Source organism: Acinonyx jubatus, chromosome A1 (genome assembly GCF_027475565.1).
Source record: "Acinonyx jubatus isolate Ajub_Pintada_27869175 chromosome A1, VMU_Ajub_asm_v1.0, whole genome shotgun sequence".
Lineage (NCBI taxonomy): Eukaryota > Metazoa > Chordata > Mammalia > Carnivora > Felidae > Acinonyx > Acinonyx jubatus.
Window position 1 is genome coordinate 83,596,820 of NC_069380.1, and position 144,179 is coordinate 83,740,998.

Below are 144,179 nucleotides of genomic sequence, written 5' to 3' on the forward strand. Positions count from 1 at the left end.
AAAGACTTATTCTTGTTGAAAGTGTGGGAACAACTCTTTATGCCAGTTCTGACCATTAACAAATTAAAACCAATAATTATTTTAAATATCTTCTTCAATTTCATAGAGACAGAATTCATTTTAGAACTATATCGGTGCTGCTCTAGCTGTGCTAATATCTCTTTAGACATTTTCCATATTTGTATGAGTTTATCTCTCCATTTAAATGCAGGTTTAATTTCTTGTTAACCTAATAGCATGCTGCTCTACTTTATTATAGTTGGTTTACTTCACTAAGTTATTTTTAACCTTTTTCAAATATTTAAACCATTAGTGTGTGTGGTTACTGGAGATCAGCTTATAAGTTAACATGTCTCCTCAACCAATGATTTATGGTTTCAGCCCTGAACCACGTCATTCCTGAAGTCAAATCATCCTTTAGAATGCATTTACTTATTTTACTTTTCAGTGACTATTCACTGATAATATTCTCTATGTCACTAGAATTTTAGGCCTTATGGATCTGAACACACAGTGAACTATATGGATAACCATATTACTTGGCCTCTTGAGGGTGCAATTCCTTAGTGAAAAAAAAAAATATATATATATATTACCATTCTGTGATTTGCAACCCAGATTAATCACCTTGAAATATGAGCCAGAGTTGAGTGATTATTAAGAATGTACACTTACTCATGTAAATAAAGGAATTTTGATAAATTTTCAATTTTATAGAAAAACATAGAAATACATTTTCTGATACAAATATCAGAGGGAAAATCAAAATAACATTATAATAAAGAATAATAATTAACTGATAATCATGTATATATTATATATTTGTATATATATGTATGTATATATGTATAGTATGATCCACCTTCCTATGCAAAATCATTTGCTTTTAAACTCTCATCAGTTATGTTTTTATTTGCCCTATACACTCATTGGAAACTCTGTCTTTGTTTTATATATTTAGTATATATTATGTGGCCTTTTTTTATGGTACAATGCACATAAAACACACCACTGTGACCATTTAAAAATGTACAGTTCAATGCATTTCAGTATAGTAAGTTGTACAACCATCAGCTTTTTTGACACATAAAACATGACTCATAACCAATAAACAGTCATTCCCTATTCCTCCCTCCATATTGTCCCTGGCATCACTAATCTGCCTTCTCTCCCTATTCATTTGCCTTTTCTGGACATTTGATATAAATTGAATTGCACAATATATGGCAATTATTATCTGGCTTATTTCACTTAACATTTTTGAAGTTAATCCATGTTGTGGCATCTCTCAGTACTTCATTAATCTTTGTCGTGGAGCAATTTTCCTTTGTATTAATCTATTACATATGAAGACTTAGGTTGTTTCTTTTTGACTGTTGTGAAAAAAGTTCTGTAAATATCTGTGCACGTTTTGAGCAAATATTCTTTCACTTCTTTGTGTATATACCAAGTAGTGAAATACTGGGTTACACAGTCTTAACTTATTAGGAAACCACCAGGGTGGTTTGCATACCTTTTGCACAATTTTAATTTTTTTTAATGTTTATTTATTTTTGAGAGACAGAGCATGGGTAGGGGAGGGGCATAGAGAGAGGGAGACACAGAATCTGAAGCAGGCTCCAGGCTCTGAGCTGTCAGCACAGAGCCTGTTGTGGGGCTTGAACCCACAAGATGTGAGATCATGACCCGAGGTGAAGTTGGATGTTTAACTGGCTGAGCCACCCAGGTGCCTCTTTGCACAATTTTACATCCACACCAGCAAGTATAGGGTTATTAATTTCTCCACAACAATGACAATTTTATCTTCCTTTTCAATTATAGACATTTTAGAGAGTATGAAGTGGCAGGTAAGCGTTTTTATTAGAGCTGTATGGGGAGGAGCCAAGATGGCAGAACACCAGGAAAGTTTTTTTGTGTGTCCCGTGTCCATGAAACAGCCATACCAACACTAAACCATCCTACAAACCTAGAAAACTGATTGGAAGATAAACACAACAATCTGCACAACCTGAACCACAGAATTCAACAGGTATGTGGCACGGAGAGGTGAACTTGGGGAGAGAGAAGCCAACGGCGGGCAAGGAGCTGTTTTTGCAGGCAGAGAGAGGACAGAGACTGGGGGGGGGGGCATAATATGGGTAAAGTTCCCTTCCCCAAAAGCAGCTGGAGAGAAAGTGGAAAATTGGAAACAGCCACAGGGACTAAACTAAAAGGGAGAAAGGAGAGGGTTTAAATTCCTTTAAGACTGTAAACAAGGGGAGCACAAAGTCTGCAACTCCACAGCTTGATACCTGGTGGTGCTCTGGGGGAAAGGATGAATCCACAGGAACAGAGTGGGGTCCAGGAGGTTCTCAGATCACACAGGGAAAAGGGGCTTCACTGCTGGAAGGACATTTGGTAGAGACTGTTGAAGCCACCTTGTCCCAACAGACCCCAGAAAATGGCCACATTCGCTGGTGCTGGAACAAGGTCATTAAAGGTGAAGCCTTAAAATCAGATGTGTGTTGTCATTTTCCATAATCCCTGAAAAGCTGTTGCTACACTATCTCACAAACTTTTTCTGGGGCTGGCTGGTACCTGGCCACAGTCTCAGGGACCTGGCAGCAGCAGGGTCCTGCAAGTGTTCCTGGGTGCAGCCGGCATTTGGCCATTGCTCAGTGAGACCCTCCCACAGAGGGGCAGAATGGGTCAAAGCTGCAGTCCTTCAGAAGTAAGAGGCCGGAGAAAACAGCTGCATCTGAGACAAGACTGGGAGAGAGGTATTGCTTGGGGCTTGGTCATGGACAGTGAAGAAGCAGGGAGTTGACAAAAGCTGAAGAGAGAGGATGGGTGCACGATTGTTGATCGGGGAGAACAAAGTTCGGATACTAGAGACTGAGTAGCTGGGTGACGCCATTTTCACCACTCCTTTTCAACGTACACCTACTAGCCCTGCAACAATCCACCCCAGTAGGCTAGCAGCACCATCTAGTGGAGAATGGAGCCTTTACACTAAGGCCTGCCCAACTGGCCAACCTCACTCTTCAAGAACACAAGTGTCACCACCTACTTAGTTTATGAACTATAAAGTGCTACATAGTCTGACTTCTAGGGGAAAACGAAGTAATTTCAGTGCTATTTCAATCTTTTAGCAGGTCCATCTATTCAATTTTATTTCAGTTTTCTCCTTTACACTACTTTTCATTTTCTTGAATACAGAAAGAGAAAAAATCTTTTTCACATTCAATTTTTATTAAAAATATTTTTCTTTAAAATGTTTTACTATATTTTTTATGTTTGTGTAAATTTTTCAAATTCTATCTTACTTCCATCATTTTATTTTAGTCTACTTCAGTGTATTCACCTTTTCAAATTTTCAAATGATTTCCTTTTTTACTTTTTCTTTTCCTTTTTTCTCTTTCTTTTCTCTTCTTTTTCTTGAATGCAGAAAGAACACTTCATTTTAAATTTCAATTTCTATTATAAATATTTTTCTTTAAATTTTCACTATATTTTTTGCTTTTATGTAAATTTTTCATATTCTATTTCACTTCCACCGTTTTATTTTAGTCTACTACAGTGTATTCGCTTTTTCAAATATTCAAAAGATTTCTTTTTTCCTCTTTTTTTCTCTTCTTTGTTTCTTTTCTTTGTCTTGAATACAGAAAGAGAAAAAATTCATTTTTATTTTTAATTTTTATTAAATATTTTCTTTATTTTTTCTACTATATTATTTACTTTTGTGTATTTTTTTCAGATTCTATTTTACTCCCATCATCTCATTTTAGTCTAATTCAGTGTATCATTTTTCAAATTCTCAAATGATTTCCTTTTTTCCCCCTTCTATTTTCTCTACTCTGTCACACCATTTCCAACATCCAGACCAAAACACACCTAGGGTCTAGCATCATTTATTAGATTTTTTATTGTGTGTGTGGGTGTGTTTTAATTTTTTAATTTTAATATTTAATTTTAATTTTTTAATTTTAATTTTTCTACCTCATTAATTTCTTTACTCCATTCAAAATGACAAAACAATGGAATTCATGCCAAAAGAAAGAGCACAAAGAAACAGCAGCCAACCAACAAAGATACAAGCAGATGTCTAAACCAGAATTTAGAATCATGATAATAAGAATACTAACTGGAGTCGAAAATAGATTAGAATCCCTTTCTGAAGAGATAAAAGAAGTAAAACCATAGCCAGAATGAAATTAAAAATGCTATAACTGAGCTGCAATCATGGATGGATGCTGTGGCAGCAAAAATGGATGAGGCAGAACAGAGAATCAGTGATATCAAGGAAAAAGTTATAGAGGATAATGAAGCAGAAAAAAAGAGGGAGATAAAGGCAAAAGAGCATGATCTAAGAATTAGAGAAATCAGTGACTCATTAAAAAGGAACAACATCATATGGGTCCCAGAAGAGGAAGAGAGAAATAGGGGTAGAAGGTTTATGTGAGTAAATCATAGCAGAAAACTTTCCTAACCTGGGGAAAGATACATCAAAATCCAGGAAGCACAGAGGACCCCCATTAGATTCAACAAAAACCGACCATCAACAAGGAATATCATAGTCAAATTCACAAAATACTCAGGCAAGGAGAGAATCATGAATGCAGCAAGGGAAAAAAGTCCCTAACCTACAAGGGAAGATAGATCAGGTTTGCAGCAGACCTATCCAGAGAAACTTGGCAGGCCATAAAGGAGTGGCAGGATATATTCAGTGTGCTGAATCAGAAAAAATATGCATCCAAGAATTCTTTATCCAGCAAGGCTGTCATTCAAAATAGAAGGAGAGATAAAAAGTTTCCCAAACAAAAATTAAAGGAGTTTGTGACCACTAAACCAGCCCTGCAAGAAATTTTAAGGTGGACTCTCTGAGGGGAGAAAAGATAAATATATACCAAAAGCTACAAAGCTTAGAAAGGACTTACTTCACTTAGCACAATATCCTTAATAGAAAGGATACAAATTATATACAATTTTAATACATGCAAAAAGAGCATTTGAGAAAGTACAACATCCATTAATGGTAATAACCCACAACAATGTAGGTTTAGAGGGATCATATCTCAAGGAAATAAAGGCCATGGATGAAAAATACCACAGTTAACCTCATACTCAGTGGGGGAAAAAATTAAACCTTTTTCCCTAAGGTCAGGAATAAGACAAGAATATCCACCCAAATCCTTTTAATTCTATATAGTACTAGAAATCCTAACCACAACAATCAGAGAAAAAAAAATAAAATTCTCCAAATCAGTAGGAAGAGGTAAAACTTCCACTATTTGCACCTAACATGATATTATGTATGGAAAACCCTGAAGACTGAACAAACACATACAGAAAAGTACTAGAACTGGTAAATTCAGTAAAGTCACAGGATACAAAATAAATAGTCAGAAATCAGTTACATTTCTAAACACTAATAATGTCTCAGCAGATATATAAATACCTAAAAATGTAGATATATAAGTACCTAAAAATAAACTTAACCATTAGCTAAAAGACCTTAATCTGAAGACTATTTAAAAAAAATTGAAAGAAAATGAAGACATAAAGAAATGGAAGATATTGTATGCTCATGGATTAGAAGAATAAATATTGTTAAAATGTCTAAACTACCCAAAGAAATACACACTTTCGATTAAATCCCTATGACATTACCAATGGAATTTATCACAGACCTAGAACATATGTATGGAACCAAAAAACACCCCAGAAAGCCAAAGTAACCTTGAAAAAGAAAAACAAAACTGGAAGTATCACAATTCCAGACTTCAAGTTATACTACAAATCTGTGGTAAATTAAACAGTATGCTATTGGCAGAAGAGTAGACACTTAGATCAATGAAACAGAAAATAAAATCCAGAATAAAATCCGCAATTATGTTGTCAATTAATCTTCAACAAAGAAAAAAGAATATCCAATGGTAAAAAAAGACAGTCTCTTCAACAACACCAACAAATGGTATTGGGAAAACTAGACAGCCACATAAAAATGATGAAACTGGAACAATTTCTTACACCATACACATAAACTCAAAATAGACTAGGTACCTAAATGTAAGACCTAAAGTCATAAACATACTAGAGGCGAACAGGCAGTAATTTATCTGACATTAAATATAGCAAAATCTTTCTAGATATGCCTTCTGAGGCAAGAGAAACAAAGGCAAAAATAAACAATTTAGATCACATCAAAATAAAAAGCTTCTGGTGCACCTGGTGAGCTCAGTTAAGTGTCTGATTTTTTTTCCCCTCAGGTCATTGTCTCACATTTTGTAGGTTCAAGGCAGCATGGAGGTTGTTTGGGATTTTCTCTTTCTTCCCTCACTCTCCATTCCCTCCCCCACCCCATATAAATAAATAAACTTTAAATATATATATAAAAAAACTTCTTCATAGGGAAGAAAACAATCAATAAAACTGAAAGGCAAACTTCAGAATGGGAGGTGATATTTGCAAATGACATATCAATAAAGTGTTAGTAACAAAAATATATAAAGAAGTGATTAAGTCAATGGCTGAAAAAAAATCCAATTTTAAAAGAGTGGAATAAATAGACATTTATCCAAAAAAGACATCCACATGACCAATAGCTATATGAAAATTTGATTAACATTAGTCATCATCAGGGAAATGCAAATAGAAACTACAATGAGATATTACCTCACACCTTTCAGAATGGGTAAAATTAAGAAATAAAACACATAGAAAAAAAAAAGAAACGTGTTGGTGAGGATGTGGAGAAAAAGGGACCCTTTTGCACTGAAAACTGGTTCAGCCACTGTGAAAACGGTATGGAGATTCCTCAACTAGTCAAAAATAGAAACACACTCCATTTCAATAATCACAGTACAAAATATTTACACACAGAATACAAAACACAGTTATTCAAAGGGATTATTGCGACCCAATGTTTATGGAAGCTTTACTTGAAATTGCCAAATTATAGAAGCATCCCAAATGTCCACGGACAGATGCAAGAAATAAACAAGATGTTCTATATATGTATATAAAATGAAATATTATTCATCCATGAAAATAATGAAATCTTGCTATTTGCAATGACGTGGATGGAGCCAGAGAATATTGTGCTAAGCAAAATAAGTGAGACAGAGGAAAACAAATACCATATCATTTCACTCATATGTGGAATTTTAAGAAAAAATGAAGAAAAAAAGAAAACAGAAAGAGGGATAAACCGAGAAACAGACTCAGAACTACAGAGAAGAAACTGACCATTAACAAAGGGAAAAGGGGTGAGGTGGATGATTGAACTAGGTGTGACTTCGTCATGATAAGCAGTGAATAATGTATGGAATTGTTGAGTTAATATATTCCACAATTGAAACTAATATAACACTCTATGTTAACTACACTGGAATTAAAAAAAAAAAAAGATCCATTCATGATGTTACATAAAGCAAAGTTTTCCCCTTTTTAAAGTTTTTATTCAACTTTCAGTTAGTTTTCAGACAGTGTAATACTAGTCTCAGTTGTACAATATAGTGATTCAATACTTTCATACAACATCTGGTGCTCAACACAATGCACTCTTTAATAACCATCACCTATTTAATCCATCTGGCTATCCACTTCCCCTCTGGTAATCATGTTTTCTTTAGTTAAGAGTATATTTCTGGTTTGCCTCACTCTCTCTCTTTTTGTTCTTTGTCCTTTGTTGCTTCTTAAATTCCATGCATGAGTGAAAGCATATGGTATTTTCTCTGATTGACTTATTTTGCTTAGCATAATACACTCTATTTCCAACAAAGTTGCAAATGGCAAGATTTCATTTTTGATGTCTGACTAAAATACCACTTTATCTTTTCCATTGATCACTACGTGGACAGTTTTTTGGTTTCCATAATTTGGCTATTGCAGATAATACTGATAAAATCCACAAGGTACATATATCCTCTGAATCAATGTTTTTAAATTATTATTATTCTTTGGGTAGATGACTGGTAATGAAATTTCTGGATCATAGAATCATTCCATTTTTAATTTTTTGAGGAACTTTCATACTGTTTTGCACAATGGCTGCACCAGGTTGCATTCTTGGTGGTAGTGCAAGGGGTCTCCCCTTTCTCCACATCCTTGCCAGCACCTGTTGCAGAGGGAGGCAGAGAGAGATTCCCAAATAGGCTCCATGTTCAGTGTGGGGTCTGATACAGGGCTCAATACCCATGACCCTGGGATCATGACTTGAGCCTAAATCAAGAGTTGGAGGCTCAATCAATTGAGTCACCCAAGACCCCTCTCCTCCAGGATTTTAATGGTTTCTGGCCCCACACTTAGGTATATTGCCTATATTTTGTGTTTAGTGTAAGAAAGTGGTCCAGTTTAATTATTTTGTGTGTTTATGTCCAGTTTTCCCAGCATCATTTGTTGAGAGATAGCCCTTTTTCCAATGAATATTTTTTCCTGATTTGGGGAAGATTAACTGACTACATAAATGCCATATCATTTCTGTTTTTTTTTAAATTCTGTTCCACTGATCTATGAGTCTATTTTAATGGTAACACCACAATCCTTTAATCACTAGAGCTTTGTAGTACAACTTGAAGTTTGGAATTGTGATGCCTCCAGCTTTGCTTTACGTTTATAGGTTGCTTGGCTATTTGGCGTCTTTTGTGGTTCCACACAAATTTTAGGATTTTGTTTTTTGTTGTAGCACTTTGAAAAATGCTCTTGGTGTTTTGACAGGTATTGCCTTAAATGTGTAGATTGCTTTGGGGAGCATGGAACCTATGAAAAATATCAGTTTTTCTATTCCGTGAGCATGGAATGTTTTTACATTTCTTTGTGTCTTCTTTAATTTCTTTTATCAGTATTTTATAGCTTTCAGAATAAAGTTTTTTCACCTCTTTGGTTAGGTATATTCTTAGGTATCTTAATGGTTTTGGTGCAGTCGTAAATGGGATTCATTACTTAATTTCTTTTTTGGTTGCTTCACTTTTGGTGTATGGATATGCAAGTTATTTCTGCACATTGATTTTGTACACTGAAACTTTACTGAATTCATGTATCAGTTTTAGCATTTTTTGGGTGTAGACTTTGGGTGCTGTATATACAGTATCATGTCATTGGCAAAGAGTGAAAACTTGATTTCTTCCTTACTGATTTGGATGTCTTTTATTTACGTTTGTTGTTGATTACTGTGGCTAAGACTTCTAATACTATGTTAAATAACATTGGTGAGAGTGGATATCCTTGTCTTTTCTTGATAATGGAGGAAAAGCTCTCAGGTTTTCCAATTGAGGATGATACTAGCTGTGGGCTTTTCATAGGTGGCTTTTAGTTTGTGTATTTTATTTTGTATGTTCCCTTTAACCCCACTTTTTTGAGGATTTTTTAAAAAGAATGAATGTTGTATTTTGTCAAATGCTTTTTCTTCATCTATTGAAAGGATCATATGGTTCTTATCCTTTCTTTTGTTAATGTGGTGTATCAATTTGATTGATTTATGAATATTGAAACTCATTTTTAACCCATGAATAAATCACACTTGATCTTGGTAAATGATTTTGGTAGTTTTCTTTTATTAGTGGAGATTCTCTCTCATTTTAGAATCAAGATAATGCTGGCCTGCTAGAATGATTTTGGAAGTTTTCCTTATTTTTCTATTTTTTGAAATTTTGGAGAATAATAGGCATTAACTCTTCTTCATATATTTGGTAGAATTCACTTATGAAACCTTCAGGCACGGAACTTTTGTTAGGAGTTTTTTGAAAACTGATTCAATTTATTTGCAGCTATTTGTCTGTTTGAGTTTTCTATTTCTTCCTAAGTTATGGCAGTTTATATGTTTCTAGCAATATGTCCATTTCTTCCATATTGCCCAATTTGTTGGCATATAATTGCTCATACTACTCGCTTATTATTTGTATTTTTGTGGTGATGGTTGTGATCTTTTCTCTTTCATCCCTCATTATATTTAGTAGGGTCATTCCGTTTTTCTTTGTGATCAATTTGGCTAACAAGTTATCAATTTTGTTAATTATTTCAAAGAACCTGCTCCTGGTTTCATTGATATGTTCTATTGTTTGATTTTTGCTCTAATCTTTATCGTTTCCCTTCTTCTGCTGTTTTGGCCTATATTTGCTGTTCTTTTTACAGCTCTTTTAAGTGTAATGCTAGGTTATATATTTGAGACTTTTCTTCCTTCTTTAGGAAGACCTGGATTGCAATAATTCACTCTTATGACCACCTTTCCTGCATCCCAGAGGTTTTGAACTGTCAGGTTTTCATTTTCATTGCTGTCCATGTGCCTTCAATTTCCTCTTTAATTTCTTTTTTAACCGAATCATTCTATAGTAAGAAGTAATCTCCAAGTAGTCATTGTCTTTCTAAATTTTTTTCTTGTGGTTGATTTTGGGTTTCATAGAATTGTGTTCTAAAATATATAATGTATGATCTCAATCATTTTGTACTTGTTGAGGGTTCATTTGTGACCTTGTATGTGATCTATCCATGTGCACTCAAGAAGAATGTGTATTCTGCTTTAGGATGAAATGTTCTGAATAGATCTGTTAAATCCATCCAGTCCAGTGTGTAATTTAAAACCATTGTTTCTTCATTGATTTTCTGCTTACATTGTATGTCCATTGCTGTGAGCAGGGTGTTGAAGTCCCCTACTATTATGGTATTATTATCAGTAAGTTTCTGCATGTTTTTGATTAATCGATTTATATATTTATATTCTCTCATATTTGGGGCATAAATATTTATAATTGTTAGATCTTAGTGGACAGACCGCTTAATTATAATATAATGACATTCTCCATCTTTTTTTACAGTTTTAATGTAAAATCTAGTTTGTCTGATATAAGTATGGCTACTGCAGCTTTCTTTTGACCACCATTAGCATTCTAGATGGTTCTCCATCCCCTTACTTTCTGTCTGCAGCTGCCTTTAGATCTAAAATGAGTCTCTTGTAAGCAGCATATAGAGGGTCTTGTTGTCTTATCCATTTTGATACCTATGTCTTTTGATTGGAACATTAAGTCCATTTACATTTGCTTTTTTAATTCTTTTTATTCATTTTTGCGAGACAGAAAGAGAAAAAGCATAAGTGGGGGGGCATACAGAGAGGGAGACATAAAATCTTAAGCAGGCTCCAGACTCTGAGCTGTCAGCACAGAGCCCGACACAAGGATTGAACCCATGGACCATGAGATCATGACCTGAGCTGAAGTCAAACGCTTAACTGACTGAGTCACCCAGGTACCACTTAGTCCATTTACAGTTAGAGTGAGTCCCGAAATATATGAATTTAGTGGCATTGTTGTTGCCTGTGTAGTTGGTGTTTCTGGTGATGACTCTGGTTTTTTCTAGGCTGTGTTGCTTTTGGCCTTTTTTGTGTTTTGTTTCATCTTTTCTCCACCCAAAGAGTCTCCCTTAAAATTTCCTGAAGACCTGGTTCACAAATTCCTTTAATTTTTGCTTGTCTTGGAAATTTTATCCCTTCTATTTTTTTATTAAAAAATATTTTTATTAATCCTTATTTTTTAGAGAGAGAGAGACAGAGTGTGAGCCAGGGAGGGGCTGAGAGAGAGGGAAACACAGAATCTGAGGCAAACTCCAGGCTCTGAGCTGTAAGCACAGAGCCCGACATCAGGTCAAACTCACAAACCATGAGATCATGACCTGAGCTGAAGTTGGACGTTTAAACAACTGAGACACCCTCGTGCCCCACTCTCCTATTTTGAATGGCAGCCTTGCTGGATAAAAAATTCTTGGTTGCTTTAATTCTTTCTCATTGCCAAGTAGTATTTCATTGTATATATAGACCACATTTTTATCCATTCATTAGTTCATGGACATTTAGGCTTTTTCCATAATTTGGCTAACATTGAAAGTGCTGCTATAAACAAAATCATGCCATTTGCAGCAACATGGATGGAACTGGAAGATATTATGCTGACTGAAATAAATCAGTCAGAGAAAGACAGATATCATATGTTTTCACTCATATGTGAATCTTGAGTAACTTAAAAGAAGACCATGGGGGAAGGGATGGGGAAAAACTGTCACAAACAGAAAACAGAAAAAAATAGTTACAAATACAGAGAATGCTTTGAGGGTTTATGGGGGGGGGTGGTGGAGAGTGTAAAATGAGGGATGTGCATTGAAGAGGGCACTTGTTGAGGTGAGCACTGGGTGTTGTATTTAAGTGATGAACCACATGAATCTACCCTGAAAACCAAGAGCACACTTTATACACTGTATGTTAGCCAATTTGACAATAGATTATAAATAAATAAATAAATGAATAAAAGTTTAAACCATCATTAAAAAAAAAAGAATTCTTGGTTGCATATTTTTCCAATTCAGCACATTGAATATGTCTGCCAGTCTTTTCTGGCCGGCCAAGTTTCTGTGGATAGGTCTGCTGCAAACTTGATCTGTCTTCCCTTGTAGGTTAAGGACTTTTTTTTTCCCCCTGCTTCTTTTATACTTCTTTACTTGTCTGTGTATTTTGTGAATTTGACTATGATATGCCTTGGTGATGGCTGGATTTTGTTGTATCTAAGGGAAGTTCTTGATGTCTGTGTCTTTCCCCAAATTAGGAATTTTCTACTATAATTTGCTCACATGAACCTTCTGCTCCTTTCTCTCTCTTTTCACCTTCTGGGACTCCTATGGCTCAGATGTTATTCCTTTTTAACAAGTCACTGAGTTCTCTAAGTCTTGCATCCTGACCTAATGCTTTTGTTTCCCTTTTATTCTGCTTCACTATTCTCCATGATTTTATCTTCTATATTGCTATTTCACTGCTCTGCTTCGTCCATCCTTGTCATTGTGGTATCCTTTTGAGATTGTATCTCACTTATAGCATTTTTAATTTCAGGCATACAAGATTTTATTTCTCTTTTCTCTGCAGAAAAGGCTTCTCTGGTGTGTTTCATGCTTTTTTTTTCATCCCCAGCTGGTATTTTTATTATCATCGTTCTAAATTCTAAGTTCAGACATCTTGCTTGTATCTGTGTTGATTAAGCCCCTGGCTGTCATTTCTTCCTGTGCTTTCTTTGGGTGTAAATTTCTTTGTTTTGTCATTTTGTAGGAAGAAAAAAAATAAATGAAATAAAAAATAAAAGCTAAAAAATTAAAAGAAAACAAAAATATCAAAAAGGAAGCTAGATCCAAGTGTTTTGGTCTGCTTGTTGAACAAAGTTTGATAGAATAGATTTAAAAAAAGAAGGGAAGGAAAAGAAAAAAAAAGAAGGAAAAATTTTAATTAAAATTACATAAATACAATAAATAAAATAAAGTAAATGAAGTAGAAAAAATTAAAAATAAAAATCATGTAAAAAATTAAAAGTATTTTTTTCTCTTCCTGTACCCATGAAAGAGAAGGAAAATAAAGAGGTAAAAAAAAGAAAATTTAAGCAAAACAAAGGCAAAGAAAACAAATAATTGAACCAGCAAACAGAATGAAAACTGAATGAAATTATATCTAGTTTCCCCTATCCCTGGAACTACGAATCAGTCTATAATCCATAGACTAAGCAGGTGGTGTGACTTGTGCTGGTCTTCTGGGGGATTGCTTAGAGGGTGTAGGTGGGCAGGGCTTGGTGAATTAGCTCCATTCTCCACCAGGTGGCGCTGCTTAGCTTACTGGATTGAATCAGAGTCCATGCAGGAGAGGTGGAAAGGGCTTCACCCAGCTTCCTAAATCTCTGGGGCATGAATGTCCTCCTCTCACCGACCTGCAATCAAGCACCCCTCCTTTGTCTCAGGCATCCATCCACTCCTCATCTCTACTCTATCCATTTCCTCTCCCCATCTCTACATTGTCCATGTCCAAGCTGTCCCTCTACCAGGCAGAACCTCCTTCAAGAGTTTCATCTTGGGTGGGATTGAGTTTCAAAAGCCCACACTTCAGAGACCCCCCCAACTAGGACACATATTAACTTTCTGGGGGAGGGTCTCCCTCAGCAATGGGAAGGTGCTGGCTTGCCTCAGAAAACGTTCATGTGATTTCAGAGCAGTAGAGGTTTAGAGATTATGGCAAATCATAACATATAGCCAGCACCAGGTTTCTCCCTGCACTCTGGCACTTTTGTCCCAACACCATGAAACGTGTCTCCTCTCCAGGGTTCACTTTGCCTGTGCAGTGGCCATATGGCTTCTACCAAATGCACATTAAGCAGGGAACCACTTCTCCCCCTGTGCCATATGGACTGTCAGACTGTGTTGCCTGCTCTTGGGGGTTTGCCTTACTTCCTCACTAGAGCACAGCCAGGCACTGAACTCTGAAACTTCAGACTCTGCACTCCCTTGTTTATAAAATCCTGGTGGTATTGAAACCTTCTCCACTCTCCCCATCATTGATTTTGGTGAACAGATTTCTTGTTCAGTCCCCTGTGAGTGTTTTCACTCTTTCTCTCCAGCTACTTTTGAGGGTAATGCTTTTACTGCCTAAACCCGATGGACTGCACTCTCCCCTTTTCTTGTTTTCTCTCTGTCTTCACTCTGCATAAATGCCTCCCTACCCTCTGTGGCTTTTCTATCCCCCAGTTCACCTCTCCATATTGTGTGCCTTCTGAGTTCTGTGACTCAGTTTATGCACATTGTTGCATTAATCCTCAGATCAATTTTGTAGGTGTTCAAAAATGGTTTAATACTGATCTAGCTGCATTTCAGGGATGAGACAGGCTCAGGGTCTCCATGCTGCTCTACCATCTCAGCACCCCTTTCCATCCTTCTGTTTTGACTGACTTGCTAGGTAGGGTATTCTTGGCTGCATTTTTTTTTCCATTCAGGACATTGAATATATCTTGTCACTCCTTTCTGGCTTGCCAAGTTTCTGTGGACAGCTCTCCTATGAATATTATCTGACTTCCCTTGTAGTTTAAGGATTATTTTCCCCCTGGTGTTTACAGGATTCATTCTTTATCTGTATAATTTGTGAATTTGACTATGATATGTTTTGGCCAGCTTTTGTTGAATGTAATGGGGGTTCTCTGTTTTTTGGTTTTTTTTTTTTTTTTTTTTGGACTTTGGTGTCTTTGTCCTTCCCCAGATTAGGGACATTTTCCACTACAATATGCTCACATAAACCTTCTGCCCCTTTATCTCTGTCTTCATTTTCTGTGACTCCTTTGAAAGGTATTGTTATTACATTTTAATACATTATTGATTTTCCTAAGTTTGACTTCCTGATCTCACCTTTGTTTCCTTATTTTCAGCTTTACTATTTGTCATAAATATATCTTCCACATCACTGATTTGCTTCTCTGCCTACTCCATCCTTGCTTTTATGGCCTCCATTTGGGTTTGCATCTTGGTTTTGACATTTTTAATTTTGGCCTGACTATATTTTTGTGTTTTTTTGCAGAGAGGGATTCTCTGATGTCTTCTATGCTTTTTATAGATGTAGTCCATTTAAATTCAGAGTAATTATCAATACATAATAGTGTTATTGTATTACCTGGAAAGTTGCTGTTTAGGGAGATTCTCTCTGTACCTTTCTAGGTTTTTTTTGTTTTTTTTGTTTGTTTGTTTGTTTTTGTTTTGTTTGTTTTGTTTTGTTTTTTTGCTTTTGGGTTTTCTTCACCACTCAAAGAGTCCCATTTAATATTTCTTGCAGAGGTGGTTTAGTGGTCATGAACTCCTTCAGTTTTTGTTTGTTTGAGAAATTATTTTATCTCTCCTTCTATTCTGACTGACAGTAATGCTGGAAAAAGTATTTTTGGCTGCAGATTTTCCCCCCTTATCTCGTTGAATATATCTTTCCTTTTTTTTCTGGCCTGCTAGGTGTCTGTGGAGAGATCTGCTGCTAAACTGATTTATCTTCCTTTGTAGTTTAGAGATTCCTTTTTTTCTTTATACTTTCAGAATTCTTTTATTATCTCTATATTTTGAAAATTTTGCTATGCTATGTCTTGGTGTTGGCTGGGTTTTATTGAATTTGATGGGAGTTATTGGTGCCTCCTGGATTAGATGTTTGCTTTCTTCCCCAGATTAGGGAAGTTTCCAGCTATAATTTGCTCAAATAAACCTTCTTCCCCCTTTACCTTTTCTTCATCTGTGTCTCTTATGATACAAATGTTATTATGCTTTATGTATTTGCTCAATTTGCTAAGTTTACATTAGTGACACAACAATTTTCTCCTCTTCTTTTCAGCTTTATTATTTTCCATAATTTTATCTTCTATATGTCTGATTTGATTTCTCTGCTTCTTCCCTCCTTGTTGTCATTACATACAATCAGTTTTGCATCTCAGTTACAAAAAAAATTTTTTGACCTGACTAGTTTTTAGTTCTTTTATGTCTGCACTAAGTGATTTTCTACTATTTTCTAGCCTTTTCTAAAGCCTAGATCATATCCTTATGATTGCTGTTTTGAATTCTGGTTCATATCCCTGGCCATGACCTCTTCTTGTTCTTTCTTTGAGGTAAATTTCTACTTCATCTTTTGTCATTTTTTTCTAGGGTACTGTGTTTTGTGTGTGTGTGTGTGTGTGTGTGTGTGTGTGTGTGTGTGTGTGTTGGCAAGCCTGTTGTATTTAATGCTCCTGAGAGTAATGTCCGTATTATCAAGAGGCCCTATACTGTCCAGGGCCTAGCACCTCAGGAAGTGTTTCAGAGTGTGCACTCTCTTGTGTTTGGTCTTTCCCTCAGGTCAGTCCTCTGCAGAATGTCTCCTTGCCTGTAGTAGGGAGTGTTTGGGTCTTGTCCAGGTTTGGGCATTTTGACTAGGTGTGCTTGCACTGTTTGCTAAACAAGCTTGATCTTATTTCCGGTACAGGTGAAGCTTTGCAGCAATGATCATTATCTTAGTGTATATGAGAGGTTTATGCTGGTATTCTGGGGGAGAAGCTGGCTGTGCTCATTCTCAGGCTGTCTTTCTCTAGGAAGGATGCACCTTCCATGATGTGCCTTCTTTACTCCTCCTAGTTCTGCAGTTTGTTCTCTCAGGATTCAGATAGATTTCTTGGGTGTTCAGAATGATTTGGTATTTATCTTGATGTGTTAGAGTGATGAAGAAAGCTGAGAGTTCCTCTACTGCTTATCCAACTTAATTTTCCTCTTTCTTTTATGTTTGTTATCAGTAGTTTTATATGACTGGGTACTTCCATGTTAGGTGTATAAATATTTACTATTGTTGGATCTTCTTGTTTATCCCCTTTATGACTATATAGTGCTCTTATTAATCTCTTGTTAGAGTCTTTGGTTAAAGTCCAGTTTGTCTGATATTAGTATTACTACTAACGGTTTCTTTTGACAAACACTTTCATGATGAATATTTCTCCATGGCCTCACTTTCAATGTGCAGTTATCTTTAGGTCTAAAATGAGTCTCCTGCTATAGATGCTGGAGAGGATGTGGAGAAACAGGAACCCTCTTGCACTGTTGGTGGGAATGCAAACTGGTGCAGCTGCTCTGGAAAACAGTGTGGAGGTTCCTCAGAAAATTAAAAATAAACCTACCCTATGACCCAGCAGTAGCACCGCTAGGAATTTACCCAAGGGATACAAGAGTACTGATGCATAGGGACACTTGTACCCCAATGTTTATAGCAGCACTCTCAACAGTAGCTGAATTATGGAAAGAGCCTAAATGTCCATCAACTGATGAATGGATAAAGAAATTGTGGTTTATATACACAATGGAGTGCTATGTGGCAATGAGAAAGAATGAAATATGGCCCTTTGTAGCCACGTGGATGGAACTGGAGAGTGTGATGCTAAGTGAAATAAGCCATACAGAGAAAGACAGATACCATATGGTTTCACTCTTATGTGGATCCTGAGAAACTTAACAGAAACCCATGGGGGAGGGGAAGGAAAAAAAAAGAGGTTAGAGTGGGAGAGAGCCAAAGCATAAGAGACTCTTAAAAATGGAGAACAAACTGAGCATTGATAGGGGGTGGGAGGGAGGGGAGGGTGGGTGATGGGTATTGGGGGGCATCTTTTGGGATGAGCACTGGGTGTTGTATGGAAACCAATTTGACAATAAATTTCATATATTAAAAAAATTAAAAAAATAAAATAAAATGAGTCTCCTGTAGGCAACAAATAGATTGGCCTTTTTCAAATACATTTTTACACTCTATGTCTTTTTTTTTAATGTTTATTTATTTATTTTGAGAGAGAGAGAGAGAAAGCACAAGTCATGGAGTGGTAGAATGAGAGAGAATCCCAAGTAGGCTCTATGCTCAGCACAGAGTCCAATGCAGGGCTTGATCTCACAACCATGAGATCATTCGTGAGCCAAATTCAAGAGTTGGCCCAACTGTCTGAGCCACCCAGGCACCCTGCTGTGTCTTTTTATTGGAGCATTAGTGAGTTTATATTCACAATAATTATTGATTCGTATTTATTTCCATATTATTACTTGTTATATTATTGTTTCCAGAGATTTTCTCTGATTCTTTCTTGTCTTTGTCACTTTTGATCTTTCTTTTCCACTCAAAGAGTCCTTTGTATATTTCTTGAAGTACTTTATTTAAAGGTCACAAACTCCTTTAGTTTTCGTTGTCTTGAAAATTCTTTATGTCTCCTTGTATTCTGAATGTCAGCCTTTTGGGATAGACTATTCTTGATTGGAAAAATTTTCTATTCTGCATATTGAATATATCATGCCACTACCCTATGTTTTGCCAAGTTTTCTGTGGTGACATCTGTTGCTAGCCTTATGGGTCTTCTCTTGTAAGTAAGAGTTATCTTTTGTCCTGGTGCTTTTAGGATTTTTCTTTATCACTATATTTTGCCAATTTAATTAAAATGTGTCTTGGTGGGGCGCCTGGGTGGCTCAGTCGGTTAAGCGGCCAACTTCGGCTCAGGTCACGATCTCGCCGTCCGTGACGGCGTTAATAAACGTTCCCATTAATAAAATACTAGGTATTTTCCTTTCCCCTGTAAATAATACTTACATTAATATATAGAATTTATAAAACGAAAAATGTTAAAAGAGTGAAATGATATTACTTGTTTGCCAATGCTTTTAATGCTTGTTATCTTTATGTAGTCTTCAACCACAACAGCCACCTGGAACTGAGGGATTCTTGAGGCTGGGAGGTGATACACATTCCAAGGCTGGAGTTCCAATGGTCATGTGGATGCTTCAGTTTTGGACTCCCTATTTTAGCTGTCTTTTTACCCTATTGTGTACTAAACAACTTCAGTATTGGATTTGCTGCTCCCTGAAGCCATGCCTAGTTCTCACTGATACAAAGAGAGCTAATACCACCTGCTTCAGGGTGTGGCTCCAAGGATCAGTCAAGAATCTGTGAAATACTTGGCCAGCAGATGCATGTGCAAGTACATCACAATTTCATTTCCACCAGAGTAAATGAGCATGTGAATGTTGGGCTCAGCCATGTATTTTCTTTCCCACACTCTAGTAAACTCAAGAATTCTACTATTCTGTCATTTATAAAAAGACTTTGATGAAAGCTTACTGTCACAGTCCTACTGGGCCTCATGATGCACCAAGAAAAAAAATCATTAGAAAAAATGACTTATTATTTATTTATTTATTTATTTATTTAAATGTTTATTTAATTTGTAAAGAGAGAGAGCACAAATGGGGGAAGGGCAGAGAGAAGCAGACAGAGGATCTAAAGTGGGCTCTGCACTGACAATAGCGAGTCTGATGTAGGGCTCGAATTCATGAACCACGTGTTCATGACCTCAGCTGAAGTTGGACACTCAACCAACTGAGCCACCCAGGTGCCTCTATTTTTCTTTTTTCTTTTTTTTTTAATTTGAAAGAGAACACATGTGAGTGGGGAGGGAGAGGGACAGAAAGTGAGAGGGAGAGAGAATCCCAAGTAGGCTCCATGCTGTAAGCATGCTTACAGCATGGAGCCCAATGCAAGACTCAATCTCATGAACTATGAGATCATGAACTGAGCCCAAATCAAGAGCCAGACCTTTAACCACTTGAGCCACCCAGGTGCCTTCAGAAAATACATAAATAAATAAATAAATAAATAAACAAATCCATTTCCTTCTACACTTATAAAGGAAAGAAAGAAATCTAAATATGCTTAGTTTCCCTTTGTAAGCTGGCAGTTCTACCTCTCCTCTTCCACTTTTCCTGATGACGCTGCTTCTCAACATAGATTCCCAGAGGAACCTGTTTACTCACTGTTCTTGCACAATTTTCCTTAATCTAATAATATGAATATGCATGCTCATGTGTGTTCCTTCCTTATAAACCAGTTTGGACATATAATGTTATCTCATGTGTTAATTTAAATGTTACAATAACTCCAGTAGACAGGTTTACTTTAAAAAAAAATTAAGGGCATAGATCCCATTTGTGGGAAATTTGATTCACCTGATATAAAAGTAAAAGAGAAGGGAAATTTTTCAGAACTGCAGTAGTGGAATTTTTTTGTGTGCAGGTAGTTTCAGGTGGTCAGCAAGCAATTTACCCACTGTCAGTCTCTTTTATGGACTTGTTCCTTACTTCAGTATTTCAAATATATTCCACATTCAATCAAGTCACTGAACTGATAGAAAGAGTTACAATGTAATAATTCAGAATGCCAGCTCTGGAGGAAGACCATCTGGTTTAAATATTTGCTCTCCCCTTACTAGTCTGTGATATCATTGGCATGTTACCAGCTTTCAATTGGGCCTCATATTCTTTATCTGTAATATAGAGACAACAGTGCATACCTCACAAACTGATAAGTGCATCCTTGAGTGTCCCAAAGTAGTTATTAACATTGAGAAAATGTCTATACCACTGTGGCCCAACTTAATTACTTAGTTCACATAACATATCCCAAAGAGACAAGTTATAGAAGTCACTGAGTTTACAGTAAAGTGAAGAAAATCCCACAGCCACACCAGAGACACAAAAAGTTGGATTTATCATTTCTGACAGTTACATAGTGAATTTCTACCATTACAAATGTGGAATACAATTTTTCTTTTCAATTAAAAATATATACTCTGAAAAGTTATTACATAGATTCTAAACACTTATCATTTATAGAATGTCCTAAAAATCTTTGCCAAGCAAGATATAGATATAAAGATATATGAAGATATTTCCCTTTATAAATATCAATGTAAAATGAAAAAAAATCAAGGCAATCATATTTCCTTTTGTTCTTCATTTTTAAATGCCATTCTCTGTTGTTTTGTAAAGATTTCCATGCATTCATTCAAACATACTTTGAAGTTCACTTGCCCATTTAAGGCAGAATGCAGGAATTTTAGAGGATATGAACTAAACATTGTCTTGATGGGGCTGAAGCAAGAATTCTGTCAGGGTCATTCTGGCCTCCCAGTCTTGCCCTTCTGCAGATATGGAACCTCATCTTTGTTGGTCATCACAACTACTATGTCTAAATGTGTCCATTTAGGTGAGCCACAGATCCCTTCAGGAATGCTGCGGCTATACATACTTCTGCAGAACTGAAGAGAAAGACAAGAGTCATTATATAACCCCATGTAAATGTGCACCGAACTTTTCATTAGGATCCTCCATTCTTACTAAGGAACCTCTATGACCAGAGAGCAAAAGTCAAGCTTAGGAGATATAGTCAGAAGTTAACCCAGAAATGACTGTCAGAAAATTCTTTCTCAAAAATAGCTTTAGGGACACCTGGGTGGCTTAGTCAGTTAAGAGTCCAACTTCAGCTCAGGTCATGATCTCACAGTTTGTGAGTTTGAGCCCTGTGTTGATCTCTATGCTAACAGCTCAGAGCCTGAAGCCTACTTTGGATTCTGTGCCTCCCTCTCTGTGCCCCTCCCCCACTTCCTTGCTCTTTCTCTCTCTCAAATTTAAACTTTAAAAATAAAAAAAAAAATAGCTTTAAGCAGTAAAGGAAAAATTCTAGTTTCCTTTTCCACATGTTAATGAATTTCCATCTTCTCCATCTTTTCCCCTTACCATTTGCTGAAAATGAACTTCAGATTTGAAAACATGCAAAATTTTGAGAACCAGTTGAAAAATACCTTGATAATTAAAGGCATTATAAATTAGTGCTTACAGGCACTGTATCAAAGGAAATTGGATCATTTGCAACTACATGGATGGAAGTAGAGCATATTATGCTGAGAGAAATTAGTCAGTCAGAGAAAGACAAATATCATATGACTGTACTCATGTGAGGACTTTAAGATACCAAACAGATGAACATAAGGTAAGGGGAACAAATATAATATAAAAACAGGAAGGGGGCAAAACATAAGAGACTCTTAAATATATGGGGTCCTTGGGTGGCTTGGTTGGTTGAGAACCTGACTTCAGCTCAGGTCATGATCTCACAGTTCGTGGGTTCGAGCCCCACATTGGCTTCTGTGCTGACAGCTCAGAGCCTGGAGTCTGCTTTGGATTCTGTGTCTCCCTTTCCTGTTCGCATTCTATCTCTCAAAAAATAAATAAACTTAAAAAAAAAGAGACTCTTAAATATAGAGAACAAAAAGAGGGTTGCTGGAGGGGTTGTGGGAGGGGAAGGGATGGGCTAAATGGGTAAGGGGCATTAAGAAATCTACTCCTGAAATCATTGTTGCATTATATGCTAACTAACTTGGATGTTAATTTAAAAAAAATAATAAATTAATGAATTAAAAAAATGAAATTGGAAAGTTAAACCTAATTATGTGAACAGACATAAACTGGTCATTTGGGGAAATATTGATTGCAAAAATGTACTTTTATAACTCATGTTGCAAGCCTATGTTTTCTAATATTATGAAGATCAACAAGTTGGCAATCTACATCTCATCTGAATATGTTCAAAGAAAGGTATCCTCCAGATATAGTCCCCTGTTTCAATGCTGGCCTAGAGAAGGAATACGTATAATAGCTGGAAGGCAGGATTAAGCATGTCTGGTCCTCTATAAAATCACAGCACTGGCATATTAAATTTAGGAAGGAAAGAACTCTTCTGACTTTAAAACATGATATTATACAATAAGCTCCAGAATCACTTCACTTATTTAAAAGACTTACTTTAGAATTATGAAAGAAACTGAGAGTGTTATAAAATACTCTCACATATTTGTATAGAATTTCTTAAAATGATGACACTAATATTAGCTGTGTCAGTTTATACTAATAAACTGGTGTCCTGTAGTGCATCCCAGCTTTGCAGATTGGATCAAGGTAAAGTGATCATGAAGCTTATGGCCATGGTGTACTGAGAAACACATGTCTGGAACTTCATCACTGAAGACCACAGCTTAAGACAAAGTGCTCTCCTTTCTCATCCACTCAATGGCTACAGAGCAACCAGGTGTTGGGGATATAAAGACATTGAATATCTGAGCTAACAAAGGGCCATCAGCAGTGGGAGAGACAGATACACAAACAGATTGTTCTAACACACTGTGGTCAAAGACCCAAAAGTAAAAAGTTAGAAAGTATCATTAGAAGCTGTTATTTTGAGTGATGACTAAATAGTAGATGAAACAGCCAAAGGTTGAAAGTGGATGCCAATGGGAAAATATACTATTGACTCTTGTAGACTGCTGAATGGCATGTGAAAGTTTATGCACATATAAATTTGATTATTTTGAGAAGAGGAAACTTTAAAAATCAAAACAAATGACAGTGTTGTTGGTTGATAAAGAGGGACATCGGATGTATGTCATGCCAGAGGAAACCTCTCTCACCCTAGAAGGAGACAAGTGAGCTGAGGAGCACAGGGTTTAGATGGGTAGAGAAAGTTTAGCACCTTAAACCAATATCAAAAATGTGTTCAAGAACCTTCCATGTTTGTCCCCACTGTCATATAATAAGCTCCCATGTATTACTTGTTGAAAGGTTGAGGTGCCAAATGGAGCCGTCTCATCCCAAGCAGATACACAGGGTCTGGAGGTCTGGAAGGGACAAGAGTCCTGAGCATCACAGATTCCATATTATATATATTCATATATAGAGCGCTAATATTTTCAGAGCACTTACATGAGGAAGCATTGTTTCTCTTCAACCACATGAAAATACTACATATGCCATAATAAAATTTTAGAAAACAATCACATCAGCAGTCACACATACATCATGATTTTACATTTCAATACCTAACCAAGAAATATATACATCTTCCCAGCACTATATTTCCCCATAAACACTGCCTATTTCCAGTCTAGCACATGTTTTCTAACTTGCTTGTAGAAACTACAGCTCTTAATCTCTAACAGCAGATATTTTGGAAGTCCCATTCTTTCCAGATTCAAATTTAAATGAGGAACTTGCCATTTTCAAATAACCAATTGTTTTAATGGGTATGGTGAAGCTTATCCAGCACAATGTGAAGAAATATTGCATGTAAGTAAAAATCATTAAAGCTATCGTAAGAAATCTTTACATTATAGTTGAGAACACTTAAAAATAAAGCTGACATTGAAGTTTTATAAAGCAACTATTTATATTAAAATTATAGGTGTTCAACAAATCTGATGAAAAGACTGATTTGTGGGGTTCCTGGGTAGGTCAGTTGTTTAAGCATCCAACTTCAGCTCAGGTCATAATCTCATGGTTTGTGAATTTGAGACCCATGTACGGCTCTGTGCTGACAGCTCAGAGCCTGGAGCCTGCTTCAGATTCTGTGTCTTCCTCTCTCTCTGCTCCTTCCCTGATCACACTGTATCTTTCTTGGTCTCTCAAAAATAAATAAACATTTAAAAATAAAAAAAATAAAATAAACTGATTTGGTAAAGGTTCAAAGAATTTCACACCTCACTACTGTATGGCTCCAGCTGCAATGGGCCACAGTGATGACATACCGCATGTTCTGACATAGGCAGTAGGTCTCAATAGGCCATGCACTCCCCTTATGTCATATTACCTATTACAGACCAGTGAATTCTTAGAGACGAAAAATATAAAAATTTCAGGACACTGTGTTTTAATAACATACAGCATCAGAAATTGTTCAGAAGAAGGTCTGAAAAGAGTCTTTTAATGCAAGCCTGAATCTTCAAGCACATAAATGTATTTCTTATGCTTGATTTCAACATCACTGGAAATAGATAACAATCACCAATCCCTGATATACATTCTTAATGAGACCCAGAATCCTTGTTCAAGTTTTCCTACAAGGGCTTCTCCATTCACAGTGGACATTCTGTTTCTGTCTCCCTTTGTTAACACCTGCAGGTGTGAGTATAAGAATCTGTAGAATGTTTGACAGGGAAAAGAATCTGTAGAATGTTTGATAGGGAAATATTACCCATGATGCTATCTGCATCATTCACTACCAGCAGCCCATGCACCTCAGCCCACCATATGCTGTCCAGGATATCTCCTGTATCTCCAGATTACTGCACCTCACAACACCCATGAAATGCTGTGAGAAGTGCTGATGGGTCTGGGCCACTGTGATATCTAGGTTAGGGTATGTTTTTTCAGCAGCAAGATTAATTACATCAGATTTAGAGTAAATATCTACAACTTTTCATGACTCATGCAACATAAGCAAGCCTGATACTTGTTTACACAGAGGTTCAAGGCTCCACTGAAGGGAGTGTCTGGGTGGATAAAGGCGATGTTGCAGTGGGTCCCAAATGCAAGAGCATCTAGGTCCCGCTTCATGAAAGCAGACTTTGGAATATCAGACACACAAACCTGAGGAACTTGAGGATTCTTTTGTGGGTAAGTATATGAAGTACATTCCACTTATAGGATCAACAATTGGCAATGTGTGGATTTTCATTTTTGATCAAGTATACAATATGAAAGAGGCTTGCATCTGAAGCTGTATTCACTGAAGGTAAATGTTTCTTGTAAATAAACTCCCTCCAAGTTTCTGTCCTATGTTCCTCTAATTCATAAAATGTACCATGATGGATAGTATCTACTGGTGTATTTATGAATTCTAATTGTTAGCATTCCTACAAGATTTTGTTCTGAACTCTCCCACAGTGATGCTGCTGGAACACCATTGGCTTCTAAGATAAAGAAGGCCTTTCTAACTTATCATGCACTACCAGAGACAACAAGTTTTGAACTGGTTGGACTGATGTGGTAACACTTATGTGACCTCATAAATCTCCTGTAAACACACTTTCTGAGTCTTGTGCCTCTTCTTCCAACTGGAATTTTTCAGTGTGCCAGTTTCCTGGTCCATGGAGATATGGGGTTATGGAAGGGAGTGGAGGGTACCAGAGAGGGTTTGTGGGCACATGGGTGCGTGGGGGATACCAACCAGACCAGGGATGAGGTGGGACCAGTGGGACATGAAGGTGTGCAGGGAGAAATGGAGCTGTGGTGGAGAGGGGATATGGGGGTGTGGGAGTATAGATAAGGGAAGTGGGAGTGTGGGGAGGAGGAATGGGGAGGAGTGGGAATGGGGGAAGGGGAGACTCGAGAGTACAATGGGGGCATGCAGGTGGGCGGTGCAGAGATGCGAGGGTGCAGGAGGGAGGAGAAGGTGGGAGTGGGATTGTGAGAGACTTGGGGGTGCTGCACAAGGTAAGTGGGGTCAGCAGTGTCTGGGACAGTGCAGGAGTGCAGGTGGGATGCATGGGGCGCTGGTGCCCAGGTTATCAAGGCTGAGGGGAATGTGAACCATGTGCTTGTCAGCTCCTTGACACAGAAAGAAATCCAGTAGTTCGCCTCCATTTGGGGAAGTTCTAGAGGTGGATACTTTACCTTCTGGTTGCTTTTTTCAACTGCAGCTTCTTATCTGTGTCTCAGGGCAGACAAATCTGCTTACAGCTCTCCAGAACTATCCCTCCACACTGAGGTTGGCATGCTGAGGGTGGGATCCCCTGTGTTATTGGGTCTCTGTCTCTCTTGCCTCTCTCTGTGCTGTATCTGCATCTTACCTTGTGCTGAATCTATTTGGAGGGCCCTCACCTCCTCTTCAGGAGGAACTCCTCCGTAAATAGATGTAAATGTGGTGTGTCCATGGAGGAAGTGAGTTTACCTCCTCACCTTAGATTAGGTGAGTTAGGTCCCCATCTTGGATCCCGACTCATCTTTATAAACTTGCTCGAGCTATTTCACTTGTTAGTATCATCTTCCTGTCTGTGAAATAGACCTTTTTTTTTTTTTTTGATGATCTAATAGGATTACATGTCTAAGGTTACTGGCACACAGTAGGTACTTATTAAATGTTTCTTCTTCCTCTTGTCCAACATTGTGCCTTCCAAAACAAACATGACCCTTGTTTTTGCAGATACAAATTGCTCCTCCCACCCTCAATGTGTGAAATTTCTGAGCAGAGTTTGAGAAAACCCACCCTCCTCCTAGGCTTGGCACCTCAGGTCACCACAGGTCACTTTGACAACTTTACCCATACCACTTTCTTGCTTTCTCTCCATCTAGTCAACTGAACTGTGAAAATGACTTACTCCAGCCTCCTCTATCAACCCTCCTCCTTGGAAGGAAGCTAACTTCAGAATCCATCAAGGTTCATTCATAACTTAGCAGCCAAGATTAATACTGAGAGTTGGAAAGTCTTCCCAAGTTTTTAGAAACACACTGCTAATGGTTTGATTTTGGAGAAAATGTCAGTAGAGGGCCTATGTGGAAGTTTGAAGTTGAGAGCTGTAGGCTTAACAAAGCTATAATATGGATTATGAGCATCACACCCTGAGGAGAGTTTCCATCAAATCTTGCAAAAGGAATCAGATGTGAAATGGACAAGGACAAAAGGGCATAATATTTGTTATGTGCCCACAGTGTAAGCTTCAGGGTAAGGATAAGGGAATTGATATAGGACTTTTCCGTTAACCTTCAAACAGTTCCACAAAGTGGTCATTTTCTTGTTTATCCCTATTTTATAGATGAGGAAAGTGACATTGGTTGGACTTCATTTAACATGTAGAGGCGATGTACCATGATGCATAAAAGGAGGCTACAGAGCCTACTAGGCTTGGATTCGCATCATAGCTCCACTGCTTCCTAGCTGTGTGACATTGAGTGCATTATTGAACTTCTCTGATTTTCAGTCATGTCATCTACAACATGGAGAGAGCAATGCCTACCTCATAAATTTGTTTGAAGATTAAAATGACATAATAAACATTAAATCCTTAGCAGTGTTTATAGCACATGGTAAACACTTAAGAAATCCTGGTTGTTCTTATTTTTACTATTATTGATGTTATTGCCACAAATCATGTGCTAAAAATATGCTTTGATTCAAACCTAAATCCTTCTGGATCCAAAATGAGAAGAAATAGAAACATAACTATGTCTAGAAGAAAGCTGGTCATATTATTTCCTTCAAGATTTTTACAACAAATGCATTATGGAACTGGAAAGAAGAAAAACAAATACCATATTATTATTTAATTTGTGGAATTTAAGAAACAAAACAGAGGAATATATGAGAAGGGGTGGAAGAGGAGAGAGGGAAACAAATCACTAGAGACTCTTCATGATAGAGAACAAACTGAGGATTGATGTGGGAGGTGGGTGGGAGTTGAGCTAGATGGGTGATGGGTACTAAGGAGAGCACTTGTTGTGATGAGGAATAGGTGTTGTAAGTGTTGAATCACTAAATTCTATTCCTGAAACCAATATTGCACTGCATGCTGGCTAACTCTAATTTACATTAAAAAAAGAAAAAAATATTCTTGACTTCTTTATTAATGCCAGACTTGGTGCTGGTCACTGGAAAAACAGAATAAATAAGACAATTCCCTTTAGGGATTATAGGCTAGAAGAGTAAGGTAAGTTGTCTTATTTGTCCCCATGTTTTCACCTTTCCTTCCTGGACATGGCCCTCCCAGTGGACCACATTTAATTTTCTTTTCAAATGGGCTTGGCTGTTTGACCGGCTTTGGTCAATGGGATGTGAATGGCATAGTTGGAAACCACGAATTTTACTGGCCTGATCTTAGGGCCAAGTTTTGTCACAAACTGTTTGTGAGGTCTCAGGTCAGAAATTGTCTATGCAGAAATACCTGTGTGCAGACATTCTGTTTCCAATTTCCTTTCTATCAGAATGGCACTCACCTCAGCAGCTGTCCTTGAGTTCTAGAGGAGTCAACATGTGTAATAAATTTGACTACGATGGGCAGGTTGTGCTGAGTGTTACCTCCCTGTAGTATCCTTTCTCAGAGCCATGGAGACCCTTGCTCACTCTCTGGAGAATGCAGTGAGTAGTGTGGTACAGCGGTGACTATGATCCTGAGCTGTGCATTACAAATACCAGAAACTCTTCATTTGCATTCCAACACATCTATTTATTTAAAACTGGTAGACACCCTGAATGTCATGCCACTCCCACTCCAGAAGCTAAATCACACAACACCACAGCTTTCCTTCTATGTCCTCCTGGGGTAAGCATGTGTCATGACCTCTGTCCTTTGAAAATGTGGCCTGGAAATCAAAAATTCCAAGGAAGCACTGAATTTGGAAAAAGAATCTCTGAAGCTCAGGGACATAAGCCTGGCCCTGACATCCCCACCTCCAGTTTGGATGACTTCTCCTTAGACTGAAGGAGCTCAGCCTGTGACTCCTCTGCTCTCAGGTCCTGGGTCTCCTCCCTTTCTACCAGCCCCTGTCTCATGTTGGGCCATGTCTAGGGAGCCCTGGCCCTCTGGCAAGGCCTTTCAATATTGTCCTTCAGGTACACAAAATTAAAAAGCAGATTTTACATACTTTGATATTCTTTTACACACACTGTGAGGGAATTCTTTAGCTTAGACTTTTTTGGAGAGTTAATTATCACTGTGCCTGCCTGTGTTAAAAGCCATTTGTATAAATGTGAGCTTTGTACCCAATTCTCCCAAAGCTGTATCTATGGCTTTCATTCCCAAAGACAGCTTCCCAGATGCAGGTCTTTCTCTTGTCCTTAGTCATGGCAGAGAGAACTCCCCAAAAGATAAACTCTCCCCAAGTGATATGTTACCAGGCCATCAGACTGAAGTTGGCCTCAGGCCTGCAGGTCATAGACTCACCAACACCTGGGCACAGAGATCCAATGTGTGTACTGAAATTTGAATAGCTGAAAGCACCAGCTGAGTCTTGGCATCCAGCCATGAATCACTGACATGTGGGAGTAAACCCCCAACAGATGGAACAACCTCTACTTCCACAGGGGACCCTACACCTTGCCCTCTGCTGGAGGGAGGATTTGTGCCTGAGCAATAGCCTCAAATTCCTCATGTCTGGGTACACATGCCCCACCTTTCTGGGTTTGGGTTGTTCTTCCTGCTGTGTCCTGACCTTCCATGTGCCTTACAAAGTCACAGATCGTGTTAGGGTGGAAGGGGCCCTGGGTCCAGTTTGTCCATTTCTGACAATGGGGGCACCACTTGGGGGCCAAGAACGTGTTCATGGCCAGGGCTATTAGGAGGCAGTGGGAGGTTTCTGAGGCCCCTGTCCTCACTGCCTGCAACTTCTGGGCTCACGTTCATGGAAGGCAGCATGGGATGGGTGGGGACTGGTAGCAGACTCCTCCAGCCAGCTCCCCTGGAACAGCCAGTGATACTGAATTGCACAGGCAGAGAACAGCTCTGAGAACAGTGAAGGAAAGCCTGGGGCTGGACCTTCACTGTGCATGTGGGTGGGTCTTAGAGGGTGAGGGATGGGTAGGCAGCTGGCTTTACTGTGTGCAGTGTCCGCAGGGGCACAGAGGTGCAGGTGTCTCTCCGTGTACACAATAAGTTTCCCTTTGCTGAGCTTGGAGTGTGTTGTGAAAACCATACAATTAGAAAAGGGATGTGGGCTTGTTTCATGAATCTCTGAGGGTAGGTTGGGGGCTGTCCCTTGCTGACTGTGTGGTAAGGAACCATTGGCATGGGAGGGGCAATGTAACCCTGTCTCTCTACACTGGGAGTCTTGAGTGCCTGGATTTTATAATGGCCTACTGCCCCTAACATCACTTACAGCACTATGCGGCTCTCAGCATGGGCTCGCTTACAGGACCAATCACCAGATGGCTGTCCCCTTCATTTTCTGAACAATCAGCAGGTGGCTCTCAGCTGTGGTCTCACTAAATTCTTCAATCATTAAGCAGATCGACCAGCCATTCATCAGACAGGTTGCTGGGCCCATCACCAGGAAACTCTCAGCGTTTTCTAACTCAAATGGCCAATCACAAAGCAGCTCTCACAAAGGTGTCACTCCTGTGTCCAATCACCAGGCAGCTCTCACCCCACCCTCCTGCCCTCATTCCCCAGGGACCATCATGGATCCTGCAGTAGAGGAAACAGCATGAACGCATGTCCTTTCCCCATATCCCCTGTGGCACAGCCTTCCTGTCCCAGGTGAGAAACTGTAGGTGGGACAGTAACCTGAGGCTCAGAGGTCCCGGGGGATGCAGTGTGATCAGGGTTGGACCTGTCCTGCATCGGTTGTGTTTCTTGTGTCATCAAGCCAGGCTCTTAATCCTGAGAAGAGGTCAGTGCAGGTGTCTCATTTCAGGTGGGTAGGATGCACCAAAGTTGGGCTGTGTTTGGATCCAGTTTTTAAAGGGAATTTCTGTGGAAACAAAAGGAAGAAAGGTTGAGATTGGAGCAGATCATAGACTGGAGAAGATTATAACCCCAGGTCTGAGTTCTGGAGGAATTGGAGAGAGGGGGAGGGAGAAAAAATAAATGTGTTCATTCTGCTAAGGTATCATTTCCCAAATTGCTGTAAGTCATAGTTAGCTGGAAAGGAAAGGTGTTCTTATATCTGGCAACAAAATACTAAGGAAACAGCAACAAGTTTTCCAACAAATCATAACAATTCTGATAATCTGATAACAATTCTGATCATCCATAGTTTATTCACTCATGTAATTAATTTTTGCACTTTCAAATTTTTAAATTAGTCCTAGAAAGTTTTACCCAGGTCAGTTTTATGACCTTAACAGAAACCTGTTCTCTAGGATCTTTTTCATGAACTCCTTGAAGATGAAGCATTTTTGCAGTAACACTTTTGTAAAAAGATTTGAGTAAAAGAATAACTGACTGTAAATTGTGAAAGACTTAAGATTGGCATGGATAAAAGTTTTCTTAGATAAAAGTTTGCTTAAGATTGGCATGGATAAAAGTTTGGTCATTACAGACCAATTGAGGAAATTTGGTTATTTTAGTACAAATATTTTAACACAGTAACCAGAATTACAGGTGTTAACAATACATGAGGACATATCAGATCTCTGAGAATTTTGTACAGTTTCTGGGCTGCTGACATTAATAGCACGTATCCACATAAATAAAATCTCAGAAGGATTAGAGTCAAATGTTTTATGATACTTCCTGTATAATTTAACCATGCTTAAATAGCCTGATTAGTTGAACATTTCCCTTTTTATAGGAGAAAGAATAAATTCATTTTGATCTTGACCCGCTTGACCACACATTAAAATTTCTTCTCAAAGATTCCTTTTCCACGACGCTTCTACAATTTTTTTAATTCATATTTTGTCCTAAGTTTTCATTCTTTAAATTAATCACCCTCACTTTTGGACCCAATTGCTTTTTATTTCTTCAACATAAACTGATTTCCTTTGCTTTTCTTTAACTAAAGACTGCATCCTATTTTTCTGCAAGGAGAGATGTTTCCCTTATTCATTCTAGTTGCTTCAACTGCATAGAAAATTCTTAACACTTTTTTTTCTAATAGAACTAAGTATTAAGCAATTGTGAACTGTCTGCTGTGCCACCATTCGTTCGAGAGGAAAATTTCTGAATACATTTCATAAGTCTTAGAAACGTGTACTTTTTCACAGATCAATCTTTCAGTAAATCACAAGACATGTTTACTAAGAGACCCAAATTTATCTTCAGTTTCTCTGTAATGAGGAAGCCAAAAGTAGGTCAACCTGTGTTCAGTAAGGAATGTTTCCTTATTTAATCTTATTTGGAAATGATCCAGATATGCAGTGGCACATTTAACTTAACACAGCCCTTAACTTCATCCTAATTGAAGATTTAAAGTTACCAAAAGATGTGGAGAAACTATGTGAAAAGTGTACCTAAATTTCTGGTGTGATACCAGAATGAAGTGGACACAACGGGCCTGGAGGTGGGTGAGGTGGTGGCCGCTGCTGAGGACTGTGCTGGCCCTGGGTCAGTGTGGAGGTCCCAGGAATCAGCTGGATGGAAATTCAGGTGCCCATGTTCCATCCTGTCACAGGGAATGACCCACTCTGGAGGTGGGGGACGTGCTTTCAGGTGCTGCTGATGGGAGCCAAGGACTGAGACATGCTGGCAAGGACCTAGTGGGTGGACGGGCCACAGCAGTGAGTGAGGCTCAGTCATACCAGGCTCCTTAATTTACCTGAAGGGGACTCTGGGGACTCCCATCTCCTGCCCCTGTTCCTCAGATGCAGAAGGACACTGACGTGGAGACCCCTGTGCAGGAGGACGTGAGGCATCAGGTGAGCACTCTGGCACCTGCAGACCAGGAGGTCCCCTGGAGCTAACTATCAACTCCATGCCTGCCCCTTCCTGGTGAGGACAGGCCCACCAACCCACAGCCTGCCTCTTCCCTGCTGTCACACCTCAACGGAAGGTGAATCAGTGGCCAGGTGATGATGTTATTTGTTGTTCACCCACACAGATTTCAAGATATTGATACATGAGGAGTATTTAGGTGACACCACTTGTGTGTCCGCAGGACAGAGTCTGGTGTGCAGCATCCCAGACATGCCTGGGGGCCTGGTGACCTTGGTCTGCTGTGTGTCCAGACATAGACCAGCAGGGAGGCAGGCAGGGCACTCTTTCCTTTTCACTGTTAAGCTGTGCATGTAAACAATCAAGCTGTGGGTGAAAGGCCGCTATCTGGGCCAGCATCACAGAAATTGTCCCTGCATCCTGGAGAAAACAAATTCTGTGTGATCTCAGTGCAGTGTGTCCCCTAGATGACCTCCAGGGGGATCATGGGAACCAAGGCATGGGGTAATCAGATCTTCTGGGTCCTATGTCAGAAGGTTGTACCCTGGTCATAAAATGACAATTTAACATGTCAGGATGTTTCACTGCTGCTGCCCAGATGGTTTACATTAATAACTTGTTTGTTCTGGAAAAGTAAATGGAAGCTACGTGCACAAAATCACTACATTACAGAGACAACAGAGGGGGAAGGAAAGCATGAATATCAAGAAATCCAGCTAATTCTGACTTAGCATCAGGCCACCTGCTCCCTCTGCTCACTGAACCTACAAGATAACCCCAGGTGACGTTTTTGCTCTTGAAGGTGTCAGGAGAAAGGGACTGGATTTTCATTCAACAGTTCATTCTGGAGACCTCAGTCCAAGGAGATCTGGTGCTTCATGCCAGCAGCACACGACTGACTGTGAGGAAGAGACAAGACCTCAAGCTAAGGATCCCAAATTCATGGTGCTCCTCCACACTTCTTCTCCTCATCCATGTGTGGGTGTGGTGGGGTTACAATTCTGAAAGCTCAGATCTGTTAGTGCCCAGAAGGATCCAGTGTTCCCCAGAGCCCTGGTCATGGCCAGAAACCTTTCATCTGAGGATGGAGACTCCATACTGGTGGACAGTTCGAGAGCTGTCACCACACCCCATCTCCAAATCCTATGTCCTATTATTTCCTTTGGCCCCACCCCTGACTGCCCTGAGGGAGGGGTCCAGGTCCTGGCGCTGATGCTGATGGTGCTGGGAGTCCCACAGGGTACAGTCTGGGTCTGTTAGGGGGTGTGTAGGTGGAGGAGGGATGAGGGCTCAGGAGCCAACCTGGCTCAGGTTCATGTAGGTGGAGGACTGAGTGGACAACCTGGCTCTGGGTGTATGAACCTCTGATGTTGTCTCTCAGTGTTGCTGAGATCCCTTTCTCCAATAAGAAGACTTATCAGGGGCCAGAGGATACAGTCCAGCTGTCACTATGTGAGCAGGTACTCTTCCCAGGAAGGTCTTAACCCACAGATGGTAAAGCCACCTGACCTCAGCCCCACTGAGGCTTGAAGAGTCACAGGCATCCAAGACTTTTCCTAAATGATTACATGGTTGAAGAAACATGGGAACAGAGATGGTTACAGTCAGGGAAAACTTACCTTATATGATAAAGGGCACTGGAGTAGTTAAAATACCTACCTGTTCTTTACAAAAGGTGAGAAGCCAGTTAACCTGCCATTCTACCTACCTTTGTCCAAGCTCTTGTTATGCCCAGTGGCTTGTGTTGAAGGAATCAGTAAGCCTGGGACTTGGGGACATGCCAGCTCATGGAGTGTCCTGTCTGAATGCAGACTTCTCCAGGCACATCCTGTGTCTGCAGTGCCCTCATAGTGGTGCTGGTTGGAAGAACTGATTCCCCAGTGGCCTCCAAGTACACCTGCAAAACAAGCCAGACGCTATGTCCTGTATGGTCACAATCTTCTGCAGAGTTCTGGGCATAAATTACTCCTGCATCACCCAGGCCAGACAGCCAAGGCTCAGGGTGTCCTGGGGATGACCTACCTGGGAGGCACGTCTGCCACTGAACCACTAAATGGCCTTAGTGAGTCATTATGCAGAGTAGTCCATGAAGCACTCTACAGGAGCCCAGGATGCAGAAGTTTGAGGTTGGACACTGAACCCAAAGAGGGACACAAGGGCACCATTGGTCACCTCATCCCACCTGCAGCCCTGAGGAGCAGGGTTGAGAGATGCCCATGGGGAGTGCATACTTGATGCCTGTTTGAAGCACCCAGAGTCTGAAATGTTCCCAACAGTTATGGCCATGGACCTTTCAGAGCTGTGGCTTTAGTCCCCAACTCCCTACCATGGTCCTGTCCTGAAGCTCCATCTGCCCTGTGGTCTCATCTCCATTTGAATTTAATGCATGGTTTACCAAACAACAAATCATGCTGACTCTGGGTTCAGGGAAGTACTCTATCCTGTTCACCAGGACAATTCTTTAGGGCAAAGGCACTTAATAAAGATTTGGAGTCAGTGGGGACTCGGATGAACAGCTACTCTTTAGATATTACACCATATCACATAGAACTAGATTGAATTAGACTGTATCTTTCTATGTGGCTTGACCTAAAGAACAATGTATTCATTAGTGCAAAATACCAGCAGGCACTTACCCACTGGGTAAGGGTTCAATCCCTGTGCTCATGGAGGTAATGTTCTGGGAGAAAGAACACAGTGAAGTGAGGCAATCACAATGAGTCCTGGGGCCAGAGTGTTAGCTCAGGGGATGGATGGAGAAGGCGATGGACTAGTTTGTCAAGGGAGACTTTCTCTTAGGGGTTCCTAAAGTAATGCTGAAGGGACCAGGCACATGGAGATTCACCCTCACAGTACCCGGGGAATTGCTGCAGTTGTGCCTGGATCAGCCCCTCCAGTCCTCCACCATGCAGTCCAGTCCTCCCACTGCTGCCACACTGAGGAGCACAGCATGAACAAGCTGACCCATCTTCAGTTTCCCTGTGTGGAATTTAAGTGCCTGACTTTGAGAAGTGGTTATGGACATCACTTCCATTTCAGGAAACCCACTCTTGCAGGAAAGTGTTAGTGTTAAGTTTGGCAAAAAAAAGTTTCCCAAAGATATGTTTTACTTAGACCATAATGAATGGACTCTCCCATTTGAGGGGCCAGACTGATGGACTGTATGGGGAGGTGTTCTGGTAGAGACATGCTTGTGTTGAAATGACTTGGAGGTACAAGGATATTCCCTTCAATCTGTCTAATTGGAGTGATCTGAAAAGTCAACTTATTCCAGCCATTCTGTGTCACTGTGGAGATGATGGCTCTGTCTAAAGAGAATAAGAGGTAACCTGTCAGGAAACAAGCACCTGGGGCTTAGAGCTCAGAGATGGCTGGACCAGGGATGGGCATGGTCCTGGATGTATGTATGAAGGGAGAACAATCGTTTAGACCCCTGGTTCTTAAGTCAGTGGTGAGGGGTCCACATCCCTAGGTGGTGCCAAGGTGGATGTCAGAGGACCCCACACCTGCTTCAGGTTCATGCAGAGAGGGAGAGACTGGCCTTTGGGCTTCCAGGTGAGCTGACCACCAGGCTATTCTCCATTTGTGACTCCATGAGGTGGTGATGTCATTCCCAAGAAGACATTTGTGAAGGTTGGGTATAAAGGAGTGTGTCCCATAACACACAAGTCAGCACACCAGCTCAGGGCTCCCCCCACTCCTGACCTGATCCCTATCAGGAGGTCCTGGGGGATGGTACCTAGGCTGAGGACACATATAAGTGGGGCCACCTTGATTTAAGTTTTGACAAATCCAAAGACCCACAAAAATCTTCTCAGTAAAGCCCTTCCTTACCTACTTCCTTCAGTGTAAACTAAACCTCTCCATGCTGTCAACACACAGTACACACTTCCCAGCCTCCCCACTGGCTCTTGAAAGCAGCAATCTTCTTACCATCTTAGACATCATCCATCTTAGAGATGCCAGCCTCTCTCTTCCCAAGTCCACCTCAAATTTATCTTTTCCTGAAGATCCAGGTTCTTCTTTGTTCTCAATTCTTCCCAGGTGCTATGAGCACACTTCCTTGAGCTCCATAGACAGACTATGACGCTATGCTCTCCTCCACCTTGGCTGCAGCCACAGGCAAGCCCTAGCTCTTTGGATCCTACAAGGGGCCTGAGCTCCCATGTAGTCCCTGGATGTGAAAGGGGCCATCTCCAGGAACAAGCAGTACCTCGAACCTTACTTTCCACCTTCTTTCTGTCCCATTCATGACTGATTCTCATCTCTGCCTTTTAGAAGAGTCCAACTTCTTCCATATCTTCAGACTACCTCTAGTAGTCTGCCTTACTTTATCCAGCTTCTCTGCCTTAGTTTATCCAGCTACCCCTCCACCTGGATCCACCAGTAGGAATGTGGATGTCTCCCCCAAATCCTGCAGTGCTTCTGTGGCTCAGTGAAGAAAGCCCACCCTTCATGTGACTTCCTCTAGCCTCTAACTGCTTGCCTTACCCCACAGCATCTCATCCAGAGACAGGGTTTGGTCTCTGGAATCTCTCTGCCCTGGTTGCCTAGTTGTCTTGTCACATTTGATCCTAGAAGGTCTGCATCAGACAGGAACCTATAGTCAGGAAATACCTGCTGTGGTGGCCAGAGTTTGGAAACTTCACATCAGGGTCCAACCTCAAGTTTAGCAACAATCTGCCGGGAGGTCTCAGCCTAGAAATGTTTTATGCAGAAATACCTGTACAGACATACTGCTTCTCTTTTCCTTTCTATCAGAATGTCAACTTCAGCAGGTGGTGTTGGGCTCTAGAAGTCAATGTATTGGGAAATATTGATGGGGACAAGCAGGTTGTGCTCAGTGCTCAGTGTCAGCTCCCTGTAGTTCACTGACACTTTTTCAGATCCATGGAGACCTCCTCACACAATCAGGAAAATGGTGATTATTCATAAGATGTGTTCATAACTACAAGCTGAACTTCACATCAGTATCACCCAGGGGTTGTTTTTCCTAAATTAATTATTCGGAAAGAATCATTCAAAATTATTTTTTAACGCTCATATAAATTGTAAACTCATATCATGCCCCCAGTCATGGAGATGACCCCACGTTTCCCTGCTTCCATTTTATGACATCTTGGGTGGGTGAGTGCAGAGACATCACCTCTTAGACAACATCTCCTGGAAGGGAAAAGCTTCTAGTCCATAATGTATGCAAAGAATCTCTCCACCTCATGGAGCTGAACCTGTCTCTCTCCCCACTGCTTGGCCTGTTCTTCTAAGGCCTCCACCTCTCCCTCCAGGTGGGAACACCTCTCCTTTATCTGGAGGACCTCAACCAATTACTCCTCTGTACCCAGGGCCTGAGTCTCCTCTGCAAATTCCTCCCATCCCCCATCCTTATGTATGGAAATGAGTTTTAATAAAAAGGCTTTGAACCACTTGTCTTTCTCTTCTTTGATTGAATGGTGTTGTTTTCTTGTGAGGAGAACTCCCCAAAAGAGAAAGGTTGCACAGGTGACAGTCCACAAAGACCTCTTGCTGAAGTCCATCTCAGACCAGTGGGAACTCAGTTGCCCTGTTTCTTCCTGTGTTGAAGGCTTCCCAGTTGACTTGGTGTCCTGGAGACTTGTTTGCCCAGTATAAAGCTGGGTTAGAGGAGTCATTACCAAAGAGCTCCCCATAGACCTAGTATTCTGTACATCCGATTGTCCTATAATGTGCTGGGTGGCAGGGGTTTTGTTCTGAAGCCACCTGGCTAGCCTGTTGTCAGGGGAGATTCTATTCCAGCATTGGGATGTGGTAATTATGGTCCATGGGCTCCAAGTTTGTCTGGTGTTCTCACAACTAGATTGCCAGGTCTCTGCTGGCTTGGAGGTCTCCCATCAGAGGGCATATGGTAAGTCTGGTGTCTGAGTTGTCCGTGTGTCATGGAGATGTCATGGTCTCAGGGATTCCAGTGGGCCTGGTATTATGGGGACTTGGTTGCTCCGTTCTCTGCTAAATTAGAAGGCTCCCCCGATTTGTCTCAGAGTCCAGGTGACTTCTTTTCTTGCTGCAGAGTTGGATTGGAGGACTTATGCTCCTAAGATTCCTGGTCATCCTGTTGTCCAGATAACACATTTGTCCAGTGCTGAGCTTGGCTAGTAGGCTTGTTATGTAAGGGTTCCCAGTAAGGCCAATGTCTGAGGGACTCATTTGCCCAGTGCCAAGCTTGGTTGCAGAGGTTTGGGTCAATGCACTCCTGGAAGTCTTGGTATTCTTGGGATTTGATGGCCTTATTCTCTGCTGGGTTGGGGAGCTTGTTGTCTGAGGGCTCCTGCACTGTCCAATGTCCTGGAAACTCATCTGCTCAGTGCCAGATGGGGTTGGAGGTCTCCCAGCCTGAGGTCAACCAGTTTTCTGGGGAAACTGCCCTGTGCTCTGTTGGTCAGGCCTTTTGATAAGAGGGCTTCTGGTCAGCCTGGTATCCAGGGGATTCTTGTGTACAGTGCTCAGCTCTTTTGGTAGGCTTGTGGTTTGAGGGCTCCTGGTGGGTGTAGTGTTCTGGGGACTCGATGACCCTGTGCTCTGCTTGGTTGAAAGGCTCATGAGCTGAGGGCTCCTTGTCAGCACAGTGTACAGATGACTCCTTTTTCAAGTGCTGAGCTGGGTACAAGGACATGGGCCGAAGGATTCCAGTTGGTCTGGTGTTGTGAGGACCCAATAGCATTATTCTCTTCTGGGAAAGAGAACTCCAAGTTAGAGAACTCCCACTCACCATGTCTAGGGGTCTCCTTTGCCAGTGTTCATCTGGGTTGGAAGGCTCATGGTTTTCAGGTTCCTCCCAAGCCTGGTATTCTTGGACTTGGCTGCCTTCTGATCTTCTTGTTTGGAGGGCTACTGTTCAGAGGAATGTCCCTCAGCCTGGTGCCCAGGGTCTTCACTTGCACATTGCCCAGCTGGGTTGGAGGTCTCAGGTGTCCCAGAAGGCCTGGTGTTTTGGGCACTCAATTTTCCTGTCCTTTGTTGCATTTGAGGGCTCCCACTTAGCCCACTGTCTGGGTGATTCTTTTTCCCAGTGCAGACATGGGTTGCATTTCTTATGCTCTTAAGGCTCCTAATGGCTCCATTGTCCAGGTGTCATGTTTGTCCGGTGCTAAGTTTGGTTGCAGGGGTTTGGCAAGAGTGCTGCTGGTAAGCCTGATGTGTGGGCACTCAATTGCCCTATGAGTCACTGGAAGTCATAGATACAGAAATTAGGAAACCAAAAGAAAGAAAAGGCATCCAAATTGTTAAGGAAGAATGAAAACTTTCACTATTTGCAGATGACATGATACTCTATAGAGAAAACCCTAAACACTCTACCAAAAAAAATACTAGATCTGATAAATGAATTCAATAAATTTCAGGATAATGAATGAATGTTCAGAAATCTGTTGCAGGGGCGCCTGGGTGGCGCAGTCGGTTAAGCGTCCGACTTCAGCCAGGTCACGATCTCGCGGTCCGGGAGTTCGAGCCCCGCGTCGGGCTCTGGGCTGATGGCTCAGAGCCTGGAGCCTGTTTCCGATTCTGTGTCTCCCTCTCTCTCTGCCCCTCCCCCGTTCATGCTCTGTCTCTCTCTGTCCCAAAAATAAATAAACGTTGAAAAAAAAATAAAAAAAAGAAATCTGTTGCATTTCTATCCATTACTAATGAAATAGCAGAAAGAAAAACTAAGAAAACAATGCCACTTGCAATTGCACCAAAAATAATAAGATGCTTAAGAATAAACCTAACCAAAGGGGTGAAAGGGCATTGAGGAGGGCACCTGTTGGGATGAGCACTGGGTGTTGTATGGAAACGAATTTGACAATAAATTATATTTAATATAAAAAATAATCAATGTGAATATGAAAGATCATACTCATCCAAAGTAAAAAAAAAAGGAAAAGAATAAGAATACAAAGTTGCAAATAAAATTTTAGATAGAAATAAGAATTTACTTAGAATAACAAATTATAACAAATTACAAATTTAACAAAGTTGCCAAATACTATAAACATTAAAAAATTCAGAAAAATATAATGTTTTTATTAAATAACTACCTGTCAAGTTTCCATATTTTTTCTGTTTTTCGCTTGCCTATTCTTTGATTGCTTTTTACGTGACAATGCTTTTCTGTTATGTTTTGCAAAGAGAGAATAAAAAGAGAATTCAGTCTTTCCTCCAGAAAAAAAATATACTCTGAAAACTACAAAATATCGATGAAAGAAATTGAAGATGACACAAAGAAATTATAAGCCATTCAATATTCATGGATAGGAAGGACAAATATTAATAAAATATATCTACTACCCCAAGCAATTCACAAATCCATGCCATATCTATCAAAATACCACCAGCACTTTTCACAGAACTAGAGAAAACAATCCTAAAATTTATATGGAACCTCAATAGACCAAGAATATCGAATGCAATCTTAAAAATGAAAAACTGGAGGCATCACAATTCTGGACTTCAAGTTACATTACAAAAGTGTCATAAACAATACAATATGATGACATCATAGAAACAGACATATAGATCAGTGGAATGGAAAGAAAACTCAGAGATAAACCCACAGTTATATGGTCAATTATTCTTGGACAAATCAAGAAAGAACGAACAATGGGAAAAAAATCTCTTCAGCAACTAGTATTAGGAAAACTGGAAAGCAACATGCAGAAGAATGAAACTGGAGCACTTTGTTACAGCATACAAAAAAGTAAATTCAAAATGAATGAAAGACCTAAAGATGAGACCTGAAGTCATCAAAATCTTAGAGAACAGAGGCAGTAACCTCTTTGACATTGGTTGTAGCAACTTCTCATCAATGACACTGAAGTGTGTAACAGAATTCATTTTGTACTTACAAGTTGAAAATGTTCCTCAGTGTATGCTTTGAAACAGTTATATGAGTTTGAAAAACATATGTATCAATGACCAATCCTGCTCTTGATCAATTAATAAAACAGTATAATTTAATTCTCAGTGGAAAAAATAAACTATATAGAGATGAAAATAACACAGGGACACATATACGACATAGAAATATAAAATAGAAAACACCTAACCATAAAAAAGCACATATATTTAGCATATTGTAAAATGAAATGTTACTTGAATAAAACCAGTCACTAATGTAGCTCAGGTTTTGTTAAGATTTCATGTCTACCCACAGTAGACACACACATTATACAACTGTTGTGACTCTGTTACATTTTGATGACTTTCAGAAAGGTGTTCTTCTGTATCTTTCATGCCAGCAGTGGGTTCTCAACCTTGCTACTTCGAGCTTGTCTGATTCAATTGAATTATAAATATAATATGCCTAGTACCCACCAGTTGTTCACAGTGGTCCATCGGTCAATGTCAAGATACTCAACAGTGTGGCTATTTCATTTCAATCTGCGTCCATTGAAATAGAAGTGATTTAAAGCCATTTCAAAAATTTTGTTATAAGTGTTTCAGTGCCTGTACCCCATAAAATTACCAAAAAGTATCATTTAAGAGAGATTTCATCTTCTTTGCATATAATCCTATGTTGTTGTAAATGTTAGGCACCCATAGATAGACATTTAAGTAATCCATGATGAGGTTTTCCACCAGGGTCACCTGTTATATTGATACTTCCCTTCCCTCATTTAAACCTAGCCCAGGAAAACTGTGTTTGCTGTCTTGTTGTTGTTTGTTTGTTTTCACAAGTGTAAGCTAAATATATTTAATAAGCATGTTATAATAATAGTCTTGTTTTCAAAAAATTCACTGAAATCAAGGTGTTTTACATTTACTCTTTTTGGATTTCAATCCAGCTTTCTTTGTTTTTGAATACTATTAATACTAATTTGTGTAAGGGTCCTGGTGAAAACAGAAATGCCCTTAACCCTTTCTGTGTTGGGAACACTTTGATATTTATGTCACTAAGACTGACAGTGTTTAATAATAAGCAACACTGGAAGGACGGGAGTTACACTGCAGTGATCCAGGCACTTGTCCTTCAGAAACACACTTTGTGCTAATGTAAATACAGAGAGGGTAATTCTCATACACTCACTGGGTCACACTCTGATTCCATATAGTCAAGAGGGCAGGTTTGCCAAGGAGAACCCTGAGGTGTGCTGTGTCCCAGAAATGCACCACACCTCTGTAAACTCTTTAGCATAAACATGTTAAAATGGATAGAAAATTAATGCCCTACTTCATCAGATATGTGCATGTGTCCTCTCTCTGTGGTGATCTTGTTTGCCTTTCTTTTTCTGTTTGCCCCACATCTCCTTTTCTAGATGATCAGAGCAGCTGCCACAGGTTGTGTGTGTGTAAGTGTTGGTATTTATACATTTATGATCATGGCTCCTAACAGAAAAAACTGCCTTAGAAAAGTGTTTTCTATTTCTCTCTTTCATAACACAAAATTATGTTTCTATCAAAGAACTGGTTTTAACCTGAAAAACAAAATTGTTTCATTTCTTGGTTTATGTTATTCAACAGCAAAACAAACCAAAAATGTCTTTTTGGAAATTATTGTTAATCATAATAAATTACTCAATTTCTTGCTGGAAGCCACAAATTGATATTTTGTACCTACCCACTATTATTTGCACACATGAACTTATACATACTATACCTGCAGGAGACTAAATTTAATTGAAAAGTCTCAAATGACATTCTTCAATTGCCAGCTACTTTTAATTGTAAACCAAACTATTTATTTGAGAGAGAGGATGAGACTCAGGGAGGGACAGAGAGAGAAGGAGTAAGAGAATCAAAACAGGCTCCACACTGTCAGTGCAGATCCTGATGTGGGGCTCAACCCACAAAGTGTGAGATCATGACCTGAGCTGAAATCAAGAGTCGGATGTTTAACCAACTGAGCCACCCAGGCTCCCCTTGCAGTGTATATTTTTGGTACTGAGAACAGTAAATTCAGTATTTAGACACACAAGTTTTGTGTCAGACATGCCACTTGATGCGTATCAGGAGTTTTATTGTGTGTACTGATAGTTGTGTTCACTACACTAGTGTATATACCAGCATGTGTACTTATGTCTGCCACTGTGTGTGCTAATGTGTTCTAGGTGTACCAGTGTGTACTAGTGTGTATAATAGCATATGTACTACAGTATGTCCTAGTATGTGTACTAGGTGTGCCAGTGAGTGTACAGCTAGCGCGCTCATGTGCATATTAGCATGTGTATTTGTGTGTGCTTGTGTGTGTACTAGTATGTATGTTCAGTGTGCCAGTAAGTGTACAACTAATCCTAGTGTGTCATAATGTGTATACTAACATGTGATACGTGTGTGTGCTAATGTGTTGTAGGTGTGCCCAGTGTGCACTTGTGTGTATACCAGCATATGTACTAGAATGTGTGATAGTATGTGTACTAAGTGTGCCAATGAGTGTACAAGTAGCACTAGTGCACACTCATGTGTATATAGCAAGTGTACTTGTGTCTGCTATTGTGTTTGCTTGTATGTGTACTAGGTGTGCCAGTGAGTGTAGAAATAATGTTGGAGTGTGCTCTTGTTTATACTAACATGTACTTGCATATGCTTGTGTGTGTGCTAATAGTTGTACTAGTGTGAAATAATATTTGGGAACTAGCATGTGTACAAGTGTGTATGAGTGTATATGAGATGTGCTAATATATGCTAGTATGTACTAGTGTGTGTACTAGTAAATGACAGTGTATATACTAGCATGCACTAGTATTAACATATATACTAGTGTGTGATAGTGTGTAATAGGTTTACAACTCTGTGTGCTAGCTAGCATGTGTTCTAGCTGTGTGTTAGTACTTGTGCTACATTGAGCATAGCTTGTGTGCTACAGTGTATTAGTGCGTAGTAGTATGTACTGGACATACTATTGTGTGTACTGACATAGCAGTTTTATACTAGCGTGTACTCATGTGTTTACTAGCCATTTACTTGTATTTGTGCTAATATGAGTACTAATTTGTGTGCTATTGTATCCTAGTGAGTAGTAGAGTGTGCTAGACATGATGCTGTGGTCTACTGTGTGTCCTAGATGTGTACTAATGTACACCCCTGTGTACACTAGTGTATACGTGTGTGTGTGTGTGCGCACGCTAGTGTGTGCTAGGCATGTGCACTAGGAAGAATAATGGAGGATTGCATCACAAATGACATCATGGCAACATCCCAAGCAGTATGCCTTGGGCATACATGATGTCATAGAGGACCAGCCAATCAGAATCCTCCCCAGCCTGTGGTCCTCTGGTGGGTGGCGGTGGTTGGGAGTGAAGGCAGAGTTTGAAGCAGGAGTTTCCAGGGTACCCACAGTCCTGGACCTGGGAACCTCCCCACAGTGGGCGTGCAGTATAGCTCCTGTAGTTCCACCCCCTGGAGTCCCTCCCTCCCACATCTCCTCAGATATCCTGTCACCTGAGCCTGCAGTTATCTGCTTCAGGTGAGTTTCTTTTTAGGGAATGTTCATCACTTGTGCTCTGAATTAGTTTTGCTATTTGAAGGTCCTGGGTTTGAATCCTTGCCCTACTGTTTGCTGTCTTGGGAAAATTGCTTAATTTCAGTAAGCCTGAGTGTCATTGTCTACAAAATGAGCTAGTGTGCAGGTCTTTTTAGAGTTGTTTATTGTTTAAATGAGATAATCTGAGTTAAATACTGAGCACATTGTCTATCCTAAGAAAGTACTCAATAAGGATCACCAGTAAGGGTAATATACCCTTAATCATTAAATATTCATGTTCTTCCAATGTATCTTCTCACACCTTGTATGGTGTTTTTTTAATTGAGATGTAAATGATATATTACATTAGTTTTATGTGTACAAAATAATTATTTTATATATAGTGTAAAAATATCAACAAAATACATGTTAATATTCACCACCATGAATATTCACAATATCTCTCATAGTGAAAATCAACTTTTAGCAAGTATTAGACAAGATCACTAGCTAGAGTCACCATGCTGCTTTTTAATCACCTTCAGCCAATTTGCCCACCTCCTGACCCCACTTCTGTCAACCACTAATCTCTTCTTTGTATCTGTGAGCTTTTTCTCTTTATGAGATTCCACATATAAGTGATCGTGTGTATTTGTCTCTTATTTCCATGAGCATAATGACTTCAAGGTCAATCCATGTTGACAAAGTGGTCAGATTTCATTCTTTTCATGGCTAAATAGTAACTGCAGTATGTGTATGTATGTGTGTGTGTGTGTGTGTGTGTGTATGTGTGTGTGTGTGATGTCTCCTGTACCCATTCATCCATCTATGGTCACATAGGCTGTTTCCAGATGTTGGCTATTGTAAATACTGCTGCAGTGAATGTGAGGGTGGGTATATCTCTTAGGATTAGTGTTTTTGTTTCCTTCAGATGAATGCCCAGAAGCGAATTGCTGGATTTTATGGTAGTTCCATTTTTAATGTTTTTGAGGACCCTCCATGCTGTTTTCCAGAGGGTCTGTACCAAGTTACTTTCACACCAATGGTGCACAGGATTCTTTTTATCCACAGTCCTGCCAAACTTTGTTATTTCTTGTCTTTTCTGGTAAGATCTGTTGTGACAGGTGTGAGGTGATAGCCTTTGTGATGTTGCTTGTCATTTCCATGCTGGTTAGTAATTTCAGCACCTTCCACAGCTTCATTGTTTGGCTATTGTGTCCTATCCAGTATACACACAAGTCTCTTTTCACATTATGATTTGAAAATATTTTCTCCCATTCAAAAGGTTGTCTTTTAATTTTTACTGATTGTTTCTTTTGATGTGCTGAACTTTTTAGTTTGATGTAGTCCCACTTGTTTATTTTATATTTATCCTTTACTTGTGGTGTCAGCCTCCCCCCCCCTCCCCCCAATCATCTCAAAGACTAATGTCAAGATGATTCCCACCTATGTTTTCTTCTGGCAGTTTTATAGTTTCAGGTCTTATGTTTCACTCCTTAACACATATTGAAGTGACTTTTGGGTGTGGTTGACGACAGGGGCCCAGGTTCCTTTTTTTTGTTTGTTTGCTTTGCATGTGGCTTTCTATTCTCCCAGCACCATTTATTGAACAGATTGTCCTTTCCCCATTGTGTGTTTTTGGCTCCTTCATTGTAAATTCATTAGTTTTATGTATGTGGTTTCATTTCTATTCTCTCCATTCTTTTCCATTGATCCATGTGCTTATTTTTATGCCAGTACCATGCTGTTTTGTGTAATATCTCTTTGTAATTGGAGTTGCTTTTGTATTTTGGTAGTAGTTATGTTATGAGCAGATAGGGGATTTTAGTAAGTGGCACAGGGGCAGGTTGTCTCCTGGTGATGCCCACGTCCAGCTCACAAATGGGAGTCAGACTCAGAGAAAAAGAGACATTCCTGTGTGCGGATAAAGAAACTTTAACTGCCGCCACCTTCCCCATATCTTAAATCCTGGTCGTGTGAGTTTGACGCTGTATATAAAAACACAGTTGAGCATGAATATAGTTTGAAAATGGATGTGTGTTTCAGGCTGCATGGGCAAAAAGATTTTCCTGTTGGAATGTACATTCAAAGGTTTAAGATAACTGATTTATAGCACAGATCAATCTATTCTGTCTGGGAGGAGGATGGGACATATTTGTGGTGTGCTACACCATAAAGAAAAGGGGTGGGAAAGATGTAGAGCAGAATTTAGCTTTTTGTAAATTTTAATTTTTTATTATTTTTTAAAATACAATTTATTTTCAAATTGGTTTCCATACAACACCCAAGTGCTCATCTCAACAAATGCCTTCCTCCATGCCCATCACCCACTTTCCCCTCTCCCCCACCTCCCATCGACCTTCAGTTTGTTCTCAGTCCTTAAGAGTCTCTTAAGGTTTGCCTCCCTCCCCTCTATGTAACATTTTCCCCCTACCCTTCCCCCATGGTCTTCTGTTAAGTTTCTCAAGATCCACATATGAGTGAAAACATATGGTATCTGTATTTCTCTGTCTGACTTATTTCACTTAGCATAATACCCTCCAGTTCCATCCATGTTTCTGCAAATGACAAGATTTCATTCTCTCTCATTGCCAAGTAATATTTCATTGTATATATAAACCACATCTTCTTTATGCATTCATCAGTTGATGGACATTTAGGCTTTTTCTATAATTTGGCTATTGAAAGTAAGCAGCATCTAGCAGCATGACAGAGGTGGCTCTGTCATGAGTATTTGCTGGAAGACTAGCCCTGTAGATGTCTTGACCAAAGCTGACCACTAGGGCTGTAAAACATAAAACCTTTTAGTGGCTACATGTTTTCTTGAGATAAGACCAAATTTTGACCATGGACTCCCTAGCTCTGTGTATTCCGCTCTTTACTCCAGAACCAATCCCTCCTCTGACCAATGAGGCATTTTTTTTCCTTTGGTCTTCCAATTACCCTCCCCCAACACATGCATCGCCTCCTCTGTGGACTTGTCCCTGGTGCCCTTCTTAACATGTACCAGTAAACCAGGTTCCATGAAGCAGAGACCACCTGTGTTCCCCCTGCCCCTCATGTGTCTCTTTGCTAATACAGTAGTAGCAGATAGCAAGTGCTTGAGGAGTGTTCGCAAATCAGGGAAGGAGGCAGTTTTGTGTCAGACCCTGTCTTTCATCCCTGTCTTCAAGGAACTCCTGACTGTGCAGTGGAAGAAACAGATAGCTGTGCTGTGGGATCAGTGCTCTAGCAGAAGAAAACCCAGGGCACTCTGAGAAAACACATGGGTGTGTCTGTCAAAAACACCTTCACAGAGAAAAGGAAACTCAAAAGGGCATTTGCACAAAGCCAGGGGAAAGGGAAGAGAGAGGAGTTACTGTAGGCTCCCTCTGCTGGTGGTTAATCACCCACCCTGTCTTCTCTCAAGACTGAGCTCCATGGCCTCATTCTCATTTCTTATCTCCCTCCTTGTGATCTGTGTGAGCCTCTATTATACTCCCTCCAGTGGGTCATGGCAGCTGCTTGCCAGCTTTTAATTTCTATGAGTATACTTCCCTTTGAGGTCTCTGGTCTTTTCCTTCTACTTCCTTGGTAAATGTCTTGTGGTGGAATGACTTTGTTGTGATCATGTACTGTTATTGTGGGAGGAAAATTTGAAGTTCATCCCCTCCTTTTGTGGATAGACAAACTGATTCTCAGCAGAGAAATTACTTGCCCAAAGACAAACCCTTGGTTTGTGCAAATGAGGACCAGCACTTAGGTATCCTGACTATTGAGGCAATGGCTCCATCCTAAGCATACTTCCTTTTTGTTTTCCTTGTCTTCTCCTTCTCCTTCTCCTTCTCCTTCTCCTTCTCCTTCTCCTTCTCCTTCTCCTTCTCCTTCTTCTCCTCCTTCTCCTCCTTCTCCTCCTCCTCCTCATTTTTCTTCTCCTTCTTTTTTCAATTTAAAGTTAGTTGACATAAATTGTATTCTTAGCTTCAGGAGTAGAGCCTAGTGATTCATCTCTTACATATGACACGTAGCGCTCAATCCATAAATTGCACTTCTTAATGCTCATTACCCATTTAACCCATTCCCATACCCACCCCTCCTCCAGCAACCATTAGTTTCTTCTGTGTGTTTAAGATCTCTTATGGTTTGCTCCCTCTCTGTTTTTATCTTATTTTTCATTCCCTTACCCTGTGTTCATCTGTTGTGTTTCTTAAATTCCACATATGAGTGAAATATGATATCTGTCTTTCTCTGACTGACACTCCATCCATGTCATTGCAAATGGCAAGATGTCATTCTTTTTTTATGTCTGAGTAATATCCCATTGCCTATATACACTACACCTTCTTTATCCATTCATCAGCTCTTGGACATTTGGGTTCTTTCCATAGTTTAGATTTTATTCCTATAACTGCTATAAACTTTGGGGTGTATGTGCTCAAGGATTTATAACTTGATTCTTTAATCTGTCATCTCTGCCATCGAATAATATTTCCTTGCATATATATGTTACTTCACTAGATGAACAATATACAACCGAACACAATAATAAACTTCCATTTCCCCTTTCTGACCTTTGTGACATTCATGTCTTCTGTTTTACTTGACACTTGCTATAGACTAAGCAGTATGTTGCTTTTACATTTCCTTAAACCTTACAGTATGTTTTAGAGGAAAATTTTAAATGAGATGATGAAAGTCTGATATTTTTCCAGTTACTATTTGTACCCTCTTCATTACTTCCTACATACCAGTGCCCATCTGTTACCATTGTCTGTTGGCCTGAAGAACTCTCATCGACATTTCTTGTAGTGTGAGTCTATTCTATGACACTTGTAGTGTTGATATGCCTGAAATGGATTTATTTGTCTTCATTTACTTAAGGAAATTTTTCTAGATGTAGAATTTGAGATTGTCATTGGCATTTTCCTTCTTTCATGATTTAAAGATGTCATTTAACATTATTGGTTTATAATTTCTTCTAATAAAGAGTTGGCAGCCCATTTAGCCTTTACCCATATGTATCATGTGTGCTTTCTGAATGTTTTCAGATTTTTCTTTCTCACTCATTTCCACAACTTCATTATTATAGGCCACTGTCTGGTTTTGTGTTTGTGTTTTTCTGCTTGGGGTTTATGGTTTTATCCAGTTTGGAGATTTAAGGCAATTACTGTTGGGTCTCACCCATTCTTGTGTTGTCCCACGAGTCACTGATGCTCTTTACATTTATCTCCTATCTCTTAGTGTCTCTGGGCTTCCATTTGCATAGTTCTTATTGCTGTATCTTCAAGTTCTCACACTTTATTTGTCTGCATCAACCCATCATTCTCTCTTGTTTGATTTTGTTTATGTTTATTTATTTTTGAGAAAGAAACAGAACATGAGTAGTGGAGGGACAGAAAGGGAAACACAGAGTCTGAAGCAAGGTCCTGTCTCTGAGCAGTCAGCACAGAACAAGACGTGGTGCTTGAACCAACAAACCATGAGATCATAACCTGCACCGAAGTCAGATGCTTAATTGACTCAGCCACCAAGGTGCCACTCATCCCTTCATTCTTAAAGCCCATTTGGTATAGTTTTTCATTTCACATATCCTAGTTTCAGCTCTGTAAATTCTATTTTATTATTCTTTATGATTTCCCTTTGTCCCCGCATCACATGTGTATTTTCCTTTAATTCCTGAGCATATTTATAATGGCTCTTTTCACACTTTCACCTGCCATTTGGGGTCTTTGTCTGTGGACTGCTTATTCTCATTGTCACGAGTCCCATTACCCTGCTTATTTGGATGTCAAGTAATTTTTTATTGGAGGGTGGACATGAGACTGTGACAGTGTTGAAAATCTGGATTTTTTAATACCCTTCTTATGAGTGCTGAATGTCATTTTGGCAATTAGTTGATAATTTCTGTCTCAGCTTCATCTTCTCTAGGTTTAATGTTTTTATTATGGTAAGATATACAATGCATAGTATGTACCATTTTCTCGACTTATTTTTAGGCTTTGATGGATGAGTTGAGATTAGCATTTGTTCTAAAGTCATGTTGTTAGATTTAATACTGACATGTGACCTTTCATGGGGTCTCATGATCCATGTATTGATTCATTTTGCTGTCTTGTATTTAAAGATGACTCTGAGTGACACATTTGGGTTTGTATTGTTTGACTCTTTTGGCCTCACCATGACTTTAGTAAAAATAGATCTCACATATTAATTTTTCATCATGAAGGAAAGTTAACATTCCTTTAAAATGTAGTGTCCAGGTGATGATGTCAGGAAGGCCAATGAGAAAACCTTCAGTGATTGGCCAGCTGAACAAGGCCAACCTGAGGGAGCCCTGGTGATTTTCCAGGCATGGTTGTGACATCACTAAAAGACATTGTGACACACCAGTGCTGTTATAAAAGCCAGTCAAGACCCAGGTGGCACTGAGGAGAGTGACGACACTTCAGCCACAACTGTTCCTGCTATTCCTCCTGTTGTTTGCCTGGGTTGTCTTCCCCTGTTGATGGCAAACCCATTGCCCACTATAAGCCTTCAAACTATAAGCCCTCTATCTCAGCTTAGCATTGGACAGAAAACTCACTGGGAAACCAGCCTGAACTGGTAGCTCTTTGATTGGGAGCCCTCCAACTCAGCAGACAAGTAAGCAATTGATTTCCCAGGACAACAGGCCCACTAAGAGCATTGTGAGACCAGGCCTTCTGTTCTAGATTGGCACTGGGCCAATGAGTCCCCTGGACAGTGTGTTGACCAGGAGAGTTTCCACCAAAATTTCTGCATGCCAGTAGAGCACAGGACAATTGAGTCCTTATCACCCAGGATTGACTTCAGCCTTAAGTCCTTTTGGCCTGTCACCTGAATTTTTCCTCTTTCAGGGAGTTCTACTCAGAAGAAAACAATACCAGGCCCTAAAAGATGAGAAAAACCAGTAATTTGAAGACTTTGTATTAAACTTCACGACAGGAGAAGAGGGGGTTGGGAGGAATTTGTAGAGGTGACCCAGGCCCTTAACACAGAGGGGTCACTGTCTGAGGTCCTCCAGATTAAAGGGAGGTGCTTCCACCTGGAGGGAGAGGTACAGACCTTAGAACAGGTGTAGTAGTGGGGTGACAGGAAGACTCAGCTCCATGAAGTGCAGAGATTCATTGTGCACACAAAGGACTTCCTGGAAGATTTTGCTTCCTAGGCAATATTGTCCAAGGGGTAACGTACTCCCACCCACCAAAGATGGCATAAAAGGGGGGCTGAGAAAAGTGTGATCATCTCCAGAAGTGGGGGCATTGCATGAGTTTACAATTTACATGAATTTTAAATAAATAATTTAAGGTGATCATTTCAGAATAATTAAGAGAAACAATCCGTGGGTTATTGTAATGCACATCCCAGGTTGCAGGCAATATTGCATCTTATGACTCATCATATTGTCATGGTGGTGGATAGGGGTCTCCACAGCTCTGAGAATGTGTCATTGAACTATAGAGAGCTGACACTGAGTACAACCTGCCTGTACGCATCAACACTTTCTCAAACATTGACTTATAGAACTCAAGGACAGCTGCTGAGGTCAGCACATTCTGATAGAAAGTAAAAGGCAGTATGAAAGCAAATGTGACAAGAGCAGAGAACCAGGATGGAGGGAGGCCAGAGGCATTGTACCATTCCCTGTCTCTGAGAGTGTGTGGTATCAGTGTGGTAGGCAAAGAAAGAAGTGTGAGGAGCTATGATGGTGGGCTTTGTTCTGACCAAGGAAGCAATTCAGTTATTGGGAGAGACATGTGGGATTCAAATTGGGTCTTTAAGGGTTTGGGAGGCAGAGTAAGGCAGAGAGTGAGAGAGGTGGGAACAGGTGTGCCTTGGAGACTGTAGGGTGTGCATGGGCATGAAGGAAAGTGGCTACTCTCAAGAACAGAGTTGGGGCACCTGGGTGACTCAGTCAGTCAGACATTGGACTTCAGCTCTGGTCATGATTTCATGGTTTGTGGGTTTAAGCACCACATCAGGCTCTGTGGAACCTGTTTTGGACACATCTTGGAGCCTGTTTTGGATTCTGTGTCTTCCTCCCTCTTTCTGTCCTTCCCCCACTCACAATCTGTCTCTCTCTGTCTCAAACATAAATAAATATTTAAAAGATAAAAAAATAAACAAAAAGAACAGAGTTGAGAGTCCATGATGAATTGGGCACTTGGGACTAGAAGGGAATTCAATTATAAGGTTCCAGGCTCAGCTCTTCCTGGAAAATGGTCCCTCTTAGCTCCAGGAATGTGGATTTGAAGCTTAGGTGAGGTGCAGATCACAGTAGGCTGGGGCCTATCTGTGACTCCAGCTGAGGTGCAGGGGAAGAGTCTAGTCCCATGGCTACTGAGTTGTGCTCAGGACAGGGTGCTCCTAGCACCTGGGCATAAACTGATGGAAACCATGAGAAAGATAACTCTGGAGGTGGAACATGAATTTCAGGGGGACATGGGAAGCAGGAAGCTTGTTTCTCTAAGATGGGTGGTATCTGACATGACATGAGGGCTCCTGCTTTTAGGAGCCTGTGGGGAGGCCAGTGGAGTCCAAGTCACTTAGATGTAAGGGGGATGTGGGTCGCTTTTGTGATCCCATCCTTTGGAAACTCCTGGTTATAGCAGCTCAGACCCTGTTCAGCACACCCTGGTTTTCCAGAAACATCAGGCTCCTGGATGGGCTGAGAGCTCAGAACTCCGCATTCCTTGAGTCTCCATTCCTTTATATGTAAAATGCAGACAACCTGGAGTGGGGGTGTGGTCAAGTGAAAAGGAGACACAGGAGATGTCAGGGTTCAGGAGAGGATAAAAAGGGCAAATGAGAGGTGGTCTCCTAAGGAAAGATAAAAATTGGGACAGTCCACTGTGAGCCAGGTCTTGGCTCTGGCCCATCCATCTCAAAGGAAAAGCATCAGCTCTAGAGGAGTAGTCTGGGTTCTGCTTCTGTTACACCCCTGGTTAAAGTCTGTCACAGCTCAGCACCTGCCCAGTCACAGCCCAGCACCAGACCCCTTTTATCTCTTTCCCTGCTGCTTGACACCCACAGGTTATGGTCCTGGGGAGGCTTGGAGCTCCAGGGAGCCAGGGTGGGACTGCTAGATTTAGGCAACTATTCTGAGAAGTGATGACACATAGATCATTAATATAGGTAGGTATGTAGGTAGGTAGATTTATAGATTAACAGGAAGCTGCAAGTAGTACAGAAAGGTCATTTCACAAAGGCAGCATCTATTCATTTTGCCCCAGTGTAACATCTTACATCACTGCAGGACAATATTAACATCAGGAAACTGACAGTGGCACAATGAGCATGTCTGGCTCTGTCAGTTTGTCATGTACATTCACATATCCAACAGCACAATCCATGTGTGGAACAGCTCCATCATCCAAAAGATCCCCCTCATGCTACTCACCCCTCCCCCCCAACATCGCTGGCCATGACAATTAACCATTTATTTTACATTTGGGGAGTTTTGTCTTTTTTGTTTCATGAAGGGAACCCTACAGCCATGACCTGTGATGTTGTTTGTTTGTTTCCACTCAGGGTAATACCCTACAGATCCATCCAAGTTTTGTGTATCACAGCTTCAGCTTTATGGCCTCTTTATCACTCAGTAGGATTCCCTAGTGTGGATATGTCACAGTTTGTTCATCCAGTCACCTTTTGAGGGATATTTTGTTTGTTTTCTACTCTTTTGGCTATTACAAATAAACCTTCAGTGAACATCTGTGCACAGTGTTTTATGGTATCTCAATCAGTCCAGGAGACTGATTGCTGTGTTTTAAAGTTTAAAAATAGCTTGTATTGAACGTATCAAACTCTCTTACCAGAGTGGCTGTGCCATTTCATTTATATTCCCACCAATGATGTTTGAGAGAGCTGCTTCTTTCCAACATTTCATGTTTGTACTGTTTTTTTTTTTTCCAGCTCTTCTAACAGGTGGCATTTTCATTTACATTTCCCTCATGGCTGTGATGTTGCTTTTTTTGTTTTGTTTTGTTTTTTTCATGTGCTTATTTGCCACCTACATGTTCTCTTTGATGTAATGTCTGTTCATTTGTTTTGCCCATTTTCTCTTTGAGTAGTTTTTTTTTTTCCTTTTGAGTGTTGAATGTTCCTTAAATATTCTAGTGAGAAGTTTTTTTGTTTGTTTGTTTGTTTGTTTGTTTGTTTTATCAGATATGTGGTTTGCAAATATTTTTACCTAGTCTATAGCTTGTCTTTTCATGCTCCTTGTAGGAGCAAATGCTCTTATTAGAATAAATGTTTTCAATTTTGGTAAAGTTCTGTTTATCAAGTGTTTTCATTTTTAGTGCTTGGGTTAAGAACACACCAATCCCTAGGTCTTAAAGATCTTCTCCTGTGCCTCTACTGTAAAAGTTTTATAGCTTTATGTTTTGTTTTGAATCTATGCTGTGATAATTTGAGTTCACATTTGTATAAGAAGTGAAGTTTAGATCAAGGTATTTTTGTTTGTTTTGTTTTTGTTTCTTTGCCAATGCATGTCTAATGGCTTTAACACCTGTTGCTGACAAGACTCTCCTCACAAAGTGCATTATTTACCTTTGCCAAAAATCAGTGATTAATATTGTCATAGTTCTATTTCTTTGTCCCCTCTTCCCTATTGAATCTGTGTCTTTGTCTCCACCAACACCACATCTTCAGATGGAGCATATTAATTTCTCCAATTTTATTCCTTTTCAAAGCTGTTTGACCTCTCCTAATTCCTTTTCATTTCCATTCCATTCCATTTCATTTTTCATTTCTAGAAAATGAAGCTGTGTCTATAAAATAAATATTACTTGGCTTTCCACAGGAAATGTGTGAAACCTATCAATATGGAGAGATGACATTTTTACTATGTTGTATCTTCTTACCTGTGAGCATGATATGTCTCTCATTTATTTAGATGTTTGATTTCTTTCATCAGTGCTGTATAGATTTCAGCATACAAGTCTTGTGCATGGTTTTTAGTCTTTGATCTTAGTGTTGTAATGATGACAAATTGTGTATTAAAATTTCATCTGCAATGTTTTCATTGCTAGTGAATAGAAATAAAGGTATTCTTCTATGTTTGTCCTGTATCCTGACAGCTTCCTGAATTCACATGCTAGATCTAAAGCAGTTTCTGTTTTGTTGTGGTTCACTAGAACTTTCTAGATAGATAATTGCTGGAATTTCCTACATATGCAAACATGCTATACTAATGTATGGACAATTTTATTTTTCTCTTTCCAGTCTACATACCTCCTTCACACTTTTCTTTGCTTTATTGCTAGTCTAGAATTTTAGCACCGCATTGAATAAGAATGGTGGGAGAACATGACCTTGACTTGTTTCTGATCTTTAGGAAGAAAACATCTGTTTTTCACTATTGTGTATAATGTGGGTAGAGCTTTTTTATAGAGATATTTCATGAAGTCGAGGAATTCCTTCTATTTTTCTGTTTTCTGAGGTTTTTTTGGTGAATGTGTATTGAATTTTGTGAATTGCTTTCCTGCATCACCTGACGTGATCATGTGGTTATTCTTTAGTAGCCTGGGGATAGGATGGGTTATTTTTTTAATTGATTTTTAAGTATTGTAATTGTCTCACATTTCTGAAATAATCATGTGGGCATGGTGTATGGATCTTTTTCTGTAGGAATGAATTCTATTTGATAATGTTTTGTGTGGAATTTGGGAGGTGTATTCATGAAAGATGTTAGCCTGTATTTTTTTATTGATATTCTTTTTCATGTTTAGATTCAAGGTAATGCCAGCTTCATAAAAAAAAAAAAAAAAAAGAAGTGTACTTCCTTGTTTTCTTTCTATTTGCTGGAAAATATGCAAAACAGAGGTCAATTTTGTTAAAATGCTTGGAAGAATTCTCCATTTAAATAATCTACATCTGGATGTAACATTTTTAGAGTATTAAAATTACAAATCTGATTTATTTCATAGTTATAGGAGTATCCCAAATACCTATTTCAACGGAGGGCATGGAGTAGTATGTGCTTTTTGCAATCTTGGTCCTTTCTTCTCAGATGTCCTATTTGTGTAGGTACAGTATTTCCTTATTAATCTTTTGGTATGTGCAGAATCTGAATTCATACCGCTAGTTCATTCCTGATCCTGAGAATTTGTGTTTTCTTTTTTCATCCGTTTGCCAGAGTTTGGTTAACTTTACGGATCACTCTTTCACTGAGTTACCTCTTTTTTTCAACCAATTTCATTAATTTCTGCTCTAATTTTTATTATTAATATTATTTTTTACTTATTTTGGGCTAATTTTGCCCTTCTGTTTTATGTTTCTCACGATGTGAATTTTGATTATTGCTTTGAGGCTTTTCTTCCTCAATGTAAGCACTTAATCCTTGCGTTAACACTCTCTCAGGGCAACTTTAACTGTGCCCCACAAATTTTAGTATGCCATATATTATTATAATTTAATTGTTTTACTTTCAATGGAGACTTCTTCTTCCACCAATGGATTATATAGAGTTTTATTTTATCTTTTAATTGTTTAGGGGTTTTCCTATATTTTTTCTTTCATTCCTTAGTATGATTTTATTGTGGTTGAACAATATAGTCTGTATGATTTTAATTCTTTCAAATTTGTTGAGGTTTGTTTTATGACCCAAGATACAGCCTAACTTCCTATATGTTCTGCAGGCACTAGAAAACAATATAAATTTTGTAGTTATTGGTAGGATTGTTTTGTAAGTGTCTATGTCAATGAGCTAAAGTTGTACTACAACAAACTAGAAAACGGAAAAACAAAATAAACCCAAGCTAAGCAGAAGGAAGGAAAAAATAAAAATGAGAAGACATCAAGGAAACTAAAACAAGAACTTCTTTCCATCTGCTCATATGCTCTTCTTTGTATGAGTGCATGACCTGAGAGCATGTGCTGTCTGTTGCCTCCATCTTCTTCATCCCCTGGCGAACTCCGTTAGGATCCTCACAGAGAGCGCCGTCCCCCTCCCCCGCAATCTAGCCTATATCCCAGACCACCCTGCCCCTCTCCTGTGCACACACACTGGTGGCATCAGGATGACAGTAAATGTGATTGCTTCTTCTATCTATAGTTCCCCCACCCCCCAGAATGTGACCTTCGAGGGCACAGGGACTGAACTCCTCAATCTAGTCCATGCAGAGTAGGTATTTTGCCCTAACAGATGCATTGTTCTTTAGGGCAGGCCACGTTTAAAGAAACAAAGCCAATTTAGTACTATGCAGTATAGAGTTGTAGTTGAACAGGAGCTATCCATCCAGGTTCTTTCTTTAAACTGTATTAAGTGCCTGTGCCACAAAACACTGTCCCAGTGAACAGGACAGTGTATTTCCCAGGACACAGTGTGCTCCTTCTCCATTGTTGGGTGAACCATGCATTGAATCCCTATGGAGATAACCAATTCCTGGACATATGGAAGTGGGCATGAATTCACAGCTCCCAGAGGACCTGTTTCCAGAGGCACCGTTATCTTTGTAGTGCAGTTCAAATACTTTATACCATGTTTATAAGGTCCTACCTGGTGGGACTCCCATTTGCCTCTCCTGCTGCATCCTACAACTCTCCCCTGTTGACCCGTATCCTCCGGTGCATTAGGTCATTATTCACTCCATATGGTTTCCATTCCTGGCCTTTACCTAATTCTCCCCTTGATGGGGAACACTACCCCACACAACTCACAAATTTACCTGCCTCGTCCTGTCTAGTTTTACTAATCTTTTTGTTTTAGGGTTCTTAGGTAGTATAAAGACTTTTTATGTGTTGATCTTAGTCTAGAACTTTACTAAATTTGTTTTTGTTCTAACTGTGGTTGTTTTATGTACATATATTTAGAATTAAGCCATCTGCAAACAAATATATATTTACTGTTTCCTTCCAGACTTGGATGCCCTTATTTTTTTTAATCCAATTACTTTGGCTAGCAATTACAATATAATATTGAATAGGAGGCATGAGAATGGACATTTTTTTCCTTATTTAAATTATATAAGGAAAAGCTTTAGTTTTTCCACCACTGAGCATGATGTAAGCTGTGAGATTGAGTTTTGTGGCCTGTATTGTGTGGTATATGTGCTGCCGAAGTGAGCACAGGCCTGTATTGTGTGATCTCTCCATGAGAACTACATCATCCTCCAGGACATCAGCAGCAGCCCCAGCACCTCCTGGTTGGCAGGGTTTAAACATAAGTACATACAGTACATCTTCCATTTTTTTTTAATCATCCTAGGAGTTCTGTTTGTCTCTTGATAGTAACTGCATCTTCTATACTGCTGCTTCTTCTACTGTGACCCAGAGATATCTACTGCATGTCAGTAAATATGGCTCACTTTCCTCCATAAGCTCTATCAACAGGACACTCCTCATTTTGACATTACCCAGGGATGTTTTCTTTATAGGAGTCATGCTGTTGTCAAGTGAATACATGGCGATTCTCTTGCCCATTCATCAGAGGCAGTACCAGCACCTTCACAGTACCAGCCCCTCCTCAAGAGTCTCCACAGAGAGAAGGGCCACCCAGACTGTCCTGTTGGTGAGTTTCTCTGTGGTCATATACTGGGTGGACGTCATCATCTCATTCTCTTCATGTTTGTTACGGGGATATTATCCAGTCATCCTGGATTTTCAGAAGTTTGTGTCCAATGTGTATGCCACTGTCAATGCATTGGTGGTAATTTGTCCTGATAAAAGGATAAAAATGTGCTTCAAAAGTGTGGAAAATTTTCAACCAATGTATAACTACATATTCATGAAATAGTTGCCTCCAAAACTGATTATTTTGCTTTTATTCAAACAGCAGAGTATTTATGTAACATTTAAAATTCAATTTTAATTTAAGTATAATTTAACATCATATCCTAATTTATCTAAATGTATTTGAAACTTATGATGCCAAGGACATTCCAGTGTCAGTAGTTTAGTATTCAGGAAGATTTGGTAGTCCCATGTTTACAAGGTCATTCATTTTGCATTTTATTTCTCATCTCCCTTAAGGAAAATTTTCTCTCTATACAAGGAAGTTATACTCTAATACAGCACTATTGTACTTTAGTACAATGTTGGTATTCCTTATAGATAGCATAATATTTTTATATTAATTTCAATTTTAATTTCAAGATATTTAGTTATATATACAATTTTAGATGAAATGACATTTTCTCTCTGCACGATTTACATTTATTTCTCTTATGTTCTGGCTTCTTTTAAGGCTACAAAGATTTTTGCTTCCACATTTGTATGTTTTCTCTATTTTACCTTTCACTACTTTCAAATGTGTTTCTCTTTCTCTAAATGCTTTTAATTTTTTTTCCTTTTCTTTTTTAAGGTTTTCATTTGAATTCCAGGTAATTAAATACAATGAACTATTATTTTCAGGTGTACAATATAGCGATTCAACATTCCCATACAACACCTGGTATGCATCACAACAGGTGCATTCCTTAATCCTTATCACAGATTTAACCCATCCCCTCACCCACCTTCCTTCTAGTAGCCATGTGTTTTCTATAGTTAAGAGTCTCTTTCTTGGTTTGCCTCTCTTTTTTCGCCTTTACTTGTTTGTCTTATTTCATAACTTCCACATATGAGTAAAATCCGATGGTATTTGCCTTTCTCTCACGGACTTATTTCATTTAGCATAATATGCTCTAGCTCCATTGCTATTGTTGCAAATGACAAGATTTCATTCATTTTTAATGGCAGAGTTATATTCCATTGTGTGTGTGTGTGTGTGTGTGTGTGTATACACACCACATCTTCTTTATCCATTCATCAGTCTATAGACTTTTGGACAGTGTCCAGAATTTAGCTACTGTAGATAATGCTGCTGTAAATATCTGAGGGCATGTATCCCTTTCAATTAGTATACCCTATGGATATTCCTTTTCTTTGGTGTTTCATTATTTATCTATTTTGTTACAGTGCATTTCTGATTTGAACATCTTTGTCTAGTTTTTAAATTAGAAACTTATTAACCATTCTTGTATTTTATACTATTGTACTATACTATTGTTTATACTCTAGTGCAACAATTAAATGATTTTTCTTCTTATCCTGATCTTTATTTATCTGTAGTGACTACTGTATTTTACATGAATGTCCAGTCTTTAATGTCCTTCGCTGTGATATTTCTGCTCAATATTCTAGTTTACTATTTCTTTCATCAACTTGGACTCATTTAATGTTTAATTACAATTTTGTTTTCTAAATTAACTTATTTTAGCCTAATTATATAAGCTCTTTTACCAATATTCTTCACCAGAGTATAGCTTGTTTCTCTTTCCATGTATTTTGATTTCCTATTTTTCCATTGTATTTATTGAAACATTTTGAACAGGGGCACCTGGGTGGCACAGTTGGTTGGGCCTCTGACTCTTGATCTTGGATCAGGTCATGATCTCACAGCTCATGGATTTGGGCCTGCGTCAGGCTCTGTGCTGACAGCATGGAGCCTGCTTAGGATTCTGTCTCCCCTTTTCTCTGCTCCTCCCCGCTCCTGTGCACTCTCTCTCTCTCAAAATAAATAAACTTATTTTTTAAAATATTTTGAATATATTGATTATATCTGTATTATGTGACCCTTTATTCATTAGCTTATTTATCTGTGTGTCTCACCCTTTCTAATTTGGTTACAAATTTTGTACATATCACATTTTGGATTTCTCCACTCTCTCTGTTTGTTCCACTCACTCTCAGGGCAGATTGGAAAATCGACACAGGTTCAATCTATTGCCTTGTGGTCAACCAGGATCTGGATGGAGAAGTGGGTTCTTAGTTTGATTACTCTTTTAGATCCTGCTATGGACTCACTTCAGGTCCTGGAATGTTCTTATATTTTATTGGCTTTGTTGGATATTTTAAGCGTTCTTTTAAATTTTTAGTGCTTTTAGTTATCTGCACTAAAGGAATTTGGAACACATTTATTATTATTATTATTATTTTACTAAAACTGCAGATATTCACAAGTACACATGAGGAAAATATTTCATATACACACTTTTTGACAGACAATAACATCTTATAAATATTTCTTTTTTATACATATGGGCAATTTCTGCCATATTTTAAGTAACTGTATCACAATATAATTTTTGCAACATAATTAATTTAATAATACTTGTAAGTATTTTTGTGTTTTGCACAAATTTCTGATTGGGTAATCAGTCACTATTAATGGGGTGTGTCTGTGTATCACAATGCATTACTGTTTTTCTATAACATTATGTTACTCTTGGTAGAACTACTTTGTGTATTCAAGTCCTTTTGCTTCACTTAATATGCTTTATTAGTATATACAAGTTGTTGTAGAAGTAATCTCGATTTGGATTTTCTACCTGGTAGTTATGCAAAAGATGTTATTTGAGATATTTATTTAGTGAGATGCTACTTGTTGATTTTCCTTAAATTGATAGTTTCTATTGTCATTTCACAGAGCCCAGAAATATGACATGTAAGATTTCTACTTTCATATATTTTATGGTTTTTTAAGCCTTAAAATGTGCCTTTTGAATTAATTACTCTGGCATGTGTTTCTCTGGCATCCTCCTTTTCCTCATCAAAAATCCTTCCAATTTATCTCCTGAAGTACTCAAACTTTCTAATAAAGCTATTTAGCGCTTGTAAAGAGTGTTTTGTTTGCCATATATACAAACTACTTTATGACTATGATGGTTTTATTGTCACCTAATGTAATTTTAAATGTCTTAGTGTCTGTCTTACATGAATTTTTGTTTTAAATATTGAACTCATTTGAATTATATCTATATGAGTATACATCTTGCATGTGTAATTGTTTTTTTATTTTTTAAGTAATTTTTAAATGCGTTTTTATTTTTGAGGGAAAGAGACTGAGCAAGCACTATGATGTGGAGCTTAAACTTGGGCCCCTCAAAATCATGCTCTGAGCTGAGGTCAGATACTTAACCAATTGAGCCATCCAAGTGCCCCTTTTTAAAATTTTTGTTTAATGTTTATTTTGAAAGAGAGTGTGAGCGGGGGAGAGGCAAAGAGAGAGGGAGGTACAGAATTCAAAGCAGGCTCCAGACAATGAGCTGTCAGCACAGAGCCTGAAACAGGGCTCAAAATCAGGAGCCATGAGATCATAACCTAAGTAGAAATAGGATGCTTAACCAACTGAGCCACCCAGGTGTCCCCTATGTGTAATTGTTAACCACTTCTTGCATAAAATTTTCACATCTCAACACCATTCTTTATTCATGTCATTTTGTATGTCTTTATTCAAATTTATTTTGGTTCTCTAATTATTGATGTAGAAGAGAAGGTCAGATTAGTCTCCGGTCTTGATAAAATTCACAATCAAATGGCACAGTTCCCTATTTTTTTTTTTTTTTGATCATGTACTGTGTTTGTCCACACAGTAAATGTAAGTAGAAAGTACAGTGGTGGTTAAACCAGCCCTGCAAGAAATTTTAAGGGGGAACTCTCTGAGGGGAGAAAAGATGAATATATATATACACCAAAAGCAAAAATATATTAGAAAGGACCAGAGAACAACACCAGAAACTCCAACTCTACAAGCATCATGATGGCAATAAATTCATATCTTTCAGTACTCACTCTAAATGTCAATGGACTCAATGCTCCAATCAAGAGACGTAGGGTAACAGAATGGGTAAGAAAACAAGACCCATCTATATGCTGTTTACAAGAGACCCACTTTAGACCTAAAGACACCTACAAATTGAAAATAAGGGGATGGAGAACAATCTATCATACTAATGGTCAACAAAAGAAAGCCGGAGTAGCCATACTTATATCAGACAACCTAGACTTTAAAATAAAAACAGTATCAAGAGATGCAGAGGGCCATTATATCATAATCAAGGGGTCTATCCACCAAGAAGACCTAACCATTGTAAACATTTATGTGCCAAATGTGGCAGCACCCACATATATAAATCAAGTAATCACAAACATAAAGAAACTCATCGATAGTAATACCATAATAGTAGGAGACTTCAACACCCCACTTACAGCAATGGACAGATCATCTAATAAAAAAGTCAGCAAGAAAACAAGGGCTTTGAATGACACACTGGGCCAGATGGACTTAAAAGATATATTCAGAACATTTCATCCTAAAACAGCAGAACATAAATTTTTCTCCAGTGCACATGGAATGTTCTCCAGAATGGATCATATACTGGGGCACTAATCAGCCCTAAGTAAGTTCAAAAAGATCGAGATCAAACCTTGCATATTTTCAGACCACAATGCTATGCAACTCAAAATGAACCACAAGAAAACATTTGGAAAGGTAACAAATATTTGGAGACTGAAGAACATCCTACTAAAGAATGAATGGGCTAACCAAGAGGTTAAAGAGGAAATTTAAAAATATATGGAAGTCAATGAAAATGATAACACCACAACCCAAAACCTCTGATATGTGGCAAAGGTGGTCATAAGAGGAAAGTATATATCAATCCAGGCCTTCCCAAAGAAAGAAGAAAGATCTCAGATTCACAACCTAACTTTATGCCTTAAGGAGCTGGAAAAAGAACAGCAAATAAAACCCAAAACCAGCAGGAGACAGGAAATAATAAAGATTAGAGCAGAAATTAATGCTATCAAAGGCCCCAAAACAGTGGAAGAGATCAATGAAACCAGAAGATGGTTCTTTGAAAGAATTAACAAAATTTATAAACAACCACTAGCCAGTTTGATCAAAAAGAAAAAGGAAAGGACCCAAATAAAATCAAGAATGAAGGAAGACAGATCACAACCAACACAGCAGAAATAAAAACAAGAGAATATTATGAGCAATTATATGCCAATAAAATGGGCATTCTGGAAGAAATGGACAAATTCCTAGAAAGATATACACTACCAAAACTGAAACAGGAAAAAATAGAAATTTGAACAGACCAATAACCAATAACGAAATCGAATGAGTAATCAAAAATCTGCCAAAAAAAGAAGAGTCCAGGGCCAGATGGCCTCCAGAGGAATTGTACCAAACATTTAAGGAAGAGTTAACACATATTCTCTTGAAACTGTTCCAAAAAATAGAAATGGAAGGAAAACATCCAAACTCTTTCTATGAAGCCAGCATTACCTTGATTCCAAAACCAGAGACCTCACTAATAACAAGAACTATAGACCAATTTCCCTGATGAACATGGATGCAAAAATCCTCAACAAGATATTAGCCAACCGGATCCAATAATACATTAAAAAAATATTCACCACAACCAAGTGGGATTTATACCTGGGATGCAGGCCTGGTTCAATATCCACAAAACAATTAACGTGATTCATCACATCAATAAAAGAAAGTAAAAGAACCTTATGATCCTCTCAATAGATGCAGAGAAAGCATTTGACAAAATACAGCATCCTTTCTTGATAAAAAACCCTCAAGAAAGTATGGATAGAAGGAACATATCTCAAGATCATAAAAGTCATATATGAACGACCCAACAGTAATATCATCCTCAATGGGGAAAAACTGAGAGCTTCCCCCCTAAGGTCAGGAACAAGATGGGATGGCCACTCTCGCCACTGTTATTCAACATAGTATTGGAAGTCATAGCCTCTGCTATCAGACAACACAAAGAAATAAAAGGAATCCAAATCAGCCAAGAGGAGGTCAAATTTTCACTCTTCGCAGATGACATGATAGTCTAAATGGAAAACCCAAAAGATTCCAGCAAAAAACTTCTAGGACTGATTCATGAATTCAGCAAAGTTGCAGGATATAAGATCATTGCACAGAAACCGGTTGCATTCCCATACACCAACAATGAGGTGACAGAAAGAGAAATCAAGAAATCGATCCCATTTACAGTTGCACTAAAAACCATAAAGTACCTAGGAATAAATCTAACCAAAGAGGTGAAAAATCTATACACTGAAAACTGTAGAAAGCTTAAGAAAGAAATTGAAGAAGACACAAAGAAATGGAAAAAGATTTCATGCTCCTGGATAGGAAGAACAAATATTGTTAAAATGTCAGTACTACCCAAAGCACTCTACATATTCAATGCAATCCCTATCAAAATAACACCAGCATTCTTCACAGAGCTAGAACAAAGAATCCTAAAATTTGTATGGAACCAGAAAAGACCCCAAATAGCCAAAGCAATCTTGAAAAAGAAAACCAAAACAGGAGGCATAACAATCCCAGACTTCAAGGTATACTACAAAGCTATAATCATCAAGACAGCATGGTACTGGCACAAGAACAGACACTCAGATCAATGGAACAGAATAGAGAACCCAGAAATGGACCCACAAACGTATGGGTAGCTAATCTTTGACAAAGCAGGAAAGAATATCCAATGGAATAAAGACAGTCTCTTCAGCAAGTGGTGCTGAGAAAAATGGACAACGACATGCAGAAGAGTGAACCTGGACCGCCTTCTTACACCATACACAAAAATAAACTCAAAGTGGAAGAAAGTCCTCAATCTGAGATAGGAAGCCATAAAAATCCTCGAGGAGAAAGCAGGCAAAAACCTCTTTGATCTTGCCCACAGCAGTTTCTTACTCAACACGTCACTGGAGGCAAGGGAAACAAAAACAAAAATGAACTACTGGGACCTCATCAAACTAAAAATCTTCTGCATAGCGAAGGAAACAATCAGCAAAACTAAAAGGCAACTGACAGAATGGGAGAAGATATTTGCAAGTGACATATCAGATAAAGGGTTAGTATCCAAAATCTACAAAGAACTTATCAAACTAAATACCCAAAAAACAAAGAATCCAGTGAAGAAATGGGCAAAAGACATGAATAGACACTTCTCCAAAGAAGACATCCAGATGGCCAACCGACACATGAAAAAATGCTCAACATCACTTATCATCAGGGAAATACAAATCAAAACTACAATGAGATACCACCTTACACCGGTCAGAATGGCTCACATTAACCACCCAGGCAACAACAGATGTTGGTGAGGATGAGGAGAAAGAGGATGTATTTTGCATTGTTGGTGGGAATGTAAGCTGGTACAGCCACTCTAGAAAACAGTATGGAGGTTTCTCAAAAAAACTGAAAATAGAATTATCCTACGACCCTGCAATTGTACTGCTAGGCATTTATCCACAGGATACAGGTGTGCTATTTCAAAGGGACACATGCTCCCCCATGTTAATAGCAGCACTATCAACAATAGCCAAAGTATGGAAAGAGCCCAAATGTCCATCGATGGATGAATGGATAAAGAAGATGTGGTATATATAGTATTACTTGGCAATCGAAAAGAATGAAATCTTGCCATTTGCAACTACATGGATGGAACTGGAGGGTATTATGCTAAGTGAAATTAGTCAGTCAGAGAAAGACAAAAATCACATGACTTCACTCATATGAGGATTTTAAGAGACAAAACAGATGAACATAAGGAAGGGAAACAAAAATAATATAAAAACAGGGAAGGGGACAAAACAGAAGAGACTCATAAATATGGAGAACAAACTGAGGGTTTCCTGAGGGGTTGTGGGAGGGGCTATGGGCTAAATGGGTAAGGAGCATTAAGGAATCTACTCCTGAAATCATTGTTTCACTATATACTAACTAATTTGGATGTAAATTTTAAAAAATAAAAAATAAATAAAGTTAAAATAAAAAAAAAGTACACCAGTGGTAGTTATACTTGTTTCCTAAAACAGAAAACCCTGTGAAAGTAGTATTCATTGTCTCCCCAAAATCTCATTCTTCTATATTATTATTCCTTATTTATCCATCTCAACTGAGTATATACATACATGAAATACTCCAAACTAAATTTATATTTCTATATAGATAAACACAAATTATCTGAATAAATTCAAGAGGGAATATTATATATGAATAAATCTATAAAAAGTAAAAAGAGTAAAGAAACATTTCTTACACACACAAAAGTCCAAACTCATATGGATTTCTTCTTAATTTATGAAAGATTAAAAAAATATATGCCAATCCTTTGTAAACCCTTCAAAAACAGAGAATGAACTGGGAAATTGACCAATCATTTGCCAATTCATTTTATGAGACCTGCCAGTATGAGACCCAGAAAAGAGAGTCAGATAAAACCATCATGAGTAATTGCAGACCATTATCTCTCATAAATGTAGACACATGAATTATTTTTTTAAAAACGTGCAAATTGCAGCATATAAAAACAATTACATACAGTGAGTGATGGATCACAGAATTCTACTCCTGAAACCAGTATTGCATTATATGTTAACTAATAAAATTGAAATTACAAATAATTACATACAATGAACACGTATTATCTCTCAAAGACAAATGTTTAACATTTCCAAATCAATCAATGTGATGCACCATATTGATAGATAATAGAACTAAAACTAATACTTTCAATAAATATTGAAAGCACTTCGGGTTTCTGGGTGGCTCAGTCTAGCGTCCGACTTCAGCCCAGATCATGATCCCACGCTTCATGAGTTCGAGCCTCATGTCGGACTCTATGCTGACAGCTCAGAGCCTGGAGCCTGCTTAAGATTCTGTGTCTCCCTCTCTCTTTGTCCCACCTCTACTTGCACTCTAACTCTGTCTCCCAAAAATAAATAAATATTAAAAAAATTAAAAAAAATATTAAACGCATTTGAAACTAAGACCCAATCATTATAGAACCCTCAGAGGGAGCTAAGATGGTACACCCTAAGCTGGTCTCATCACTCTAACAGAACTAGATAATCATGAAACCATTCTGAATACAGATGGGCCAATGGTTGTTAATGTCAGACAGGAGGCGCCATGTTTGTTTATCTTAGGTATCCTAGGGGATAAGGCAGATAGGGGTAATAATCTCAGGGTTAACTAGGCACCTTTTCTTTTGTTAACCAGTTCCACTCTGGGATGCTTCACCTGCAGTGCAACGGTCTGTAGCTCAATTTACCTGTTTACCTAACTTGGTCTTTTCCTCCTGTGACAGCAGCTTTTTGCTATAGCACTAAATTGGGGGATGCTTCCACCCAGAACGTCTAATCTTGCTTACCTCATATACCTTTGTATTGGGTGCCTTTCCGCCCCTCTGGGGCCTTTGCCCCCTCTCTATTCTGGGGGCTCTGCACTCCCTCTCTATTTTGGGATGCCTTTGCACCTCCTTATTCTTGGTGCCTTTGCACTTCTCTATTCTGTGGTACCAGTCTTGTTTACCCAAACTCGGGTATAAGCATCCTATGACTATGTATTTCTTTATGCCTTGTGAACCCATGGGTGTAAACTCAGGGAATTTCTAAGCTTATTCCCCACGTATTTTATTAATACACCATATTTTATCTGTTCAATTCAAAATGGATGATAGACCGAGGGCACTCCCGGTTCACTTACTGTGAGGTCTTCTACAGCATCTGGGGCATCTTAGACAAGATCCATCTATTTTCTTTTGCAGCTTCAGGAAACATCAGGAGGAGCTGTATGAGATCATGTGGCGTGTTGTTTGGGGCAGATCTTAGAACAGGTCTAGGGTTTATTTTGGAACATGCCTTTTGAGGTCTTGGGGTGGAAGTTTTCCTGCAGAACCCATGGCTGGCATGAAGGAAGAGACCTTTCCATGGTTTTCCCAAGGCTGAATGAAACCTACATCCCAGTGTCATCAGAGCCCTTCCCTGATTGTCCTACATTTTTGACTGCTGAGTCATTCTCCTGCTTTGCTGTCCTATTCTCACTCTTTTTGAGAGCTCTCAACATGCCCTGCTTTCAAGGACCCTGGCACACATGGGCATGACTTTACACACACTGACTGCAGGACATGAGTGTGTTTGGAATAGACAGTGTGGACTTCTCTGATGTACTTGCCTACAGATTGAGGCAGAATCTACAGAATCTGAAACTCATATTGGGAAGTGGTATCCTGAGGTAACTCCATATCTCCCAAGGGTTATTGGAGGTTCAGGGGACTTTAGGACACTAGAATCTCCCAATTAGATAGGGATCCTACAAGCCCCCTCCCCATTGATACTGTGTCTACTACGTGCCCCCAGGGATGCACAGCTGAGCAAGTTGAGCTGTCCTGCTTGCATGAGCCTCGGGGACTTTGTCATGTTCCCTCAACTCCTGGATGTTTGAAGGGGGTGATCAAAAACTGCCCAATGTCTCATCCCCACTATTGATGTTCTGGGGAAGCTCTTGGGTGATTTAAACAGGTTGGGAATACAGGGCTGGGTCTTGCGGAGTGAGATGAGGAATAACTCCTGGGGCTCTCTTCTCATACAATTTAGTGCATATACCTCCTGGATTTCTGCCCCCCAGCCTCCCTTACTGGGAACCACAGCACTCCTTCTATGTTCAGCAGCTGCTGGTGGAATGATAGCCCAGCCACTTCAGGACCTTGTATAGATTGGATTCAGGTTCCTCAGAGAATGGGCTTAGGATATCCTTCAGTACCTACAGGGATTATGAAATTATTCTTATCTCCTCTTTATGGTCCCAAGCCTGGGCAACATCCCAGGTTTTGGCTGGTTTTCCTGAACTGCCATGTAAGCTATGGAAGAGATGAGAACATGTGCCCGTGTTTTCTTTACCCCCTTCATGACAAACTCACCACATTTGCATTTGCTCCTCTTGTGACTGAAAACCTGCTTCCCTGCTTTTAGTCATAAGTCTAGCAAAGGGGGGCTTCTTGGGAGCTGAAAGGAATAGCAGAATCCATCGTGACCAGATTTATCCATGCAGGAAACACACAGTTATGGCACCCAGGTAGATCCACACATCGTGAGGCAACTCCAACAACTTGGGTTCAGCCTTGCTGACTCCCAGACCCTCTCCATCCTGGGCCATTTGGAGTATTTTCTCCAGACTTCATGCTGCAGCACCAGGGTGACACTAAGTGTCCAGAGGGACACTAAGAAAGGGACTGGGGGTTTCTTCAGAGATGTTTCATACAAGCTTCAGATGGAAGGCCTCAGTGCCTATATGAGACCAGGCATTTTAGGGTGGAAATTATAAAAGGAGAGAATGAGAAGAGCTCCAAAGAATTGCTTATGAATGGCAGAGAGAGTTTGTGTAAGACATGGAGAAGGAGATTTATTACAGGCACCATGTTGCTCTTTCTGTTTGAATCCTTGCCATCCTTGGAGTTGCCTTCCTTTGGACAGGGCATCAATGAAGTTCAGTGGCTAATGAAAAGGGCAGTGAAGAGATGGTGGAGGTGAGAACCCATGGCCCTCTGCTCTTGGAATGATGGATCCTGATTAAAGGGTGATGGGTCTTCAGTTGTGAGTCCTCTGGATCTCAGGCCCTTCACCACTTCAGGCGAGGAGTGGGTCTCATATGTAACACTCAATTGTTCCATCACAGGTTTTCTCCTTGACCAGGAATTAAGACTGTATCATCCTGACCATTTTCTTGCAGTCACTGTCCCCATGACTGTGCAGGACTTTGCCTGGGTCCCTCCTTGATACTCACATCCATGTTCCCCTTCCTCCTTTCCCAGATACACTCCATTTCCTTTCCTATGCCAAACTCCACACTTATATGGTTCTCAAATATGAGGAAAGATGGATGACTTCCTGGCACCACTAAATCAATCCCTGGTCTATCCTGTTTGGGGAGCACCCGTCATGCAACTGAGAGGGAGAGAGTACTGACAGTGCCCACATATCCAGTTCCTGTTCTGTCACTGAGATGACCTTCCTTGGGACACACTTTATCCAAAAACAGCCTCAATATTTCCCTTAACCTTTGCAGAGAATGAGTGGAAATGAGAGGACAGTATTGACTCCAATTACCCAGAATCTCTACGTGAGACACTGGAAAGTGTCCCACAGTGGGGCCACAGAAACACATGGTAACTGCCAGGGATCTCACTAGTCCTTGAGGGAAACAATGGAGGGCTTGTTCCTTGGGACGGAGTAAGGAATGGTTGCAGAGAGGGCATGACCACGGTGTATGGGGATAGGACTGGCGCTGTGAAGCAGGAAAAGTGGGTTCAGAGAGGTACGATGACCCGATGGCCCTGCCACCCAGATAGATGCTTTGTCCTACACCTAACCACTGCCGTGTGACAGGGCAACAGTGCTGTGACAACAAGTATGTGAAGCAGGCCCAGCATACCCTTCACACAGGCCTCTAGAACACCTGCTGGAAATGGAACATCTCCAGGGAAGCTGCTCAGGGCTCTTTCTCATGGAAGCACATTCACACATCAGATTCCACAGGGGTGTGAATGCTGTCATGAGCTAAGGGACACGGCAGGATATGTAATGACCACAGAGGAAATCTTCTGGGACTTATCCAGCTCAGGGGGTGGTAATTCTGGTAGGGCAAACAGGACAGAAACGTGAAGGTTTGCTACAAGCCCTGTAGATTATGACAGAGAGGGTATACCTCTCATCCACCTCCTGGCTCAAACCAGAACTTAGTCTCCTGGTTCTCATATCTGGGAGAAGGATGTTTGTTGTCAGGTCATGTGTATTGTACTTCAATGACAAGGAAGACCCTAATCCCTCATGCACAGTTCCTGAAAGGTGCTAACCAAGGTGCTAGCCCTGTCAGTCCAAGGTTTGACATTTGACAATGGTAAAGGGAGGGAAGCGCTGATTTGGTGGGAAATATGATTTAAAATAGCAAAGTAAGAAACGATGTTTACAAACACAGCTCCCTCAATGCGTATGGACACAATTTCATTTATAGTATGCTTGTAAACTATGAAAAGAACAAACCAGGCTTCTACATCTGTTTTTCTTTCCTTTCTGGTTTCCTGGCCAGCTTCCTTGGTCTCCAGAACAGCAGCTGCAAACCCACTGTTCCTGAAGCCCTCTCCCTCTGCTCCTGAGTGCTGTCCCCTACCTTCAGAGTCTTCCTCTTCGCTGCTGGAGTCTGCTATGCTCTCCAGACACAAATCTGTAGGAACTTATTTGTATTAGAGATTCAAATATTAGAAATCTTGTTCTTAGTGAGAGGAGCTCACCCACCAGTCCCACTCAAGTTGAGGTTTCTGAGGGTCATACAGCATCTGCCTGAACTTTCTATTCTGTTCTCAAATATTCATTGGGCTCAGTGGAGGCAGAGCCCTTAAAGAAATCATGGATCACAGTTTCAAATGTTCCCATTAGATGGAAAAACTGCCGAAATCATCTTCATACTATCATTTCTACATGCCCATTAGACTTTGCCCCTGTAAATGTCACATCCAGAAATTCCAACTCAAATTCCAAGGTGAGATGTGGCTAGTGTGAGGAAACAATCAGAAGTTTTATGTTATTTATTATTTTAGTGTAGGGCACTGTGTTAAGGATTAATTGTGTAAAATTGATTTTAGACTGATTCCACCCTAAATCACAAAAATCCAAAGATGAAGAAGACATAATCTCTGCTCCTCTGCTCATTCCTCTGACATTAATTGTTGGCCAGATCTGATATTTGATGTGAAAGTAAGTAGTTCCTGGGCTCCTGCCAGGCACCATTTGAGGCCTTCAGACACCAAAAGAGGAAAGCCAACAGCCACTTTCTAGAAGAGTGACGGCAGGTTCAATGAAACACCTATCAAAATCACAATATCACTTTCTAGAAATAGAAAATCTTAAAATACATATGGAAGCACAAAGTTGTCCACATAGTCAAACTATTCTGGAGAATGAAGAATAAGGCAGTGGCTCCATACTTGTGGACAGGAAAACACATTAGAAATCTGCAGAAAGAAAACACTATGGTAGTGGGATACTTAATAGGAGGATAGACCATGGACAAGAATAGAGAGTCCCCATGTAATCTCTCACATTTAAGGCGTACTCATCAAGACTACACACGTGCAAGGGTAGTCTCTTCAACAATCCACAGATTGAGAAGACAACCTATAAAAGAAAATATTTCTAAGTCTTCTATCAGAAAAAGTGTTTATTTTCAAAATGGGAAGAAAGGGAAACTAACTAATTTGAGAATGGGGAAAAGACTTGAATAATCATGGCTCCAAGGGAAAACAAAATCAATGGGCAGCAGATTTAGGAAAAGATACTGACATAACTAATCATGAGGGAAATGCAAATGTAAGGATAATGAGATATCTCTTCATCTGTTAGCACAGCTAGGATCCAAACCAAAAACTAAAAAAATGGGTGTTGGGAAGGATGGGGAAAATTTTAAGCACTGACCGTGGTTAATCGTAATTTAAAAGGGAAGACATCATAGAAGACTGTCCTGAGTTTACTCAAATAATGGCAATTAGAACTCCCATAAAATCCAGTAATCATTCATCTGAGTATACAACCAATGAAAATGAACTCATTATGTCGAAGTTGTACCTGTGATCCCATATTCATCACAGTATGTACACCATATCCAGGATATGGAAATTTTAGTACAGTGCCCATCAACACAGGAATTTCAAAGAAAAAGTGATATATCCATATAGCATGATATTATTTACCTTTTAGAGGATGAGGACATCCCATGATTTATGGATACAGAAAGTCCTGGAAGACATTCATCTAAGTGAAATAAGCCAATCTCAGGAAAACAAATACTGTCTGTCTGCACTTACATGAGGATTGGAAAATAGTCAAGGACTCCTAGTAGCAGAGTGCAGATGGGGGGTTGCCAAGAGATTGGGGAGGAGGAAATGAGGTGTGGCTATTCCATTCTTGTGGAGAATTTCTCCTGTTACATGGAAGAGTCTGGGAACATCCTGCACAACCCTGTGTATCAATTTAACAATAATGCACTGTCTGCATGGAAACATGTCATGTTCCCTGTGTTTTACCACAAAAATATAAATAAAATGAAGTATAAATTTAAAAAAGTGCATTTCCCTTCCCTTATCTTCATCTGTTTTGTCTCTTAAAGTCCTCATATGAGTGAAGTCATATGATTTTTGTCTTTCTCTGACTAATTTCACTTAGCATAATACCCTCCAGTTCCATCCACGTAGTTGCAAATGGCAAGATTTTATTCTTTTTGATTGCCAAGTAATACTCCAGCTAACTAATTTGGATGTAAATTTAAAAAAAAAAAAAGTGCATTACAGTGGGAAGGGTCATAGAGGTTAATGGAGAGAAATTACAGGAAGCCTGTTTGTCCAGGTGCTGAAGATTTGTACACAGGTCTCACACCAGCAAGGTGTCCTTGTCCTTTCTCATCCACATTCAACAAGGAGCCCAATACCATGGTAAGTGTGGCAAGGTGAGCTCAGGTAATACAGGTTCTCCTGATTTTGACTCTTTGTAATGAACTGTCAATAATTGAAATTATGCTCTACAGATAAGATTTCTAGGACAACCTTGCTTCAACTAGGCAGTTTCTGGAGTATATAATAATATTTAAAAATGCGGTAATCTCTCTTTTTTTTTGTTTATTTGTGGAAACAGGCATAAGGAAATCAAATTCTATCAAAATAGATATTTTTCAAAAGATTTAGCCTCTAAGTCATAATTAGGTTCTATTTATATTCATATTGTCTTATGAGAACTACATTACGTTTTTTACTTGCAAAAGCCTCCAGACTTCATCAAGCCCCTCGTTCCACTGGCAGATGGACAGGAATGTGTATGGGAATTCTCCCTTCACATTGGTGAGGTTCTCTTTCCCCACCTTGCAGTACAAAACTTACCCTGCGTTCTCCTTGGAAGAAATCCAAGTGTTCACACTGATGTCCCATCTCTGAAGAAGACTTTGTTCATCTCTTTGAATTACACTTTTTGCCCAGCACACAGAACAACTAGGATCAGTGGTGGGTGCCTGATTTTCCATCTGAGAAAGACAGATTTATTCTCAGCAACAGTATCCAAAGATAAATGTTAGATCCCATTCTAAGCAAGTGGATACAGAAGGAGTGGCTTCTTCCCAACTAGTGCTAGCAGTTCCTGCTTTCTCAGATTCCTACCAGATCTGGGTGTGGCAGGTGGCTTCCCCAAAAACCACACGCAGAGGGAAAAAAACCTGTCCCAGCACCCTGTGACTTGACTGACATTGGGAAGACTCATTGTGGAGCCTGAGATGAAGAGTGTTGTGTGTGAGTAAAGTGGCAAGACCAATCATGCCATGAGACCTACCAGGAGGTGAGGTCCTACTGTCAGACTCTGTGACAGATATTGTACGATGGGATATTTGTTTTCCTGGTACATTGGCATGTGTTGGGCACACAATGAACAAATTTAAATTGTACTATTTGAGGGCAGCTGGGTGGTTCAGTCAGTTAAGCAACTGACATCAGCTCAGGTCTTGATCTCATGGTTCGTGAGTTTGAGCCCTTTGTCTAACTCTGTGCTGACGGCTCTGAGCCTGGAACCTGATTCAGATTCTGTGTCTCCCTCTCTTTCTGCCCCTTCCCCGCTCACACTCTATGTGTGTGTCTCTTTCTCAAATATAAATAAATATATTTTTTAAATTGCACTATTTGATACACTTTTATATGCATAAACAGTCATAATGTAATGGTGATGGGATTTTTTTATTGAGATAGTCGACACCATTAATTGTAATGTTTAGGGAAGTATATGTACATCTAGGGAAACACATCATACACCAAACTCTTAAACACACACACACACACACACACACACACACTGAGAGTTACAGCACATGGATTCACATGTAGACATACCTATTACCTGCACACAAACCTACACCACCTGATGGTAGTACCACTGCTTCCAGGGATGCTAGAATATGACCATAGGTATTTCCTGGAAAACCCCCTTAGACCTCCATGTGTCCAATTTTCATTCGAGCAGGAGCTGGAATCAGGGTGGCTATACACAATAAGCCTTCAAGAATGCACCACTTTCTCATCTTCCAGATCTCTCCTCACTAAGTGAATGACTCCAAAATACATACTGCTTTCACATTCCAGCACGGTGCTCTGCAATGTCAGAAAAGAAAACACTATGAGGATCAGATCATGCTGTGTTTTGTTTGCACAGGTCTTTTGTTATCTTAGTGACAGGAGCAAACCAGATGGAAAAGAACAGTAGAGGCTAGAGAACCCCAAAGCAAGAGTAGAGCAAACATAGCCATTGAAAAAGGCATCAAATATTCCTACAGAGGTACGTCCCAAGTCTTTTTAAAAAAAGTTTTAATGCCTATTTATTTTTGAGAGAGAGAGAGAGAGAGAGAGAAACAGAGTGCAGTTGGAGGAAGGGCAGAGAGAGGGAGACACAGAATCTGAAGCAGGCTCCAGGCTCTGAGCTGTCAGCACAAACACTTATGCAGGGCTTGACCTCATGCACCATGAGATCATGATCTGAGCCAAGGTTGGACACTTCACCGACTGAGCCACCCATGCACTACCCAAGTCGGTTTGGAAAAATGATATCCAGGAATGAAAATTGGCTGCTGGTGAACAGGTCACTATCTTGCAGATGGTAACTGATACTGCTATTTTTTAAATACCTTTGCAATCAGGTATCCATGGGTAATATACTGTCACTGGACATTCTCCCTATTAAGTAAGTTGTATATACCAACATATGTGCACATGATAAGAGTTTTATACATTAATTCTATGTAAAGAGAAGTAAAGAATTCTTCATTCTTACACAAAGGCAAGCTTACCTTGGCAGTTGATGTGGTGTCTCCATCTCTGCTGTCAATGGAGACTACTTTCATTAGGTCATTGAGCTAACCTAAGAAGATACGCAGATAGTTTCAGGATTCCACTGGGACTGGTCAGGAATTGTTCCAGGGGCTTTCTTTGATGGGGTCATGGACACAAGTATATAGAGATTGGTGGTTAATGAGTATCAACTGAACTGCTGCTGGGCCATCCTTGATAGATAAAGGAAGGTAATGGAAAGGAGTAGGAAAGGAAATGGAAACAGAGCCTCTTAATTTTAGCTGCAGGGAATCTGATCAATGTTAAATATTGGAAACAAGGCAAAACACTGAGATGCATGCTATGTTTTGCTGATGGAGTCCTATGACTGTACTGCCTGTTTGAAGTTCAGGAAATGATCCTATGTTTGGACATTTTCAAGTCAATGTCTTTGTCTTGGTTGTGCAGGAGATATGCAACCAAGGTGGTGGGAACAATCCTCACTTCCAAGCTTTGCTCTGGATTCCTATTTACCAGGGTCCCTTCAGTGTGCACTACAAACTTTGAGTACATCTTAAGGCTTATGATACTGTTATGAAATTGACTAGAAATCTTCCTGATTCTTCTCTTCTTAGACCCCAAATGAGAGATGCTCCTAGATGTGAAAGATGTTGGGCCATTTATTTCTCCTCTATCTCCATCTACAGAAAGGGAATATGAAACAAACTTTCAGGTGCAGCTGTGCTGAGTGAACAACATACTGTTGTAGGCAGTGTGTGCAGAGAGCATGACTTATAGTCCTGGAAATTGGACACCTGCATCGTTCTTTGTAAGTAGCACATATCTTCTGGAGAAACACACACTCCACACACCCACACACATATCACATAAACTCACACAGAAACAACCCACGACCCTCATACACAAAAACCACATCACCTAAAAGGCCTATGTGCTGTCAGGAACTACAGAACATGATTATATTGTTTTACCATACAATCCTTTTTTACTCACCAAACCCTACAATTCACTCCCAGCAGGAACCCAGAAATCAGGGAGTCTCTCCACACCAAAACAGATGAAAAAGCCCCACCTTCATCATCCGCTAGTATTGTCCTCAAGAAGTCACCAGTTCTAGAATATGTGTAATAAAGAGTTACTGTAGCCTCATCCTGCAATTACAGAGAAGGCAACGCTCTGAGGTTCACACCATCCTGTGCACAGGGTTTGCTCATGGACTTTATTCTCTTGGTGATGTTAGAAGCTGGTTGGGATGCAGTTTTTGAGTCAATGACTTCAAAAAATCATACAAAGGTGACCTGTGAAAAGGCTCCAGTTTTCAAGGTCACATCTCACTAGTCACTTTCATCAGCAAATATAAAATTCTTTTCTACAGAGGAAAATTATCTCCTGACAGATATTCACTAACATACAGTTTCTCACTGGTAGTGTAATTATTATTTCTTTTCCCATGAGAAATCATGTCAGTTGGTGATAGAATCTCAGAAAGAACCATAAACTGCAGTAAATTGTGTATAACCTCTTGGGTGGATATGCACAGAAGTTCATATCTTAATTACATTGAAATTGAAGTAAAACAATAGTGCTCTTTCAGATACAGAAAATATCCTTATTTTCTGTAGTAATTATGTAGTAATTATGTAGTAGTAATTATGGACTGTGCTGCAGCTGAGCATTCTCTAGGGGGACAAGGGATTGCACAGAAGAGGAGCAGGAAAGACATCGGCAACAGGACTTTTGTCTTTCTAGCAAAGATGATCCTGATGAAGGTGAGATAGTTAATGAAAATTGTGGAAACCTTGACATGCCTTGTCAGTCAAGATTGAGTCTCATAGCCTCTCTTGATTGCTTGAAGTTCACCCAAGTTATCACTGTCTGCCTTTTTGAAAATATGTTCTTCCCCCAGAATCCCCATCATGTATTTGCTAGGATTTTGTATTCATCATATCTAATTTGGAATTTGTACTTGACGAAAAGCAACCTTGAATGTGAAGCTGTATTTCATCCTAGGAAAAGAAGCCTCTTAAATTTCCACACTAATCATTTGTCATAGAGATTATTACATTTACAAACCTTGAAAATACTGACATCCCATCGGGTGAAAGGAAAAACTATCGATTCCCTTGATATACTCCTTCCACTTTTCCTTGGTCAATATAATTTATGTGTGTCCTATAAGTCAGTGCCTGTCCATCATGGCCCATGGCATCCAACAAAAGAGAAGTTTGTTACAGAGTGGAGGCCTGGAAAGAGCACTGAAAATCTCTAACATTGCTGTGCAGGAGGTTCGAAATAGGCATTCTAGACACGTAGCTTACCACCCAGTTCCTATTTTAGAATGGCCTATGGATGTGTGTTTGCAGTATTGTAGTATTTCTTTCCTTTTTGTTTCATGTTTATTTCTTTAGTTTGAGAAAATGCATGAGAGGGGAAGAGCAGAGAGAGAATGAGAGAGCATACCAAGCAGGCTCTGTGCTGGAAGCACAGAGCTTGACACAGGTCTTGGTCTCCAGAACCGTGACAACATAACCTGGGCTGAAATAAAGAGTAAGATGCTGAACTGACTGTGCCAGAAAGATCCCATAGAATTGGTGCATTTTTGTTGCTTATGGTAATGTTATCAAATACAGTAAGTTATCTCTCTCTTCCTTTTCTGCTATTGGCCATGTGTAAGCAATGACTCCAGCTATGAAAGATGTGGACCTGCACTGTCCTCCATGCAATGCCACTTTCTAGAATCTCTGGGCTTACCAGAAGAATGTGGCCTTTCTATGTGCATTTGAAACCATCGAAATGCCCAAGTCATCTTCACTTACTTATGTACCCTCCTTATGTGAACATGCAGGCCACTGTGTATGTTTGGGAAATGTTTGGGACCTTGTAAAGTCTAGTATTCCCAGGAATGTACACATTGTTAAAATTCCTTTGCTCTGTGACTAATAGTGCCATGGCTGAGTGCTAGGTGCAGATCAGTAGTCCAGAGCAACTGACTCCTGGGTTAAGACCTTGATTCTCCATGTAAAAGGGCAAGGTTTGGGGTCATACGGCATACATGGTCACAGTGCTTTACTGGACAATCTCTCTCAGTAAAACATAACCATTATTCCCAGGAGGAACCCAGAATCAGGATGCAACCTTCTTTATCATTTAGAGTTTTCCACAGCAAAAAGATTTTCCTGAATATGTACAGTTTTCCTTTGCCCCAGCTTCGACCTATAGTTGAGAAAATAAAACACAGTGAAGATCACATCATCCTATACACTGTTGGCACAGGTCTTCTGTTTGGTGAAGATCAGGAAATAAAAGGATACAGTCGTTAAGTCATTACCCACCCACAAGTTAAAGAAAACACATATAAGGCTCTTGAACTTTTTATGGCAGATCTGTCAAGTTCATTCTCATCAGCAAACAAAAAAATTCATTTTAGGAGGAACATTTTCTGCTGAGGAAAGTGTTCACTTGCATATAGTTTTTAATGGGGGCTGTCATGTTTTAGTGCCCTTTTGTAGCTGCTGTCACTTGGTAATAGACTTTCACTCAGCATTCCCCACGCAAGGAAACTGCATATCTCATCTTTAAGGTTCATTGTCATATTTGTCTCTCTGAATTTGGTTGAAAAGGTAATAAATGAAGCAACATTTCTATCTCAGAGAAAGTGAGATGAGCTTACCTTGGAAAGAGATGGGACCAGTTCTGACATGTCTCTGGGAAGGTCTTCAGATGGCCCCGCTGTGGCATCTAAGAGGACACAGAGTACCTGTCAGGACATTGGCTGTGCTGCTCAGGAATTACTCAGGGAGTTTGCTTGATGTGGACACAGAACCACAGTGCATGAATGTAATTCTTGAACAAGCAAGGCCTGAGCTGCTGCTGGGCCAACCTCCTTGGTGGAGAAAGAAGAGGAGAGAAACAAGAAGGAAATGAAAAAGAGAGTCTTTGCTTTCAAGCCAAAGGAATCAACTCGGTGTGAAATCATCAGTCTCAAATAGGGAAACACTCAGTGCACAATGCGTTTCCGTGAGGGAGTCCCCTGACTCATCCTGCCCACTTGAAAAGACAGCCACTAATTCACCTGTCACAGGACAGTTTCAGCTTCCAGTCCTGCATATATGCATATATGTCATCTATTCTGTTCGGTTATTAGGCTTATATACGATGAAATGCACATCAATTTGATCCTTCTATTACAGTGCAAGTACACACTCAGTGTCACTGTTTACATGAATAATGCTGTGTACTCAGCACTAGCATCTACATCCAAGGCATTTCCATTCTATCTTAAATAACCTCAGTACCCATGAAGAAATGACTCTCTCGTCCCCACTGCTCCACCCATTCTACTTTCGACTTTCTGAGTTTATGAAATTGTCCATGGTAGTTTCCTCATATAGGTGTATGTCTTTCCGTGTGAGCCTTCTTTCAAAAAGCATCTTATTCAAGGTCCAGCCATTTTGTAGCATATTGTAAAACTTACGAATTTTTAAGACTGAATAGTTTTCCATTGTGTGCATGGATGTTATTTTATTATTCCTCTCATCACTTGATGTACTTTTGGGTGGTGTCTCTATGGCTACCATGAATACTGCTGTCATGAACATTTGGTGCACAATTTCTGTTACTGTAATGGGGATACTTGTTGTTCTGCATTGTCAATCACATAGAATCCTAAAGCAGATAGAATGTCTTTCAACAAAACTGTGGAGTTGACCTCATAAGAAGTACCCATGTTTTTCATTTATATATATATATATATATATATATATATATATATATATACACACACACATATATATCATAATATATATCATTATATATCACTATATATATCATATATTACAATATATATATCACTATATATCTCACTGTATATATATATATATCTCATATATATATATAATACCCACATGTAAGATATTTTTTTTAATTTTTTTACCATCCATTTATTTTTTTTTAATTTTTTTCCATTCTTTTTTTTCCAATATATGAAATTTATTGTCAAATTGGTTTCCATACAACACCCAGTGCTCATCCCAAAAGGTGCCCTCCTCAATACCCATCACCCACCCTCCCCTCCCTCCCATCCCCCATCAACCCTCAGTTTGTTCTCAGTTTTTAAGAGTCTCTTATGCTTTGGCTCTCTCCCACTCTAACCTCTTTTTTTTTTCCTTCCCCTCCCACATGGGTTTCTGTTAAGTTTCTCAGGATCCACATAAGAGTGAAAACATATGGTATCTGTCTTTCTCTGTATGGCTTATTTCACTTAGCATCACACTCTCCAGTTCCATCCACGTGGCTACAAAGGGCCATATTTCGTTCTTTCTCATTGACATGTAGTACTCCATTGTGTATATAAACCATAATTTCTTTATCCATTCATCAGTTGATGGACATTTAGGCTCTTTCCATAATTTGGCTATTGTTGAGAGTGCTGGTATAAACATTGGGGTACAAGTGCCCCTATGCATCAGTACTCCTGTATCCCTTGGGTAAATTCCTAGCAGTGCTACTGCTGGGTCATAGGGTAGGTCTATTTTTGATTTTCTGAGGAACCTCCACACTGTTTTCCAGAGTGGCTGCACCAGTTTGCATTCCCACCAACAGTGCAAGAGGGTTACTGTTTCTCCACATCCTCGCCAGCATCTATAGTCTCCTGATTTGTTCATTTTGGCCACTCTGACTGGCATGAGGTGATATCTGAGTGTGGTTTTGATTTGTATTTCCTTGATAAGGAGCGACGCTGAACATCTTTTCATGTGCCTGTTGGCCATCTGGATGTCTTCTTTAGAGAAGTGTCTATTCATGTTTGCTGCCCATTTCTTCACTGGGTTATTTGTTTTTTGGGTGTGGAGTTTGGTGAGCTCTTCATAGATTTGGATACTAGCCCTTTGTCTGATATGTCATTTGCAAATATCTTTTCCCATTCCATTGGTTGCCTTTTAGTTTTGTTGGTTGTTTCCTTTGCTGTGCAGAAGCTTTTTATCTTCATAAGGTCCCAGTAATTCATTTTTGCTTTTAATTCCCTTGCCTTTGGGGATGTGTCGAGTAAGAGATTGCTACGGCTGAGGTCAGAGAGGTCTTTTCCTGCTTTCTCCTCTAGGGTTTTGATGGTTTCCTGTCTCACATTCAGGTCCTTTATCCATTTTGAGTTTATTTTTGTGAGTGGTGTGATAAAGTGGTCTAGTTTCAACCTTCTGCATGTTGCTGTCCAGTTCTCCCAGCACCATTTGTTAAAAAGACTGTCTTTTTTTCCATTGGATGTTCTTTCCTGCTTTGTCAAAGATTAGTTGGCCATACGTTTGTGGTTCTAGTTCTGGGGTTTCTATTCTATTCCATTGGACTATGTGTCTGTTTTTGTGTCAATACCATGCTGTCTTGATGATGACAGCTTTGTAGTAGAGGCTAAAGTCTGGGATTGTGATGCCTCACGCTTTGGTCTTCAAAATTACTTTGGCTATTCGGGGCCTTTTGTGGTTCCATATGAATTTTAGAATTGCTTGTTCTAGTTTCGAGAAGAATGCTGGTGCAATTTTGATTGGGATTGCATTGAACGTGTAGATAGCTTTGGGTAGTATTGACAATTTGACAATATTTATTTTTCCAATCCATGAGCAGGAATGTCTTTCCATTTCTTTATTTCTTCTTCAATTACCTTCATAAGCTTTCTATAGTTTTCAGCATACAGATCTTTTACATCTTTGGTTAGATTTATTCCTAGGTATTTTATCTTCTTGGTGCAATTGTGAATGGGATCAGTTTCTTTATTTGTCTTTCTGTTGCTTCATTGTTAGTGTATAAAAATGCAAGTGATTTCTGTACATTGATTTTGTATCCTGCAACTTTGCTGAATTCAAAAGTTCTAGCAGACTTTTGGTGGAGTCTATCAGATTTTCCATGTATAATATCATGTCATCTGCAAAAAGCGAAAGCTTGACTTCATCTTTGCCAATTTTGATACCTTTGATGTCCTTTTGTTGTCTGATTGCTGATGCTAGAACTTCCAACTCTATGTTAAACAACAGCGGTGAGAGTGGGCATCGCTGTCATGTTCCTGATCTCAGGGATAAAGCTCTCAGTTTTTCCCCATTGAGGATGATGTTAGCTGTGGGCTTTTCATAAATGGCTTTTATGATGTTTAAGTATGTTCCTTCTATCCTGACTTTCTCAAGGGTTTTTATTAAGAAAGGGTGGTGGATTTTGTCAAAGGCCTTTTCTGCATCGATTGACAGGATCATAGGGTTCTTATTTTTTCTTTTATTAATGTGATGTATCACGTTGATGGATTTGCGAATGTTGAACCAGCCCTGCATCCCAGGAATGAATCCCACTTGATCATGGTGAATAATTATTTTTATATGCTGTTGAATTCGATTTGCTAGTATCTTATTGAGAATTTTTGCATCCATATTCATCAGGGATATTGGCCTATAGTTCTCTTTTTTTACTGGGTCTCTGTCTGGTTTAGGAATCAAAGTAATACTGGCTTCATAGAATGAGTCTGGAAGTTTTCCTTCCCTTTCTATTTCTTGGAATAGCTTGAGAAGGATAGGTATTATCTCTGCTTTAAACGTCTGGTAGAACTCCCCTGGGAAGCCATCTGGTCCTGGACTCTTATTTTGGGAGATTTTTGATAACCAATTCAATTTCTTTGCTGGCTATGGGTCTGTTCAAGCTTTCTATTTCCTCCTGATTGAGTTTTGGAAGTGTGTGGATATTTAGGAATTTGTCCATTTCTTCCATGTTGTCCAATTTGTTGGCATATAATTTTTTATAGTATTCCCTGATAATTGTTTGTATCTCTGAGGGATTGGTTGTAATAATTCCATTTTCTTCCATGATTTTATCTATTTGGGTCATCTCCCTTTTCTTTTTGAGAAGCCTGGCTAGAGGTTTGTCAATTTTGTTTATTTTTTTTCAAAAAACCAACTCTTGGTTTCATTGATCTGCTCTGCAGTTTTTTTAGATTCTATATTGTTCATTTCTCCTCTGATCTTTATTATTTCTCTTCTTCTGCTGGGTTTAGGGTGTCTTTGCTGTTCTGCTTCTATTTCCTTTAGGTGTGCTGTTAGATTTTGTATTTGGGATTTTTCTTGTTTCTTGAGATAGGTCTGGATTGCAATATATTTTCCTCTCAGGACTGCCTTTGCTGCATCCCAAAGCGTTTGGATTGTTGTATTTTCATTTTCGTTTGTTTCCATATATTTTTTTAATTTCTTCTCTAATTGCCTGGTTGACCCACTTATTCGTTAGTAGGGTGTTCTTTAACCTCCATGCTTTTGGAGGTTTTCCAGACTTTTTCCTGTGGTTGATTTCAAGCTTCATAGCATTGTGGTATGAAAGTATGCATGGTATAATTTCAACTCTTGTATATTTATGAAGGGCTGTTTTGTGACCTAGAATGTGATCTATCTTGGAGAATGTTCCATGTGCACTCGAGAAGAAAGTATATTCTGTTGCTTTGGGATGCAGAGTTCTAAATATATCTGTCAAGTCCATCTGATCCAATGTCTCATTCAGGGCCCTTGTTTCTTTATTGACCTTGTGTCTAGATGATCTATCCATTTCTGTGAGTGGAGTGTTAAAGTCCCCTGCAATTACCACATTCTTCTCAGTAAGGTTGCTTCTGTTTGTGCGTAATTGTTTTATATATTTGGGGGCTCCTGTATTCAGCGCATAGACAATTATAATTGTTAGCTCTTCCTGATGGATAGACCCTGTAACTATTATATAATGTCCTTCTTCATCTCTTGTTACAGCCTTTAATTGAAAGTCTAGTTTGTCTGATATAAGTATGGCTACTCCAGCTTTCTTTTGGCTTCCAGTAGCATGATAGATAGTTCTCCATCCCCTCACTCTCAATCTGACTGTGTCCTCAGATCTAAAATGAGTCTCTTGTAGACAGCAAATAGATGTGTCTTGTTTTTTTATCCATTCTGATACCCTATGTTTTTTGGTTGGCGCATTTAGTCCATTTACATTCAGTGTTATTATAGAAAGATATGGGTTTAGAGTTATTGTGATGTCTGTATGTTTTATGCTTGTAGAGATGTCTCTGGTACTTTGTCTCACAGGATCCCCCTTAGGATCTCTTGTAGGACTGGTTTAGTGGTGATGAATTCCTTCAGTTTTTGTTTGTTTGGGAAGACCTTTATCTCTCCTTCTATTCTAAATGACAGACTTGCTGGATAAAGGATTCTCGGCTGCATATTTTTCTGTTCAACACATTGAAGATCTCCTGCCAATCCTTTCTGGCCTGCCAAGTTTCAGAAGAGAGATCAGTCACGAGTCTTATAGGTCTCTCTTTATATGTTAGGTCACGTTTATCCTTCGCTGCTTTCAGAATTTTCTCTTTATCCTTGTATTTTGTCAGTTTCACTATGATATGTCCTGCAGAAGATCTATTCAAGTTACGTCTGAAGGGAGTTCTCTGTGCCTCTTGGATTTCAATGTCTTTTTCCTTCCCCAGTTCAGGGAAGTTCTCAGCTATTATTCAAATACATCTTCAGCACCTTTCCCTCTCTCTTCCTCCTCTGGAATACCAATAATGTGTATATTATTTCTTTTTAGTGCATCACTTAGTTCTCTAATTTTCCCCTCATACTCCTGGATTTTTTTGTCTCTGTTTTTCTCAGCTTCCTCTTTTTCTTTAATTTTAACTTCTAGTTCACCTATTCTCTCCTCTGCCTCTTCAATCCGAGCTGTAGTCGTTTCCATTTTATTTTGCATCTTGTTTAAAGCGTTTTTCAGCTCTTCCTGACTGTTCCTTAGTCCCTTGATCTCTGTAGCAAGAGATTCTCTGCTGTCCTCTATACTGTTTTCAAGCCCTGCAATTAATTTTATGACTATTATTCTAAATTCACTTTCCGTTATATTATTTAAATCCTTTTTGATCAGTTCATTAGCTGTTGTTATTTCCTGGAGATTCTTCTGAGGGGAATTCTTCCCTTTGGTCATTTTGGATAATCCCTGTAGTGGTGCAGACCTGCAGAGCACTTCCCCTGTGCTGTGGTGTATAACTGGAGTTGGTGGGCGGGGCCCCAGTCAGACCTGATGTCTGCCCCACCGCTGGGGCCACAGTCAGACTGGTGTGTGCCTTCTCTTCCCCTCTCCTAGGGGCGGGATTCACTGTGGGGTGGCGTGGCCCGTCTGGGCTACTTGCACACTGCCAGGCTTGTGGTGCTGGGGATCTGGCGTATTAGCTGGGGTGGGTAGGCAAGGTGCACGGGGGCAGGAGGGGCAGGCTTAGCTCGCTTCTCCTTCGGTGATCCACTTCAGGAGGGGCCCTGTGGCAGTGGGAGGGAGTCAGACCCGCTGCTGGAGGGGTGGCTCTGCAGAAGCACAGTGTTGGGTGTTTGCGGGAGCAAGCAAATTCCCTGGCAGGAACTGGTTCCCTTTGGGATTTTGGCTGGGGGATGGGCAACGGGTTCAAGCACTATTCTAAACGTAAAGTGAAATGAAAATTAATGGGAAACCATCCATCAAAGGTAAGCAAAACCAAGAAAGCAACAAGCACTCACTGGAACTCTGGCAGTCTGTAACACACGTGGATCCTCTACCTGCAAGTGATTGTTTAAATAGAGGATCTAATCAAGGGTAACCTGAGCCTTAGATGGTCCAAATGGGGTTCTTTTGACATGTCTAAATTGATTTTCTTGAGTGTACAATTTAAGAGAGCAGCTACAAAACTAAACTATATGAATGGGAACCATACTTTAACTGGTGTATAGTAACTTTTAAAAGAGAAAGTGATAAGCTGCTTTCATTACAGGAAACTAATGAGACACTTTTAGAAGTGATAGAAAAACTGGAAAAGGGCCCAAAACAGCTACTGAAATTCTTTTTCTCCCTACCTTTCTATACCCACTTCTAACTGAACTCGTATTTTGACTCGTTTACCCTACCTCCACAATCTTTTTCTTCTGAAAGCTCTAAGCATCATAACCTAGCTACCAAAGACATAAAGGTTATTGCAGCTCCATTCAATGAAAAGATCATTATAGGGAAAGGTGAACCAGCCCTCATTTATGCTCCATGAACAAGGGCAGAACTTAAAAATCTGACTAAGGACTTGCCCAATGTATTGCAGATCCCTATAAGTTTGTTCAGGAATTTTACCTTATTTTAAAGGCAAAGAAGTCAGGGTATCATGAGTTATAGCGACTTATGCATATGCTGATTCTGACAGCAAAGCCAAAGTATAAATGAAAAAAATAGAAATGGAAAAATCTTATAGAGGATTTTCCTAAATATGAATCATCTGGTTTAGAAAGAGACAGATATATTGCTCATAGACTATCTCAGGCAAAATCTACTATATTCCCTAAAAAATCGATTGGACTAAAATTCAACAATACAAACACAAATAAGGAGAATACACGTTTGATTTTTTATGATTTTAAAGTTTTCAGGGATGTCTCCTGTAAGTTTTCAAAATCATCAAAATAACCCATTGCTAAATTCTACCTTCTCAGAAGACTTAGATGAAAAGTTGGCTACGTCATTAGACAATGTGATGTGGAATGGGCCTCCTTAGCCACTTCTGCCCTCATATCTTTTCTATATCAGTCACCTAAAACACAACAATAGCAAAAAGAGAAAGCTAAACCTATCAAGGTCATGAATTTTCAACTTCAACAGTTAACTAAAGCTCAGAAAAAAAAATCATTCCAAAGGATAAAATAAAATTCAACTTATGACCATACATGTTATTATTATAAAAAGCTTGGTCATATTAAAATAGAGTGTCATAAATTGAAATGGGATTTGAAAACAACATAATAAAAAAGAAATAATAGAGGTGCTAATATAAAATCAAGAGATATCCCCCTTACTCCTTACCAATACTTTAGGAAAAATTGATATTAATATAGATGGTGAAATTAATAAGGCCTTCAGGGACACAGGAGACACATTATTTGTACTTAGCCCTACTGTGATACACTGCCCTCTTTAGAGTAAAGAAATTATCCAAATGATAGGGTTTCAAATCAACCTCTCCAGGTATATAAATCTAAACCTATGACTTTCCCACTCAGAGATGTAACAGGACAATATATTTTCCATTTGGTACATTGTGATCCAATTCATCTAGTTGGTGATGATTTTTTTACAAAAATAAAATATTCATATCTCTTTCTCACAGAAAGGAAAATTGTGTTTAAATTTAGAAAATATAATTGAAGCTCAAAAGGATATTTCTGCAAGGGTTATGGTTTTATGTCAAGCTAATCAAGGCTGTGAAGTTAACAAGCATTTCTTATCTCAGGTGCCAGAATAATTATGATCCTCTTCTTCCAATGATATAGGAAAATTTAAGTTTGCCCCTCCAATAAAATAACTATAGATGAATCCAAACCATTGCCCAGTATTTTCAAATATTCACTAAAATCTGAAGCTATAAATGGAATTAGGACAATTATTCAAGATTACTTAAAAAAGGAAACATTCCTTGTAGTACCCCTTGTAACACTCCAATATTTCTGGAACAAAAGCTCATGATAAAGGACGGAGATTTGTCAAAGATTTGAGATCCATAATCACCATTGTCATGCAAACCCACCCCATAGTTCCTAATCCCCATGCAATACTTTCTGCTATACCCACTGATGCCTAGATCGATAGATAGAGATATAGATATGACATAGATATAGACACAAATATAAATATATAGATATAGATATATAGACAGACAGATATGTTTTTTTTTTAACCAGTTTACCTACGTGGTGCTTTTTCTTCTTTAACATTCATGCAGGTAAGGATAGTCAATATCCATTTGCCTTCTCTTGGGAAGGTCGTCAATATAATTGGACTGTAATGCCACAGGGATATTTTTCTCTGATCTTAAGAGCTGATTTAGAAGAAATGAATTTTTCCTGAACACTCTACTCTTATTCAATATGTAGATCGCCTACTGCTATGCTTAAACACAGAAACAGATTCTCAAAAGGACTCTATTTTGTTGTTGTTGTTGTTGTTGTTGTTGTTAAAACAACTGGCCTCTCAGTGCCATAAAGTCTCAAGAAACATATTGCAATTTTACTTATCTATAGTAAAATACCATCAAAATAGGATGATATCAAAAGATGGCCTATTGACGGATGCTGAAAAAATAAGAGGAATTTTTTTTTCCATTTGCCCAAAACCAAGAGATAATTAAGAGGATTTCTAGGGCTTATAAGCTATTGCCAAAACTAGATACCTAATTTTTCCTATTATAATTCAACCTTTATGTAATCTATTTAAGATAGTGGCACCTGGGTCTCTCAGTCAGTTAAGCATATGACTCTTGATTTTGGCTCAAATCATGATCTCATGGCCCATGGGTTCGAACCTGTGTCGGGCTCCACACTGACAGTTCATGGCCTACTTTAAATTATTTATGTCTCCCACACACAAATAAATAAGTAAACTTTTAAAACTCTATTAAAGTTAAACCAATCTGGACTCATGATCTGGACCCCTGAAGGACAAAAATCTGCAGAAACACTAAGGTATATATTAACTCAGACCCTAGTTTCAGGTCACCTTAACTATAAATTACCTTTTTTCCCCTTTATACATGAAAATAGAGGGCATTACCTATGAGTATTAGCTCAAAAACATAGTGATTACTATCATCCACTAGGATATCATAGCCAGCAACTAGATTCAGAGGCTAAAGCGTCCCTTCACTCTTGTTTAAGGGCTATTTCTGCCACATCCTTCCACTGTAAAGCCACTGGAGAAATAATTATGAGCTCTTCTTTATCTATGTGCCTCACTCAGCTGAAGCCTTTCTGAATGCTTATTATACCCAACGTTTCTCTGCTAGCTGACTTGCTTCTTATGAATCATTCTTATCTGCAACTACCATCACCTAATGCAATGGCATATTCTGAATCCTTCTTTCACTTTACTACCCACACCAGAGGGCACTTAACACCTTAATACTCATGATTGTATTATGTTAACTGATTATCTTCTTACACCAGGAAATTATTTACAGGGAATGTCTCTTGATAATGAAGATCTAACATGGTCCACCATCAAGTTTTATCTAAGGATGAACAAAGACATTACCAAGCTGGGTATGCTATCATATCACTACCTGATATTATTGAAAGCTCTTATTTACAAAGCGTTAAGTAAACTCAACAGGCAGAATTGATAGCTCTCATTAGAGCTTGCCAGCTAGCAAAAGATAAAATTGCTAATATGTATAGTTATAGCCATTATATTTTTGGAGTCACTCATTACTTTGGCATACTATGGAAATAAAGAGAATTTCTGACCTCTACTAGACAACCTATTAAAAAAAATGGAAAATAAGTAGCCCAATTACTAGAAGCTATACAATTACTAAAACAACTTTCTATTAAAAACTTCTTGTACATGCAAATGCAGACACCACAGAAGTTAAAGGAAACAATTTAGCTGATTCAGCTGCCAACCTGGCAGCCTTGAAGGTGGACTTGACACATATTCTTGAGTGTTCCTTTAATCTTATTAGTTTTCATTAAAAAAAAATCTTGGGGCACCTGGGTTGTTCAGTTGGTTAAGTGATCAACTCTGGATTTCAGCTCTGGGCATAATCTCATGATTCAAACTATCAAGTCCATGTTGGGCTCCATGATGACAGCATGGAACCTGCTTGGGTTTCTTTCTCTCCCTTGCTCCCTGCCCCTCCCCTGTTTCCTTTTACTCTCAAAATAAATAAATAAACTTTAAAAATCTTATTTTGAAGGCATAAGAAAATATTTCTAAGAAAAAAAGGCGGGGTCGAATTAGACTCCCTATCACAGATATGGGAAGGGCCAATAGAAAACCCATTGTTTCTTAGTTCCCAGATGCCCCTTTTATTATATTTTCATCAATTAATTAATTGGGGACCTGAAAAATAACGGGGAAAACAATACATTTGGAAAATTCTCCCAAAAGCTGCTTATAAGCTATATAAACACTGTACAATTTGTCTTAAACACAATTACTGACTGGATCTCAAGGTCTTTTCCATTCTCAAAGAGTCCCTTTGAAATATGGCACATCGACTTTATTCATTTACCACTTACTCAAGGATATAAATATGTTTTGATTATGAATTACATGTTTTCTCATTGGGTCAAAGTCTTCCCTTGTTAGAGAGCTGCTGCCTTCACAGTAGCTAAAATATTAATTGAAAGTAATTATTCCTGATTGGGTAGTTCCTTCAGAACTAGATAGTGACAAAGTCTCCCATTTCACACAACAAATAATTGAAACAATATGCAATGTTTGGCCAATAATGCGGCATTTTCACTGTGCTTATCATCCTCAATCTTCTGGATTGGTAGAAAGAACTAATGGCGCAATTAAAATTTAATTAACAAAATTTTCTGAAGCTTTTAACCAACCATAGCCAAAAGTTCTTCCACTGGTGTGTTTGATTCTCAGGTCTACTCCTTTAGCCAAACATCAACTTTACCCATTTGAAATGATAACAGGATGACCTATGAGGTTTAAAAAAGGGTGATATGAGCCCACCTTATTAAAAGGGAATATACTATCCTATTGTCAAGGCCTAATTCAGGTCCCAAAACAAAGTACTGGTTTGATTTCTGACTTCCTAAATTAGTTCTCAAATGAAGGAGAGAGAGACAGAGAGAGAGAGCAAAGGAAAGGACCTCACCAGGTACTCTTAAAATATCCCTGTGGTTCCAATTAAGGGAAATAAGCTCACGGATCCATGATTATCACTTTAAAAAAGTCACCTTCACGTGAGTGGACTTCAACTCCTATTTATGACACTGGGCTCCTCCTAAAGCAACATTTGCTGTTAACCAGGATGAGAAACAGATGAAAACTGAGTAGACAGCTAATCCCCAGATTGAGGACCAAGCCTGTTCTATTTTTCAGTATGCTTTGCAACTCTGTAAACTTAGATTATCATAAGCCTGCATATTTATCTCCATCCCCTTTTCTATTACACCGTGATAAAATCTTCTGTTTACATGCTAAATTTACTAATGTCACTGGAAGAGCACCACAGCTATACACTATACTGACAACTTACACCACATGTTTATGACTCCATAGAGTAGTTCAAATAGGCATTTAACTTTTGGTGCCTACTTATTGGGATATATTTATTATAGGAAACACATGCTAGGATTAATGTTCTAATAAATATCACCAAATTCAAATCCTACCTGTATAATTTATAATACTCAGCAAACTGATCACTGTGTTTCAATAAATTTGGATGATTTTTTTTGCAATAGCCTGCAGAATATGAAAACAACGATTAGCAGCAGCTTGCCCTAGCTGCCAAAATATTCAATCTATACACAAGCCATGCTGTTTGGATGAAATAGATTAAGACAAATAAACAAAAGAAATAAAAGCATATAAAAAATAAAGGAAAGAAAAGAGAAAAAAACCTATTAGGAATAAATTGATGGTCACAACCTCCCCCATATACTAATTCAAGTATAAGACCATGAATGTTATGGGAAGCTTTTTGATACACACAAAACAAATTGTGCTTCAAAATAACTAAAACCAAATTAACTTTCACATGGGGAGCTCAAAATTTTTGGGTTCAAAATTTGTACCCAAACTGTACTAAGGCTATTACTTTACAATGGCGACAACACCTATGGTGGATTAATCAACATTAGCTCCAAAGAACAAAGAGCTTTGGGAGCCTTGGGGTTGAACTTGGAATTTTAGGGTAAACAGAATTTGTCTTTACTAAGTAAAGGTACACCAAAAAGGAAAACAAATTTGTAGAAAAGGGGAAACTAGAGTGGTTACTTCAAGATGAGAGTCAAGGTTGTAAAGCTACCTGGGCTGATAACTTAGAAGTAATAAATTGGATAAACCAAGCCCAAAACCTTATAGAAACAAATGCCAGCACTCAGCAATGGGAAAGGGCATGAAGTTTAATGAAACAAGGTTTATATGATAGGTTAATTCATATGGGATCAAAAGTGGCCATGAATCAGTGGACATCTGCATTAACAACAACAGCCCCAAATATGATTTTATGAAAATTACATAGTCTTCCTAACCTATGGAAAATTACTAAACAAACTTGTAACTTATACTTTTGTTCTGTCACTGCCTTGATGCATAAATTAGTCACAAATCATATTTATGATGTTGAATTTGTTGATATTGGGATGATTATTAATTCTACATGTATTCTTATTGGAACAGGATTATCTTTACTGCATCATAATACCTTTTGGACCTGGATATCTACATATGTTTGTGAGATGAGAAAAGGGATATAGCTCTGTCCAGAAAAATAAAGGAGTCCAGAATTTACAACAGCCAACTTTATTGTTATAACACCAGCTCAATCTAACATATGGCATAAGAGTAAAGGAAGGTTCTGTTGGGGGGGAGGTCAACACAACACCTCTATAAAAATCTTGATGTTGTATTTTAATGAAACCATGTTTCTCCATGATTTCACCTCTATTTGGTATAAAACTAGATTTGTCACACAAACACTATTACCACAGGTTAATAAAAGCTTTACCAACATATATACATATGTTGATTATCAGATGTTCTGGGAAGTAAAACTACATACACCCAAGATATAGTATCTATGAAAACCAATTTGCCAGAGAATATGTACAAATAGTAACTAATAATGTAATTAAAATGTTAATCAATTAGCACAAACATTCTATAAAGTACAAAAAACTGTTGACAAAGAAGAAAACAAGTTTTACAATTAATTCAAGAATATAAAGAGGAGATACAATGGTGGAAAAGCATGTATACCCTGGGCTTGTCTTATCCCTGAAATGCAGCTACTTCACCACCAAACCATTTTCATTAATCCGAGGATTAACACAACATCTGCATAACCTGAGTCACAGAACTCAGCACGTATGCAATGTGGAGAGGTGAACTGGGGGAAAGAAAAGCCAGAGAAAGTAGGGAGTGGTTTTCACAGAGAGAAGACAGGGAGAAAATGAAACCTGGAGAGTGAAGCACATCAGATTGTGCAATAAAAACCATTTACCCCAAAAGTATCTGGAGAGAAAAACACAGATGGAGTGAAAACACTCACAGGGGAATGAATAAGAAATCTTTCTCCAAAACAATTGACAGGGAGAAAAGAGAGTTTCAATACCACCAGGATTCTATAAACAGTGGAGCACAGAGTCTGCAGTTTCAGAGTCAGTGCCTGGCGATGCTCTGGTGAAGAATTAAGGACCAGACAGTGAGGTCTGAGGGGCCCATGTGCCAAACAGGGAAAAATGATTGCCCTGCTTGGGGATTATTTGATAGAGGCTATACAGCTTCCCCACAGACAAAGGTCCCAGTGGACCCTGGTGAGCAGCCATATTTGCTAGTATTGGGACTAAGACACCAGAGTGCGGTGAAAACCTGATGCCAGCTGTGTTGTCATAATCTCTGACCCTCTGTTGCTCTGTGATCACATGAAAATTTTCTGGGGCAAACACCTGGACATTGCTCACTGAGGCCCTCCCACAGAAAGTAGGCTTGAGTCCAAGCCATGGGTAATCTCTGAAGGGTGGGGTTTTGAAACACAGACCTATCTGAAATAAAACCCTGGTATGAGGTACCGCCTGGCAGATGGAAAGTTTGGACAAGGACAGGCTAGAGGTGGGGAGATGACAGAAGCCTGAAGCAAAGGAGGGGTGCTTGAATGCATGTCAGTGAGAGCTTGAAGTACCTATACCAGAGACTAGGGAGCTGGGTGAAGCCATTTCCACCTCCTCTGCACATGCACATGGGCACCACATTGACCCATCCAATTTAGGTAGCGCCATCTAGTGGAGAGCTATGCTGTTACAACAAACCCTGATGATCTGTGCCTTCTAAGCACAACCCCCAGAATACCATTACAAGTCAGTCAACCTCCTTGGTGTACAGACTATAGAGGGCTTCACAGTTTTAATTCTAGGGGAAACTGGATGCAATGTCATTAGGGTTTATTCTGTTGGCTGGTTCATTTATTCTTTTTCATTTTCTTGCTTCTGATTTTGCTTATATTGTTTTCTTCATTCTTTCTTTTCTTTCCTTTTCTTGGATACAGAAAGAGAAAAAATATTTTTATTCTTTTTACATTATTTTTATGGTTTTAAAATGTTTCTCCTATTTCTTTTATTTAATTGTGTTATTATTATTTTATTAATTTTTAAATTTTTTCTTACTTTTTTTTTCCTTTAGATTTTTCTCTAGTCTATAAACCTTTTTTCAACAAGCAGACCAAAACACACCTAGGATCTAACTTCCTTTATATGATTTTTTTGTTTTGTTTTAATGTTTTATTTTTTATTATTTATTTTGTTAATTTTGTCTTCAACATAAGAAAATAAAGGAATTCACCCCAAAAGAAGTAACAGGAAAAATGACAGCCAGAGACTTAATCAACACAGGTATAAGTAAGATATCTGAAATAGAATTTAGAACCAGGATAATAAGAATACTAGTTAGGGTTGAAAAAAAGCATAGAAGACACCAGAGAATCCCTGTCTGCAGAGATAAAAGAAAAAAAAATCTTGTTAGGCCAAATTTAAAAATGCTATAACCAAGATTCAATCTCAAATAGATGCCATGTCAGCAAGAATGGATGAAGCAGAGCAGCGAATCAGGGATATAGAAGATAAAATTATGGAGAATAATGAATCATAAAAAAAGAGGAAAATAAAGGGAAAAGAACACTATGCAAGACTTAGGGAACTCAGCGACTTATTAAAAAGGAATAACAACTGAATCATAGGTGTTGCAGAAGATGAACAGAGAGAAAAGTGTGCAGAAAGTTATAGGGGAAACTTTCCTAATCTGTGGAAGGACACACATCAAAATCAAAGAAACACTGAACTGCCTTTAGATTCAACAAAAACCAAACATCACAAAGTCTTATTATTGTCAAATTCACAGAATACACATAAACGTAAAGAATCATAAAAAGCCACAAGGAAAAAAAGTCCTTAACTTAACAAAGACAGATGAAGTTCACAGCAGACCTATCCACAGAAACTTGACAGGCCATAAAGGAGTGGCAGAATATATTCAATGTGCTGAATCAGAAAAGTATGCAACCAAGAATTCTTTATCCAGTACTGCTTTCATTCAAAACAGGAGAGATAAAGGTTTCCCAGACAAACAAAAACTAAAGAAGTTTGTTACCACTAATCCAGCCCTGCAAAAATTTTTAAGGGGGGATTCTTTAAATGAAGAAAAGATAAAACAAATCAGACCAAAAGCAACAAAGACTAGAAAAGACCAGAGAAAATCACCAGAAACTCCAATTCTATATGCAACACAGTGGCACTAAGTTCATATAATTCAGTACTCACTCTAAAGGTAAATGGACTAAATGCTACAAACGAATGACATACGGTATAAGAATGGATGAGAAAATAAGACTCATCTATATGCTCCTTATGGGAGACACATTTCAGACCTAAAGACAACTTCAGATTGAAAGTAAGGGGATGGAGAACTAACTATTATGCTAATGTTCATCAAAGGAAACTGTAGTAGCCATATTTATATCAGACAAACTAAATTTTAAAATAAAGACTATAAAAAGAGATAAAAAAGGGCATTATAATTAATGGGTCTATCCACCAAGAGATCTAAAAAGTGTAATATTTATACCCCCAATGTGAGGCACACAAATATATAAATCAAATAATCAAAAACATAAATACATTTATTGATAATAATACCATTATAGTAGGGGACTTCAAAACATCACTGACATCAATGGACAGATCATGTAAGCAGAAAATCAACAAGGATACAATGGCTTTGAATGACACAGTGGACTGGATGGACGTAACAGATATATTCAGAACACTTTTTCCTAAAGCAGTAGAATACACATTCCTCTCAAGTGCACTTGGAACAGTCTCCAGAATATATCACATACTGGGTCTCAAATCAGCCCTCAACAAGTACAAAAAAAATCAAGATCATACCTTGTGTATTTTCACATATGAAAAACCATGGAACTCGAAATAAATCACAACAAAAAATTTGGAATGGCCATGAATATTTGGAGATTAAAGAACATCCTACTAAAGAATGAATGCGTTAATGAAGAAATTGAAGAGGAAATTAAAAAGTACATGGAAGCCAATGAAAATGAAAACACGACCATCCAAAACCTTAGGTACGCAGAAAAGTCAGAAGAAGGAAGTAAATAGCAATCCAGGCATTCCTAAAGGTGGAAGAAACGTCTCAAATAGATAACTTAACTTACTCCTAAAAAAATCTGGGAAAAGAAGAGCAAATAAAGCCTAAAACCAGCAAAAGAAGGGAAACAATAAAAACTAGAGCAGAAGTCAATGATACAGAAATTAAAACAAAAACAAACAAAAACCCAGTAAAACAGATCAATAGAACCAGGAGCTGCTACTTTGAAAGAATTAACAAAATTGATAAATCCCTAGCCAGATTGATCAAAAATAAAAAAAGAAAGGGCCCAAATAAATAAAATCATGAATGAAAGAGGAGAGATCACAACCAACACCACAGAAATAGAATCAATAAATAGAATACTATGAGCAATTATATGCCAACAAATGGGGAAATCTGGAAGAAATGAACAAATTCCTAGAAACATATAAACTGCCAAAGCAGATACAGGAAGAAATACAATAAATTGATCAGATTCAAAAGAAATTGAATAAGTTGAATAAATAATCAGAAGTATCCCAATAAACAAGAGTCCAGGACTGGATGACTTTCCAGGGAATTTCTACCAGACATTTAAAGAAAAGGTAACACCCATTCTTTTGAAGCTATTAAAAAAATTATAAATGGAAAGAAAACTTCCAAACTCTTTCTAAAAGGACAGTATTACTTTGATTTCAAAACCAGAAAGAGACCCCAGTTAAAAAGAGAACTACAGACCAATTTCTCTGATGAACACGGATGCAAAAATTCTCAATAAGATACTAACAAACCAGATCCAACAATACATTAGAAGATTTATTCACCATGATCATGTGGGATTTATTCCTGGTATGCAGGGCTGGTTCAAAATCCACAAGTCAATCAATGTGATGCATCACATTAGTAAAAGAAAGGATAAAAACAACATGATCTTCTCAATATATGCAGAGAAAGCATTTGACAAAATACAGCATTCTTTCTTGATAAAAATCCTCACAAAAGTAGGGATAGAAGGAACATACCTCAAGGTCATAAAGGCCATATATGAAAGACCCACAGCTTACATCATCCTCATTGGGGAAAAGCTTAGAGATTTGCCTCTAAGATAGGAACACAAAAGGGATGTCCATTCTCACCACTGTTATTCAACATACTATTAGAAGTGCAGCCTCAACAATCAGACAACAAAAAGAAATAAAAGACATCCAAATTGGCTAGGAAGAAGTCAAATTTTAACTCTTCACACACAACATGGTACTCTATGTGGAAAACCCAAAAGACTCCACCAGAAAACTGCTAGAACTGATACATGAATTCAACAGAGTCTCAGGATATAAAATCAATGTACAGAACTTGTTTGTATTTCAGTCAACCAATAACAAAGCAGCATAAAAAGAAATCAAGAAATTGATCCCATTTACAATTACACCAAAAACTATAAAATAACTAGGAATAAACCAAACCAGAGGTGAAAAATCTATACGCTGAAAACTCTAGAAAGATATGAAAAAAGTTGATGAAGACACACACACAAACATGGAAAAACATTCCATGCTCATGAGGTGTAAGAACAAATATTGTTAAAATGTCACTACTACCAAAAGCAATCTACTTATTTAATGCATTCTCTATTAAAATAACACCAGTATTCTTCACAGAGCTAGAACAAACAATCCTAAAATCTGTATGGAACCAGAAAATACCCCTAATAGCCAAAGTAATGTTGAAAAACCCAAATTTGGAGCCATAACACTTCAGGACTTCAAGCTGTATTAAAAAAGCTCTAATCGGGGCGCCTGGGTGGCTCAGTTGGTTGAGCGACCGACTTCAGCTCAGGTCACGATCTCGCGGTCTGCGAGTTCGAGCCCCGCATCGGGCTCTGGGCTGATGGCTCAGAGCCTGGAGCCTGCTTCCGATTCTGTGTCTCCCTCTCTCTCTGCCCCTCCCCCGTTCATGCTGTGTCTCTCTCTCTGTCTCAAAAATAAATAAATGTTAAAAAAAATTAAAAAAATAAAAAAAGCTCTAATCATCAGTATGATACTTGCACAAAAACAGACACATAGGTCAATGTATCAACAGAATTAAGAACCCAGAAATGGACCACAAATGTATACATGTGGACCCTAATCTTTGACAAAGTAGAAAAGAATATGCAATGGAAAAAAGAGAGTCTCTTCAGCAAATGGTGTTGGGAAAATGATAGTGACACGCAGAACAATCAACCTGGACCACTTTCTTACAACAAACACAAAAATTGACTCAAAATGCATGAGAGATAAAAGGCATGAAGCCATTAAAATCATAGAGGAGAACACAGGCAACAACCTCTGTGACCTCGGCTGCAGGAACTTCTTACTTGTCATGTATCCAGAAGCAAGGGAGACAAAAGAAAAAGTGAACATTTTTTATTTGGACCTCATCAAGATAAAAAACTTCTGCACAGGGATGGAAACAATCAGCAAAACTAAAAGGCAACTGATGGAATGGGAGAAGATATTTGCAAGTAAAATATGGGATAAAGTGTTAGTATCCAAAATCTATAAACAACTTATCATAATCAACACCCTCCCCTCAAAACAAACCCCACCAATAAACCAGTGAATAAATGGGCAAAAGACATGAGTAGACAATTTTCCAAAGAATTTTTCCAGATGGCAAACAGACACATGAAAAGATGCTCATCACTCATCATCAGGGGAATACAAATCAACACGACAATGAGACATCACCTCACACCTGTCAGAATGGGTAAAATTAACTAAGGCAATGACAAACTAAGGCAAATATTAGGAGAAAGAGGAAAACTTTACACTGCTGGTGGGAATGCAAACTGGTGTAGATAGTCTGGAAAACTGTATGGAGATTCCTCAAGAAATTAAAAATAGAACTACCCTATGGCCTAGCAATTTCACTACTAGGTACTTATCCAAAGGATACAAATTGCTGATTCGATGTGGCACATGCACCCAAATGTTTAGAGCAGCAATATCGACAATTAACAAAGTGTGGAAAGAGCCCAACTATCCATCGACTGACGAATGGATAAAGAACAGGTGCTATACATATATACAATGGAACACTATGCTGGGATCAAAAAGAATGAAATCTTGCCTTTTGGAACTATGTGGATAGAATTAGAATGTATTATGCTAAGTGAAATAAGTCAGAGAAATATATATATATATATATATATATATATATATATATATATATGATTTCAATCACATGTGGAATTTAAGAAACAAAAAAGATGAAGATGTGGGAAGGGAAGCAAAAATAAGGTAAAAACAAAGAGGAAGACAAACCATATGAGACACTTAAATACAGAGAACAAACTGAAGGTTGCTGGTGGGTTACTGGGTAGGGGGATGGGCTAATGGGTGTTGAACATTTAGGAGGACACTTATTGGATGAGCACTGGGTGTTTTATGTCAGTGATGAATCACTAAATTCTATTCCTGAAATCATTATTACACTGTATGTTAACTCACTTGGATTTAAATTAAAAAATATCAAGTTATATGTGATTAATTTTCTGTGTTGTTTTCCTGTTTATTTAAAGCCATTCCACCATTGCATTTATTTTTTCAGGTGTAACTTATTGGAGCTCTTTTTCTGTCCATATAACATTGTTATAAATTCTATATCAAATGTAAAACAAGATAATCTAGACCAAACACACATATTATGTTTGCTCAACAATTGGAATAATAGAAAACATATATAATATTTACACTTCTCATCATCTACTGTATAAATAAGTGAGGCCCCAGCAATGAACCCTAGGTGAAAAGATGCATAATCATACTTAGCAATGAGGGAATTGATGGATCCAAGGCAGATCCTGGCCTTGAGGGATGTAATAACATAAAGTTGATCATCAATGTTTCCTGAAGAAAGATTATTGATCAAAAAAAGGGGAATTATACAGAAAATTTCAACTTTTAATTCTGTGGGCTCTCTTGGGCTCTCAGGGAAACCATATATTTTTTAATATTTATTTATGTATTTATTTATTTATTTTGAGAGAAAGAGAGCACACACTCATGGAAGAATGTGGGAGAGGCAGAGAGAAAAAATGAGAATCCAAAGCAAGCTTTGCACTGTCAATGCAGAGCCTCATTGCAGGGCTCATTCCCACGAACTGTGAGAGCATGACATGAGCCAAAATCAGGAGTCAGATGCTTAATTGAGCAATCCAGGTGCCACTTATATTTCTGCTTTTAAGGTGTATTCTTTATCACTATATTTTGCCAATTTAATTAGAATATGTCTTGGTGTGAATCTGCTTTTGTTGATATTTGGAGGGTTCTTTGTGCCTCCTGGATCTCCATATTTGTTTCCTTCCACAGATTAAGAAGATTTCAGGTATTATTTCTTCAAATAATTTTTTGTCCCCTTTTTATCTTTCATTTTCTTCTGGGACTCCTATAATATGAAGGTTATTTCACTTGACTGAGTCACTGAGTTCTCTCAGTCTTTTCTCTTTTTGCATCATTTTTTTTTCCTCTCTTTTGTTCAAATCGATTACTTTCCAATACTTTGTCTTCTGGATCATCAATTAATTCTACTTCTTCCAGTTTGCTGTCCATTCCATCAAGCATGTTTCTCATTTATTTTACTGAATGCTTTATCTCTTATATGTTATTCCTTATTTATTTTTTATGTTTATTTTTGAGAGAGAGAGAGAGAGAGATAGGAAGAGGATCTGAAACAGTCTCTGCACTGACGTCTGAAAACCCAATGTAGGACTCAAATCCACAAACTGCCAGATCATGACCTGAGCTGAAGTCAGCCCGCTTAATGGACTGAGGCACCCAGGTGCCCTTGGTATCCTTATTTCTGCATTAAGAGTCTTACTCACGTCCTCCACTCTTTTTTCACATCCAGGGTATATATGTAAAATAATTGCTTTAAATATTACATTAGGCATGTTATTCATGTTACTCATATCTGTTTTGCTCTGGCCATGTTACTCATATCTGTTTTGCTCTGGCCATGCCTTTGTGTTGTTCTTTCATTTGGTATGAATTCCTCTGTCTTCTCATTTTGTCTCCATCTCTGTGCCTCTTTCTGTGTATTAAGAAAGTCTGCTACATCTCCTTTTCATGAGGATTATGATCACTTAATGGAGAATAAGTGGTGTAGTCTCCCCCCCACACATACACATAGTGTCCCCTATTTCCCAGGGCATGACCCTTCTGGGAATATATCCAATGTGTTTAGTTTATACCCTTCTGATCACTTTATCCTTCAGTCCAATCATTTGTTGAGGCTTTCTTTGCATGTTGTGAACAGTGTTTGGTCCCTTACCTGAATGGGGTGAATTTTAAATAGGTGTGTTTTGGTCTGCTTGTGAAATGAGATGTGTTGCCACCACTACTGGAACTGACACCCACAAAACTCTTCAGAGTTGGGGTGTGGGCAGTGGTTTGGGCAGATCTTCTGAGGGTGGGGCATGTTGTGTTGGCACTGAAACAAGTGTGACCAGGAAGGGTACTTTACTAGAGAATGGGGGCACAGATCGGTGTAAGCAGTTAGGTCGCTAGTGATTGTACTACACAGGTTCCCACAGGTAGTCCTGAGCTTATGCTGAGTGGTGGAGAGGGAGGTGCTGTCTGCCAGTTCCTTTTCTTCCAGAGAGTTCTCTCCATTAATGCTGCTTTTCTGGGAGAGGCTCCAAGATGAGCAAATAACCTCCACTCTGTGCTCCATGTTCTCTACATAATGTCTTTCCATGCTGTGTGTTGGCAAGTTCTTTTCCTGTCTTTTTTCTAAAAGTAGCCCCATTGCCATCAGGCTCTATCTCAGCCAAGGCTGCTGATTTTTGAAACTTCAGGCTGAAGTCCAATTTGTTGCCAGAAGTCACAAAATTCAGCCCCTCTCATTTTCCAAGACAATTGCTATAGGGATTTGTTTTCCCTGTACTCTCTCCTGTATGTTACTCTGTTTCTTGCCCTTCTACATGTCTGTTGCTACCTCCTAACTGCAGAAACTATGATCCATTTCTCTCCTAAAGCATGTTTTCACATTCTTTGATGCGGCCTCTTCTCTTACTTTAGTTGTGGAGTTTATTCTGCCAGTCTGGTTCTGACAGTTTGATTTCTGAGGTATTTAGGATGATTTAATGGTTATATAGTTATATTCATGGGAAAAGGCATGCCTAAGATCTCCCTCTCTGCAACCACTTTCCAATCTCCTTAGAGGGTATTTTTCTGAATAAAATGTCAGAGAAAGAAAAATAACATGATTTTACTTATAGGGTGAATTTAAATAAACAAAACAAAATCATACTCATAGATACAGAGAACAGATTGGTGGAACAGGGAGAACAGAGGAAACAGGTTTCATGAATGGGAAAATGGGTTAAGGGGGTTAATTGAATGGTGGCAAATAGTAACTAGAGTGTGATGAACACTTTATAGTGTATACAAATATTGTCTTATTATATTTTACTCTTGAAACTAAAATAATGTTATACACCAATTTTATCTCAATTATAAAAATTATATCAACAACTATAATAACAAAGTGTTTATTGCCATGTGAAGGAGCCATCTCCATTTCCCATAGGTCTTTCCCCAATCACCTTCCCTGTATTATCCTTTTCCTGTACCTCCACAGGCAGACTTGGAAGAGTGATTGGCTCAGGGTTTAACAGAGGAAAGACAATTAAATACTCTATTAATAAGAAAAAAAATGTGGTTAATTGACAGAATTAATTTGTATTTTGCAAACTTCCCTCTTTTTCTTGTCACAGATATTATTGACAAACAACTTAGCAGCCCTGGAATTTAACTGCTAGAATTACATTTTCTATATCTAATGTATAGCATAATAACTGTAATAAACACTTAGAATCACTGCAATGTATACTTTAAAGGTGCTATGAGAGTAGAGATTTAATGTTATCATAACAACAGAAAGAAAATGGTAACTATGTGAGGGGTAGAATGTGTAAATAACCTTCTTGTGGTAACCGTTTGGGAATCTATACATGTATCAAGTTATAATATTGTCCACCTTAATCTTACACAGTGATATATGTCTACTAATCTCAATAAAAATATTTTTAAAAGCAGAATTACTTAAGAATAAAAAGTAACTGGGTACTATAGTATATAGTATACTATATATGGTATAAAAGTACACTATATATATTTTTTGAGATATAAAAGTAACCACCACAAGGACCTACAGTAGGTAATATGGCAATACCTGACTGATCATAGCATTATTATTATTATTAGGTATTATTAACTATTAAGTATTGTTAATACTTAATAAAATATTAAAAAGTAAAGAGCAGAGGACATGTTTGCATTTATTACACATTGCAATCTGACTATGATCCCCAGAAGAGCCCAGAGTTCTATGGAATGCTTTCTGGGAATACCAAAACATCATTGAGAATTTCATATTCAGCTGCCCGTTTTGGCCAAAATTAATGGACAAATATATTGCTGTGTAACCAGAGCTACATATATAAGTGGTAAAGAAATTACACAGGAATAACATGGACCAACTGGTGCCATAAACACTTTAAAAGCATAGTGAACATAGGTTACAAAAGGGACATGGACGCTGATACTCTTAAGCTGAGATATATGTGCAGCCACCAGGAATATTGCTTAATTTATAAAATTAATTAAAAATAAAGACTTGACGAGTGAAATCAGATGACAGTTGTCATCAGGAAAAATTAAATTCTTATCTCCTATTTGGAATCCATACTCAGTCCCAGAATTTATCCAATTAAAAAGTCACCAGTTCACCTTGAAGAAAGGTCCAACAATGCCACAATAATTGTATGTGGGCACTATATATCAATCCTTTTCCAAAGAAACTTGCACCTACATAGAAGAATGGATTTGTCAGATCAGGCTTACATGAAAAAATGCAATAGACTGGGTAGATTAAATATCAGATATTTATTCTCACAAGTTCTGGAGGCTAGGAATTCTAAGATCAAGCTACAGGCCAGTTTGGCTCCCAGTGAGACCTCTCTTCTTATTTTACAGAAAGCCGCCTCACATGGCATTGCATGATTATGAAGAGAAGGAGAATTATATCTGGTATCCCTCAAAAGCACACTAATCTTTAAATCAAAGCCATACCAATACGAGCTAATTTAACCTTAATTACTTCTATAACATTCTTATCCCCAAATCCCTCTTCATTTGCAGTTAGGGTATCCAACATAGAAATTTGAGATGGTGCAATGCACAGAGCAAGACACCCTAGGGAAAGCAAAATCCTGATATCTCTTGAGAGCTGTTAGTTACAGCATCTGAGCTAATCTTAGAGGACTCTGTTTTGTAATGAAATGCCCTTCTCACTACAGTTGACCCATATGGGAAATTCGTGCTCTCCATCACATCTACTTTTGCTCTTCTGAATAAAGTTCCAGGTTACTTATTGAGTACCAATGTTTGTTTATAAGAGACATATTAACAGTTCTTCTAAACCAAAACCTGGGAATGCCAGTAGATGTATTGAGCTCCACATACCAGCATAGTCTTTGTGGGCAAATTCCAAATTACCTTGTATCTTATATTGGAAGAAAACCATAATTTTATTGAGAATTGGTCATTATTCTTGGTTGTCTTATGTGCACACCAATCACCTGACCTACTTTCTATGTGCAGGCATAAAACTGTGTGAATGGTATTTAAGGTTTCCCTTCATTTTGACTTCTGGCTGAGTGTAACCCATGGAATACCCACTTCACTATTCTGTGCTCCCATATTCCACTTCCCCTTTCAAGACTAAATTGCTACCCATTTGATAGGAGTGCTAGTATCAGACACCCTCAACTAAGTCTTTATCAAGGAATTGTTCTTGTTTGAGGAACACTGCCTAGGCCAAGGCCATGCTCCCTGAGGACAGGCCACATCCTACCAATGCTCTTGTTGGGGCACAAGAGGAACCCCTTTCCCTATGCAAGACAACTTAGAAGGAACATGTTAGAACTCCTCCTGGGGTAGCTGATAACTTTGTTATAACTGCAAGACAGTTCAACATCTCCCTGTGCCCAATTCTGCTTCCTTCATTCTTAGGGACTTATTCCTAAGGAAACTCCACAATAACTTCTTGCATACCTATCTCTGTCTCAGAGTCTGTGTCCCAAACATCATGAAATGTTTTCTGTGCATGGGTAGGATAACAACAGAATATTTTATCCTGCTGGCTTCTTGGTTTTGCACTCTGGCCAGGTCTGAGCACTTGTTAGATGGACTTTTCCACACAGTCTGTTTTAGTGATGTTTGGAAATTCCATCCCACATTTCTTCAGGAGGAGTGGTGGACAATACATCCTATTCTTGCTAAGATTAAGGTCTAGTACAAAATTTCTTGGTTTCTTTAAATTTTCCCACATAATTAAAAATAATACTAAATGCATCTCAATGTAGACATCCCAGTTCACTGTGATTTCAGTTTTCTTATGGAGTTCTGAAAGGTATTTCCACTTTTTTCTTGATATGAAGCTTCTGTGATCTTCATTATCATGTTCTCTGGGAACTTATAATTTTATATACATTGAAAAAAGTCTACTCAACATCCAAAGGCATAAGCACATTTAAAATCTATGATGTTCTCTCTTTATAAACAAATAAAATACCAATTATTACAGATCACCTGGAGTAAGCAATTAAAACACACTCTTGTCCAGATGTACCTTTTTCCAATGAAATATTCTGCGATGCATGTATTTTATATATACATATATTAACAGGTGTAGAATGTGATACTTATATTTACTCTTACAAAATTCAAAGTCACAGAAGTGTTAAAAATGAATCCAAGAACCAAGATTTTCCCAGAAACTAAACTCCAAACATTGATAAAATATGAAGAAACAACTCAGATAGAATCAAACTGAAATTTAATTGGCACAACAGATGCAATCTGTTGTAGGTTAGTTTCAATTATCATTTATTTTATTATTTATTTAACTTTTTAATGTTTATTTATTTCTGAGACAGAAAGAGACAGAGAATAAGTGGGGGAAGAGCAGGGAGAGAGGGAGACACAGAATCTGAAGCAGGCTCCAGGCTCTAAGCTGTCAACACAGAGCCCGACGTGGGGCTTGAACTCATAAACTGCAAGATCATGACCCGAGCCGAAGTTGGACACTCAACCGACTGAGCCACTTAGGCACCCCATTTGTTTTATTATTTAAATACAAAGAAACATAAACTCTAAAATAAAAATGACATAATATGTCTCAGACTATTTGTCTGAAGTTTTCTTGTCCATTAAGAGAGCAGACACAGGATCGAATACAAGAAAGGCCAATCTCTGGCAGGAGACAAGAGCCCCCAGCAGGGGTTTCATCTTCATATTTATTGAACTTTCAAGATTTTGCATATGTGGTGAATGTGCAGAAGGAAACAATCAGATAGTAATTAACTTCAGTGTGTAAGAAGCAAAGGGTCTGGGGGGCAAGTGGAGTTTGAAGTTGTGATCAAAGTATATTGGCACCCGATGTAAAGTAGTTTCCTGCAGGTAATATAACAAGTTACTTGTGATTGCATTATAAATCTCACTAAATAACCTTGGGTGCTTTTTCCCCTGTGGCGGTGGTTTTCCACCCTAAGCTTTTTTTTTTTAACCCATTTATTTAAGTATAAGGAATTCTTGAACGTATTTCCCCACAATGATATAGATATAAACTTTGAAACTTATGGAACACAGAGATTCTGTCAATTTAAGTTCCAAAAAATAGCTGAATTTCAAAATGAATTTCACATTTCTTTTTCTTTTTCAAGTCTTTTTTTTTAATTGCAGTTAAACATACAGTGTAATATTAGTTTCAGGTGTAGAATTTAGTGATGCATCATTTACATGCAACGTTCAGTGCTCATCACAAGTACCCTCCTTAATAGCCATCACCCATTTAATCTGTCACCCTGCCCACCTCACCTCCAGCAAACCTCAGTTTATTCTTTATACATAACAGCCTATTTTAAGGTTTGTCTCTCTTTCCTCCCCCATATTCATATGTTTTGTTTCTTAAATTCCATATATACATTTCATCATTTTAATTACTATCTTTAACAAAAGCTTGTCTCTTAACACAAATTCTTTAATCTTTCTTCCTTATCAAATTTTAAAAAGTAATGTCAGAATCAGATAAATCTACTCTTTAATGTATTTTAAATAGTCATCCCTTTCCAAGATCATTTATGTACATTTTACTTTTCCTTGTAAATGGTTGTCTCTTATTTTAATGAATCATGACTTTCTGAAAGGGCAGAGGAAATTATATTTAAGTTCTAGAAATATCTAAAATCTGTAACAATTAAATACCATTGTCATGGAAAGAGTCAGACTTATGCAGCATTGGCATATTAATAAGAAGGTATTTTTAGAAAAGATATCAAGAGGGCGATCCCCTTAATAGGTCACAGTAGACAATGATATGAGCAAGTTTGATGTGGCCAGACTAGAAGAGGTATTTAGGGTGATGCTGCTCAAAGAGGATGCAGATTCAGCCTACTGGGAGTCATAATTTTATGTGAGTAGATCACACTAATCTCTTAATATTTAGTATTTTTAATGGATTTTGCACTCCAGAAAACTATAGTAATACTATATCCTGTATACAGTTTTACATATAAAATCCATTGTTATTTAACCTACAATCCAAAGAACTAAAATTAATGCTAGCTTAGTAAGATTAAAACTCTTGTACTAACCTGTCAATTCAGTCAAATAAATGATTTATCTGTTACTATTTTATTTTGTACAGAAAGAATTGATTGATCTCAGTATCCTGGGGAAGAAGAGTCATACTTTTAATAGTAAGTGATGGCAATGGGGATCAGAAAAATACAGAAGGGAAAATTCTAGATAACCTCCTAAATATTCTGATTATTTTATGAGAGAAAAGAGAAGATGTATTTGTGCCTTCTAATAGTATTACAAAAGAGATGAGTTTGTGGTTTAAAGTAATGATATCACAATTTTACCACCATTCTAAGTGAAATATTAGGGAAACAGATAAAAAGACCAAAAACCTCTAATATTATCAAGCCATATATCAAAGGTGAAAAAAAAGTGTTTATTTTTCACAGTATTAAATTTTCATATTGCCACACTAGTCAATGTTGAGTTTTCATCATTCTATTAAATACCATTGTAGATATCTTACTTGCAAGCTAAGTTAATTCCTCATATAAGTTTCCACTGCACTTTATATCCATAGTGAATTTTCTTAGAAATTATTCTTTATAATCTTATGTGTGTAAATTTATAAACATTCCAATTAATGGCAAATAGTCTTATTTGTGTGTGTGTATGAGACAGAGAGAGAGAGAGAAAGAGAGAGAGAGAGAGAGAGTAGGGGAAGGGCAGAGAGAGGGGAGGATGGAGGATCCAAAGCAGGCTTTGCACTGATGGCAGAGAGCCTGATGCAGGGCTGGAACTCATGAACTGTGACATCATGACATCATAACTGACTGAGACACCTAAGCACCCCAGATAAGATTTTTAATTAAACATATAAATAAATATCATCACATCTTAGGAAAATATAAATACTTCTATTCATTGTATTTAATTGACATGTTTAGTTGATTTTTCCATTAAGTAATCTAAACACTATGAGCGTTCTAAGTAGTCAATAGGATTATGACAATTGTTTTTTATATATTTATTTCACCAGAAAGAAAGTGTATAGCTATCACTTATATCCTTTGAAAAACAAAGACTTAATTATTTCACATTTTTTAATGTTCATTTTTGAGAGAAAGAAAGAGCATATGCATGATAGCAGAAGAGGAGCAGATTGAGGGAGCACTGTCTGTGCTGACAGTGCAGAGCCGGATGCAAGACTCGATCTCACAGACAATGAGATCATGACCTGAGATGAAATCAAGAATAAGATGCTTAACTTACTGAACCGCCCCCAGGTGCCCCATTTCACATTTAAAGATACACTTAACCACAAGTAGAAACATGATGATAAGAAATGCATTTTTTAACCTAGAAAACTGTGATTATTCTCATGTAAACTGTAATTATTCTCTCAAAACGCATACACTTATCTTGCATGATGCAAGCAAAATTTAGTGCAAATTACTATATTTTTATGCCATATATATATATATATCCAATCAAAATAACCAATAATGAGCATCCGTAACTCAAAATCCCATTAAATAGTTACTTAAGTATATGACTGGAGTGGAAAAAACACAAATGTCCATAGACATTTATTGATATGAGTTTATAAGTAAAATGTAGTTTAGGCATACAAAGTAATATTATTCAGCCTCAAAATGGAAGAGTATTCTGGCACATTTTACAGCATGGATGAACATTGAGGATTTTATGTTGTATGAAATAAGCCAATCTCTCTCTGTCTCTCTCTCTCTCTCTCTCTCTCTTTCACACACACACACACACACACACACACACACACACACACTGCTGCATAGCTCCACTTATCTGAAGTATGTAAGTTAGTCAAATATATAGAGGCAGAAGATAGAATGGCATTTGCCAGTGGCTGTGAGAATAAGGAAAGGAAGTTATTATATAATGGATACAAGAGTTTCAGTTTGAGAATATGAAAATTTTCCAGGGGATTAATATTGGTGATGATTATATAACAAAGTGAAAATACTTAATGCCACTCTACTGGCAGTACACTAAAAAATAAGTAAGATAGTAGCAAAGAATTAAGAGGCTTGTCCAACACCCTACAGTTACTAAGATGCCTACTGCTTTTCAAATAGTTTTAATGTTCTGTCAATCTTCAACAATAGGAGGATGGAAAATAATAACCTACATGTCAAATAAATTACATAGAAGGATTTGGAAGTTCTTCAGGAAAGTGATACTGAACTCTATATTTAGAGATTTCATTTAGTTACTAGAGGTATAGACTGCATGTTAGAGTTTCAAGGATGTGGAGATCACAGAATTTTAGCAAATGCAAAATACATTTAACAGGAGGAAATGTATTTTCAACATGTCTAATTTTGAAATGATCAACTAAAAATGTCAAGTAGAATACTACCAGTACAGTAATGATGCTGAAGAACTGGAGTTAGAGGCTGAATAAGCCTTTTGCACTGCCTTTATCCATCCTGAATGGCATTCAATTAAGGGATGCCTGTGTAAAGTGAGGGCAAAGAGAATTGTCCATGGAAGAGGTGGAGTCCTTTTATTATATAATTTCCCTGAAGTATACAATATCTTGGAGAAATAATGAGTATCCCCATGTCTGCAGCTATTATTTATTCAACAAGCTAGACAAAATCAGAGATGAAAAGGCCTTTAAAGATTAGATTCCTTTCTGACTGAAGAGAATTTACCTCTGTGGTTGGGTGAAGAATGAAAAATATTTACCTCCTCTTCCTTACTCAGTAAAGTTGTGTTTCTGTGACTTTGAGGGGAACAATTTCATTTGATTATACAAAGTGTCTTCTTAATTAAAATCTGCATTTAGTATTGCAGTGTCACATTAAGGGAAATATTCTAAAGCCATTACTGTTAAACTAATTCACTAACAATTCCAAATTAAGCTATGTTTCTTTCTGCAGACTCAGTATTTTAGTTCCTAGACCTGAAAATGTAAGTCCTCTTGTTTGGAAAAACAATGGCTTCCATAATAAAATGATATCAATAAAGATGATCTGATTTTAATATGTTTTACATGTGTAACTCTTATATCAAGGACCTTGATTTTATATATTTAAAACAAACTGATTTATCTCAGCTCCTAAGAATATTGACTATGCATGATATAAGGCAAAACACAAACATAAATTACAAATTATGTAAAAAATATCCTCCTGCTCACATATGTTGCTGACTGTGGTACAAAGACACACTTCATATTATTGTAATTTACCAAAAAATTTTCATTATGTCAATTAATTAATGAATTAATTCATTCATTATGCCAATTAATAAAGGGTACTTATTTTGAAACTTTTAAAGAAAGAAAAAGTGGAAAAAGTTGAAATTAAATTTATGTCCACGTTAAAATATTTTGAAAATGGCAAATAAAATATTTGAAATAAGTTTTATTATTTTCAGATATGTAATTCAAATGGAGCACTGCAAATGATGAAAACTGTCATCTATTTCTTCATTTCCAGTTTGAAAATCATGAAAAATGGGAACACCACCTCTGATTTCATTCTCCTAGGACTCTTTAACCACACAGAAGCCCATCTATTTCTCTTTGCAATGGTTCTCACAATTGCCTTCGCCTCCCTAGTGGGAAATGCCCTCATGATTCTCCTGATTCACCAAGATGCCCGGCTCCACACACCCATGTACTTCCTACTGAGTCAACTCTCCCTCATGGACATGATGCTGGTCTCTACCATTGTGCCCAAAATGGCTACTAACTACTTGACTGGAAAGATGTCCATCTCCCCTGCTGAGTGCGGGTTGCAGATATTCTTCCTTCTAACTTAAGGAGGGGGTGAGTGTTTCCTCTTAGCAGCCATGTCCTATGACCGGTATGTGGCTGTTTGTCACCCACTGCGATACCCAGCCCTCATGAGCTGGCAATTATGCCTGAAAATGACTGTGGGGTGTTGGGTCCTGGGGGCAGCTGATGGGCTCATGCAGGCTGCTGCTACCCTGAGTTTTCCATTTTGCGATGCACATGAGATCAATCATTTCTTCTGTGAGGCCCCTACTCTGGTGGGTTTAGCTTGTGCCGACACGTTTGTCTTTGAGTATGTGATGTACGTATGCTGTGTGTTAATGCTCCTGGTCCCATTTTCTCTCATTCTGATTTCCTATAGTCTCATCCTTGCTGCAGTTCTCCAGATGCATTCTAGAGAAGCCCGCAAAAAGCCTTTTGCCACCTGCTCCTCACATCTTTCTGTGGTGGGACTCTTTTATGGAGCTGCAATTTTTACCTGTATGCAACCCAAATCCTACAGGTCAGCTCACCATGATAAAGTAGTGTCAGTGTTCTATACTATCTTCACCCCTGTACTCAATCCCCTCATCTACAGTCTGAGAAACAGTGAAGTCAAGGGTGCCTTGAGAAAGTGTATGGGTCAGTGTTCTGCCTTAAGTCAGGGTTAAGATTACATAGATTTACTCTAAATTTAAAGTCTGTATAAAGTGACTGTGTAGGATTTTCTAGAGAAAAGGTATATATGTATTATATCTATATCCATTACTAGTTTACTTTGAAATTCTGACAGGCCTCCATAGTTTGGATCTTTTACTATGCTCTCATGAATACATCAAATTGTGGATTGTTAAAAGTCTGTTAATCAAAATCATTAAAACGCTTTTACATCACACCACACAATAAATATTTGTTCAAAGAATGAGCCAAGTAGTCAAACAATTTTCAACATTAGTTGTTAATTTGTTTTTAATTGTGGTATAACTTACAAACACTAGAATGCTCACTTCTGAAGCTTGCTATTCACCCAGTGTCAACAACTTGGATTTAGCCCACTAGTAAAAGGCAATTCTGACCAGATCAGAATTTTTTTTCATGCACTTTTCCAGTAAAATCACTCAACCCAGATACAACAATTAGTCACACTTGTATCTCTGTCCTATAATTTGGTCTGTTCTAGAATTTTGCTTCCATGAAAACATAAAATAGGTATTTTTTAATAACTTGGTTATTTTTATTTTTATTGATTTAATATGTTTTTAAAGATTCTACCACAATTTACATCTGTCAGCAGTTTTTTCTTCTTTATTTTTGTTGTTGTTCCTAAATAATATGCCCATCTCTGAATCTACTGCTCTTTGTTTATCTACTACTTTGATGGATATGTGAGCTATTTTCAATCTGGAACTATTTTGATTAAAATAACTTTAACTTCCTTTTTGTGATCACATATGTTTATTTCACTTGGTAGATGCATGACTAAAATTTTAGTATGAAATGCAACAAAATGTTTGCTCAATTTTACATGCTCAGCCGCAAATCACAAGAATGCCACTTTCTCCAATTGGTACCAATTGTGGGTACTGTCAACCATTTTCATTTTCGCTATTCTAGCATGGATAGACTAACTCATTTTGGTTTCAATTTACATTTTCCTAATTATTAATGTTCCTGAGGATTTCCGTATTAACTCACGGCCCATATGTGCATCTTTCTTTGTGAACTATCAATTTTCATACTGGGGAAAAAACATAATATACAGAATATGATGTTAATAAGATTATTTGGAAATTTTTAAAGAAAATTACATTTGGTTTACTTGCTATGTTTTTCTGGAAAACCGCTTTTGTTCCATTTTCAAAGATTATTTTCATTAAAATTGATACTTTTATAAAACATCTCTTCCTCAGTATCCATTGGGCTTGGATTAAAAGTTTATATGTTTATTTGCTTTGATTATGCATCATAATATATTTCAATTCCATTGGTGTTATCGTGTCTTGAAAATCTGCTACATTCTTCCCTAGTAAATACTTTTTGCCTAAAGAGCAAGGATAAAAAATAGGTTACAGAACATAGGGTTCTAGTATTTTTTTCAGTGTATATTTCTAAACTTGTACCAGTAAATCATTATATACCTATAAGCCAAGAAATATATATATGCATATGTATACGTACATACATACATATGTATGCATATACATATACATATGTATACATACACATATATATATATACATCTGCAGCCAAGAAATTTGGCATCTTTAGGGAGGTTGTTGTTTTTGCAAAGAAAATACTTATAAATATATATTTATTAATACAACTCTATATTTTAAAATTTATATTTATGTCCTCTGCAAAGAACTAGCAACAAAATAAGAAATGTAATTTAATACAATAGTTTAAAATATGAAGTTTAGAAATTAGGGTTATCTTTTTCGCTTTGTTATTTTGCTTAATTTTAACCTGCCTTTCAGAACTTTTTTGATGACATTTTAATCAAAATGGTATTCTCTATCTCACATAAATGAGAAAGGGAAATAATAAAGTTAAAATAATATCAGAGATACTGGAAAGATCCAGTTTTACAGGCTTCTGCAGTATTTTTGAAACGGCACCTACAGATGTTAGAAGGGCTAGTTGAGGAATTTTTTCTGAAACCTGAATGTCATGGTTCAACTTTTCTAATTGAGGTCAAAAATTTATTGTATTTTAAACCTTGTTTGTTCCTCTACACATGGCCATACTTTGTTGTTGTTGTTGTTGTTTTTTTTTTTTTTTGAGAGAGAGAGAGAGACAGAGCCAGAGCCTGAGTAGGGGAGGAGCAGAGAGAGAGGGAGACACAGAATCCGAAACAGGCTCCAGGCTCTGAGCTGTCAGCACAGAGCCCAACGCGGGGCTCGAACTCACAAACTGTGAGATCATGACCAGAGCCGAAGTCGGACGCTCAACCGACTGACCCACCCAGGCGCCCAGGCCATACTTTGATCAAAGGGGAATTTCATTAAATATTTTATTTCTATAGTCACTTTAAGAAGCATAAAGTGAGGGGTGTCATTGCCTGGAACCTGCTTTGAATTCTGTTTCTCCTTTTCTCTGCTCCTCCTCCTCTCATGCTCTGTTTCTCTTTCAAAAATAAATAAATAAACATTAAAAATTAAAAAACAAAACAAAACATAAGATGAATTAGTTAAACCTTCATTGAGGGGAGTAAAAATAGTTTAATACCATAAAATAACTATAAATAACAACAGTAAGAATAAACATAAAATGTTTTTTGTTCATTAAATAGTTTATGCATTTTGCTTAATATTTCACCTTCATTTTTTTTATTTTAATGATCGCCATAATCTGAGGAGGTACATTCAATATTCTCATTTTTGAAAAGGGGAGGTAGTAAGTGTATTAGGATAAAATTCATGGTTGATTTTCACACAGGTCTGAATTCAGTTGTCTAATTTTGAACAACTCACAGTTAGGAAAGGGAAGTTGTGACAGTAGGGCTGGCTATCCCCTCATACACACACAACACAATCCCATGTGACTTTTTTTATATTTCTATTTTTTTAAATATTAAATTTATTTTCAAATTGGTTTCCATACAACACCCAGTGCTCATCCTAACAGGTGCCCTCCTCAGTGCCCATCACCCACCCTCCCCTCCCTCCCATCCCCCACCAACCCTCAGTTTATTCTCAGTTTTTAAGAGTCTCTTACGGTTTGGCTCTCTCCCTCTCTAACATTTTTTTCCTCCCCCTCCCCGTGGTCTTCTGTTAAGTTTCTCAGGATCCACATAAGAGTGAAAACATATGGTATCCGTCTTTCTCTGTATGACTTATTTCACTTAGCATAACACTCTCCAATTCCATCCAACATATTTAATTCTTTCTCATTGCCAAGTAGTATTCCATTGTATATACAAACCACAATTTCCTTATCCATTCATCAGTTGATGGACATTTAGGCTCTTTCCATAATTTGGCTATTGTTGAAAGTGCTGCTATAAACATTGGGGTACAAGTGCCCCTATGCATCAGCACTCCTGAATCCATTGGGTAAATTCCTAGCAATGCCATTGCTGGGTCATGGGGCAGATTTATTTTTAATTTTTTTAAATGTTTATTTATATTTGAGAGAGACAGAGACAGAATGAGACTGGGTTAGGGTCAGAGAGAGAGGGAGACACAGAAGCAGAATCAGGCTCCAGGCTCTGAGCTTCCAGCACAGAGCCTGATGTGGGGCTCAAACTCACGAGCTGTGAGATCATAACCTGAGCTGAGGTTGGATGCTCACCCAACTGAGCCACCCTGGAGCCCCTAATTTTAATTTTTTTGAGAAACCTCCACTCTGTTTTCCAGACCAGTTGCCCAGTTGGCTTTTCCGCCAACAGTGAGAGGGTTCCCACCAGCATCTATGGTCTCCTGATTTGTTCCTTTTAGCCACTCTGATTGGCATGAGGTGGAATCTGAGTGTGGTTTTGATTTGTATTTCCCTGATGAGGAGCGACATTTTGCATCTTTTCATGTGCCTGTTGGCCATCTGGATGTCTTCTTTAGAGAAGTGTCTATTCATGTTTTCTTCCCATTTCTTCACTGGATTATTTGTTTTTGGGGTGTGGAATTTGGTAAGTTCTTTATACATTTTGGATACTAGCCCTTTGTCTGATATGTCATTTGCAAATATCTTTTCCCATTCTGTAGGTTGCCTTCTAGTTTTGTTGATTGTTTCCTTTGGAGTGCAGCAGCTTTTCATCTTCATGAGGGTCCAATAGTTCATTTTTGCTTCTAATTCCCTTGCCTTTGAAGATGTGTCAAGTAAGAAATTGCTGAGACTGAGGTCAGAGAGGTTTTTTTCCTGCATTCTCCTCTAGGGTTTGATTGTTTCCTGTCTCACATTCAGGTCCTTTACCCATTTTGAGTTTATTTTTGTGAATGGTATAAGAAAGTGGTCTAGTTTCAACCTTCTGCATGCTGCTGTCCAGTTCTCCCAGCACCAATTGTTAAAGACACTGTCAATTTTGCATGAGATATTCTTTCGTGCTTTGTCAAAGATTAGGTGGCCATATTTTTGTGGGTCCAATTCTGGAGTCTCTATTCTATTCCATTGGTCGATGTGTCTGTTTCTGTGCCAATACCACGTTGTCTTGATGATTACGGCTTTGTAGGAGAGGCTAAAGTGTGGGATTGTGATGCCTCCCGCTTTGGTCTTCTTCTTCAAAATTACTACACAGGGCTACACAGGGTATTTTGTGGTTCCAAACATATTGTAGGATTGCTTGTTGTAGCTTTGAGATGAATGAAGGTACAGTTTTTATTGGGACTGCATTGAATGTATAGATAGCTTTAAGTAGTATTGACATTTTAACAACATTTATTCTTCCAATCAGTTAGTGCTTAGGAATTTGTCCATTTCTTCTAGGTTGTCCAGGGTGTTGGCATATAATTTTTCATCGTATTCCCTGATAATTGCTTGTATTTCTGAGGGATTGGTGGTAATAATTCCACTTCCATTCATGATTTTATCTATTTGGGTCATCTCCCTTTTCTATTTGCGAAGCCTTGCTAGAGGTGTGCCAATTTTGTGTATGTATTCAAAAAAACAACTCTTTGTTTCATTGATCTGCTCTACAGTTTTTTTTAGATTCCATATTGGTTATTTCTGCTATGATATTTATTATTTCTCTTCTTCTCCTGGGTTTGGGGTGTCTTTGCTGTTCTGATTCTATTTCCTTCAGGTGTGCTCTTAGATTTTGTATTTGGGATTTTTCTTGTTTCCTGAGATTGGCCTGGATTGCAATGTATTTTTCTCTCAGGACTGCCTTCACTGCATCCCAAAGCATTTGCATTGTTGTATTTTCAATTTCATTTGTTTCCATATATTGTTAAATTTCTTCTCTAATTGCCTGGTTGACCATTCATTCTTTAGTAGGTTGTTCTTTAACCTGCATGCTTTTGGAGATTTTCCAGGCTTTTTCCTATGGCTGATTTCTAGTTTCATAGCATTGTGGTCTGAAAGTGTGCATGGTATGATCTCAATTCTTTTATACTTATGAAGGGCTGTTTTTTGACCCAGTATGTGATCTATCTTGAGAATGTTCCATGTGCACTCGAGAAGAAAGTATATTCTGTTGCTTTGGGATGCAGAGTTCTAAATATATCTGTTAAGTCCATCTGATCCAATGTATCATTCAGGGCTCTTGTTTCTTTATTGATCCTGTGCTTAGATGATGTATCCATTGTTGTAAGTGAGTATTAAAGTCCCCTGAAATTACCACATTCTTATCTATAAGGTTGTTCATGTTTTTGATTAATTGTTTTATATATTTGGGGGCTCCTGAATCTGGTGCATAGACATATACAATTGTTAGCTCTTCCTGATGGATAGACCCTGTAATTGTTATACAATGTCCTTCTTCATCTCTTTTTACAGCCTTTAATTTAAAGTCTAGTTTGTCTGATATAAGTATGGCTACTCCAGCTTTCTTTTGACTTCCAGTAGCATGATAGATAGTTCTCTATCCCCTCAGTTTTTATCTGAAGGTGTCCTCAGGTCTAAAATGAGTCTCTTGTAGATAGAAGTTAGATGGGTCTTGGTTTTTTTTAATCCATTCTGATACCATATGTCTTTTGTTTGTAGCATTTACTGCATTTACATTCAATGTTATTATTGAAAGATATGGGTTTAAAGTCATTGTGATATCTGTAGGTATCATTCTTGTAGTGATGTCTCTGGTACTTTGTGGTACTTGCAACATTTCACTCACAAGGTCCCTCTTAGTACTCTTGTAGGGCTGGTTTAGTGGTGATTCCTTGAGTTTTTGTTTGGGAAAACCTTTATCTCTCTTTCTATTCTGAATGACAGACTTGCTGGATAAAAGATTTTCATCTGCATATTGTTTTGTTCTTCACATTGAAGATTTTTTGCCATTCCTTTCTGGCCTGCCAAATTTCAGTAGATAGGTCTGCCACTACTTTTATGGGCCTCCCTTTGTAGGTTAGAGCCTGTTTATCCCTAGATGCTTTCAGAATTTTCTCTTTATCCTTGTATTTTTCCAGTTTCACTATGATATGTCGTGCACAAGATCGATTCAAGTGACGTCTGAAGGGAGTTCTCTGTGCCTCTTGGATTTCAATGCCTTTTTCCTTACAAGATCAGGGTAGTTCTCAGCTATGATTTTTTCAAGTACACTTTCATCCCCTTTCTCTCTTCTACTGGAATTCCTATGATATAGATATTGTTCAGTTTGATTCCATCACTTAGTTCTCTAATTCTCCCCTCATACTCCTGGGTTTTTTTATCTCTCTTTTTCTCAGCTTCCTCTTTTTCCATAATTTTATCTTCTAATTGACCTATTCTCTCCTCTCCTCTTCAATCCGTGCTATGGTTGCCTCCATTTTATTTTGCTCCTCATTTATAGCATTTTTTAAACTCCTCTTGACAATTTCTTAATCCCTTGATCTCTGTAGCAATAGATTTTCTGCTGTCCTCTATGCTTTTCTCAAGCCTAGCAATTAATTTTATGACTATTATTCTAAATTCGTGTTCCATTATATTGCTTAAATAATTTTTTGATCAATTCATTAGCTGTCATTACTTCCTGTAGTTTCTTTTGAGGAGAATTCTTCTATTTCATCATTTTGGCTAGTCCCTACGGTGGCTCCAATCCACAGGACACTTCCCCTGTGTTGTCAGGTGTAACTTGGTAGGCAGGGCCACAGTCAGACCCCTAAGGTTCCAAACTTTTGGAACCAAGAACAGGCAATCTTAATAGGAAAGCATACTGCAGTTCAGGCCAATATCATGAAGCAAGAAAGGTCTCAAATGCACAACCTAGCCTTACACCTAAAGAAACTATGAATGTACAGCAAATAAATTCTAAAGCCAGAAAAATCAGGGAAATAATAAAAATTAAAGAAGAAATGTTACAATATAGGAGAAAAAAAACAGTAGAACAGATCAACAAAACTAAAAGCAGGTTTTGTGAAAGAATTAAGAAAAGTTTTAAACACCTACCCGGATTTATTGAAAACAAAAGAGAAAGGAACCGACCAGTCAAAATCATGAATTAAAGAGGAGAGATCACAACAAATACCACAGAAATAACAACAATAATAAGAGAATACTATGAAAAATTATATGCCCACAAACTAGGCAATCTAGAAGAAATGGACAAATTACTAGAAACTAATACCAAACTGCCAAACTGACATAGGGAAAATTTGAAAAGACCCATAACCGGAAAAGAAATTGAATCAATAATAAAAAATCTCCCAATGAATAAGAGTTCTGGGCCAGATGGCTTTCCAAAGGAATTCTACCAGACATTTGAAGAATAGTTACTATCTATACATCCCAAACTGTTAAAAAAAAAAATGGAAATAGAAGAAAAACTTCCAAACTCAATCTGCAAAGCCACCATTTTCTTCATTCCAAAATGAAAGGCCCTCTAAAAATAATAAATACCAGTGAATATCCTTGAAGAATATTGGTGCAAAAATTCTCAACAAGATACTAGCAAATCAAATTCAACAGTACATTACAAAATTATTCACCATCATCAAATGGGATTTATTCATGGACTGCTGAGCTCGTTAAATATTTGCAAATCAATAAATGTGATACAAAGAATTAATAAATGAATGGATAAGAACCATATGATCCTGTCAATAGATTCAGAAAAAGCAATTGACAAACATACAACATCCATTCTTCATACAAACCCTGAACAAAATAAGGGTAGAAGAAACATACCTCAAAAGCATAAAAGCCTTATAACAAAGAACCACAGCAATTATCATCATCAAGGGGGAAAAACTGAGAGCCATTCCACTATGCTGAGGAAAAAGACAAGGATGTCCATCATTGGCATTACTATTTAACATAGTACTGGAAGTCTTAGTCCTAGATAACAATGAATGAATGAATGAATGAATGAAGGCATAAAAATCAGCAAGAAAGAAGTCAAACTTTCACTGTTGCAGATGACATAATACTCTATGTAGAAAATTTGAAAGACTACTAAATATTGCTAGAACTAATACCTGAATTCAGCAAAGTCACAGCATATAAAACCAATGTGCAGAAATTTGTTGCATTTCTACACACCTATAATGAAGTAAAAGAAAAAGAAATAAGGGAATCAATCACATTTAAAATTGCACAAAAACCAATAAGATACATTGGAATAAACCTAACTAAAGAGGTAAAAGATCTGTACTCTGACAGCTATAGAAAACAGGAAAGATATTGAAGAAAGCACAAAGAAATTGAAAAGCATTCCATGCTTATGGATTGGAAGAACAAACATTGTTAAAATGTCTATACTACCCAAAGCAACCTACACATTTAATGCAATTCTTATAAAAATACCACTAGAATTCTTCATAAAGCTGGAACATACAATCCTAAAATTTGTATGGAACTGCAAAAGGCCCTGAATAGCCAAAGTAATCTTGAAAAAGAAAACTAAAGCATCATAATTCCATATTTTCTATTAAATATAATTTATTATCAAATTGGTTTCCATATAACACCCAGTGCTCACAATTCCATATTTCAAGTTATATCACAAAGGTGTTGTTATCAAGACAGTATGGTACTGGCACAAAAATACACGCATAGATCAATGAAAAGGAATAGAAAACCCAAAAGTGAACCCACAACTCTATGGTCAATTAATCTTTGACAAAGTCAGAAATAGTATGCAATGGTAAAAAAATATCTCTCAAAAGTGGTGCTGGGAAAATTGGACCACAAAACATGCAGAACAATGAAACTAAACCACTTCCTTGCTACATACACAAAACTAAATGCAAAATGGATGAAAGACCTAAAGTGAGGCAGGGAACCATAAAAATCCTTGAGAACACAAGCAGGAACCTCTTTGACCTCGGCCACACCAACTTCCTACTAGACATGTCCTTGAAGGTAAACGAGGCAAAAGCAAAAATGAACTATTGGGACTTCACCAAGATAAAAGCTTTTTCAAATCACAGGAAACAAGTCAATAAAACTAAAAGGCAGTCTACAGAATGGGAGGCAATATTTTTGAACAACATGTGATAAAGGGTTAGTATCCAAAAAAATAACTTATCAAACTCAACACTCAAAAAACATTCAGTCCAGCTCATAAATGAGCAGAAGTTGTTAATAGGCAGTTTTCCAATGAAGACATAGAGATGGCTAATAGACAAATGTAAAGATGGTCAATGTCACTCCTCATAAGGGAGATGAAAATCAAAAGTACCTTGACATTTCACCTCACACCTGTCAGAATGGCTAAAATTAGCAACACAAGTAAGAACATGTGTTGGCAGGGTGCAGAGAAACGGGAACCCTCTTGAGTGTTTCTGGGAATACAAACTGCTGTAGCCACTCAGGAGAGCAGTATGGAGATTCCTAAAAACAGTAAAAGCTAAACTAAGCTAAACTAAGAATAGAATTACCCTATGATCCAGTAATTGTACTGTTAAATATTTACCTAAAGAATTAAAAAATGAAGATTGGAAGAGGTACAAGCACCCTGATGTTTATAGCAATATAATCAACAGTAACCAAACTATGGAGAGAGCACGAATATCCTTCCACTGAGGAATGGATAAAGACGAAGTGAGGTGTGACACACACACACACACACACACACACAATGGGATATTACTCAGCCATCAAAAATAATGAAATCTTACCATTTGCAATGATGTGGATTGAGATAGAATGCATTATGCAAGCAAAATAAGCCAGCCACAGAAAGGTAAACACAATATGATTTTACTCATATGTAGAATTTATAAAAGAAAACAGATGAACACATTGGAAGGAGGAAATATAAGAGAAGGAAACAAACCACAGAGATTCTTAATAATAGATAAGAAACTGAGGGCTGATGGAAGGAGGTTGGTGGGAGTAGAGATATGGGTGATGGGTATTAAAAAGGGCATTTGTGAGGAGCACTGGGTGTTGTTACATATGACATAGTGTTGAATTACACTCTTACTCCTGAAATCAATATTGCATTCTATGTTAACTAACTAAAATTTAAATGTTAAAAAATAATAATAAATAAAATAAATAAATGAATAAATACATATAAATAATCCTAGTATAAATTGAAGAAAAAAGAAAATGAAAAATAAAAACACCCAAAACCACTGACTCAGAAAACATGAGAGGTGATTTTTGCAAATTTTTATATGCAGTGGAGCTCAAATTCTGGTTTTAGAAGTCTGTGCCATTGCTGGGTTTCACACTGGCAAGCATAGTTGTACACCTGAGTAGGAAAGCAGTTTCCCAGGAGCAGACAACATGTTTTGAGGATCCCCTGAATCACATTAGGAGAAAATTCCCCTTCCTGGAGTGCATTTGTGAGAGACGGCACTGCTTGTCAAGGGATAAAAGAGCCGTTTGGTGCCATTAAGCTGCCTCTTTTTTTAGCATAGGCACAGAATGGCATACTGAGGGCAGCTAACCTGGATTCTGGCTTTTTGCTGAACTTTATCATGAGCCCCAAGCCCCTGCAATCATGCCACTGTCCACTGGGGACAAACTGGCACTAGCCTCAGTGCAGTGAGAACTACCTCCTTCCAGAAGATCAATGTGGTTCTGACTCATGCCAGGTCTCTAAAATGTGGAGATTTGAAACCCAGCTGGTGTACCTGAGATAAAATACAGGAGCACTGTTTCGCCAGATGCTCAGATGGTTCAGACACAGGGTGAAGGCAGGGATCTGAAAGAAACCTGGGCCACACCAGGGGAGACTGACCCTTCTGTGAGAGCTTCCTGAATAGCAATGGCAAGAACTTCCCTCTCTTGGGACTGACTCCATTTTTATGCCCTGCAAATCAGCATAAACTGACTTCAGTGAGCAACACTGCACCCACAGTAGATGCTAGATCTGCTTAAACCAACCCTACCCCTCTGCATTCTGAAGGTGCTTTTTTATGAGGGCAAGTGTGTCTGAGATCCAGAGCAGCACTGGGCCACTTCCTCAGAAAGCCAGCACAAATACCCATGTTGCACCAAGTATGCTATTAACTGCTGCAAATCTTCAGATCTAGTGGATATTGGATCTAGCCTTTTTTTTAACAAACAGGCCAAAACACATCACATTAAAATTTGCCACACACTGGACAAGGCCCAAGAAGTCCCCACTATATGCAAAGGGAAACTCTGCAGAGGACCGACCTGAGGGAAAGAGCAGCCAAAACACAATAGCAGAGTGCACACAGCATACACCAGAAACACTTCTTGAAACACCAGGCCATTGGTGAGTATATGACATTTCTTAAGATAGCCATTACTCTCAGGAGCAAGAGGCAAAACAAGATTTCCTAATACAGAGAAAACAGACACTTGCAAACAATGACAAGATAGAGGAATTTATCCCAATAAAAAGAACAGAAGAGTTCATGGCCAGAGGATTAATCAAAATAGAGGTAAGTAAAATGTCTGAAATAGAGTTTAAAACAATAATCATAAGGATACTAGCTGGGCTTAAGAAAAACATAGAAGACACAAGGGAGTTCAGAGATAAAAGACCTAAAAACTAGTCAGTGTAAAATAAACAATGCTAGAACTAAGATATGAAACCAACTAGTGGTAATGACCACAAGGCTGGAAGAATCAGAGGAATGAGTAAGTAATATAGAAGATAAAATTATGGAAAATAATAAAACTGGAAAGTGGAAAAGAAAAATCTTGGATCACAAATGTAGACTTAGGGAACTCAGCAACTCCATAAAGCATGATAACATTCATACAATAGGAATCCTAGAAGAAGATAGGGGGAAAGGGGGAAAGTACTATTTGAGCAAATTATAGCTGAAAACTTCCCTAATCTGAGGAAGGAAACTAACATCCAAATCCAGGATGCACAAATAACTCCCATCTGCGTCAACAATACCAGGCCAATACCAAGACATGTCATAATAAAATTTGCAAAATACAGAGATGGAGAAAACATCCTGAGAGCAGGAAGGAAATAGAAATCCCCTTCCAAAGAAAGCCCCATAATGCTAGCTTCAGACTTAACAGTAGAGACTTGGTAAGCCAGAAGGGAATGGCATGATATTTTCAATGAACTGAATTATAAAAATATGCAGCCAGTAATACTGTATCCAGCAATGCTATTATTCATAAAGATGGAGAGATGTAGAGTTTCCCAGACAAACAAAATCCAAAGCATTTCATTACCATTGAACTAGACCTGCAAGTCATTTTAAAAGGGACTTTTTGAGTGGGAAACAAAGACAAAACAACAAAGCCAAGAAAGAAAGAAAGAAAGAGAGAAAGAAAGAAAAGAAACCTTCAGAAACAACAAAGTTACAGGTAATACAATAGCACTAAATTCATATCTATAAATAATCACTCTGTATGTAAATGAACTAAGTGCTCCAATCAAAAGATACAGGATATCAGAATGTATTTAAAAAAATAGAGACTCGGGGCACCTGGGTGGCTCAGTTGGTTGAGCGTCTGACTTGGGCTCAGGTCATGATCTCACAGTTCGTGAGTTCGAGCCCCGCGTGGGGCTCTGTGCTAAGCCTGGAGCCTGCTTCAGATTCTGTGTCTCCCTCTCTCTCTGCCCCATCCCCACTCATTCTCTGTCTCTCTCTGTCTTAAAAATAAATAAAACATTAAAAAAAGTAATGACCTGACACTGAATTAGCATTAAAATATATTTTAAAAAATAGAGACTCATTTATATGCTGCCCACAAGAGACTCACTTTACACCTAAAGATACTTAAAGTCTAAAAGTGATGGGGTGGAGAATGATTTATTTTGCTAATGGGTACAGAAAGAAAGCTGTAGTTGCCATACTTATATTAGACAAAGTAGATTTCAAACCAAGGACAGTAAAAACAGATGAAGAAAAGCACTATATGAAAGACAGAGGACTATACAAGAAGATCTAGCAATTGTAAGCATTTATGGCCCCAACCTGAACACCCACAACACATAAAACAATTAGTAACAGGTGGAGGAGCCAAGATGGCAGAACAACATGGAAGTTTTTTGTGTGTCTAGTGTCCATGAAATACAACCAGACCAACACTAAACCATCCTTCACACCTAGAAAACTATTTGGAGGATTAACACATTCTACACAACCCGAACCACAGAATTCATCAGGTACACAGCATGGAGAGGTGAATTTGGGGAACAAGAAGCCGCAAAAGTTAGGGAACTGCTTTTGCGGGTGGAGAGGGGACAGAGACTGGGGAGGGGGGTAGAATACGGGAAAAGCACCCCTCCCCAAAAGCAGCTGGAGAGAAAGTGGAAAATTGGAAACAACCACAGGGAATAAACTAAAAAAGGAGAAAGGAGAAAGGAGAAAGGGGAGGGTTTAAATTCCATTAAGACTGAAAACAAGGGGAGCGCAAAGGCTGCAACTCCACAGTTTGATATCTGGTGGTGCTCTGGTGGGAAAGGCAAATCCCCAGGAACAGAGTGGGGTCTGGGACTTTCTCAGGCCACACGGGAAAAAGCTGTTCCACTGCTGTGCAACAATCCACCCCAGTAGGCTAGCAGCGCCATCTAGTGGAGAGCAAAACTATTACACTGAGCCCCGCCCAACTGGGCCAACTTTGCTCTTCAAGACTACAAGTCTCACCTCTGGACTGGTTTATGGACTATAAAGAGCTACATAGACTGACTTCTAGGGGAAAACAAATCAATATAAGTCTTACTTCAATCTGTTAAGCAGGTATCATCTATTCAATTTTCTTTCTTTTTTTTCTCTTTTACAATTCTTTTTCTTGAATACAGAAAGATAAAAAAATCATTTTTATTTTCAATTTTTATTAAAAATATTTTCTTTAATTTTTATTACTATATTTTTTACTTTTGTGTATTTTTTTTTCAAATTCTGTTTTACTTCCATCATTTTATTTTAGTCTACTACAATGTATTCACTTTTTCAAATTTCATACGATTTCCTTTTTTTCCTTTTTTTCTTTCTTTACTTTTTTATCTTTTTCATTTCCATTATTTTTTTTAAATACATAAAAAATCATAATTACCTTTAATTTTTATTAAAAATATTTTTCTTTAATTTTTTACTATATTCTTTACTTTCGTGTATATTTTTTCAAATTCTAGTTTACCCCCATCATCTCATTTTAGTCTATTTCAGTGTATTCATTTTTTAAAATTCTCAAACTATTTCCTTTTATTTCCCTCCCGACCCTTTTATTCCCTCTAATCTGTCAAACCACTTTCGTCACCCAGATGAAAACACACATAGGTTCTAGCATCATCTATTCAATTTTTGTTTGTGGGTGTGTTTTTAATTTTTAATTTTAATATTTTTCATTTTATGTTTTTTTATTTCAATTTTTCTACCTCATTAACTCATTTTCTCTGGAAGAAAGTTCCTTTTCATCTGGAAGAATGGACAAATTCCTAGAAACATATGCACTACCAAAAGTGAAACAAGAAGAAATAGAAAATTTGAGCAGACCCATAACCAGTAAGGAAACCGAATTAGTAATAAAAAATCTGCCAAAAAACTAGAGTCCAGGGTCAGATGGCTTTCCAGGCGAATTCTACGAAACATTTAAGAAATAGTTAATACCTATTCTCTTGAAGCTGTTCCAAAAAATAGAAATGGAAGGAAAACTTACAAATTCTTTCCATGAAGCCAACATTACCTTGATTCCAAAACCAGACAGATACCGCAGTAAAAAAGGAGAACTATAGACCAATTTCCCTGATGAACATGGATGCAAAAATCCTCAACAAGATATTAGCCAACGGAATCCAACAATACATTAAGAAAATTATTCACCACGACCACGTGGGATTTATACCTGGGATGCAGGGCTGGTTCAATATCCACAAAACAATGAACGTGATTCACCACATCAATAAAAGAAAGGACAAGAACCATATGATCCTCTCAATAGATGCAGAGAAAGCACTTGACAAAATACAGCATCCTTTCTTGAAAAAAAAAAAAAAACTCAAGAAAGTAGGGATAGAAGGATCATACGTCCAGATCATTAAAGCCATAGATGAAACACACAACGCTAATATTATCCTCAACGGGGAAAAACTGAGAGCTTTCCCCCTAAGGTCAGGAACAAGACAGGGATGTCCACTCTCTCCACTCTTATTCAACACAGTATTGGAAGTCTTAGCCTCTGCAATCAGACAACACAAAGAAATAATAGGCATCCAAATCAACCAGGGGGAGGTCAAATTTTCACTCTTTGCAGATGACATGATACTCTATATGGAAAACGCAAAAACTTCCACCAAAGAACTGCTAGAATTGATTCATGAATTCAGCAAAGTTTCAGGATATAAAATCAATGCACAGAAATCAGTTGCATTTCTATACACCAATAATGAAGCAACAGGAAGAGAAATCAAGGAATCAGTCCCATTTACAGTTGCACCAAACACCATAAAATACCTAGGAATAAATCTAACCAAAGAGGTGAAAAATCTATACACTGAAAACTATAGAAAACTTATGAAAAAAATTGAAGAAGACACAAAAAATGAAAAAAAAAGGTTCCATGCTCCTAGATAGGAAGAACAAATATTGTTAAACTGTCGATATTACCCAAAGCAATCCACATATTCAATGCAATACCTATCAAAGTAACACCAGCATTCTTCACAGAGCTAGAACAAACAATCCTAAAATTTGTATGGAACCAGAAAAGGCCCCAAATAGCCAAAGCAATCTTGAAAAAGAAAGCCAAAGCAGGAGGCATCACAATCCCAGACTTCAAGCTATACTACAAAGCTGTAATCATCAAGACAGCATGGTACTGGCACAAAAACAGACACTCAGATCAATGGAACAGTATAGAGAACCCAGAAATGGACCCACAAACGTATGGCCAGCTAATCTTTGACAAAGCAGGAAAGAATATCCAATGGAATAAAGACAGTCTCTTCAGCAAGTGGTGCTGGGAAAATTGGACAGCGACATGCACAAGAATGAACCTGGACCAATTTCTTACACCATACACAAAAATAAACTCAAAATGGATGAAAGACCTCAATGTAAGACAGGAAGCCATCAAAATCCTCGAGGAGAAAGCAAGCAAAAACCTCTGATCTTGCCTGCAGCAACTTCTTACTCAACATGTCTCTGGAGGCAAGGGAAACAAAAGCAAAAGTAAACTGCTGGGGCCTCATCAAAATAAAAAGCTTCTTCACAGCAAAGGAAACAATCAGCAAAACTAAAAGGTCACAGACCGAATGGGAGAAGATATTTGCAAATGACACATCAGATGAAAGGTTAGTATCCAAAATCTATAAAGAACTGATCAAACTCAACACCCAAAAAACAAATAATCTAGTGAAGAAATGGGCAAAAGACATGAAGAGACACTTCTCCAAAGAAGATATCCAGATGACCAACTGACACATGAAAAAATGCTCATCACTCATCATCAGGGAAATACAAATCAAAACCACACTGAGATATCACCTGACACCTGTCACAATGGCTAACATTAACAACTCAGGAAACAACAGATGTTGGCGAGGATACGGAGAAAGAGGATCTCTTTTGCATTGTTGGCAGGGATGCAAGCTGGTGCAGCCACTCTGGAAAACAGTATGGAGGTTCTTCAAAAAGCTAAAAAGAGAACTACCCTATGACCCAGCAATTGCACTACTAGGCATTTATCCACGGGATACAGGTGTGCTGTTACGAAGGGACATATGCACCCCCATGTTTATAGCAGCACTATCAACAATAGCCAAAGTATGGAAAGAGCCCAAATGTCCATCAATGGATGAATGGATAAAGAAAATGTGATATATATATATATATATATATATATGGCATATATATATGGCATATATATATGGCATATATATATGGCATATATATATGGCATATATATATATATATACACATACACACACACAATGGAGTATTACTTGTCAATCAAAAATAATGAAATCTTGCCATTTGCAACTACGTGAATGGAACTGGAGGGTAGTATGCTAAGTGAAATTAGTCAGTCAGAGAAAGACAAAAATCATATGACTTCACTCATATGAGGACTTTAAGAGACAAAACAGATGAACTTAAGGGAAGGGAAACAAATTAATATGAAAACAGGGAGGGGGACAAAACAGAAGAGACTCATAAATATAGAGAACAAACTGATGGTTACTGGAGGGGTTGTGGGAGGGGGGGATGGGCTAAATGGGTATGGGCCACTAAGAAATCTACTCCTGAAATCATTGTTGTACTATATGGTAACTAATTTGGATGTAAATTTAAAAGAAATAAAAAAACCATATCAAAATATAAAATAAAACATAATGTACCAAAATTTACTAGATGCAACTAAAGTAATGTTAAGAGGAGAATTTACGGTGATCATAGATTACATTTAACAAGAATGTCAACCTAAGGCTCTGGTTACAGCTAGCTGAACTGAAGGAATATATAGCTCAGGCACAACAATAAGGCACACACACAACCTTAAAGCACAGGGCTCTGGTGAACATAGGGCATTACACTACAGGACACACAGTAACTTCTTAATAAGGCCACTACCTTCAACATCAAGAAACGTACTTACTTTCTAAAGACACAAGCACAAAGAGTTACACAAAATTGTGAGGTGGCTAAATATATCTAAAATTAAAACGAAGACAAAACTGCACCAAAGAGGTTAATGGAACATAAATCATAAATAAGACTGATGAAAAATCCAAGTAATGATCTTAAAGATACTTAATGGTTTTGATAAAGGAGTGGAGGATCTCATTGAGACATTCAACAAAGAGAGAAAATATAAAAAATATAACCAGTCTTAGGTAAAGAACTCAGCAATTTAATTTTTTTAACATTTATTTTTGAGACAGAGAGAGACAGAGCATGAACAGGGGAGGGGCAGAGAGAGAGGGAGACACAGAATCTGAAACGGGCTCCAGGCTCTGAGCTGTCAGCACAGAGCAGGACGCGGGGCTCGAAGTCACGGACTGTGAGATCATGACCTGAGCCGAAGTCAGATGCCCAACCGACTGAGCCACCCAGGCGCCCCAAGAACTCAGCAATTTAATAAATACATTACAGAGAATTAATAACACATAAGAGAAAGCAGAAGAATGGATCCTTGACCTGGAAGGCAGAGAAATGGAAAGCAACCAAGAGTAAAAAGGAAAAAAAAAAAAAGGGAATAATGAAAAATGAGAATAAATTAAGAAAATCAGCACAATCATCAAGAGGAATAATGTTCATATTATAGAGATCCTAGAAAAAGAAGAGAGATATAAAGAGTTGGAAAATTTATTTGAATTAATATTGGCTGAAAACTTCCCAATCTAGGGAATAAAACAGAAATCTAGATCCAGAATGCACTGAGAGCTCCCAACAAAATTAACCCAAGGTGGTCTACACAAGTCACATCATATTTAAGATGAGAAAAAAAAATGTTAGAATTTTACAAACAAAACGAAGAAAGAAAACAGTTGCATATATTAGAAAGCCAGTAAGATTATCAGTGGAGTTCTCAGCAAAAAATTTACAAGCCAGAAGGAAATGGCATTATATACTCAAAGTGCTGAAAGTAAAGAAAAAAAGAAAAAGAAAAAGAAAAACTTGCAACATAGATTACTATATTCAACAAAGATACCATTCAACATAGGAGAAATAAATAATTTCCCAAGCTAACAAAAGTTAAATGAGTTTATCACCACTAAACCAGCCTTACAAAAACATTAAAGGGAACTCTGAGTGAAAAGAAGGCCACAAACATGTGTAAGAAAATTATGAAACAAAAAATAAAAATCACTGTTTATTCCAAACATACAATAAAAGTAGTAAATTAATCACTATAAAACCAGTACAAAACTTAAAGCACAAGAGGAGTAAAATAAATAATATGTCTAACAGTTGACAAGAGATTCACAAAATAAAAGCCTGTATGGTATGACATTATATACACAAAACATAAGGAGGGGATAAAAATTTAAAGTTTTCAAAATGGGTTTAAATATAAGCAACCACTGGCTTAATGTACATTGTTATATGCATGAGATGTTTTATTTTGTGTCTAATGCTAACCAGAAATCAAAAATACTTATAATAGGTAACATAAAAACCATAAAGAGAAAGGAATCAACCTAATATCGCAAAAGGGAGCCATCAAACCATAAAGGAAGAGAGCAAGAGAAGAAAAGAGGAGCAAAAGAACTATAAAAGCAGCCACAAAACAAAAAAACAAAATGGCAATAAATACTTACTTATCAACAATGCCTTCAAATGTAAATAAATAAATGCTCCAATCAAAGGCATAAGTTGACAGAACAGATTAACACACACACACACACACACACACACACACACACACACGAGACTATATGTTGCCTACAAGTCATTCACTTCAGACCTGAAGACACATGCAGACAGAGAGTAAGAGATGCAAAAATATTTACCATAGAAATAGAAATTAAAAGAACACAGGGGTAACAATATTTATACCAAACAATATAGACTTTTTCAAATCAAAGACTATAATAATAAATAAAGACATTACATAATGATAAAGATAAAAGTCCTAAAAGAGGATCTAACAATTGTAAATATTTATGCAGATAACATGGGTGCACTAAAATGCATAAAGCAACTATTAGCAGATGTTAAAGGAGTTATTGACAAAAAAAAATTATAGGAGACCTTAAGATCTCACTTGTATTAATAGGTAGATTATCCAGAAAGAATAATAAATAGAAAAAAATGGCTTTGAGTGACATATTTGACCAGATAGTCTTAACAGAGGTATTCAAAATATTCAATCCCAAGCAGTGCAATGCAATTTTTTTTCAAGTGTGCATAAACATTCTCCAGAATAGATCATAGGTTAGGACACAAGAAAGTCTAAAAAAAAAAAAAAAAGACAAAAAGAGTTTTTAGGGGCACAACTAAAACTCTGAACTAAAGAGTTTTTAGTTCAGTCAGTTAAGCGTTCAACTCGTGATTTTGGCTCAGGGCATAATCTCATGGTTTGTGAGTTCAAGCCCTACATGGGCTCTGTGCTGACAGTGTGGAGCCTGCTTGGGATTCGCTCTCTCTCTCCCTCTCTGTCTGCCTCTCCCCGGCTTGCTCTCTCTCCCTTTCTCAAAAATAAATAAACTTTAAAAGACTTTAAAAAAGATTGTAATGATGTAACACATCTTTTCTGACCATAATTTTATGAAACTAGAAGTCAATTACAAGAACATATTTAGAAAGAACACAAATACATGGAAGCCAAATAGCATTGCACTAAACATTGAATGGGTCAATCAAGAGGTCAAACAGGAAATCAAAAGATACAAGAAGACAAATGAAAGTTAAAACACAACACTTCAAAATCTTTGGAATGAAGGAAACATTATACCAATACATGCCCACATCAATAAGCAAGAAAAATATCAAATAAGCAGCCTAAAGGACATAAAGGAAAACAAACACATAAAGGAGTTTGAAAAAGAAGAGACAATCCCCAAAGAGTATAAAGACAAAAATAATGATAGAAACATTAAAAACGAAATAGAAACTAAGAAACAAACAAAGAAAAACAGAGTAGAACAGCTTAATGAAACCAGGATACTTTTTTTTGAAAAAAAAATGAAAAAACAAAATTAAGAAAACTCTAGCTATAGTCATCAAAGAGATGATGGATGATAGATAGATACTAGATAGATATATAGATAGATATTACATACATAGATTATAGATAGATGATTCAAATAAATAACATTAGAAATGAAGGAGAAATAATTTACAGCACAGAAATAGAACGATTATGAGAGTATATTGTGAAAATTATATGCCAATAAATTTACCATCTTAGAAAAAATAGATAAATTTCTAGAAAAACATAGTTTTCCACAACTGAGGCAAGAAGAAGTGAAAAAATTGAAGAGAAAGAATATCAGTTATAAAATTGAATATTTTACAAATGGTTCCCAATAAAAAAAAACACTCAGGATCAGATAAAAGACATCCAATTTCATAAGGAAAAAGTAAAACAGTCACTATTTGCAGATGACCTGATACTTTGTAAAGAAAACCCAAAAAATTCCAGCAAAAAATTACTAGAACTAATAAACAAATTCAGTATAGTCACAGGATACAAAATAAATATGCAGAAATCTGTTCCAATTCTATACGCTAATAATGAAACAGCAAATAGAGAAATCAAGTAAATAAGTATACTTATAATTACACCAAAAATAATAAGATACATAGTCATAGAGTACTCTGAAATCTATAAAACCCTGATGAAAGAAATTGAAAATGATACAAAGAAATGGAAAGACATTCCCAGCTCATGGTTTAAAAGAACAAATACTCTTAAAATGTCTATACTACACCAAGCAATGTGTAATGTCTATACTACACCAAGCTCTGTGGAAACTGCTGTTACTGTTTAGATAGGGACACAGTTAAAGCAATCCCTATCTAAACACTAACAGCAGTTTCCACAGAGCTACAGTAAACTATTTTAAAGTTTGTATGGAACCACAAAAGACCCTGAATAGCCAAAGAAATCTTTGAAAGAAAAGCGAAGCTGTAGGCATCATAATTATGGAGTCAGGTTAAATTACAAAGCAGTAGTAATGAAAAGAGTATGGTACTGGCGCGCACACACACACACACACACACACACACACACAAAGACATAGACCCATGGAACAGAATGGAAACTCCAGAAATAAACCCACTACTACGTTGTTAATTAATTTTCAACACAGCAAGAAACAATATCCAATGGGAAAAAAAATCATTTTTGAGAAACCTGGACAGCAATATGCAAAGGAAAGAAACTGGACCACTTTCTTATTCCATACACAAAACAAAGAAATGGATAAAAGACCTAAATGTGAGACCTGAAATCATACAAATCCTAGGTGGGAGCATAGGCAGTAATGTCTCTGACTTTGGCCACCAACAGCATTTTTGTCTTGATAAATCTCCTGAATCAATGGAAATAAAAGTGAAAATAAACTTGAGGCTACATCAAAGTAAAATGCTGCTGCACAATGAAGGCAATAATCAACAAAAGTAAAAGCCAATTTATGTAATAGGAAATGATATTTGCAAATGATATATCTGGTAAAAAGTTAGTATCCAAAATACATAAAGAACTATACTTCCAGTTTTATTTTTCTTTTAAAAGATTGCTTTGGCTATTCAAGATCTTTTGTGGTTCCATACAAATTTTAGGATTGATTGTTCCATCTCTGTGAAAAAATTCTGGTGGCATTTTGAAAAGGATTGTATTAAATGTGTATGTTGCTTTGGGTAGTATAATCATTGTAACAAAATTTGCTCTTATAATCCACGTGCGCGGAATGTTTTTTTTTTTTTCATTTATTTTCATCTTCAATTTCTTTTATAAGTGTTCTGCAGTTTTTATTGTACAAATCTTTTATTTCTTTAGTTAGGTTTGTTCCTAGGTATCTTATTTTTTTTGTGGTGCAAATGGGATCAATTTCTTGATTTCTTTTTCTCCTGACACCTTATTGAAGTATAGAAATTAAACAGAATTATGCACATTGATTTTATATCTTGTGACTTTGCCGAATCCATATATTAGCTCTTGCAATTTTTTTGGTGGAGTCTTTTGGGATTTCTACATAGAGTATCATGTCATCTGCAAATAGTGAAAGCTTGAGATCTTTCTCAGTGATTTGTATGCCTGTTATTTCTTTTTGTTCTCTGATTGCTAAGGCTAAGATTTCCAGTATTATGTTAAATACTAACTGGTGAGAATGGACTTCCTTGTCTTGTTCCTGAACATAGGGGAAAGGCTCTTAGTTTTTCTCCATCAAGGTTGTTATTAGCTGTGAGTCTTTCATATATGACTTTTATGATGTTGAGATATGTTTTATATTACTCCTTATTTGTTGAGGGTTTTTATCAAGAATGAATGCTGTATTGTGCCAAATGTTTTTCCTGCATCTATTGACAGGATCATATGGTACTAATCCTTTCTTTTATTAATGTGATTTATCACATTGATTGATTTGTGAATATTGAACCACCTCTGCTGCCCAGGAATAAGTCCTAATTGACCATGGTGAATAATTCTTTTAATGTATTGTTGAACTCAATTTACTAAATTTTTAATTTTTGCATCCACGTTCATCAGGGATATTGGCTTGTAATTCTCCTTCTTAGTGCGGTATTTTTCTGGTTTTGCAATCAATGTAATGCTAGATTTGTATAATGAGTTTGGAACGTTTCCTTCTATATCTAGTTGTTTTTTTTGGAAGATTTTGAGAATAGGTATTAACTTTTCCTAAAATGTAGCCATCTGGCCGTGGAGTCTTGTTTGTGAAAGATTTCTTATTTACTGATTCAATTTCTTTGCCAGTTATGGGTCTGCTTAAATTTTCTATTTCTTCCTGTTTCAGTTTTGGTAGTTTGTGAGTTTCTAGAAATTTGTACAGCTCTTCCAGATTTCCCTGTTTGTTGGTATAAAAGTTTTCATGGTACTCATACTTGTTTGTATTTCTGTGACATTGGTTGTTATATGTCCTCTTTCATATGTGATTTTATCTATGTGAGTCTTTTCTATTTTCCTTTAATCCTGAGGAAATAAAAAGTGGAGACATAACAATTCTGTATTTCAAGCTATAGTATAAAGCTTTAGTCATTAAGATGGTATGGTACTGGCAAATAAAGCAGACACATAGGTCAATGGAACAGAATATAAAAAAAAAACAGAAATGGACCCACGACTATATGATAAACTAATCTACTACAAAGCAGGAAAGAATATCCAATGGAAAACAGACAATATTTTCAACAAATGCTGTTGGACAAAGTAGATAGCAATAAGTAGAATAATGAAAGTGGACCACTTTCTTACAACATACACAAAAATAAATTTAAAATGAATGAAAGACCTAAACATTAGACAGGAAGCCATCAAAATTCTAGACCATAACACAGGAAGAAACTTCTTTAACCACAGACATAAGAACTTACTAGACATGTTGCTGAAGGCAAGAGAAACAAAAGGAAACATGAACAATTGGAACTTGATAAAAAAAAAAAAACCTGCACAGTAAAGGAAACAACCAACAAAACTAAAAGGCAGCTTATGTAATGGGAGAATATATTTCAAACCACAGGTCTTATAAAGGTTCAGTATCCAAAATCTATTAAGAACTTATCACACTCAATGCAAAAACAAAACAAAAACAAAAACAAAAACAAAAAACAAAACAAAACAAGGAAGGCAAGCAAGAAATAAAAAAGGAAGAATGTAAGAAAGCAAGAAAGAAAAAATCCAGTGAAGAAATGGGCAGAAGACATGAATAACACTTTTCCAAAGAAGACAACATCCAAATGACTAACAGACAAAAAGATAGTCAATATCACTCATCAGTGAAATGCAAATCAAAACTACCCTGACATGAGATTTCACACCTGTCAAAATGGCTAGAATTAGCAACACAAGAAACAACAAGTGCTGGTGAGGATGCAGAGAAAGGCGAACCCTCTTGCAATGTTGCTGGGAATTCAGACTGGTGCAGCCACTCTGGAGAACACTATGGAGGTTCCTCAAAAAACTAAAAATGGAACTACCATATGACCAGAAATTGCACTATTAGGTATTTACCCAAAGGATTAAAAAATAGAGATTTGAAAGGGTACATGCACCCCAATGTTTATAACAGTATTATCAGCACTAGCCAAAGTATGGAGAGAGCGCAAATGTCTATCAACTGATGAATGGATACAAAAGAGGTATATGTATATGTGTGTGTGTGTGTGTGTGTGTGTATACACACACACACACACACACACACATATCAAGACCAGATAAAGCCAAAACACAAGCATAAAAGAAAACTACAGGCTTATATATCTGATGGGTATATATACAAATATACCCAACAGAATATTAGCAAAGTAAATCCAATGTTACATGAAAAAATATCATTCACCATGATGAAATGAGATTATTCCAAGGATGAAAGCAGGATTCAATAGTTGCCAATCAATCCACATGATATATCACATTGACTAGAGAAGGAAATAAAAGTCATACGATCATCTTAATTAATGTAGAAAGAACACTTGATAAAGTACTACAAAAGATCCTGAATAGCCAAAGTAATATTGAAGAAGAAAACCAAAAGTGACAGCATCACAATCCCAGAATGTAACCTCTATTACAAAGCTGTAATTATCAAGTCAGTATTGGATTGGCGCGCGCGCGCACACACACACGCACACACAGACACATAGACCAAGGGAATAGAATAAAGACCCCAGAATTGGACCCTCAAATGTATGGCCAACTAATCTTTGACAAAGAAGGAAAGAGCATCCAATAGAAAAAAGACAGTCTCTTTAACAAATGGTGTTGGGAGAACTGGACAGCAACTGCAGAAGAATGAAACTAGACCAGTTTCTTATACCACACACAAAAGTAAACTCAAAATGGGGCGCCTGGGTGGCTCAGTCGGTTGGGCGGCCGACTTCGGCTCAGGTCATGATCTCGCGGTCCTGAGTTCGACCCCTGCGTCGGGCTCTGTGCTGACAGCTCAGATTTCAGATTCTGTTTCAGATTCTGTGTCTCCCTCTCTCTCTGACCCTCCCCTGTTCATGCTCTCTCTCTGCCTCAAAAATAAATAAATGTTAAAAAAATAAAAAAAAAAGTAAACTCCAAATGGATGAAGGACCTGAATGTGACACAGGAAACCATCAAAACTCTAGAGGAGAAAGCAGGAAAAAACCTCTGACCTCATCCTCAGCAATTTCTTCCTCAACACATCTCCACAGGCAAGGGAATTAAAAGCAAAAATGAACTATTGGGACCTCATCAAGATAAAAAGCTTCTGCAATGCAAAGAAAACAATCAATACTAAAAGACAACTGAGGGAGTGGGAAAAGATATTTGCAAATGACGTATCAGATAAAGGGCTATTATATAAAATCTATAAAGAACTCACCAAACTCTACATCTGGAAAGCAAATAATCCAGTGAAGAAATAGGCAGAAAACATGAATAGGCACTTTTCTAAAGAAGACATCCAGATGGCCAACAGACACATGAAAAGATGCTCAATGTCACTCATCATCAGGAGAATACAAGTCAAAACTACTGTGAGATATCACCTCATGCCAGTCAGAGTGTCTAAAATAAACAAATCAGGAGACTATAGATGCTGGAGAGGATGTGCAGAAACAAGAACCCTCTTGCACTGCTGGTGGGAATGCAGAGTGGTGCAGCCACTCTGGAAAACAGTGTGGAGGATCCTCAAAAAATTAAAAATAGAACTACAATATGACCCAGCAATAGCACCACTAGGAATCTACCCAAGGGATATAGGAGTGCTGATGCACAAGGGCTCATGTACCCCAATGTTTACAGCAGAACTTTCAACAATAGCCAATTTATGGAAAGAGCCTAAATGTCCATCAACTGACGAGTGGATAAAGAAGATGCGGTTTATATATACAATGGAATACTACTTGGCAATGAGAAAGAATGAGATCTGGCAATTTGTAGCAATGTGGATGGAACTGGAGGGTATTAGGCTAAGTGAAATAAGTTAGGCAGAGAAAGACAGATACCATATGTTTTCACTCATGTGGATCTTGAAAAACTTAACAAAAGACCATGGGGGAGGGGAAGGGGGGAAAAGTTACAGGGAGGAGGGAGGCAAACCATAAGAGACTCTTAAGGACTGAGAGCAAACTAAGGGTAGATGGGGATTGGGGGAGAGGGGAGAGAGGGTGATGGGCATTGAGGATGACACTTGGGGTGAGCACTGGTTGTTGTATGGAAACCAATTTGACAATAAATTATATTTTAAAAATTACTACATCCATTCATGGCAAAATCTCTCAACAAAGTAGTTTCAACAAAATAAAATTCATATATGAAAACTCTACAGATAACATTTGAGATGTTATCTGTGGACAATTCCATTAAAATCAAGAATAAGACAAGGATAACAATTCTCACCACTTTTATTCAACATAGTTCTGTAAGTCCTAACCACAACAATGGTTGTGGCATAAAAGGCATAAAAATTGGTAATAAAGAAAGCCTTTGTTGTATCTTTAAAATTTTTTGAATGACTTTTAAAATATTTTTAAGGTTTATTTATTTTGAGAATGAGAGAGAGCATGTGTGAGGGGAAGTATACACTCACTTTTTCAGTACCCGAGTCTCTGTCCTTTACTATATATTTGTCCTTACCAATGATATTTTTTCTCTGATATATTTTATTATTTCTCATTATGGCCTTTTCTTTTCAGCTTAAAGAAGATAGTTAAACATTTTTTGTGAGTCTTATTAATTAATTTATAATGTTTATTTTTAAGAGAGAGAACAGAAGCAAGGGAGGGGCAGAGGGAGAAGGAGACACAGAATCTGAAGCAGATTCCAGGATCTCAGCTGTCAACAGAAAGCTCGACATGGGGCTTGAACCCACAGAATGTGAGACTGTGACTTGAGCCAGAGTTGAATGCTTAATGGACTGAGCTATCTAGGTACCTGCAAGCCAACTTAGTGGTGATAAACTTCTTTAGCTTTTGCTTCTCTGGGAAACTTTAATTCTCCTTCAATTTTGAATGATAACCTTGCAAGGTGGAGCATTCTTGGTTGTATGTTCTTCCCTTTAAGCACTTATATTTTGCCATTCCCTTCTGGATTTCAAAGTTTGTGCTGAAAAATCAGTTGCTAGCCTAATTTCCTTGTATGTGATTGTTTCTATCTTGTTGCTTGTTATATTCTGTCTTTATTTTTACCTTTTGACATTTTAAAAAATGTTTCATTCATTTTTGAGAGAGAGAGAGAGAGAGAGAGAGAGAGAGAGAGAGAATCTAAAGCAGACTCCAGGCTCTGAGCTGTCAGCACAGAGCCTGACTAAGGGATCAAACTCTTGCACCAACAGATCTGGTCACCTAATCCAAAGTCAGATGCTTAACCGACTGAGTAACCCAGGTGCCACTAACTTTTGCCATTTTAGTTACAGTATGTCTTGGTGTAGCTCTTTTTGTTTTTATCTTATTGAGGCATCTCTACTTCTTATACCTGGATATTATCTGTTTCCTTTCCATGGTGTTGACACTTTTAACCTTTACTCCTTCAAGCAAATTTTGCTCATGGATGTTGGGAATATAAAATGATGTAGCTATCATGCAAACAGTATGGCCATTCACACACACACACACACACACACACACACACACACACACACTATATGATCCACTAACTTAACTTCTGGGTATATATTTAAAATAAATGAAATCTGGGGCATCTGACTCTTGGTTTTGGCTCAGGTCATGATCTCGTGACTTCATGGGTTCAAGCTCTGCATCGGGCTTTGTGCTGGCATTCTCTCTTTCTTGAGATTCTCTCTCTCTTCCTCTCTCTCTGCCTCTCCCCCACTTACACTGTCTCTGTCTTTCTCAAATAAATAAATAGACTTTAAAAATACATACATACATACATACATACATACATACATAAATAAAGTGAAATAAGTGAAATCAGAGTCCCAAAGATATGTTTATATATTTCTGTCCTAGCAGCATTATTCACAAGGGA

The 144,179-nt window shown here is 38.0% G+C and overlaps 1 protein-coding gene, 1 long non-coding RNA gene and 1 pseudogene across 3 annotated transcripts; 2 read left to right on the forward strand and 1 right to left on the reverse strand.

The window, feature by feature from the left end:
- Positions 1 to 25,055: 25,055 nt before the first annotated feature.
- Positions 25,056 to 26,435, reverse strand: LOC106974677 (5'-AMP-activated protein kinase subunit gamma-1-like; annotated as a pseudogene).
- A 25,607-nt stretch (positions 26,436 to 52,042) lies between these two features.
- LOC106974935 (uncharacterized) lies at positions 52,043 to 95,462 on the forward strand. 2 transcript variants are annotated; one of them, XR_008296847.1, is made up of 4 exons: positions 52,043 to 52,284; positions 60,039 to 60,172; positions 92,078 to 92,173; positions 95,283 to 95,462. It is a non-coding gene; the product is annotated as an uncharacterized LOC106974935 (long non-coding RNA). The 2 variants fall into 2 exon arrangements; XR_008296845.1 differs by having other exon boundaries at positions 92,092 to 92,173.
- Positions 95,463 to 114,298: 18,836 nt separating this feature from the next.
- LOC106974671 (olfactory receptor 2T8-like) lies at positions 114,299 to 115,834 on the forward strand. Its single transcript, XM_015071955.3, is given in 1 exon segment — positions 114,299 to 115,834. A coding segment is annotated over 1 exon segment (984 nt). The 5' UTR covers positions 114,299 to 114,319; the 3' UTR covers positions 115,304 to 115,834.
- Positions 115,835 to 144,179: the final 28,345 nt, after the last annotated feature.